Here is a 144,179-nt window from a genome sequence, read left to right on the forward strand (position 1 = left end):
TCAATGTGCGGAACAAAATTGAGGCTATGCTTAAGAAGTTGGAGCTCTTCTCTGTCTGCATTAACAAGGACAACACACAGGTCTTTCCATCATTGTATGATTTTTTTGTGTGCAAATGAACTCAAGCTTACGGACAATGTCAAATGTGATATAGAGAAGCACCTGAGTGAGTTGGGAGCGCAATTACGCAGGTACTTTCCCGAACCGGATGACACAAACAACTGGATTCTTTATCCCTTTCCTTATCCCTGGATTGGGCTACACTCAGAGTATCTTGCCTTGGCAAATCACGCCGTTAAGACACTGATGCCCTTTGCAACCACATACCTATGTGAGAGTGGATTCTCGGCCCTCACTAGCATGAAAACTAAATACAGGCACAGACTGTGTGTGGAAAAAGATTTAATACTGAGACTCTCTCTAATATAACCCAACATTGCAGAGTTATGTGCATCCTTTCAAGCACACCCTTCTCATTAACCTGTGGTGAGTTATTCACCATTTTCAGTAAACAAATAAGGTTTTATATGTAAGATGGTTAAATAAAGAGCAACATTATTGATTAATATTATATTATTATTTGTGCCCTGGTCCTATAAGAGCTCTTTGTCACTTCCCACAAGCCGGGTTGTGACAAAAACTCACACGCATTCTTATGCTTAATAAATGTATAGTGTGTGTGTGGCAGGCTTACAATGATGGCAAAAAACAACATTTGAGAGTGCGCTGACCCTGGTGCTAGAGAGGGTACGCAGCTGGAGGTTGAATGTTTGAAAGGGTACGGGTACTATAAAAAGTTTGGGAACCACTGCTCTACGCTTTACTAGCTTGTTTTGGCACAAACTGAAATTAGGCATACTATTCAAATTTTAGCAACCAGGAATGGGAGAGTGATTTCTGCAGAGTGCATCTTTAATGTAACAAATCAAATGTTAAACATTGGAAACAATTGATGGTAATTCATGGTAACCTCATAAACAATTCATTTAGACAAGGCGTTTATTTGAAACAGGCATTTATTTGCTGAAATGTGTGACATTGTCGGGGAATTATAAGGGACAGGCGGCTATTTGAGAGGCGTTACCGTATATAGACTTATAGACAGACTTATACCAGACATCTCAGAAACACGTGTCCTGACCTTTCCACAAAGCTCCTCCATTTATTTTTAATACAGTTTGTCTTGTGAGGTGGCCTGTTCTCATAGCCACAGAAAAGGTCATAGCCAGCGCTCATGTTTGACGCACGCCCGCTAAATTAGCTGCATCACCTTTAATCTTTTCAGAATGCAGGTCGCGCCACTCTGACTCTTTGTCTCAAAGTTTTGTTTGAATGCATTTGATGCATTTTGGGGGTACTGTCTGACACTAACTATAACATGGGGCCTCTAGGTTTATCATACTGGTTAATAAAAAATTATTGTTGCTTTATCTAAATAATTCACAGGATGACAGCATGCAATTTCATCTGATACAGGGTAGTGAATAATCCAGTAGCGGTCAGTGCTGTTTAAGATTAAGGAAAACACATTTTTCTATGATCATCATGGCCTTATTTTTATTACAGCATATTGGAGGACTGTCATTCATATTCCATTCACCCAGGTCAACGTAACATTTCTAGGTTTAGGCTACTACATGATACTCTAATTTGCCCTATACCCGTCATGAGGTCCCTACCACATAGCCTACAAATTAAAGTATATAACATAGGTCGAGAGACAAATTGGAGTGACCGGTGACAGACAGTGACACATTCTTTACCACCTTGCACACTCTTGCCTGCATCTAGCTGATCTAGGATGTAATAATTAGTCCAAACAGTTGCAAAACAAGAGTTTCTATTGAACAAATTCAGGTAGGGCCATCCACGTTTTGTTTTAAGAAATGTTTTGCAACAGAATCGGCAGAATGAGTACACCCCTGATCACCTGTGCAGACACAGTTCACTTTCATAGCAGCCATACAACATCATCATCACATCTATGCGCTCTCCTCTTCTCACATTTTCCCTTCGCTTGTGGACTTCAGTGCACAATACAACAGCTGTCTGTGACCATGCGAAAAAACCTCTCCAAGCCAAACCTTCATATAATAACCGCTAACCGCTACACAAAGCCTACATCGTTGTCACCATATTAGCTAACACCATAGTCAACATAGCTATTAGAACTATTGCATTAATAAACCCACAATCCAATCCATGTGTACAATCAGCAAGCAGTTTAGCAGTTACACCGGTGGGCCCCGGTGACAATAAATTAATACAACCGAAAGTTTACCTTGACTTGGAAGAGTTAGGAGTGTTAGATTGCCTTAGCCTGCATAAACAGCTTTCCTCTCTGTTTGAGTCAGGTTGTTCTTGAGTAGGCTAAATTAACTGCATTAGCTAGCTAAGTAAGTGAAAGAGAATATGGAAAAATACAATTATTGTCTTTCTCTTTGATTCAACTACTCATTACATTTTATGCACTGCAGTCCTAGCTAAATGAATTAGGCCCTAAACTATGGCTTTCACATCACTGAGCAGGGGCGCAGCCATTGTGGGCCCGGGAGGGCATAGGCCCACCCACCAGGGGAGCCATGCACAGGCAATCAGAATGAGTTTTCACCACAAAAGGGCTTTATTACAGATGGAAATACTTCTCAGTTTCATCAGCTGTCTGGGTGGCTGGTCTCAGACTATCCCGCAGGTGTAGAAGCCGGATGTGGAGGTCCTTGGCTGGCGTGATTACACGGGGTTGGTGGTTGTAAGGCCGGTTGGACGCACTGCCAAATTCTCTAAAACGATGTTGGAGGCAGCTTGTTAGAGAAATTAACATTAAATTCTCTGGCAACATCTCTGGTGGATATTCCTGCAGTCACCATGCCAAATGCACGCTGCTTCAAAACTTGAGACATCTGTGGCATTGTGTTGTGTGACAAAACATGGGACTAACAGTATAGATTCAGTATAGATTCATTCTCTGATCCTTGGATTGGATGGAAAACATGTCAGTTCATGCTGCAAGAACTCTGATAAGTTGGAGGATGTCCTCCAGATGTCGTTATAATTACTGTGTAAGTCTATGGAAGGGGGCTAGAACCATGATCCTCATTGATATTGTTTTGAAGTCAATGTACCAAGAGGGGGACGGAAAATAGCTGTCCTATTTTGGTGCTCCCCTACAGGGTGCTGTTGAGGATACTTCATTGCAAAACAGTGTGTTTTTAATCAGTTATTTGGTGACGTGAATATATTTAGTATAGTTTTATCTAAAAAGTTTATTGTTTCACTATTTTAATTTTTATGAAATGCACTGAGTAGGATGGTCATCCCCACTTGTTGTTTTTTTTGCTTGACAGTTTACCCACCCTTTGCAGAAAAATTTACCGACTTGCTTTTTTTACCACTACATCACTGACTATGGCAAAGCCTTACAGCTCTTACAACTCCAATCATCCCAAATACAGTAAATCATTTAATATCCCATATGCGTGGATGAGGGGGATGGGGAATAGCAGTGCTTGTACTATTCCATTAATTGACTGTGGCATTGCATTCTCATTTGTATTGTTAAAATGGAGTGCAATTCTAATATTAAGGACATAGTGAAAAAAAGACCCCTTATGTATGAGAACAGCTTTTGAGGGGGAGGCTTGGTTGGGGTAGGGGTCTGTCAACTTGACAGTGATAGATGATACTGCCGCAGATGATGAACACAGAATTAGTGCAGTAGACCTACCACCTCCCTCCCAGCCCCCACCATCACATCAAAGCCCAAGACAAATTGACTGCACCCACTGATTAAACTGGTTCCAGTCAGTAGCATGCCTAGGCTGCCTATGTTTGCATGAATCCTGGCTGTCACCCAAATCACCAAGCCTCCACTTCTCAACCCACACTGTCCAGATTCTCCAATTAGGCTACATTGGTATTGAGGGAGTGGAAGCAAGGAACATGAACATGTTCAGATTAACCCTGACCACAGTGCAGTATGGGAGGAATTGGCCATGAACTATAGCCATATTGATTCCTGAACCTAGTTAGTGGCTTAAGCAACTGACCCATTGGTAGCAGTGTGAGGGCAAAATGTGCAATTAACCTACTCGTCCATATCATAATATTGCAAGCATGCCAACTCTAATTCGTAAGGTTATAGTTATTGGGCCTATTGGTAACTTGTAGGCTACACCAAAATGAACCCATTTGCGCCATATATTTGAGACGTTCCCAACATTTTCCTTCATAGTACATTTTCCTTGCAATAAATGGGCGTATAGGCTGCTAATGTGTGAAATAGTTTTTATAGATACTTGACTTTACTCACCATAAAATGCTCCCATTCTAGGTTCAAAACTTGAATTATGGTGTCCAAAGTCACCTACCTGGTGCACTGACGGGAATTGTACGTCTGTCTCCTGTTTATTCCCGCATCCGAAAATCACACCGGTATTGTTGACTTCAAAGGAAGATGGTGCGAGTCTCACATTGACCCGCGAAATGATTTAACCTACAAATGCGCACGGAAAAATATCCCACTGGTTAAAGCTACAACGTTTATGTCGAGAACAGGTCTGTATTACTGGGGAAGCGCGAAGGCCTCACTTTTCCCATTTCAAAATGCAATGTGTCTGCCTTGATGTTCATAAAACTCCACAGACCCCCTCTTGCACAGTGGAACCCAGAAAAATATGTGACCACTTAGTTATAGCGAAAATCACTAGGGAAGCCAAGACAGAAAAAAATGCCATATTACAACACGTGTTGTGATAATTGGGTTGTTTGCTCTATAACCTGTTAGTTCATATGCCTTGTGACCAGTGTTCTAGCTTGTATGGTTCCCTGGGCGAACCATCTTTTCTGCCCCCCCCCCCCCCCCCCCCCCCCCCGCCCAAAAAAAGCACCATTCTGTACTTACTGTAATTTTTATTCAGACATTTGGAACTACACAAATAAATAATCATAACATTTAAAACGATATAAATATATATACAAAAATAAGACTCATAAATATCAAAAATAAGTAACAAAGACAAATATAAATAAATTGCAGCGTATAGTTCCAAATAAAAAAGAGAGTCGAATTATTACACTATTACCATTTTGATAACAAAAAAAACACAAATAAAACTAAATTGCACAAATCCTATATCACACAAATACACAAATAGAATAACACACTTATAAAGAAGAGAACCTGATTATTACACTATTGCGCTTCAAACAAGAAACACACAAACTAAATTGCACAACTAACTGCATTACTAACTTTATTAGTACTGTACAAAGTTAGCTATTTGATAGATTCCCCCGCTCCCCCTACCTCTGGCTTCCAGTGGGGAGACCTTAGATCAACATACCCCCGCCCCCTCCCCATCTCGTACTTCTGAGTGGGAGACCTTCCCAGGCAGTAGCCTGCCTAGCTCACAAACTAGAATCAGGGCGCCCACTCCGACAAATTTAATTGACCCACAGTCCCACATGGTGACATGATATCATTGACGCGACGTGCAAATAAGCAATAGAAAACCGATCGCGCAAATGTCACCATTCTGAATATTTTTGCAAATGTATTAAAAATAAAAACAGAAATATCTTATTTACAATAGTATTCAGACGCTTTGCTCTGAGACTTGAAATGGAGCTCAGGTGCATCCTGTTTCAGTTGATCATCCTTGAGATGTTTATACAACTTGATTGGAGTCCACCGGTAGTAAATTCAATTGATTGGACATGATTTGTAAAGGCACACACCTGTCTATGTAAGGTCCCACATTTGACAGTGCATGTCAGAGCAAAAACCAAGCCATAAGGTCAAAGGAATTCCGTAGAGCTCGGAGACAGGATTGTGTCGAGGCACAGATCTGGGGAAGGGTACCAACGAATATCTGCAGCATTGAAGGTCCCCAAGAACATAGTGGCCTCAATCATTGTTAAATGGAAGAAGTTTAGAACCACCAAGTTTATTCCTAGAGCTGGCCGCCTGGCCAAACTGAGCAATCGGGGGAGAAGGGCCTTGATCAGCGAGGTGACCAAGAACCTGATTTTCACTCTGACAGAGCTCCAGAGTTCCTCTGTGGAGATTGGAGAACCTTCCAGAAGGACAACCATCTCTGCAGCACTTCTCCAATCAGGCCTTCATGGTAGAGGGGCCAGATGGAAGCCACTCCTCAGTAAAAAGCACATGACAGCCCGGGTTGGAGTTTGAAAAAAAAGGCACCTAAAGACTTTCGGACCATGAGAAACAAGATTATCTGGTCTGATGAAACCAAGATTGAACTCTTTGGCCTGAATGCCAAGTGTCACATTTGGAGGAAACCTGGCACCATACCTACGTTGAAGCATGGTGGTGGCAGTATCATGCTGTGGTGATGTTTTTCAGTGGCAGGGACAGGGAGACTAGTCAGAATTGAGGCAAAGATGAACGGAGCAAAGTACAGAGAGATCCTTGATGAAAACCTGCTCCAGAGCACTCAGGACCTCAGACTGGGGTGATGGTTTACCTTCCAACAGGACAATGACAGCCGCAGGAGTGGCTTCGGGACAAGTCTCAATGTGGCCATTGCAAATTCAGCAATGAGTAGTTTAGAAGGAATCAGTGGCTAACTGCAAGCATTGCAAAGCAATCACTGTCCTGCTATTCAGTGGAGTGGGTGTCCATGTCTAGGTGTAAGGGTCTCTTTTTTAAGCTTAAAAGGATAAACATTCAACAAGATGGGCCAGAAAAGGTTGACTACATTGGCCATGCTGTCAATCCAGCATGACTTCTTCTGTGTTCAAAACAACTGGAAACTCTGAACTGGGAAATTTCAGACTTCAGTGAGTTCAAGACAACTGGGAACTCTGAAAAAAACGAGCTCCGACTGGGAAAATAAGTTTTGAATGGTCATCCAACTCCGAATTCCAAGTCGGGAACTCTGGCCTCTTTCTAGAGTTCTGACCTGAAGAACACTAACTCCATGATTCAACCTTGTTTTTTTCCTTCCTGTTCAAGTGAGCACAGCACAACAAGGTGAGTCCAAAGAAGTATTGAATGCTGCTGCATAAATTATGTAATATGTCAGGGAGATATGTGTTCTGTAGCTAAGAAAGTAATACTAAGTGTATGTTCTGTAGTAAGCTGTTAGTAGCCCATGTGCCTCACCCTAATAATTTGGTCCCTTTCCCCCTCCTAACTTAGCCCACTATTCTGACTTGGTGGTGCACATGTAGCATATAGCCTGTTTTAGAGAAATGTCATCATTGAATTTTGTCTGCTTTCATTGTCTGCTTATATGCCACCATTATTTATCCTACGGTTCTGACTTGGTGTACAGGGAGAATACTGTAAGAACGGACCATGTTCTGAATTCTGTCGCTGTACATTTCAAAAGTGCTGAACAAATAGTTATATTGACTACGTCCATCCTAGCTCGCTCATTAATGTCTTAATCGAAATTACGCATTGTCACTTATCTGCGCTTTGTCCTCTTATGCCATAGTTTGTATATCTCAATTGTCAGTGGAAACCACATTTGTTGAAGCAATTCAGCCACATCAGCTATGTTTTTTTAAAAGGCAGTAAATGAGTCTGAATGAACTGTTTTGCTGCCAGACAAGGTCAGCTGATAGCCAGGTGTAGCAGTGGTAAGGATTCACTCCATGGTGCTGAAAAGAAATATCTGCTGTTGGGACAGCTTCATGTTGGCCCTTACAGTTTATGGGCACCATTTGTCACCGTTATAGTGCAATTCATGTATTGTTCAGTGTTGTTGTGGCTTTGCTGGCATGCTTCTAAAAATGTTTTGGAGTTTGCCCCACCAAGATGTTAAAATATCGCCACTGGTTTATTGAGATGCATGAATACACCACCCCAAAAGCTTGATTTCTTTCACTCATTAAAGAGTAATTCAAGGAGATCAAAATGCATAGGCTATTCCCATGAAACTGATTGCGATCAATCAAATAATTGGCATGCTGTTGCAGTTTGACCAGTAAAATGTGAATAATAATAATTTACAATTGACAGTGATGATGGCCTATTTTGAAATTAGGTATGCCTAACTTGGTGTAATCCATATAGCCTACATGTTTTTTTTCTTCGTAAAAGCACAGAGATGTGTATGTAACAGCAAGCAAAAAAGTTGAATTTGGTCAAATTCCAAATATTTTATTATTTTTGTTAAATTTGAACCGACCTGCTTGGTTTTTGTCAGCCTAGGCCAAAATCGAATAATCAAATCTAAGTTTATTGGTCATTCAAGGTACAGTTCAGTTTAATATGTTATAGCGGGTGCAGTGAAATTCATATACAGTGGGGCAAAAAAGTATTTAGTCAGCCACCAATTGTGCAAGCTCTGCCACTTAAAAAGATAAGAGAGGCCTGTAATTTTAATCATTTTGTTGTGTCACATAGTAAAATTTAAATGGATTTAATTGTCATTTTTTGTCAATAATCTACACAAAATCCTCCAATGTCAAAGTGGAAGAAAAAATATGAAAACTAAAACACTAATGTATCTTGATTAGATACGTATTCAACCCCCTGAGTCAATACATGTTAGAATCACCTTTGGCAGTGATTACAGCTGTGAGTCTTTCTGGATAAGTCTCTAAGAGCTTTGCACACCTGAAAAAAATTCTTCAAGCTCTGTCAAGTTGGTTGTTGATCATTGCTAGACAGCTATTTTCAAGTCTTACCATAGATTTTAAGCCGATTTAAGTCAAAACAGTAACTCGGCTACTCAGAAATATTCAATGGCATCTTGGTAAGCAACTCAAGTGTAAATTGGACCTTGTGTTTTAGGTTATTGTCCTGCTGAAAGGTGAATTTGTCGCTCAGTGTGTCACGCCCTGACCTTAGAGAGGCTTTTTTATGTCTCTTTTTGGTTTGGTATGGGTGTGATTTGGGTGCGCATTCTATGTCCTTTACTTCTATGATTTTGTGTTTCTATGTATGGTTCTCAATCAGGGACAGCTGTCTATCGTTGTCTCTGATTGGGAACCATACTTAGGTAGCCCTTTTTCCCTCCTTTCGGTGTGGGTAGTTAACTTTGTTTGTGGCACTAATGCCCTGTAAGCTTCACGGTTGTTTCTTTTGTTTGTTGTTTTGTTGGCGACATTTTAAATAAAAAGGAAAATGTACGCTCACCACGCTGAACCTTGGTCTTCTTCCAGCATCGGCCGTGACACAGTGTCTGTTGGAAAACAGACTGAACCAGGTTTTGCTAGAGTATTTTGCCTGTGCTTAGCTCTATTCCTTTTCTTATTATCATGAAAAAACTCCCTAGTCCTTGTCGATGACAAGCATACCCATAACATGATGCATCCACCACCATGCTTGAAAATATGAAGAGTGGTACTCAGTGATGTGTTGTGTGGGATTTGCACCAAACATAACAGTTTATATTCCGGACATGAAGTTGTTTTCTTTGCCACATTTTTTGCAGTTTTACTTTAGTGCCTTATTGTAAACAGGATGAATGTTTTCTGTATAGGCTTCCTTCTTTTTCACAACTACAATGTTGTGGATCCATCCTCAGTTTTCTCCTATCACGGCCGTTAAACTCTGTAATTGTTTTAAAGTTCCCATTGGCCTCATGGTGAAATCCTAACTGAGTTAGGAAAGACGCATGTATCTTTTTAGTGACTGAGTGTATTGATACACCATCCAAAGTGTAATTAATAACTTCACCAAGCTCAAAGGAATTTCCAATGTGTGCTTTTTGTTTTATTTTTACCCATCTACCAATAGGTACCCTTCTTTGTGAAGTATTGTAAAACCTCCCTGGTCTTTGTGGTTGAATCTGTGTTTGAAAGTCACTGCTCGACTGAGCGACCTTACAGATAATTGTATGTGTGGGATACAGAGATTGGGTAGTTGTCACGTTCCTGACCTATTTATGTTAGTTGTTATGTGTGTTAGTTGGTCAGGACGTGAGGTTGGGTGGGCATTCTATGTTTTCTGTTTCTGTGTTGGTTTTGGGTTGCCTGGTATGGCTCTTAATTAGAGGCAGATGTTTGGCGTTCCTCTAATTAAGAGTCATATTTAGGTAGGCGTTGTCACAGTGTTCGTTGTGGGTGATTGTCTCCTGTGTTTGTGTATGTCGTTGCGCCACACGGGACTGGTTTCGGTTTGTTTGTTAAGTGTCATTTATGTGTAGGCTTTTCCCCTGTTCATGCGTTCTCGTGTGTTATGTGAGTCCGTCGTTCAGATCTGTTCTACACCGTTTATTTGTTTTGTTAGTGTATAGTCAAGTTCGTGTTTTTTCGTCTTGTCATTAAATTCATTATGTATTCAAACTCCACTGCGCCTTGGTTCAATCCCTGCTCCTCTTCGGATGAAGAAGAGGAGGACAGCCGTTACAGAATCACCCACCACTCCAGAGCCAAGCAGCGGAGTCGACGGAGAAAGGGACGGGAAAACAAGGATTTCTGGACTTGGGAGCAGATAATGAATGGAGAAGGTCCCTGGGCTAAGGCAGGAGAAAATCGCCGTTCTCAGGAAGAGAGGGAGGCAGCTAAAGCCCAGGAGCGGTGGTTTGAGGAGGCAGCAAGGAGACGTGGCTGGAAGCCCGAAAAGCCATGGGAGCAGCTGGAGGCACTGGGGAGAGCAGAGGCTACCGGAGAGAGGAACCGGAGCTATGAGGGAACGCGTCTGGCACGGAAGCCCGAAAAGCCCGTAAGTAATTCCCAAAAATTTCTTGGGGGGTGGCTAAGAGGTAGTGGGCCAAGGGCAGGTAGGAGACCTGCGCCCACTTCCCAGGCTTACCGTGGAGAGCGGGAGTACGGGCAGGCGCCGTGTTACGCAGTAGAGCACACAGTGTCTCCTGTACGAGTGCATAGCCCAGTGCGGGTTATTCCACCTCCCCGCACTGGTAGGGCTAGATTGGGTATTGAGCCAGGTGTCATGAGGCCGGCTCAACGCGTCTGGTCTCCAGTGCGTCTCCTCGGGCCGGCATACATGGCACCTGCCTTACGCATGGTTTCCCCGGTTCGCCTACATAGGCCGGTGCGGGTTATTCCACCTCCCCGCACTGGTCGGGCAACCGGGAGCATTCAACCAGGTAAGGTTGGGCAGGCTCAATGCTCAAGAGTGCCAGTACGTCTCCACGGTCCGGTATTTCCGGCACCACCTCCCCGCCCCAGCCTAGTACCTACAGTGTCTACACTACGCACTAGGCTACCAGTGCGTATCCTGAGCCCTGTTCCTCCTCCACGCACTCTCCCTGTAGTGCGTGTATCTAGCCCGGTGCCTCCAGTTCCGGTCCCACGCACTAAGCTACCAGTGCGTCTCCAGAGCCCTGTACAAACTGTATCTTCTCCCCCTACTAATCCTGATGTGCTTGTCCTCAGCCCGGCGTCACCAGTGCCGGTACCACGCATCAGTTATAGAGTGGGCTTTGAGAATACAGTGTGCCCTGTCCCTGCTCTCCGCACTAGTAGGAAGGTGCTTATCATTAGCACGGTGCCTCCAGTTCCGGCACCACGCACCAGGTCTACAGTGCACCGTATCCGGCCAGAGCCATCCGTCTCCCCAGCGCCATCTGAGCCATCCGTCTCCCCAGCGCCATCTGAGCCATCCGTCTCCCCAGCGCCATCTGAGCCATCCGTCTCCCCAGCGCCATCTGAGCCATCCGTCTCCCCAGCGCCGTCTGAGCCATCCGTCTGCCAGGAGCCTGCAAAGCCGCCCGTCTGCCATGAGCCTGCAAAGCCGCCCGCCTGCCATGAGCCTACAGAGCCATCCGCCAGACAGGAGCCGCTAGAGCCGTCAGCCAGACAGGAGCCGCTAGAGCCGTCAGCCAGACAGGATCTGCCAGAGCCGCCAACCAGACAGGATCTGCCAGAGCCGCCAACCAGACAGGATCTGCCAGAGCCGCCAACCAGACAGGATCTGCCAGAGCCGCCAACCAGACAGGATCTGCCAGAGCCGCCAGCGAGCCATGAGCAGCCAGAGCCGCCAGCGAGCCATGAGCAGCCAGAGCCGTCAGAGAGCCATGAGCAGCCAGAGCCGTCAGAGAGCCATGAGCAGCCAGAGCCGTCAGAGAGCCATGAGCAGCCAGAGCCGTCAGAGAGCCATGAGCAGCCAGAGCCGTCAGAGAGCCATGAGCGTCGAGAGCCGTCAGCCTGCCATGAGCGTCGAGAGCCGTCAGCCTGCCATGAGCGTCGAGAGCCGTCAGCCTGCCATGAGCGTCGAGAGCCGTCAGCCTGCCATGAGCGTCGAGAGCCGTCAGCCTGCCATGAGCGTCGAGAGCCGTCAGCCAGCCATGAGCGTCGAGATTCGTCAGTCAGCCATGAGCTGCCCTTCAGCCTGAAACGGCTAGATACCCAGAACTGCCCATCAGTCCAGAGCTGTCTCTCTGTCCGGAGCTGCCTTTCAGTCCGGAGTTGCCCCTCTATCCTGATCCCCCTCTCTATCTTGATCTACCTCTATATTCTTATCTATCCCTCTGTCTTGATTTATCTCTCTGTCCCGGTGCTGTCCTTATTAGTGAGGTTATTAAGAGGATTTTGTGGGGGTAGAAAGAGGGTGGACATTCTTAGAGGGAGGAAGCTAGGATGGATTATGGTGGGGTGGGGACCTCGCCCGGAGCCTGAGCCACCACCGTGGTTAGATGCCCACCCAGACCCTCCCCTAGACTTTGTGCTGGTGCGTCCGGAGTTCGCACCTTGTGGGGGGGGGTAATGTCACGTTCCTGACCTATTTATGTTAGTTGTTATGTGTGTTAGTTGGTCAGGACGTGAGGTTGGGTGGGCATTCTATGTTTTCTGTTTCTGTGTTGGTTTTGGGTTGCCTGGTATGGCTCTTAATTAGAGGCAGGTGTTTGGCGTTCCTCTAATTAAGAGTCATATTTAGGTAGGCGTTGTCACAGTGTTCGTTGTGGGTGATTGTCTCCTGTGTTTGTGTATGTCGTTGCGCCACACGGGACTGGTTTCGGTTTGTTTGTTAAGTGTCATTTATGTGTAGGCTTTTCCCCTGTTCATGCGTTCTCGTGTGTTATGTGAGTCCGTCGTTCAGATCTGTTCTACACCGTTTATTTGTTTTGTTAGTGTATGGTCAAGTTCGTGTTTTTTCGTCTTGTCATTAAATTCATTATGTATTCAAACTCCACTGCGCCTTGGTTCAATCCCTGCTCCTCTTCGGATGAAGAAGAGGAGGACAGCCGTTACAGTAGTCATTCAAAAATCATGTAAAAAACTATTATTGTCCATGCAACTTATGTGACTTGTTAAGCACATTTGTACCGGTGAACTTACGCTTGCCATAGCAAAGAGGTTGAATACTTATTGACTCAAGACATTTCAGCTTTCATTTTTTATTAATTTGTAAGAATCTCCAAAAACAAATTAATTATTTGACATTATGGGATCTTGGGATCTTGCCAGTGACAACAAATCTCAATTTCATCCATTTTAAATTCAGGCTGTAAAAAGTCAAGGGGTGTTAAGAATCCAGTACATAAATACATATGTGGTGTATATAAACAGTGTAACTACTGTAAAATGCAATGTACAGTAGAATAAATATTACAACGTGCTATGTCGAGAATACAGTATTTAAATACACAGTACAAAACCCCATGGCAAAATGGATAGAATTGCAGGAATGTAGCTTCCGGACCAGAGTACGGAATATAAATATGTGAATAGTACCAGTCAAAAGTTTGGACACACCTACTCATTCAAGGGTTTTTCTATATTTGTACTATTTTCTACATTGTAGACTATTAGTGACGACATCAAAACTATGAAATAACACATATGGAATCATGTAGTAACCAAACAAGTGTTAAAAAAATCTAAATCTATTTTATATTTGAATGTCAGAATAATAGTAGAGAGAATGATTTATTTCAGCTTTTATTTATTTCATCACATTCCCAGTGGGTCAGAAGTTTACATACACTCAATTAGTATTTGGTAGCATTGCCTTTAAGTTGTTTAACTTGGGTCAAACGTTTCGGGTAGCCTTCCACAAGCTTCCCACAATAAGTTGGGTGAATTTTGGCCCATTCCTCCTGACAGAGCTGGTGTAACTGAGTCAGGTTTGTAGGCCTCCTTGCTCGCACACGCTTTTTCAGTTCTGCCCACAAATGTTTAAAATGATTGAGGTCAGGGCTTTGTGATGGCCACTCCAATACCTTGACTTTGTTGTCTTTAAACCATTTTGCCACAACTTTGGAAGTATGCTTGGGGTCATAGTCCATTTGGAAGACCCATTTGTGACCATGTATTAACTTCCTGACTAATGTCTTGAGATGTTGCTTCAATATAGCCACATAATTTTCATTCCTCATGATGCCAACTATTTTGTGAAGTTACCTAACTAGCCCCACCTGGCGCACTAACCAAAATACAGGGGATGGTCAGTCCATGGCTTACCTAGTGTGTGACAATATAGAGGCGGATGCAAGAAGCAAGCAACGATGGTTTAATGAATACAGTTTACAGCAGCAACAGGACAGACAGACTGTACTCAGACGGAATCCGACCCAGGGACTAAGGCGCATCTTCCGATGATAGCGTGCTGAGAAATCCAGGGGAGTGTGTCCGGATGGGTAGGAAGGAGCACAGAAGATAATCCACACAAGGGCGGCGAGAGAATGAGCACGAACACACGACACAACCTCAGGGAAGAAACAACGATCTGACAACAAGAAACACTGGTTACAGAACATATAAAGGGAAGATAAGTGATTCCAGCAAACAATCAGGCCGAGATTGGGAACCACGCCCACACAAACACGAGAGAGAGAGAGAGAGAGAGAGAGAGAGAGAGAGAGAGAGAGAGAGAGAGAGAGAGAGAGAGAGAGAAAGAGAGAGAGAGAGAGAGAGAGAGAGAGAAAAAGAGAAAGAGAAAGAGAGAGGGAGGCAGTGGATTCATGAACCGTGACAATACCCCCCCCCCAGGAACGCCTCTTGGCGTTCCCAGGCGAATTTACCTGTCGATTGAAATCATCGATAAGGGAGTGATCCAGAATGTCCCTAGCAGGTACCCAACTTCTCTCCTCCGGACCGTAACCCTCCCAGTCCACCAGGTACTGGAATCCGCGTCCCCTCCTTCTAGAGTCCAAAATACGATTGACAGAAAAGGTGGGTTCCCCATCAACAAGTCGTGGCGGCGGGGGAACCGGGACCGGCGGGTTAATGCGTGCCTGAAACACAGGTTTTATTTTAGACACATGAAAGGTAGGGTGAATTCTCCTATACGCCGGAGGAAGCTTGAGCCGGACCGCCACCGGACTAATGATCCTGGTGACTTTGAACGGGCCGATAAATTTGGGGGCAAGTTTGTTCGAAACGGATCGGAGTGGAATGTTCTTAGTAGAAAGCCACACTCTTTCGCCAACGACGTATACCGGAGGCTTCGACCGGCGGCGATCGGCCTTAGCCTTGGTGCGCGCCCCCACCCGGAGAAGAGTCTCACGGGCTCTGCTCCATGCGTAACGGCACCTCTGGATGAAAGCGTGAGCGGAGGGAACAGTGACCTCGGACTCCGTACTGGGAAAGATAGGTGGCTGGTAACCTAAACTACACTCAAACGGAGAGAGACCCGTGGCTGCCACAGGCAACGAATTGTGAGCGTACTCAACCATAGAGAGTTGTTGACTCCAGGAAGAGGGATTCTTAGAAACCAAACATCGCAACACTCTCTCCAAATCTTGGTTGGCCCTCTCCGTTTGACCGTTGCTCTGGGGATGAAACCCTGAAGACAGACTGACACTCGCTCCCAGTAACCTACAAAACTCTTGCCAAAACTTGGACACAAATTGGGGCCCCCTGTCAGAAACTACGTCCATCGGCAGGCCATGTTAGCGAAAGACGTGATCCACGACAGTTACCGCTGTCTCCTTGGCAGATGGTAATTTAGGCAAGGGAATAAAATGAGCCGCCTTCGAGAACCGGTCCACCACGGTCAAAACAACCGTCTTGCCCTGGGAGGGCGGGAGGCCGGTAACAAAATCTAGCGCGATGTGGGACCAGGGTCTCGAAGGGACCGACAGCGGTTGGAGTAACCCATCTGGGGGTCGATTAGAAGTCTTCCCAGTGGCACAAACCGAGCAAGCCAAGACAAAACTGTGAATGTCACGAGCCATCAGTGGCCACCAAAAGCGTTGCTTAACCAAAAAGCTAGTGCGGCTGACTCCTGGATGACACGCTACGTTGGAGCAATGCCCCCACCGAATAACATCGGACCGACACCCCTCCGGCACAAACAACCGATTAGGTGGGCAACCGGGCGGAGGCTTTACCCCTTCTAAGGCCGTTTTGACCCTCGATTCAACCTCCCATGTGAGTGTGGAGACCACTAGGGTCCCGGGTAGGATGCACTCGGGAGTGGATGGGCGTTCGGAATGGTCAAAAATGCGAGAAAGGGAATCGGGTTTGACATTCTTGGAACCCGGGCGATACGAGAGAGAGAAGTCAAAACGTCCGAAAAAGAGTGCCCACCGCGCCTGCCTGGAGTTGAGTCGCTTGGCGGTTCTGATATATTCCAAATTTTTGTGATCGGTCCAAACTATAAAAGGTACCCCTTTAACCAATGGCGCCACTCCTCCAGTGCTAACTTCACTGCCAACAACTCTCTGTTGCCAATGTCGTAGTTGCGTTCCGCAGGTGATAACCGATGGGAAAGGAACGCGCAAGGGTGCATCTTGTCGTCAGAAGAGGAACGTTGGGAAAGTACCGCACCTACCCCCACCTCTGAAGCGTCCACCTCCACCACGAACTGACGCGAGGGATCGGGAGCTATGAGGATGGGAGCCGAAACAAAGCGGCTCTTGAGTTTGGCGAATGCAGCCTCGGCTGCATCGGACCACCTGAACGTCACTCTGGGGGAGGTTAAGGCGGTAAGAGAAGCGACTATCTGGCTAAAGTTGCGAACGAAACGCCGGTAGAAATTGGCGAATCCCAGAAACCTCTGTAGGGCCTTACGGGAATCTGGGCTTGGCCAATCCACCACAGCCTTAACCTTGTCAGGATCCATGCGAATACCTTCAGTCGAGACGATGTAACCTAGGAATGGAACGGATTGTGCATGAAAAATGTATTTCTCCGCCTTGACAAAAAGTCCATTCTCCAACAACCTCTGAAGCACTCGTCTGACGTGCTGAACGTGTTCCTGGAGAGAAGAAGAAAAACTCAGTATGTCATCCAGGTAAACATATATGAACTGATCAATCATATCTCTCAGCACGTCATTGACGAGTGCCTGGAAAACCGCTGGGGAGTTGGATAACCTAAAAGGCATGACCAAATATTCGAAGTGCCCTCTGGGGGTGTTGAATGCGGTCTTCCATTCGTCCCCCCTCCTTATGCGAACCAAATGATATGCATTACGTAAATCCAACTTAGTGAACACGGATGCTCCCTGTAACCTTTCAAAGGCTGAGGACATCAATGGTAAGGGATAGGTATTCTTCACTGTGATGTTATTCAACCCACGGTAATCAATGCAAGGACGCAGAGATCCGTCCTTCTTCCCCACAAAGAAGAACCCCGCCCCCGCTGGAGAAGAGGAAGGACGAATGAATCCAGATGCCAGAGAATCAGAGATGTATCTCTCCATAGCCTCCCTCTCAGGAACAGAGAGTGAATATAACTTGCCTTTAGGCGGAGACTCACCTGGCAATAATTCTATTGCACAGTCATAGGGACGATGCGGCGGAAGAGAAGCAGCACGGGACTTACTGAACACCTCCTTCAGGTCGAGGTATTCAACGGGCACGTTAGACAAATCCACTGCCTCCTCTAGAAACACAGAATCAGACACAGATGAACAAGCAGACACTAAACAGGACTCAAGACACTTGTTACTCCACATGGATATAGAGTTATGACCCCAGTCAACTCTGGGGTTGTGTTGGGTGAGCCAAGGGTGGCCGAGAACTAATGGTGCAAGGGGTGAGTCCATGAGTAGAAATGATAGTGTCTCAGTGTGATTGCCAGAAGTGATGAGTGTGATAGGTTCAGTGGTGTGAGAAATGTTGGGGAGTTCTTGACCATTGAGAGCGTTGACGGATATCTTGTGCGTGAGTGAGGTGATAGGAATCTGGAGTTTGTGAGCGAGCTTGAAGTCCATGAAATTACCCTCTGCTCCTGAGTCCAGTAAAGCTTGGGTGTCGTGCGTGTGGGTGGCCCATCTTAGTCTTACCGGGAGGAGAGTAGATGATGAGGTCTTCTCTGTGGTGACACCACCCGATAGTAGCCTCATACTTACTACCGGGCCTGATCTTTTACCGGGCAGGAGTGGATAAAGTGGCCCGCTCTACCACAGTAGAGACAGAGTCCTTGGGATCTCCGCCTCTCCCTCTCCTCCCGGGAGAGGCGAGCTCTCCCCAGCTGCATGGGTTCGTGAGCGGAGGCTGAACTGGCCGTGTTCCCGCCGCTGGCATGCCAGCCCTCCGTGTCGTTATATGGTCTGTTAGGGCATGCTCGGCGGCCAATACGACTCAGACGAGCGTCGACCCTCAAGGCTAGTTCCACTAGTCCATTTAAACTCCTGGGAAGGTCCAGAACATAAATCTCCTTCTGGATCCTGTCCTCCAGCCCATGCAGGAACATGTCCCACTGCGCCTCCTCGTTCCACTGACACTCTGCGGCCAGAGTGCGGAATTGGATGGAGTATTCCGATACTGAACGGTCAGCGAGTAGTCTGGCCGCCTCCCTACCCGACACGGCCCGATCGAAGACCCTTCTCATCTCCTCGGAGAGTGTCTGGAAAGAGGTGCAGCATGGGTCCTGGTTCACCCACACCGCCGATCCCCAAAGAGCCGCTTTGCCTGATAGCAGTGTGAGTACGAATGCTACCTTAGACTGTTCACGGTTGAAGGTCCGTGGCTGCAACGAGAAATGCATGGAACATCTCGTAAGAAAAGCTCTGCAATAGTCAGGATCACCTGAATAACCCTCTGGTGTCGGTAGCCGTGGCTCTAGCTGGGAATCCGGCTCTGGCGGGGCGGGTTGAACTGCCGGTGTAGGTGGCGCAGCGAGACCCCTCAGATGTTGTAATTGTTGGGTCAGCTGGGATACCTGCGTCGCAAGGGCTTGTACTGCCCGACCTGTGCTGGAGATGTTCTCCTCTTGTTGATCCATTCTCGTGATACTGCGGGAAATGAATTCGGTCAGACTCGTTGAACTCGCTGCATCCATGGTCTGGTCAGATCGTTCTGTGACAATACAGAGGCGGATGCAAGATGCAAGCAACGATGGTTTAATGAATACAGTTTACAGCAGCAACAGGACAGACAGACTGTACTCAGACGGAATCCGACCCAGGGACTAAGGCGCATCTTCCGATGATAGCGTGCTGAGAAATCCAGGGGAGTGTGTCCGGATGGGTAGGAAGGAGCACAGAAGATAATCCACACAAGGGCGGCGAGAGAATGAGCACGAACACACGACACAACCTCAGGGAAGAAGAGAGAGAGAGAGAGAAAGAGAGAGAAAAAGAGAAAGAGAAAGAGAGAGGGAGGCAGTGGATTCATGAACCGTGACATAGTGTGCATAGACAGAGTGCATACTACGGGTAAATGTATGCCCGCAGGCCTCTTGCCTAAGCACTCCCGAGGTGCCTTCCCCTTCCCTTCTGCGAACAAAAACCTAATAATTACAATAATTACAATTATTGAAGTAAAAATTTCAATAATCAAAAACAGTCCTTTTGACATACACGTCTGCAGGACCGGCTACAAAATACTTTCCAAAACCTGCCTCTGAGCAACAACCAACACAGGACATACCAATAAGCTCTCCCTGAGCAACAAACAATACTGGGGCATACCCAGAAGCTTTTTGGACTTCAGGAAGCCATTTCCTGAAATACATACAAAAACACATACAAACCCACAACACAGAAACTGGGGAACAAGACCTACACAGTAATTATGGCAACTTCTGGAGGACATCCTCCAACCTATCAGAGCTCTTGCAGCATGAACTAACTACGTTGAATTTCTTTAACTTCTTGTCAATAGGGGGGGGGGGCGCTGTTTTCACTTTGGAAAAAATCGTGCCCAAATTAAACTGCCTCGTACTCTATTCTAGATCATACAATATGCATATTATTATTACTATTGGATAGAAAACACTCAAGTTTCTAAAACTGTTTGAATTATATCTGTGAGTAAAACAGAACTCATTTGGCAGCAAACTTCCATACAGGAAGTGAAAAATCTGAATCTGTTTCAGGGCCTGCCTATTCAACTGGCTTTTATTTATCGATATGCATACACTTCATTCGCCTTCCACTAGATGTCAACAGACAGTGGAAGGTGGAATGGGGTGTCTAGCTTGATCTGAGGTCGAATAAGAGCTTTTGGGGTGACAGGTCCGGTATTTCCTTTGTCTTCGAAGGCGCGCTGGGGAGCTCGACATTGTCTTCTGAAAAGCGTTCGGTATACACGCCGAATATCTCCGGCTCAGATTTTATTTGATACATATGATAATAACATCATAAAGTAGGTTTTTTCAACCAAGTTTTATCAGTTTATTCAACGTTTATTGGGACTTTTGTAATTTTCCGTTCTTTGAGCCAAGAGAGGATGGGAATGTTAGCAACCTTGGCTAGCATTGTGGCGCGAATTCGACAGAAGAAATAGACATTCTAAAACCAAACAACAATTTATTCTGGACCAAGGACTCCTTGTACAACATTCTGATGGAAGCTCAGCAAAAGTAAGAAAACATTTATGATGTTATTTCGTATTTCTGTGTAAAATGTTGACTCCTATTCTCCGCCGTGTTGGTGAGTGCTGTCTCACAATAACGCAAGCTGTATGTTATGGTAAAGTTATTTAAAAAAATCTAACACAGCGGTTGCATTAAGAACCAGTGTATCTTTCATTTTCCATACAACAAGTATTTTTATGTAAAGTTTATGATGAGTTCTTTGGTCAGATTAGTTGAGTGTCCAAAATATCTCCGGAGATTCTGGTGAATCGTTGCTACGTATTCACAATATATAACCAAGATTTGTAGCTATAAATATGCACATTTTCGAACAAAACATAAATGTATTGTATAACATGATGTTATAAGACTGTCATCTGATGAAGTTGTCCAAAGGTTAGTGATTAATTTTATATCTTTTGCTGGTTTTAGCGAAAGCTACGTTTGCGGTGAATAAATGCTTTTGTGTGTTTGGCTATTGTGGTAAGCTAATATAATTCTATATTGTGTTTTCGCTGTAAAACACTTAAAAAATCTGAAATATTGGCTGGATTCACAAGATGTTTATCTTTCATTTGCTGTACACCATGTATTTTTCATAAATGTTTTATGATGAGTATTTTTGTATTTCACGTTGCTCTCTGTAATTATTCTGGCTGCTTTGGTGCTATTTTTGATGGTGGCTGCAATGTAAAACTATGATTTATACCTCAAATATGCACATTTTCGAACAAAACATAAATGTATTGTATAACATGTTATAAGACTGTCATCTGATGAAGTTGTTTCTTGGTTAGTGACTAATTTTATCTCTATTTTGTCAGTTTTGTGAAAGCTACCTATGCGGTGGAAACATGGTGAAAATATGCGGTTGTGTGTTTGGCTGTTGTGGTTAGCTAATAGAAATACATATTGTGTTTTCGCTGTTAAACATTTAAGAAATCGGAAATGATGGCTGGATTCACAAGATGTTTATCTTTCATTTGCTGTATTGGACTTGTGATTTCATGAAAATTATATTATATGATATCCCTGTCCCGTTAGGCTAGGCTATGCTAGTCAGCTTTTTTGATGAGGAGGATCCCGGATCCGGGAGAGAGAAGCGGTTAAAAATGAAGGAGAAGCAAGAGAGAGAGAGAGATTTCAGTGTGTTTTTTTCACATTCACTTAGCTATATGCAGTTAGTTAGTTTAGCATACTCAAACACCTGGCTCAAACAGAGTGGGATGCTATGTTAGCTAGCTGGCTATGGCTATCCACACTGAAACTCTTCCAAGTCAAGGTAAGCTTTTGGTTTTATTAATTTATTGCCACTGTGGTCCTCCGGTGTAACTGCGAAACTGCTTGCTGACTGTGCACTGTACTGCATGATTGTAGTGTATTTACTAACGCGTTAGTTCTAATAGCTATGTTGACTATGACATTAGCTAATATGGTGAAACTATTTAAGCTGTGTGTAGCGGTTACAGGTTATGATATGAAGGTTTGGCTTGGAAAGGTTTTTTGCCTGGTAACAGACAGCTGATCTGTTGTGCACTGAAGTCCACAAGCGAAGGGAAAAGGTGAGAGGAGGAGAACGTGTAGATTCGAAAAGGAATTAAACAACGAGCTAAATTATTATGCTGTTTGTATGTGGCTGCTATAGAAGTGTAAATGGGAGGTAAAGGGGAGGTAATGAGTTAAGTAATGGAGTCCAGGTGTGATTAATGATGAAGCGCAGGTGCGCGTAATGATTAAAGCCTGGTGCGCATAATGATGGTTCCCAGTACCGGTGGGTAGTAAACCGGCAATGTCGAATGCAGGAGTGGAGGAGCGGGAGTAGACGTGACAAAAAGTGAAGTGTGTTTGTGTGTGATCAGGGGTGTATTCATTCCACTGATTCTGTAAAAAAAAGAAATATTTAACAGAAGCAAACTGAATGAAACAGGGATAAACATACCTGAATTTGTCCAAAATAACTATTGTTTGCAACTGTTGGACTAATGATTTCACACTAGATCAGCTAGATGCAGGCAAGAGTGTGCAAGGCGGTATTGAATGTGTCACTGTCTGTCACATTGATTAATCACATTTTAATCAATCAATTTAATCAATTAAATGTTCATTCATAGGCAAGGTTGTAGCAACCTCATGCTGGGTATAGGGAAAATGTGAGTATCATGTAGTATTCTAAACCTATCGATGTTACATTGAGCTGGGTGAATGGAATATGAATGACAGTAATTATTTAATTTTTTTCAACTTTATTTAACCAGGTAGGCCAGTTGAGAACAAGTTCTCATTTACAACTGCGACCTGGCCAAGATAAAGCATAGCAGTGCCACACAAACAACAACACAGAGTTACACATGGAATAAACAAACGTACAGTCAATAACACAATAGAAAAGTCTATATACAGTGTGTGCAAATAAAGTAAGATTAAGGAGGTAAGGGTATAAATAGGCCATAGTGGCAAAATAATAACAATTTAGCAATTAAACACTGGAGTGATAGATGTGCAGAAGATGAATGTGCAAGTAGAGATACTGGGGTGCAAAGGAGCAACAACAAACAAAAAATATTGGGATGAGGTAGTTGGGTGGGCCATTTACAGATGGGCTATATACAGGCCAGTGAGCTGAGATAAGGCGGGGCTTTACCTAGCAAAGACTTATAGATGACCTGGAGCCAGTGGGTTTGGCGGCGAGCATGAAGCCAGGGTCAGATAACGACAGCATACAGGTTGCAGTGGTGGGTGGTATAAGGGGCTTTGGTGACAAAACAGATGGCACTGTGATAGACTGCATCAATTTTGCTGAGTAGAGTGTTGGAGGCTATTTTGTAAATGACATCGCCGAAGTCAAGGATCGTTAGTATAGTCAGTTTTACGAGGCTATGTTTGGCAGCATGAGTGAAGGATGCTTTGTTTGCGAAATAGGAAGTCGATTCTAGATTTCATTTTGGATTGGAGATGGTTAATGTGTGTCTGAAAGGAGAGTTTACATAATACAACATGCTGTAATAGAAAGAAGGCAATGCTCTTCATTTTTTTATTGTCTTCCCTCATCTTAAACATCACCGACCATCACTGCAGTGTTGAATGACTGTACGTAGGGCAGAAGTCTCTACAGTGCAATGCAGGGTACTGGGCGGAGGCTGGCTAGTGATGACTGTTTAACAGTCAGATGGCCTGGAGATAGAAGCTGTTTATTCTCTCGGTCCCAGCTTTGATGCACCTGTACTGTCTCTACCTTCTAGATGGTAGTGGGGTGAACAGGCCATGGCTCGGGTGGATAAGATCCTTGATGATCTTCTTGGTATTCCTGTGACACTGGGTGTTGTAGATTTCCTGGAGTGCCCCCGGTGATGCGTTGGGCTGACCGCACAACCCTCTGGAGAGCCCTGCGGTTGCGGGCGGTGCATTTGCCGTACCAGGCGGTGATATCGCCTGACAAAATGCTCTCGATGGTGCATCTGTGGAAGTTCTTGAGGGTCTTAGAGGCCAAGACAAATTTCTTCAGCCTCCTAAGGTTGAAGAGGCGCTGTTACGCCTTCACCACGGTGTCGGTGTGAAGGGAGCATTTCAGGTCCTCAGTGATGTGCACACCGAGGAACTTGAAGCTTTTTACCCTCTCCACTGCGGCCCCGTCAATGTTGATGGGGGCGTGCTCTCTCTGCTGTCTCCTGTTGTCCACGATCAGCTCCCTCATTTTGTCAACATTGAGGGAGAAGTTATTTTCCTAACACCACTCTACCAGGGCTTTCACCTCCTCCTTGTAGGCTGTCTCGTCATAGTTGATAATCACGCCTACTAGGAGTTCAGGCTGACATTCTGAGAGCATGGACTTAGAGGAAACTGTGTAAGCCTACTGTAGTCTAGGATCTGTGTGTGTAGAGGGGGAAGAAGAGTGCAAACCTCTGGCACTGCACTGAAGACCCCGGCTTCTTTCCCTTGTTCCCTCCCCCTGCACTGGCCCCTTCCCTCCCTCTCTCTCTCTTCTGTACAGTGCAAACAAAGAGAGGACACAAACAATGGATCACTCTGAGAGCTGAATGGCTTTGCGGGTCAAGCACTAAACCCCCCTTTTGACAGAAACACAACCCACACTTGTTCTGCTGAAGAGAGGCTGACCCTCCCGGCAAAGAAATAATGAACGCTGCCTGTGCTTTAAACTGATAAAACTGCAGGCACTGAAATCAGTACAGCAGCCAAATCACCTCTAATAGGCTAATGGTTACAGACTGGAGCCTGTCCCTCTCTCCTCCTTCTCCCCTCTCACTCCAGACATACAGACATACTGTCATTTCACTTAGCTACAGTAGATATAGAAATTAATAAGGAGAAAGTTGATCTAATTCTGTAAGATTCATAATTTAAATTAAAAAAAAATCCACATACTCCTTTTCCTGAAGCAGAATTTCCAAGATCAATCTATTGAACAACATACGTCTATTGGACTATTGGAAGAGACAGTATAAATAACAAACTGACAATCAGATGCAAAAACACCACCTGCATGCATTTGTTAGTCAAATTGCATTTGTTAGTCAAATTGCATTATCAACAATGTCTGTTTGTAAATGTAAGTTCCACCAATAGACACCTCTCTTACAGCCTCAGATGGAAAAGGAAATAGCACCATTCATTCGGGCGGCAGGTAGCCTAGTGGTTAGAGCGTTGGACTAGTAACTGAAACGTTGCAAGATTGAATCCCTGAGCTGACAAGGTAAAAATCTGTCATTCTGCCCCTGAACAAGGCAGTTAACAGTGTGTGTGGTAAAATTAAAATATATATTTTTTTGCTGTCAACATGAATCAAACTTTCAGTATCCCAACACACACACACACACCTTTTAGGCAGCTAGCCTAGCGGTTAAGAGCATTGGGCCAGTAACCAAAAGGTCGCTGGTTTGAATCCCTGACCCAGCCGTTCTGCCCTTTAGCAAGGCAGTTAATCCCCAACAACAACTGCTCCCCGGGCGCTGATGACATGGACGTTGATTAAGGCAGCCCACCGCACCTCTCTGATTCAGAAGGGTTGGGTTAAATGCAGAAGACACATTGTGGTTGAATGCATTCAGTTGTGCAACTGACGAGGTATCCCTTTCCCCTTTCCCTCTTTGTGTACTGGTGGTAGTATATTGTTAGTGCCCACTGCACTGCATTTATTTGTGACACCTTGTTACTTTTGTAGATGGTTGCCCTATTCTGACAACAGGTCTGTGTGGCTCTAATAGTGTTTTTACAGCTCACAGGTTGCAGGGTTGGGCACAATTCAGTATTGAATTGAAAATGCCTCAAATTCCAATTCAATTCAAATTAATTAATTCCAAATGCTTCTTCTATTCTATTTTAGGTGCAGCCTATACAAATATACATTGCGTACATAAAACATCAAACATGTCGTTATATACATGCATATAAAATATTGTTTGAACATTTGATTTTCAGAAAAAACTCTTAAAATGAATGATTAAGGAAAACAAAACCTGTATATGAATATTCTAAGTTATTTTTAATTTCATAAATCACTTCCTCCATTTTGTTCAATATGGGAGAAAATACAACATTTCCCAGAATGCATTAGTTTAACCCTCAAATTGACCCTGAGGCCTTCAAAAAGAAGCCAAACAAATTACATGGTCGGTGGAAATATAATTTGCTATTCTAAGCACTAAAGTTAAAAGAGTACAAGGACATTGTTTCTAGACAGAAGTTATGTATTTGTTGGTATCTGAAAGTGTGACCTGTCAGATTCAATAAACTCTCATGTTCTATGTGTGGGTGGAATTTCTTTGAATTGCACCGAAATAAACTCTACTTCCTGTCACTCAAACTTTTATTCTACATCCTGTGGGGTGTGGCCAATTCAATTTTCAACTCATAAGTTGAATAGGAGTCCATTTAAAAATTCTGAATTGAGCCCAACCCTGTCAGGTTGTGTCCGAAATGGAACACTATTCCCTATATAGTGTACTACTTTTGACAAGAGCCACAATGGGGCTCTGGTCAAAAGCAGTGCACAAGTGAATAGGGTGCCATTTCTGACACAGATACAGTCTGCATGGACAGCTGAAGTCTGAAGGCACGCAAGCTGTTCAGTCTTTCACATCTCCTTGCTGCTCCTCCCCCAGGTCAACCAGCCATACATTAGAGCAGGATCAGTCTCACAGGGTCCAGGAACTGGTGCCAATCACTCTACAATACAGAGCAATGAGCATCACACTGATGGGGACAATTAGAGCCCCTTAATAAGGAAGAAAGGAATGTGATGCACTGATTTAGGCTGTGACCCAGCCCTCTCTGATTGTATTTATATTAGTTTACCTAATCTGTTCGTTTAGCTTAAGTATAAAGATATGTTGATATGGTCTGGCGACAAGGTATGTTACCCATTATACATTTCAATCTTCACTGAAAATAACAGTTCTTCTTCAGTGGATCATTCGATTTTCCTTCTATTTGTTGATTTTGGATGTGAATTAATGTGTTGATATGGTCTTATGATTAGTTCTCAGGTTTGTCAACTATTACACATTTCTAGTATATTCACTAGAATAATTATCTATCATGTGATTCCCCCTCTGGCCCTCTGCTTGTTAAATTCAGTCTCATTTAACACCTGTGTTTTACATGCTCTCCTACTAGCCCCTCCGTGCTACAGCAGGCACCAGGACAGTGATAATATACCATGATGTTTCCCCCCTGACGGTGACTGTGTGAACTGTGAAACCATCCTCATCCACAGAGACCATCTTTATTATCACCTGACCCACTGATGCTTTAAGGCTCTTCTAGACTAAGGGATTAAATATCTCATGTTTAACCCTTTACACTCACTGTTCCTGAAAAGACCCTTCTTACTCTGATGATTTGAGGGAGCCAACAAAAATGTTCCATCTATCCCCTCTCTCGCTCTCTCCCTCTTTCCACTGAGTAATCTTCAGCACGGTCGAACTTGTGTCTAACCTTTTCCTGCCCCCTTTGTTTGGCTTTTGTTTAGCAACAGCTGGTATCATGTTTTTTTTGGTCAGCTGTGAATGCTACAGGCAAAACAGCAGCAGATGGTGTTTTGCTATGCATGAATGGACGTTAGAGGAGTTCGGACTGAATAGGCCAAGTTTTGAATGGTGTCTACAGAGCACCTGCCTCTTGTAGCATCAGAGACATCCTAGTGGCTTGATCTATCTTAGTTTCCCTGTTTATCTGCTAGTCCAAAGTGGATAAGAAAAGGATACAAGGGGGACCTTGTTGGGCACTGTCCATATTTATTGATTTTCCTCCAGAGCAGAGGAACACATAATGGTGGTGTATAGTCAGTCTGACTTAATTGGATATGACACAGCACGCACATGTAAGCTATCACTTTGGTCTGGTTTTGTTGCCATAGAAACATGTGAGCTCGGCAATAGCTTATAAACAGACTAAGTAAGTTGCAATAAAAGGCAATGTCAGAGTATGGGCAACTCTGCAGAACACCTCTGGGATATGATGTTCTGTCACAGTATACTGTAGCCAGAGTTCTCAAATCACTGACATAAATGGCTCGTCACTCATAGCTACAAAAAATAAATACTGCAAAATACATTAGAACTTCAGAAGGCTTGCCTGACAACTCATCCTGAATTTAATTCCACTGCTCTATCGATTGCTCCATACATAAGTCTCAATCTACCGTCATAGAAATTGTTTGTGCTGACGTAAAAATTATGTGATTCATGATTCGTGTAGACCGGCTCTGGTCCAACCTATCGGTTTCTGGGACCAATCAGATCCGTTTGAGAAGTCATCGGGGAGGAAACAAATCCAGAGGGTGTGGCGTTTGGCCGGAGCAATGTGGATGGGTAGCCAGTCAAGCCCAGGAGGGGAAAAAATGGTTGAATCAGCGTTGTTTCAAAGTCATTTCAACAAAAAAATTCAATGTGATGACGTTGACTCAACGTGGAAAACTGATTGGATTTGCAAAAACTCAATAACGTAAGGGAATTTCGTTTTTTTCCCCATCCAACTTTTCACCTAAATCCAATGACAATTGTGATATTTTTGGTTGATTTCACGTTGAATTCACGTTAGTTGACAACTCAACCAAATTTCTATCAAAACTAGACATAGAACTGACGCCTGTGCCCAGTGGGTGGTCTCAATGTATATCCAGTTCACAGCATGGTGGGACTATAGGCAGGCTTGATGGCATTTTTGTCCAACTGATATTTGACTTCAGATGTTTGTTCGATGATCTTTGCAGAAGTTGACAGTAACGATTCTGGAATGTTCCCTTGCCTTGTACTTGAGGAATGTGTTCTCGTTCTTGTTTGTGTTCGCCCTAAAGTTTCTTCTGGAGCTGCTGCTTCACATGATGGTTGGATTTAAAGAGGCATGAGAACTTAAACAAACTGAAGTGATGTGTACTGACTGTGTTCATAGAATAGTTTCATTAGGCCTACATACACTGAGTGTATAAAACATTAGGAACACCTTGTATATAGACTTATTTTTCTACTGTATTATTGACAGTATGTTTGTTTTACTCCATGTGTAAACTCTGTGTTGTTGTATGTGTCAAACTGCTTTGCTTTATCTTGGCCAGGTCGCAATTGTAAATGAGAACGTGTTCTCAACTTGCCTACCTGGTTAACTTCTTTGGGCTGCAAGCCCGAAGCCGGGCACAATATGACAACAGCCACTTCAAGTGCAGGGCGCAAAATTCAAAATATATTTTTTAGAAATATTTAACTTTCACACATTAACAAGTCCAATACAGCATATGAAAGATAAACATCTTGTGACTCCAGCCAATATTTCCGATTTTTTAAGTGTTTTACAGCGAAAACACAATATAGCATTATATTAGCCTACTACAATAGCCTACCACACTACCGCATTCATTCATCAAGGCACATTAGCGATAGCAATAGGCACGTTAGCGATAGCGAATAAACCAGCAAAAGATATATAATTTTTGACTAACCTTGATAAGCTTCATCAGATGACAGTCCTATAACATCAGGTTATACATATACTTATGTTTTGTTCGAAAATGTGCATATTTAGAGCTGAAATCAGTGGTTATACATTGTGCTAACGTAGCATATTTTTCCCAGAATGTGCGGATATTTTTATGGCACTCAACTATTCTGACCAAATAACTATACATAAACGTTACTAAAAAATACATGTTGTATAGGAAATGATAGATACACTAGTTCTTAATGCAATCGCCGTGTTAGAATTCTAAAAATAACTTCATTACGACATCCAGCTTAGGTATAGCGAGAGAGTACCCAAAATCTGGGCGCAACCGACTATTTCACATGTTCGACAGATATATGAAATAGCATCATAAAATGGGTCCTACTTTTGACGATCTTTCATCAGAATGTTGTACAAGGGGTCCTTTGTCGGGAACAATCGTTGTTTGGATTTAGAATGTCCTCTTCTCCAGTCAATTAGCACGGAAAGCTAGCAAAGTGGCGCGAAGCTCTCCTTCCTGAACAAAGGCACACAACGCAACACGACTAACGTCCCGAATTTTTTAAAATAATCTAATAAAACTATATTGAAAAAACATACTTTACGATGATATTGTCACATGTATCAAATAAAATCAAAGCCGGAGATATTAGTCGTCTATAACGACAGCTGTACAGAAGGCAAAACCAGGTCCCTTCACGCGCTCTCCAGAAAACAGGAAACTGGTGACACGTCATACAAAGAGCTTTTGTTCGACCCCAGATCAAGTTAAACACTCAATTTCTTCTCTCACTGCCTGTCGACATCTAGTGGAAGACGTATGAAGTGCATGTATACTGATATATACCAAGGACATTTATAGGCAGGCCCTAGAACAGAGCTTCGATTTCAGATTTTCCAATTCCTGTCAGGAAGTTTGCTGCAAAATGAGTTCTGTTTTACTCACAGATATAATTCAAACGGTTTTAGAAACTAGAGTGTTTTCTATCCAATAGTAATAATATGCATATTGTACGAGCAAGAATTGAGTACGAGGCCGTTTGAAATGGGCACCTTTTATCCGGCTACTCAATACTGCCCCTGCAGCCCAAACAGGTTAAATAAAGGTGAAATAAAAAATAAATAAAAACTTTTCTAACATTGAGTTGCACCCCCTTTTGCCCTCAGAACAGCCTCAATTCGTTGGGGCATGGACTCTACAAGGTGTTGAAGCGTTCCAAAGGGATGCTGGCTCATGTTGGCTCTAATGCTTCCCACAGTTTTGTCAAGTTGTCTGGATGTCCTTTGGGTGGTAGACCATTCTTGATACACACGGGAAACTGTTGAGTGTGAAAATCCCAGCAGCATTGCAGTTTTTGACACACTCAAACCGGTGTACCTGGCACCTACTACCATATCGCGTTCAAAGGCACTTAAATATTTTGTTTTGCTCATTCACCCTCTGAATGGCACACATACACAATCCATGTCTCAATTGTATCAAGGCTTAAAAATCCTTCATTAACTCATCATCTACACTGATTTGAAGTGGATTTAACAAGTCACATCAATAAGGGATCATAGCTTTCAACTGGATTCACCTGGTCAGTCTAAGTCATGGAAAGAGCAGGTACAGTTGAAGTTGGAAATTCCTGACATTTAATCCTAGTAAAAATCCCCTGTCTTAGGTCAATTAGGATCACCACTTTATTTTAAGAAAGTCAAATGTCAGAATAATAGTAGAGAGAATGATTTATTTCAGTTTTTATTTATTTAATCACATTCCCAGTGGGTCAGAAGTTTACATACATTCAATTAGATAATTTGTGTAGTTTAGAGTAATTATCGAGGTTAGCTAGCCAGCTATTTTCGTCCGCCGCGCCGCGCCACCGTTCTCCTACCTAGTCAGCAACTGCTAGCTAGCTAGTCAACTTCTACCGACTATCAGCACTGTAGAAACTAATACATTACAACGGAACAATTTGATTAGTGTAGTGTTAGCTAGCTACATAGTTGTCTTTGCTGTCTTTGTATCTAAGATAATTGTGTAGTTTAGAGTAATTATCGAGGTTAGCTAGCCAGCTATTTTCGTTGCCGCGCCGCGCCACCGTTCTCCTACCTAGTTAACAACTGCTAGCTAGCTAGTCAACTTCTACCGACTAGCAGCACTGTAGAAACTAATAATACATTACAACGGAACAATTTGATTAGTCTAGTGTTAGCTAGATACATAGTTGTCTTTGCATCTAAGATAATTGTGTAGTTTAGAGTAATTATCGAGGTTATCGAGGTTACCTAGCCAGTTATCGAGGTTACCTAGCCAGTTATCGAGGTTACCTAGCCAGCTACACTTTCAAACAAAGTCAACAACGCAGCCACTGCTAGCTAGCCTACTTCACCAGCCAGCAGTACTGTATCATTTTAATCATTTTAGTCAATAAGATTTTTGCAACGTAAGCTTAACTTTCTGAACATTCGAGACGTGTAGTCCACTTGTCATTCCAATCTCCTTTGCATTAGCGTAGCCTCTTCTGTAGCCTGTAAACTATGTGTCTGTCTATCCCTGTTCTCTCCTCTCTGCACAGACCATACAAACGCTTCACAACGCGTGGCCGCTGCCACTCTAAGATGGTGGTCCCAGCGCGCACGAGCCACGTGGAGTTCCAGGTCTCCGGCAGCCTCTGGAACTACCGATCTGCGGCCAACAAGGCAGAGTTCATCTCAGCCTATGCTTCCCTCCAGTCCCTCGACTTCTTGGCACTGACGGAAACATGGATTACCACAGATAACACTGCTACTCCTACTGTTCTCTCCTCGTCTGCCCACGTGTTCTCGCACAACCCGAGAGCTTCTGGTCAGCGGGGTGGTGGCACTGTGATCCTCATCCCTCCCAAGTGGACATTCTCTCTTTCTCCCCTGACCCATCTGTCTATCGTCTCCTTTGAATTCCATGCTGTCACAGTTACCAGCCCTTTCAAGCTTAACATCCTTATCATTTATCGCCCTCCAGGTTCCCTTGGAGAGTTCATCAATGAGCTTGACGCCTTGATAAGTTCCTTTCCTGAGGATGGCTCACCTCTCACAGTTCTGGGTGACTTTAACCTCCCCACGTCTACCTTTGACTCATTCCTCTCTGCCTCCTTCTTTCCACTCCTCTCCTCTTTTGACCTCACCCTCTCAACTTCCCCCCCCTACTCACAAGGCAGGCAACACGCTTGACCTCATCTTTACTAGATGCTGTTCTTCCACTAATCTCATTGCAACTCCCCTACATGTCTCCGACCACTACCTTGTATCCTTTTCCCTCTCGCTCTCATCCAACACTTCACCCTCTGCCCCTACTCGGATGATATCGCGCCATCCCAACCTTCGCTCTCTCTCCCCCGCTACTCTCTCCTCTTCCATCCTATCATCTCTTCCCCCTGCTCAAACCTTCTCCAACCTATCTCCTGATTCTGCTTCCTCAACCCTCCTCTCCTCCCTTTCTGCATCCTTTGACTCTCTATGTCCCCTATCCTCCAGGCCGGCTCGGTCCTCCCCTCTTGCTCCGTGGCTCGACGACTCATTGCGAGCTCACAGAACAGGGCTCCGGGCAGCCGAGCGGAAATGGAGGAAAACTCGCCTCCCTCCGGACCTGGCATCCTTTCACTCCCTCCTCTCTACATTTTCCTCTTCTGTCTCTGCTGCTAAAGCCACTTTCTACCACTCTAAATTCCAAGCATCTGCCTCTAACCCTAGGAAGCTCTTTGCCACCTTCTCCTCCCTCCTGAATCCTCCTCCCCCTCCCCCCCTCCTCCCTCTCTGCAGATGACTTAGTCAACCATTTTGAAAAGAAGGTCGACGACATCCGATCCTCGTTTGTTAAGTCAAACGACACCGCTGATTCTGCTCACACTGCCCTACCCTGTGCTTTGACCTCTTTCTCCCCTCTCTCTCCCGATGAAATCTCGCGTCTTGTGACGGCCGGCCGCCCAACAACCTGCCTGCTTGACCATATCCCCTCCTCTCTTCTCTAGACCATTTCCGGAGACCTTCTCCCTTACCTCACCTCGCTCATCAACTCATCCTTGACCGCTGGCTACGTCCCTTCCGTCTTCAAGAGAGCGAGAGTTGCACCCCTTCTGAAAAAACCTACACTCGATCCCTCCGATGTCAACAACTACAGACCAGTATCCCTTCTTTCTTTTCTCTCCAAAACTCTTGAACGTGCCGTCCTTGGCCAGCTCTCCTGCTATCTCTCTCAGAATGACCTTATTGATCCAAATCAGTCAGGTTTCAAGACTAGTCATTCAACTGAGACTGCTCTTCTCTGTGTCACGGAGGCGCTCCGCACTGCTAAAGCTAACTCTCTCTCCTCTGCTCTCATCCTTCTAGACCTATCGGCTGCCTTTGATACTGTGAACCATCAGATCCTCCTCTCCACCCTCTCCGAGTTGGGCATCTCCGGCGCGGCCCACGCTTGGATTGCGTCCTACCTGACAGGTCGCTCCTACCAGGTGGCGTGGCGAGAATCTGTCTCCGCACCACGTGCTCTCACCACTGGTGTCCCCCAGGGCTCTGTTCTAGGCCCTCTCCTATTCTTGCTATACACCAAGTCACTTGGCTCTGTCATATCCTCACATGGTCTCTCCTATCATTGCTATGCAGACGACACACAATTAATCTTCTCCTTTCCCCCTTCTGATAACCAGGTGGCGAATCGCATCTCTGCATGTCTGGCAGACATATCAGTGTGGATGACGGATCACCACCTCAAGCTGAACCTCGGCAAGACGGAGCTGCTCTTCCTCCCGGGGAAGGACTGCCCGTTCCATGATCTCGCCATCACGGTTGACAACTCCATTGTGTCCTCCTCCCAGAGTGCTAAGAACCTTGGCGTGATCCTGGACAACACCCTGTCGTTCTCAACTAACATCAAGGCGGTGACCCGTTCCTGTAGGTTCATGCTCTACAACATTCGCAGAGTACGACCCTGCCTCACACAGGAAGCGGCGCAGGTCCTAATACAGGCACTTGTCATCTCCCGTCTGGATTACTGCAACTCGCTGTTGGCTGGGCTCCCTGCCTGTGCCATTAAACCCCTACAACTCATCCAGAACGCCGCAGCCCGTCTGGTGTTCAACCTTCCCAAGTTCTCTCACGTCACCCCGTTCCTCCGCTCTCTCCACTGGCTTCCAGTTGAAGCTCGCATCCGCTACAAGACCATGGTGCTTGCCTACGGAGCTGTGAGGGGAACGGCACCTCCGTACCTTCAGGCTCTGATCAGGCCCTACACCCAAACAAGGGCACTGCGTTCATCCACCTCTGGCCTGCTCGCCTCCCTACCTCTGAGGAAGTACAGTTCCCGCTCAGCCCAGTCAAAACTGTTCGCTGCTCTGGCACCCCAATGGTGGAACAAACTTCCTCACGGCGCCAGGTCAGCGGAGTCAATCACCACCTTCCGGAGACACCTGAAACCCCACCTCTTTAAGGAATACCTAGGGTAGGATAAAGTAATCCTTCTAACCCCCCCCCCCCCCTTAAAAGATTTAGATGCACTATTGTAAAGTGGTTGTTCCACTGGATATCATAAGGTGAATGCACCAATTTGTAAGTCGCTCTGGATAAGAGCGTCTGCTAAATGACTTAAATGTAATGTAAATGTATTTGGTAGCATTGCCTTTAAGTTGTTTAACTTGGGTCAAACGTTTCGGGTAGCCTTCCACAAGCTTCCCACAATAAGTTGGGTGAATTGTGGCCCATTCCTCCTGACGGAGCTGGTGTAACTGAATCAGGTTTGTAGGCCTCCTTGCTCGCACACACTTTTTCAGTTCTGCCCACAAATGTTCTATAGGATTGAGGTCAGGACTTTGTGATGGCCACTCCAATACCTTGACTTTGTTGTCCTTAAGCCATTTTGCCACAACTTTGGAAGTATGCTTGGGGTCATAGTCCATTTGGAAGACCCATTTGTGACCATGCATTAACTTCCTGACTAATGTCTTGAGATGTTGCTTCAATATAGCCACATAATTGTCATTCCTCATGATGCCATCTATTTTGTGAAGTGCACCAGTCTCTCCAGCAGCAGTTTCATCAGAACAGAGGACATTTCTCCAAAAAGTACGATCTTTGTCCCCATGTGTAGTTGCAAACCATAGTTTGGCTATTTTATGGTGGTTTTCGAGCAGTGGTTTCTTCATTGCTGAGCGGCCTTTCAAGTTATGTCGATATAGGGCTCTCCTTCCTGAGCGGAATGACGGCTGCGTGGTACAATAATGTTTATACTTGCGTACTATTGTTTGTACAGATGAATGTAGTACCTTCAGGCGGTTGGAAATTGCTCCCAAGGACGAACCAGACTTATGGAGGTCTACAATTTTTTTCTGAGGTCTTGGCTGATTTCTTTTGATTTTCCTCTGATGTCAAGCAAAATGACGCACAAAGTAGATGTCCTAACTGACTTGCCAAAACTATAGTTTGTTAATTAACAGGAAATGTGTGGAGTGGTTGAAAAACTAGTTTTCATGACTCCAACCTAAGTGTATGTAAACGTCCGACTTCAACCGTATTCCTAATGTTTTGTATACTCAATGTATACTGTCAGAGTGGATTTCCAGTTTTGTATTTGGTTCTATTTCAGGAGGTAGACTCTACGCTGGATTAGTAAGGATGTTTGTAAGCCTACATTATCGTCTGATTACAAACCTTTAAAACACGTCTGGAGCTGGGTACCCCTCTAAATATGGTATTTTATATTTGTATGGTAAACAAACGCAAATAGCAGGCCTGTGATATAGTGGGAGATAGCATGAATCTCAGACCAACCAAGGTCAGTAGAGTGGCCAGTTCAGCCTTACATTCACTGAATTCAACAAAAGAGGGGATAAGCATAAAGACTGAATCACTGTCACCAATGATTGAGAATGTGTGTGTGCAAGTGTGTGTCCTGTGTGTTTGTGTGCTAGGTTTCAATGTGCTGGTTATACTACCAATACGGCAAACTAATGCTGTGGTTTCTTTTGCTTTACAAAAAACTGAGCAAAGGACCCTAACCCAAGTCATTATACTCTTTTTAGTAGGTCTAAATTCATTATAGCGATAATAAAATGCAAATGCCACACACTAACATCATGGATACGCATCAGTGAAAGTTTTACAGGGGTTGTATGGGGTTATCACAAGCTTCCCACAGACACTAAATTAGTCTTATCATCCTGAGATGTTGCTTATCCTCTCAACTATGTCCATCCATGTTCTGCTGGGTCAAAAGTTCCCTAAACAAAGGTTACCATTGGTCAGGGGAGTCAAGAATGAATCTTCCCAAAGCCTGAAGAGCCAGCGAGCCCCCCTAAACAAAGTTCATCATTGAACCATGGGGTCAATAGTTCTCTAAACAAAGATCACCAGTGGACTTTAAACATTTGAGCTTAACGGTTCCCATAAACAAAGCTTTGCCATTGGACTTGGAGGGTCAACTGTCATCTCTCGAGGACCAGGTGTTAGGAGTTAAAGGCAGAATCTGAAATGGCAGCCTATACCCCGAGTCGATATTCCCCTCGACCTCGCCCACAAATCGGGGAAAACAAACATTCTTTCCCATTGACCCCCATTGTAAAAGAGCCAACTTCAGCGTAGATTTTTTTTGTTATACCGAAATAACAACAAATACCAAAAAGCTGCTGTGCTGGTCAATGTAACCAGGTAAAAAATCACACTTAGGGAAATAGACCCTGCGAGAAGAGCGCTGTGTCTATAGGTTTTCAATGTGGAAGACTGGGAAATTGTGGGGACCCAGTGTCCAAGTAGGGAAAACATTTAATCACAGGTAAGACATTTATCTCGTTTAGTATAGTCCGTTTGTATCCTACAGATGTAGGATCTTAACTTGAGCCAGTTTGCTACAGCAGGAAAATAATCCTGCAGCATTGTGAATTATTATGTGGATTATAATTAACTGACATTTTATCGGAGATTAATACATTTTTTGTAAGGGAAAATCAAATCTGAAATCAAGGTGAATTTACAAACTTCAGAAGCCTTTTTAAACCTCAAACACACACGTTTTACATTTCCTCTAGTGCAGGAAAGTTCTCCTGCAAAAGGGTGATCAAATTAAGATCCTACATCTGTATAAAGGGAATAGGGTGCAATTTCAGACACACCCAAAGGCTGTGTGCTTTTTATATTAGACATAGTTTTGATAGGCAAAGTGTCAGGTCAGTAACTCTGCATACCGGAGTTGGGAGTCCAAGTCCAGACACAGATATTGGCTGTAGCTTGGGTGTGGGGTATGGTCCAAGCCTACGTGGGTCTGGGTGTTTGGGGGACTAGGAGTCAGTAGCAGCAGGGCTATTGTTATGGCTACATTGTATCTGTGCATTGAACAGGAAAACACAGGACCCAAATAAATCATTAAAATATAGGGATCATACAGGTTCCACATCTGGCTCCTCAGGCTTCCTCTAACACAACGCCAAGCATATGAGGCATAAAACCCGAATAAGGATGAAGGCAACTGGCTCAGGTTATGCATGAAGCATATAGCCCAGGGTTGGGCAACTTTGATGGTGGTAGGGGCCCAAAAAATCTGAACGCATCATGAGGGGCAGCAGTTGCGAGCAAAACATTTTAGCAGCCCCTCCTCTTGAGAGAACAGAGAATTTTTTTAGAGTTAATTTCTGCACATTTTGACATCAGGCAGAGAGACAATTTTGTAGTTTTATAGCAAATTTGCTGCAATTCTACACATTTTGCCATAGGGCGGAGTGAATTTGCAATTTTATAACTAATTTCATGCAATTCTACTCATTTTGCAATGGGTCGGAGAGGAACATGTGATGTTTTACAGCTAATTTACAAAAATTCTACACATTTTGCCATAGGGTGGAGAGAACTGTTTGCAGTTTTTGATATGATATCTGAGTAAGACTGACTAACAAAATCAATGGGGGCCCCCCAGACGGTAATTTATCCATGATTTATTAAGTTTAGATAGCTGGCCGCTAGACTAACTTACCAATCGAAAACAAATTAGCTGACATGGGCTAATTGAGTGACTATCAGTTACTGACATAACAAGAGAAAAACTGCTGATGCACAACCACATTTCGAAATTGCACCTCGTGTATTCTACGATTCTAACTTGTAACAGTAAGTTGAGACCCCGACTGAGTTTTTTTTGTGGAAATTTATCAGAGGACCTTCAAATGTTGCCCATCCCTGATATAGCCTAACATATTACTTATTATTATGTTATGTTTGTTAACAAAACTGTCAAATTGTGAGGAGGAATCATTTATTATAAATGTTGCACTAGCCTACTTCTGCAAATGTAGATAAATACACTGGTTATGATGTAGTGTAAATGCCTGCAGAAAACATCAATGGAAGTCCACTGAAAGCAAGTGAAATATATTCAGCTAGGACTTCAATCTAATCCAGTCAGTCTCCCAAAGAAGACTTACTCAACAGTAATAATTTCAAAATGTATGTTGAGGATGTAGGCTACTAACAATGTTTTGAAAATAAATCTGTAATATTTTTATTGAACAGTCCCTAAACTCACATCCCTGGCTGTGAGATATTTGTCCACACAGTGACCGCAGTGCTGTGGGGTTATGGAATAACAAGGTGCTCCATGCATTATTAATGGGAGCTCCGCCGCGAATCTGTTCAGAATAATATTAGCCATTTCCCTCCGCCTCATTACTGTGTTTTTAAGCATGTGTTTGGTCGCCATGGACACCCCACTCTACATTTTCTCTCATTCCTTCCCCCCCACCTCCCTCCTATTGAGATTCAGGTCATGGACGGCACTTGCTGTTTTTCATTTTCATTTCATCATAAGCGCTTTTAGACTGTTGCCAGATCTTATTTGCAGTTTTTCTGCGGACCTCTTCACTACTGCCTTCTGACAGGACAGATGCTGCAATTAATCACGCCGGACGGAGAAATGGACTTTGTTGCTCCACACAGAGATGAAGAGCCAATCACTACACACTAAGCAATAGCAGCTAGCCCTCAAAATCCAAATTACAAATGCCTTTTCAAACTAACCAATTGAATACAAAGCCACAATTTGAAAATTATATAAATCGACGGTATAAAATATGCATGAGTTTTATTTCACAATTTTTTAACAGGTTCAGATTTATTTTACAATTGGCTTAAAATAAATGTCCCTCCCCCCTACGTAGTCTAATGGCTTTGCTGCTCATTGTGGATATATGATAATTATTGTTTGCCAGCCTTCCCTCCCCCACTCACTCTCCATGTTGATGTAAGCTCAGCCTATCTTCAGGGGGCTCTATCTTAGAAATGAAGTAGTTAATATGTGGTGGTACAAAACGGTTAGTTCCTGGTGAAGAAAGAGTCAGAATCCAAAACATTTGTCAGTGAGAATGAGGACTGTTATTGAGACAAGCACCAGTTACATGCTGACTCTTTCCAGTCTCAACACTGTTTGTTTGACACAGTTACAATGGTTGGTACTCCATGTTGAAATCACAGAGAAACATATACACACTATAATAATGGCAACAGGAGAAGTAGGTTTTATATCCCTGCATCGTTGTTATTATTATTATTATTATTATTATATTATATGTCTTATTTACTCCATACAAAGCATACAAATCTCTTTTTTTATTATTATCTTGAAATAATTATATACATAAATATATTTTTTCTCTTTAATTTAATTTTTCAATAGCTAACAATAAGGAGACGTCATACAAAATTATGGCTAGTATCGTATAATTGATGGAATGTCTCTGGTTATGTTTTCATTTAAGCTCAAATGTTAAATTAAATGTCCTATTAAGAGCTCAAAAACAAGTAGAATATTCATACTGAAATGTATTTATTCTATGGACAGTTTTCAAAAATCAGTTGGATTTTTATCTGTAAGCAAAATACAAACAAATTAATTGCTGCTATTATAACTCATAAAAAAGTATAAAAGAGCAGAAATGCACTACGTGATATAGTAATCATACAGGTCATTTTACCAATGTTTTAATTACAGCCTCACATATTAAAACTTTACAACAGGTGATATGAAAAATGTACAACGCTTCTCTTTTCATCATGGATATATCACTTCATCTGGCAAGAAAATACCCCCATTGCCTTTTCAATTGGCTCTGACAGTGCAACAAAGTGTCTCTGCTACTTCTTCTTACTTTTGATAAGTTTTGTAGTATCAAGGAGTACGTAGTGTAAAAATACATCAATCAATCATGAAACCATCAACCTTGATCGTGGAATTTTTCATTTACCATAAAATATCCCCTTTATCACACAAAAAAAAAACATAATTTAATTGTTAAACATCTGAGGTAAAAACAAATACATAAAAGGAGGATTTTTTTGGAGCGCCAGTTTTACACACACTTTTTGAACAAATGGGTATTTTAGTGGAAAGAGGAGGTCCCCAACTCTACAAAACACTTACAGTAGGTTACATTTACAGTTTGATGACATATGATGACATAAATGATCTTATGGCAGTTTATGTCTCTCAGTCTGTCCATTCCTCCATTCCTCCATCCAGCAACCCCCACAATCCCCAAGACATTTTTCAGTTCCCTTTTTCCTTAAGATATTGTCTCTTGCCGTCATGCCATAGGATGAATGCACTTAGATATCACATTGGCCTGAAATGCATGATGGTTTATGGAGAGTTTCCTTTAGACAATTTGTTAAACAGTTACATCTGCAGGAATGTAGGGCAAGAGAAAAATGGGAAAAAGGTAGAAAGTCTCATAATATACTGGCCAGTGTGGAAACAAGTTTAATGTGTGGATTACTGGTCTCCAGTATTGTACCTGTAAGTCATTCAGTTCAGGTGTTCTTCTCTGGGAGAGGTTAGAGCTGCAAAAAATGCCTGTTGAAATCCATTCATTGTGTCCAGTAGTTGGGCTGAACTGACAACTTTGACCTCATAAATAAAGCTCTATCGTTAAATAAAAACAGGGCATTCCTTCCCCTGTGTGAGTCAGGTATACCAGTCTTTTCACAAATGTGCCCAAAATCAGTTTTGAATTGACTATTGAGCGGAGAAAGACAAACAAACAAACAATAAACAATCAATGGGCATTTGCCTACCAACTTTTCCTCATAGCGCAGCCTATTTTATAGACAAAATCCAGCTAAGGTATCTGCCCCTTTACATGTCTACGTAGGTATTCATATCCGTCTATAACAATGGACAAGTTCTTTGTAAAACATTCTAATTCTTACACACTTCTTAAGTGTAACTTAGAAAAGCAATGTGGAAAATATGCTTTTTTTTCTATTCCTCTTCTTTGAGATAAGATAGATATCTTCCATTCATTTGGCTCAGTAGATGGAGACCTGGGACAGAACCTGGGCGTGGGCCTGGATCTGGGAGGGGTGTGGCTGCTGGGGGGCGGGTTGGGGACTGCCCATGGAGGCGGAGCCCCCCACTGATTGAGGCGTGCTGGGTGAGTGCTGTGGTGGGGAACACTGGGACTGGTGCTGTTGCTGCTGTTGTTGGAGATGCTGCTGCATCTGCTGCTGTTGGAGCTGCTGCATTTGCATCTGGTGGAGTTGCAGTTGCTGTTGCTGCATGTCATGCCTCTGCTGCTGCTGCTGCTGCTGCTGCTGCTGCTGCTGCTGCTGCTGCTGCTGCTGTTGTTGCTGCATGTTGTGTTGCTGCAGCTGCTGCTGGAGGTGGTGCTGGAAATGCTGATGCTGCATCTGCTGCTGGATCTGCTGGTGGTGCATCTGCTGCTGCTGCATCTGGTGGTGCTGCAGGTGTTGCTGCATCTGCTGCTGCTGCAGCTGCTGCATGTGCCCCCCCACGCCACCCTGCATGGGCGGGCTCATCTGGGACACGGCCGTGGGCTGGGCTCCGGCCACCATGGCCCCTCCTCCACCACCTCCACCCATCTGGTTCAGCAGCTGGGATGGCACACCATTGGGCATGTTCTGGTGCTGCACCGTCACCGAGGTCACAATCTGGTTGCCCCCCAGCCTCATCTGCAGCGGCTTGGGGGCGATGGCCCGTGGCATGCCGTTCTGGAGAGCCTGGGCCATGGAGGACATGGAGGACATGGACGGGTGCTGGGAGAGTGGCGAAGGCAGCATCAGACCTGGGGACAGGCTGGTGGAGGCCAGGGTCTGCTGGACTGAACGGATGGTCTGAGCCTCTGCTGATTCCTGGGCAGCCTGGAAGTGAAACAACAGCATGTTAGATACAGACTAGGTAAGGACACTAGACTTATTCACTAAACAAATATGTTTATTTAGACAATAGCCTGAGGTAACAACGTAAAGCTATAAAGCCTCTTACTTTTCCGAGATTGTAATCTTGAAAAGATTCAGGATGTTGATGCAGCTCGTGCAGGAACATTTGAATATCTACAGTTGAAGTCGGAAGTTTACATACACCTTAGCCCAATACATTTAAACTCAGTTTTCACAATCCCTGACATTTAATCCGTGTAAAAAATCCCTGTTTTAGGTCAGTTAGGATCACCACTTTATTTTAAGAATGTCAAATGTCAGAATAATAGTAGAGAGAATGATTTATTTCAGCTTTTATTTCTTTCATGACATTCCCAGTGGGTCAGAAGTTTACATACACTCAATTAGTATTTGGTAGCATTGCCTTTAAGTTGTTTAACTTGGGTCAAACGTTTCGGGTAGCCTTCCACAAGCTTCCCACAATGAATTTTGACCCATTCCTCCTGACAGAGCTGGTTTAACTGAGTCAAGTTTGTAGTCCTCCTTGCTCGCACATGCTTTTTCAGTTCTGCCCAAACATTTTCTATAGGATTGAGGTCAGGGCTTTTTTGCCACAGCTTTGGAAGTATGCTTGGGGTCATTGTCCATTTGGAAGACCCATTTGCGACCAAGCTTTAACCTCCTGACTGATGTCTTGAAATAATTTTCATTCCTCATGATGCCTTCTATTTTGTGAAGTGCACCAGTCCCTCCTGCAGCAAAGCACCCCCAAAACATGATGCTGCCACCCCGTGCTTCACGGTTGGGATGGTGTTCTTCACCTTGCAAGCATCCCCCTTTTTCCTCCAAACATAACAATGGTCATTGTGGCCAAACAGTTCTATTTTTTTATTTCATCAGACCAGAGGACATTTCTCCAAAAAGTACGATCTTTGTCCCCATGTGCAGTTGTAAACCGTAGTCTGTCTTTTTAATGCTGTTTTTTTTGAGCAAAGGCTTCTTTTTTGCTGAGAGGCCTTTCAGGTTTTGTCGATATAAGCCTCGCTTTACTGTGGATATAGATACTTTTGTACCTGTTTCCTACAGCATCTTCACAAGGTCCTTTGCTGTTGTTCTGGGATCGATTTGCACTTTTCGCACCAAAGTACGTTCATCTCTAGGAGACAGAACCCGTGTCCTTCCTGAGTGGTATGATGGCTGCCTGGTCCCATGGTGTTCATACTTGCGTACTATTGTTTGTACAGATGAATGTCGTACCTTCAGGCATTTGGAAATTGCTCCCAAGGATGAACCAGACTTGTGGAGGTCTACAAGTTGTTTTCTGAGGTCTTGGCTGATTTCTTTTGATCTTCCCATGATGTCAAGCAAAGAGGCGCTGAGTTTGAAGGTATGCCTTGAAATACATCCACAGGTACACATCCAATTGACTCAAATTATGTCAATTAGCCTATCAGAAGCTTCTAAAGCCATGACATAATTTTCTGGAATTTTCCAAGCTGTTTAAAGGCATAGTCAACTTAGTGTATGTAAACGTCTGACCCACTGGAATTGTGATACAGTGAATTATAAGTGAAATAATCTGTCTGTAAACAATTGTCGGAAAATTACTTGTGTCATGCACAAAGTAGATGTCCTAACCGACTTGCCAAAACTATAGTTTTTTAACAAGAAATTTGTGGAGTGGTTGAAAAATGAGTTTTAATGACTCCAACCTAAGTGTATGTAAACTTCCGACTTCAACTGTAAGTTTACTACTTGTCATAATGAAATTCAAATCAAATCAATGTTTATTTGTCACATGCACAGGATACTGCATGTTTAAACGGTACAGTGAAATGCAGCGCTCCTCAACAATGCAGTACAAACATCAATATCAATAATAATCAAGTCAAATCAAAAATATAACAGTCAGAAAATCAGAAATAAAAGTAGGGTTCTTGGGCTTCTTCCCAGCAGTTCACACTTCTGTTGGCTGAAAAGTGAAAGCAGTGTCTCACCTTTGAAACCAGGCTGGCGCGGTAGGCAGCGAGGGCTTTTAAATATTCCTTTTTAGCAGCCTCTGTTTTGCTTTTATAGCCCTGTTATGACAAGACCGACAGGAGTGAACGACAGGTGACAAACAAAGGATCACTCTGTAAAGAGATACAACATCTAAATGCAGGCATAGGCAGCACAATATAACTGACTAAAAAGCCTTCTACTTTTGATGTCTATATTCATCGATTTATTTCTGTAGCTCTCCACAAATTGAGAAATGATACAATCTGACTTCATGCATCCCCTTAGAGGAATTACTGCTAATTACCGATCATCATGCATTTGCTTCTCAATAAGATATAAAAGTCAAGGGCCCGTATTCACAAAGCATCTCAGAGTAGAAGTGCTCATTCAGGATCTGGTAAGTCTCCCCTGTCCTGTTCATATATAATCGTATTCAGTGTGATCTAAAAGGCTAAACTGATTCTATATCAACACTCCTAGTCTGAGATGCTATGGCTGCGTTTACACAGGCATCCCGATTCAGATTCGTTTTTTCTTCCACTAATTGGTCTTTTGACTAATCACATCAGATCTTTTCACATCAGATCTTTTTCAGATTGGTCAAAAGACCAATTAGTGAGAAAAAAAGATCAGAATTGGGCTGCCTGTGTAAACACAGCCTTTGTGAATGCAGACCCAGTGGTGTAAACGTCATAGTGTAGGACTGTTCTGACAGATAGTGATGGTTTACCTGCTTCTGTTCCTCTCCCAAGCCATCCCACATGGAGGCCACTATCTTGGAAACCTCTCCGAAGGTGGCGTTGGGGTTTTGACCCTTAATGGCAGCCTGTGTATCTCTGAAGAACAGGGCGTAGGCTGAAACTGGCTTCTGGGGCTCGTTGGGGTCCTTCTTCTTCTTCTTCTTGGGGGTCTTGGGCTTCTTCCCAGCATCTGGTGCTGGGCGCTTCTCTCCTGCCATTACCTGTTACAAGAAGAGTGATCTGGTTTAGACAGATGAATGTAATTCAATGGTGACTTGTTGTAGTGCCAAATGAATTTTATTTTGTTAAACTAGGCAAGTCAGATAAGAACAAATTCTTATTTACAATGACGGCCAACCCAGGCCAAACCTGGACGACGCTGGGCCAATTGTGTGCCGCCCTATGGGACTCCCAATCACGGGCCGGATGTGATGCAGCCTGGATTCAAACCAGGGACTGCAGTGACGCCGCTTGCACTGAGATGCTGTGCCACTCAGGAGCCCAAATGTGCATGTGACACTTTACTAACACAACCACCCTCAACAAATGTATTGTGGCAAACCTCTTCAAGGTTATGAGCATTTGTCACAAATTAAGTGGGAAACTGTCACCAAATTACCCCAGAATGAGAGTTCTTTCGAACAGGACAGTACCTGTGTGTTTGTCTCTCCGTCCTGGTCCACCCAGGTCGTAGGCAAGGTCAAGGATAGCAGGGTTCGGTACACGAATCGGGTTCTCAGTAGGTCCAGGTCCAAACGCCAACAGGTAAGTCCAAAACAGTCCAGCTCATACACAGTAAATCCAGCCAATATCTATTGTCTCTTTCTCTATGGTTCACAGATCCTTCCAGCCCTCACTTCCTCTTCCTGGTTTTCCTTGACCCTTTATCTGTGTGTCGGCTCCACCTTCTGTGGGTTCCCCTTGCTTCTGGGACTTGTAGTTTTGGCAGTCGGCCATTTTGTGATCTGTAGTTCTGATCGGGGTGGCCATTTTAGTGATCGGGCAGAGCCCATTTATTAGTTCTGCTCTCACATATCTGCCATTTATCACTCGACCCCCTTCTTTGCCACATATCTCCCCCCCTAGATCCGACCCCCTAGGTCGGGCTACCGCAGCAAAATATGCGTGCATGCGGGATAACCCATCCACATTTCCCATTTCCTTCCCTGCTTTGTGTTTCAAGTCAAAGTGAAACGGTTGGAGACTCAAAAACCACCGCATCACCCGAGCGTTCTTCTCTTTAGCCCTATGCATCCAGGTGAGTGGGGCATGGTTACTGATGAGGGTGAAGTGGCGCCCCAGCAGGTAGTATTTCAGGCTTTCTAGAGCCCACTTTACTGCCAGCGCCTCTTTCTCAACGACCGCGTAGTTGGTTTCCCGTGGTTCCAGCTTCCTGCTTAAAAACAGGATGGGGTGTTCCACCCCTTCTACCTCTTGGGATAGCACTGCTCCCAAGCCGACCTCTGAGGCATCCGTCTGAACCACAAACTCTTTCTCAAAGTCTGGTACCACCAGCACTGGATTACAGCAGAGAGCCTCCTGTAATGTCCTAAATGCTTTGGTGGCCCTTTCATCCCATTTGACCATGTTTGGCCCTCTGGCTCTAGTCATGTCGGTGAGTGGGGCGGCCACTGTGGCATAACTTGGGATGAACTTCCGGTAGTAACCAGTCAGCCCTAGGAACGCTCGAACTTGCTTCTTATTTACTGGTTTCGGCCATTCTCTAATTGCCTCCACCTTCTTCTGTTGGGGTTTGATTAACCCTCTTCCCACGGTGTATCCCAGATACTCTGTTTCCCCTAACCCCACATAACACTTGGCAGGGTTCGCCGTGAGCCCTGCCTTTCTAAGGGCGTCTAACACCGCCTGTACCCGGGGTAAGTGGGATTCCCAATCAGGGCTGTAGATTCCCACGTCATCTAAATAAGCTGCGGCGTATGCCTGGTGCGGTTTTAGGACCTTGTTCATGAGTCGTTGAAAGGTGGCTGGGGCCCCGTGTAAGCCGAATGGCATGACGGTGTATTGAAACAAACCGTCAGGGGTTGCAAAGGCTGTCTTTTCTTTGGCCCTGGGGGTCAGAGGAATTTGCCAGTACCCTTTTGTCAGGTCCAGGGTCGTAATGTACCGAGCTTTACCAACTTTCTCCAGTAGTTCGTCTACTCGGGGCATGGGGTAGGCATCAAACTTGGAGATTTCATTTACCTTCCGAAAGTCGTTACAGAACCGCAAAGACCCATCGGGCTTGGAGACCATCACAATTGGGCTAGACCACTCACTATGTGACTCCTCGATCACTCCAGCTGTTGGGACAGTCTTACCCTGTCCGCTGGTTCGCCCAGGCCTGGGGAATGGGAATCTTTCCTCTTGTGCCTGCTCAGCTGTTCCTGCCGTACAATACCGTTCAACTAGGCCCACGAGATGGTCGGCGGAAAGTACCTCGTTCTGGCCAACCCATCGTCGCACTTCTTGGGGTAGACCTCGCTGAAACTGGTTGAGTACGATGGTCTCGACAATCTCGGCGGAGGAACGGGTCTCCGGTCGTAACCATTTCCGTGCCAGGTGAATCAAGTCGAACATCTGTGTTCGGGGCGGTTGTCCAGATCGGTAGGACCACTGGTGAAAGCGGTGTGCCCTCACGGTATCGGTCACTCCCAGTCTTGCCAGAATCTCTCCCTTTAGTTTATCGTAATCCTGTGCATCTGTCAACTCCAGGTCGAAATACGCTTTTTGAGCGTCCCCTGCCAGGTATGGTGCCAGAAGCCCTGCCCATTCTTCTTTCGGCCACTTCTCCCTCTCTGCAGTCCTTTCAAAGGTGGTAAGATATGCTTCCACATCATCCTGTGCTGTCATTTTTTGAAGAAAATGATTGGCCCGCCTCTGGGTATTTGCAGCTGGTAATTGAGCCCCAATTTGGTCCGCTAGCCCCTTTAGGCCTTCTCTTAACTCCTGGGTGTTTCTCTCTTGCTCTTCTCTGAGCAGCTGGTTGGTGCGGTGCTGGACCTGTAACGTGTCCTGGTACATTCGCATTGCATCCTGATGAGCTATTTGTTGAGCTCTAGTTGCCTCTTGTTGGGTGGCCGCCGCTTGTAACAGGGCTTGTATGGCTCCCTCCATACTCATTTTCCTGAGAAACTGTCCTAACCAAACAAAGCCACAAAAAAAAAACCTGACTCCCCTTTGGAGTGCTAACTGATTTTTATTTATTTTTTCTTTATTTTTTTTATTTTTACCTAACCAGCGGAATGGTTAGTCCATATGCCCACATTCTCCACCACGTGTGGCAAACCTCTTCAAGGTTATGAGCATTTGTCACAAATTAAGTGGGAAACTGTCACCAAATTACCCCAGAATGAGAGTTCTTTCGAACAGGACAGTACCTGTGTGTTTGTCTCTCCGTCCTGGTCCACCCAGGTCGTAGGCAAGGTCAAGGATAGCAGGGTTCGGTACACGAATCGGGTTCTCAGTAGGTCCAGGTCCAAACGCCAACAGGTAAGTCCAAAACAGTCCAGCTCATACACAGTAAATCCAGCCAATATCTATTGTCTCTTTCTCTATGGTTCACAGATCCTTCCAGCCCTCACTTCCTCTTCCTGGTTTTCCTTGACCCTTTATCTGTGTGTCGGCTCCACCTTCTGTGGGTTCCCCTTGCTTCTGGGACTTGTAGTTTTGGCAGTCGGCCATTTTGTGATCTGTAGTTCTGATCGGGGTGGCCATTTTAGTGATCGGGCAGAGCCCATTTATTAGTTCTGCTCTCACATATCTGCCATTTATCACTCGACCCCCTTCTTTGCCACAGTATATGAATATCAAGCAGTCACTATGATATTCAATCAGGTCTATTTCACATAAAGTGAGCACAGTCTTAGTGCAGCCTTCTTTAAAATGTGTTTTTATATAAGGCAGTTTCATAGAGTTTTCCTCACTCACCCTATTGTCCTGGTCTTGGTCGTCCTCGTTGATAGAGCTGGAGGGTGAGGGCGTGGCCGACTTGCTGGTTGGTGGTGAGGGCGAAGTATGGGGGATTTTGGGTCCTGTCATGTTCAGGCCCAGCTGGGCACTGAGCTGAGACTGGTTGATGGTGGTCAGCTGGTTCCGGGACATCATACCATTGGGGTTGTTCATGCTGATGATGGATCTCATGACCATGGCGGGGTTAGGGGGGTACTGGCGGAGGTGGCCCTGCATGTTCTGAATCAGAGGAGAAAGAGAGGGAAAAGTCAGTAAATATGGCAGCATCTTGTAAGAGACTGTACTGTATCTGTAGCCTGGTCCCAGATCTGTTTGTGCTATATAGCCATTTGTTTGGCATCACAACCAAGTAGGACTTGGCTATACAGCACAAACAGATATTGGACCAGAGCATAGCAGTAAAATAATCTGGTCATCACATTCTTCCAGACTGTCACATGGGCACAATGCATCACATAACATAACACATGGTCCTGGGTCTTTAACTTCTCCCATTATCAACTATGATGAATTATCTTGAAACCTGAGTCGCCAGTTTGATCTGCCATTAATAGATGGCTTCACAGCTCAATTGATACGGTTCACAACACTCTATTGTCTGTGGCACAGCTTTGACTGCTCAGACCCTGGTGTATAATGGACTGAGTTAGTACCCTTGAGATGGTTAGGCTACATAACCTCAAATGCCAGGACAAAAACATTTGTATGCACAATGACTACCTCGAAGACATTTTGGATTTAATGCCCATGCAACAAATAAAAATGCTATACATTTCTGTGAAGTCTGACATTTTGAAGGTTATACATTTCCCCTGGCTGGCAGATGGGGGCACAAAATGATACCTCCTCCAGTATGTTTAGAGATTAAATGCTATCTGCTGGCAGGTTTCATAGATCATACTTTAACTGCTAAAGAGTGAAAAAATATCTCTATATAATCAACTCTATAAATCAACTGGCTGAAGGGATACGATTGGCATGTCATGGGCATTTTTCTTCCTCTTTATACCGTTGTGGGTATATCATACCATCTTCATATTTTCTAATATATTTTCCAGATAAAACATTATGGTTTTCAAAAGCTCTTTGAGTAAAGAGAGAGGAAGAGGTAGATGTTTGCATTGATTGCACTGAGGATGGAATTACATGGCCTGCCATTCTCTCAGAGGGGAGAATGATCAGTGGTGCAGCAGAGTTGACAGGGAATAGTGAAAAATAACCGAACACAACAAAAATGTGATTTGTTTGGGAGGTGTGTGTGTGTTCGTGTGTTCTCCCTGAGTAACATCCATCTGGTATTCAGCAGCAGCACAAACTCCATCTCTCCCAACATCAACACATCATATATCCACACACCTTGCCTTATTGAGAGAATCTTACGAACCCTGTCTTCAAAACAATATTCAAACACCTTCTCAGAACAGAAACATTGAATTTACAATCCATTTGTCTCCCATCTTTCTCATATGCCATGTCTACTACCTATCACAAAACAGTCTACAAGGCAGAAATGTATTCAATATTTACATAGAAATACTCCGCCAGAGACGGAATAGAATACAATTTAATGATGCAAACATGCAAACATGCAAACCATTCAATTCTCTCTTTGAATAAATAGTGAAATAAAACATGCCAACCATTCAATTCTCTCTTTGAATAAATAGTGAAATAAAACATGCCAACCATTCAATTCTCTCTTTGAATAAATGGTGAAATAAACTTGAGCAATGGGATAGCGATGTAATGTTGATTTACATATCTTCAGTTTGAAACTGTTCCACTTGATGTGTAAGTCTCATTGTCACCTCCAGTAGTGAGCTACAGTAAGTGAGTGCTCTCAGAGTGACTCTCTGCTCATTGAGAGCATCACAGATGAAACACACTGAGCTCTTTAGCCATGACCATCTGTGTAACAACATTTCAACACTTCAACACAATATCACAATGATGCAATATCACTTAGAGCAATGACACATCCTGCCATTTGTGTCAAATGTTGAGTTTTCTTCATAACAGCTATGGCCCTGCCCTACTCAAAGATCGTTTGCCTTTCAAAATGTATCTTGTGTTTGCTGGCTTTAGTGATAGCTGGCCTTTTTGTGAATGGGTTTGTGGTGAAATAGCTTACACTAGTGTTACAATAATATCACATAACCCAGCCTGCTATACAGACTATAGTGGTATTGTCACGTTCCTGACCTGTTTTCTGTTGTTTTGTATGTGTTTAGTTGGTCAGGGCGTGAGTTGGGGTGGGCATTCTATGTGTTGTGTTTCTATGTTGGGTTTAATGTGTTGCCTGATATGGTTCTCAATTAGAGGCAGGTGTTTGACGTTTCCTCTGATTGAGAACCATATTAAGGTAGGCTGGTTTCACTGTTTGTTTGTGGGTGGTTGTCTTCCGTGTCTGTATGTATGTTCGTACCACACGGGACTGTAGCGTTTTGTTTGTAGTCTGTACCTGTTTGTGCGTTCTTCGTGTTATATGTAAGTTCTCTAGTTCAGGTCTGTCTACGTTCGTTTTGTTATTTTGTAATCATTCGAAGTGTTTTTTCGTGTGCGTCGTCGTCGTCGTTTAATAAATCATTATGTTTTCAAAACCCGCTGCATTTTGGTCTGATCCCTACTCCTCCTCTTCAGACGAAGAGGAGGAGAGAAACCGTTACAGGTATAATATTATAAACTGGACTGGTGGCTACAAATACATCTACGGCTCTTTACAGCCCACAACTATTTACCTAAAAGAGTGAGTGATTCATGTAATCTATATGAAAAATATATATATTTGCTATGTAACTACAGTGTTAAAAAAGTACCATGTATGTAAAATGTGTGTAACATATATGCTGTATGTAACAAAAAAGCTGTACAAACAAAGTTACTGTTGTCCTCCGAAGAGGAGTGCATGATTATAGAGTAGACGAACATACCCTAGCTTAGGCCTAATGTTAACACATCTATGTTAACAATGCTATCAAACACCCCTGGATAATACTAGTCCCTGAGAAAGGATATACATCATTTCCAGCTACAGTGGCTGTGATTGTAATGTGTGAATCTGCAACAAGTCTGTTAATTTATGTCCTTCTGTCCTCTCATTTGCATTTTAATTGGAATATTGTCTGCATCCCAAATGGCACCCTATTCTTTATATAGTGTATACTTTTATCCACTGCCCAAAGTGGACTATGTAGGGAATAGGGTGCCTTTGGAACGCAGATATTGTCTGCAGTCACAGCAGACATCTAAGAAGATAGCTTGATAGTCATCATAAATCTGTAAATAAGTCCTTATCTCGAATGCACAGTGGCCAGATGTGACAAGCCAACCCCTTCTCTTCTCTCCCCTATCAGGCTCCATCCAACTAGCGTGTGTGTGTGTGTACATGGACATGTGTATCAAACACAAGTAAACCCAGAGTCTATGCAATCTACTCTCCAATCAATAAGGCTTGTGATGGAAATATTGAGATGGAGTCTCTCAACATCTATGCCTTTAAAAAAAACTCAAGCTCGAGGAGCCAGCAGCAAAATGATACACAGTAAGTCATGTGTACCTGTCAAGCTGTCACAAGTATATTGGCTTGTTTGATAGAAGGTTGTTGGCTTTGACTACACATCCTATCCTCTCCCCTGCACCAAAGCATCCCAACAACTATGTATAAGATGCAATAAAAAACCTAACAATAACCGAGACCCTTCCACAACACACTGGCTAATAAACACAGCAGCTGGACTGAAAATGCAATATTACTCATTCAGAAGTACCATAGATAAAAATCTCAATAGCAGCGATGTCAATGAAAAGAGCCTTGGGTCTGTTCTTGAAGATATTGGAATCAGAATTTGGGGAGGTGGGAAATGTATTACCAGTGGCACTGTGTGAGCCGTAACAGTCTGAAAAGAATGTTAACAAGTTCAATTTCCATTCAATCAACGACAGAGGCTCTTGGAAATGTTCCATTGCAGAAGAGGGGTAAAATCATCTATATGGTAATTATAAGGATGAATCCCCCAGTAACTTTCGCCAGCATGAAAGGTCAGTCCTATTAAAGATAGTTTATCAGTCCTCTGCACATAGTCCTTTACTGCATATGCTTTTAAACGGGTACATCTTATTTTCTTACTCCCTTTTTGGCTCCCTGGCCGCAGAACCTTGGTGCTTAAGCCAAATGAGAAAAATGGAATTTAGAATGCTGGTAAAGGCTATAATAGCATGAAGATAAATTGTTTTTCGACTCCTCTCTCCTGTCTCTGGCTTTAACAAACCTCACAGTATACTGCTGTGCATATACACAGTCACAGTCCGTCCACTGACTATCCCCTCTCCATCCAACCCACCAGCCCAATAACAAATTCTTCCCTTCCACAACCCCATTTTACTTGACCTTGAAGGGCTACACATCCCCTTCCCCTTCTCCCACAATTAATGCCCCCCCTCCCAAAACCCTTCCTTCCCCCATTTTTCCCGGTGCACTGTGGGTATTTAAAAGTTGTTCAACATGATATAATTGCATTTCAAGCGCTGGCTGCCTGAGAACTAAATTACAGAATCAATCATACAGAAGGTCAGGTTGAGACTTCATTACAAGTATTGCATGCCTGCATGAATATCTTTCATTTCTGACTGACCCAATATGTCACAACATCTGTCTGGCTAAAAGTAAAAAGAGAAAAGAAACAGGACGAAGAAAAAAATGACAAAAAAATCCACTCTCTTAAATTGATGTACAACTGATGTCAGTGCTACTCAGCTTGGAAGGAAGATAAGAGAGTGTAAAAAAAAACATTTTTTCTGCAACACTGGTCATATTTTCCATTTTATTCAAGACACAGTGGTTTGTGACGGGTCAGAATCTAGGGGATTACATTCATAGACTATCTGTACAATATCAGGGTGTAACTAACTGTATTGTACATACAGTCAGCTACAAATCTCCAGGTCAGACCCAATTGCATAGCATTGCTGGGTGTTGGCTATAGAGCAAAACAACTGTGGATGAATGTACTAGTCTAGCTGGCTAAATGTTTGTGTGTAATAAGTCATTAGGGTGAACGTAGCGCAAATGATGCAGATTAGATTCCTACTGACTAGACTTTGGCCAATAGTCAGTATGTATTCATGTAAATACAATAAACATGCATCTCTGCATCAATTTTGGGCAACAAACCTAGAAAGATACATTTTACTCCATATTCATTTCTACTCAAGCGGGATATTTGGGCTATTTCTAACCCAATTATGAAGATATGACACATAGAAGGGACCTTTTTATAGACAGCCATGCTTTTACTTTCTTACAAGGGAGAAAACACAGGAAAAGTCTAATTCTGTGCAAAGATACAGTAGAGAAGACAGGGAGATTTTCTGAAATAGCACCCAGAGGCCTGTGCAGTGCATCAGAGAGAGAGAGAGAGAGAGAGAGAGAGAGAGAGAGAGAGAGAGAGAGAGAGAGAGAGAGAGAGAGAGAGAGAGAGAGAGAGAGAGAGAGAGAGAGAGAGAGAGAACGAGAGAGAAAAAGAAAGCAAGAATGAAGGGAGCTCTAAATAAATAGATACTGGCAGTTCCACCTCCAATAGTATTTGGCACTATTGACACAGACCAAATCACAAATCAGCAGGACACATGCTGCGAGACACAAATGACAGTCAGAAGCTTGTTAGGAGAGCAGATTAAATAAATAATGACTTGCTTTCTGCCAGCCGTTTCTGACTGTCTGCAGCCCACAGAAATGTATTTCTCTTTGTAGAACTATAGCATCTGTGGCCAATTTGCTAGACATACATGGAGCATTAGGGGAAAGGAATTAGTGGAACACTTGGCAGAGCAACTACATGGAGGGGGATTTGAAAATGGTACAGGTACATTGTACACCCATTGGTTTGTTTTTTTCTGTCATGGTGGTGTAGCGAGAGGCTATCACAGTTACGAATTACCCACTGCCACAGAGCTAAGAGAACAGAGAAAACTATTTGGGGAATATGAAAACTGTGGCTGGTTGGGAAACGTACTTACTATGGTTTATTTGCATGGTTTATTTATATGTCCTTGCAGACGTTTCAAATAAGAGATACACAACAGTGTAGTGTACATAATGTTGTCCCCCAATGTCATTCCACTGACAAAATGAACCTAAAACGTAATAACACTTTCATAAACACTATATAGTTAATTAAAATAGTTACTTCCCTCAACCCTTTTCAAATCTCAAACCAAAGACAATGGCATAGATCAATGTAATTTCCCTGCATTGTCTCTGTGTTCAGGACTTTTGGGGATCAAGCCCATATCCAAAACATAATGGAGTTCACGGTCGGTAAGCCTTTCTGCCTTTCTGTCTGTGGTCCAATGTTTGCTGAGTGATAAAGGAGCAGAGCAGTGTGCAACAGTCTCCCAGTGACAATGCCACGAGGCAAAGGAGCAGAAACCTCACATTCTTTCCCTGTAGTTTTAATAGAGTCTCCTTACAATCAGAGACATGAGCCATGCAAATGGTGCTAAAGAGGAATAATGTTGGAGAATCAAATCTAATCCTCCACCAAGTCGTGAGAACAGTCAGGACCGTAATTGTGTCAAGGTTCCGTTTCTTCTCCAGATGTAAAAAAGCTTAACTGACCATGAAATGAAAATTCTTTAGGCAAAAGCCTTCCGGGGCTCGGTTATGCAGCACAGATATTTTAAAAGCTGCAATTATTTTACATGCCAGCAGCTTGGAAGGGAGGAAAAAAGGCAATAAAATGTTATAGTGCCTGCCCATATCGGAATGTAAATACATATTCTGTAATATCATATGCGATTCACCATATGTGTCTGGTTTAAAAGTGGGTGGTCTGAAATACATTTTTACATGGATAATATGGCTAAAACTATCATGATATTTTTGTTCAATGTTATGATTTTTTTGCAGTTCAGCCCCAAAAAACGCAGCATCAATATCATCATCTCTCTGTTTATAATGCTTTTTGCTTCCATATTTTCCTCCTATAATAATCCCATATTACTGTAATAGTGTCAGCGAGTGACATTTCCACGTTTCCTCCTCAATGCATTTCATCCTCAATGGCATTTAAGAATGCTTTTTCTATCAAAATGTTTTGAATTTATAACATAGAACTCTATCAACATAAAGAAAGTGATTACCGGGTTCCGGAACCATTCCACAGTCTCATCCACATCAATGGACAGGAAGGCTAAACTGGATATCCATTCATTGACTCCCTTTCTAAGTACTCTCACCGAAAGGTTAATTCTAGTAGCATCGTGTTATTTAACCAAATACAGAACCTGGGATTCTGAACTCAAACAAAGCTCTGTCTGTCAGTTGACTGAGTGCATTCAGGCTCTGAGCATAACAACATGTAGATAAAGGCATGGAAACACATCATGTGACAGTGAAGGGGACAGAACAGAACAGAATGATTCATCAGCATCTACAGAACAGGGTTTCTGGAACCAACACACATAATACTGTATACGGACCCATGAAACAGTGGCACTTTTTGGGGACTCACTTTCACCACTCCCTATGGGGGGAAAATACATTGTGCCATCATGCCCATGATCCATTCATATCTTTTCCTATTACAAAGAGGGTTCTTTTGGTAGGCTTTGTTTTTCCTTTATAAACCCAAACAGAATTCAGTATTTACATACTGCGACCATTGTCTAGCTAGCATTGTGATACTATTCCATCCTCCAGCTTTATAAACGGGCCAGATGCTGTGCCAGATGCAGTAACAACTGGAGGTGTGCACTGAGTGCAGTGAAGGTTACTCTATGGCCTAATAAAGGGTAAGGGTATTCTCCTGGTACTCAGATCATACTGTAATGGTCACATGGGCTCTCCTGACCTTTTTTATTTATATGTTTATATGACAGCACCTTGATCCTGTACCCAAGTGTTGGTGCTTGGCACTCTATTTTCTCTGTGCATTAACAAATCCATCAGATTGACACCTTATACCCGCCCTACCCCTATAATTATTGAAGAGGTGCATGACCTAATAGCACGCTGTACTTGATTCCTATGCATGTAACCGTAGTATCTATTAAACCCCGCAACCCTAAGTGTTGGTCCAGTCTAGTACTCACCAATGGCAGGCCGTTGATGCTGGAGAGCCCCTCCTGGTCCATGAGGTTGCGTGAGATGGTGATGGAGGGCAGCTCAAGGCTCTGAGGGGGGAACTGGGGGGTGAAGGGTCCCCTGTGCTGGAGAGGGTGCCCCGGGAAGGGGGAGTCCACATCCGATAGGCCCAGGCCAGACTCTGTCTCTGGAGGAGGGGTGATGGGAGGGATCTCAAACTCCTCGTCTCCCAGGCTGGGGGTGTGGAATGTCTAGAGAGAGCATAGAGAGCACATAGGGAGAGGGAAGAACATGGTCATATCATTGGATTCATGTTTACGAATAAATACAGATCATGTGTACTGTATAGGAAACTAGTAGTGAAAGTTGGCTGAGCAAGAAAAAGGAAGGAAAAGCACACTGTCACATCAATGGATTAATTTATAATCAGTGTATGTGTACTGTCGCTACAAGCCTAGATACTTTATAATGACATTTAGCTTAAACTATCTGCAGATGTAGGATCTTAATTTGAGCCAGTTTGTTACAGCAGGAAAATAATCCTGCAGCAACAGGACATGTGAATTATTATGTGGATTATAATTCATGGAAATAATAGAAAAATATGCACATCCAATTTATCAGGTGCAGGCCAGAAGAACGTATCAAAGAAAGAATACATGTCCACAACTCTGGAATGATCCCAATGATCATGTTACAGAGAACTTTCCTGCAATGCAGGAAATGTTAAACGTGTAGTGTATTTGAGGTGTAAAAATGATTCTGAAGTTTGCAATTTCCACTTCAAAATTTCAGAGTAGATTTTTCCTTATGAAAAATGTGTCAAACCCTACAAAAATGTCCATTAATTATAATCAAAGGAAAAAAGGAATATCCGCAACTCTCCTATGCTCCCATGGAGATTTGATCAGACGCACAAAACAGACAACGTTTCAATCCGAGTTGGAATCATTCTTATCTCTCATACCTGCATGAAGCCTTCCTTTCAGGGATTTATTGTTTAAAGGAGGAGAAGTTAGGTGGAGTGGTACTAACACTTGTCTATAACCATACAGAGATGTAACATTTCTTAAAACCCATTAAAGTCCACTCTGAGCAAAGTAAGGAGGGAAGAGGGGGAAAAAAGCTACTACAAAAAAGTTAAGAAATCATGAGAGAGGAGAGGATACATGATAAAAGCCCTTTAATCTCAGGGATGGAAGATGTTGGGTCTGAAGTGCAAAGAAAATACACGTCACAGAAACATGGGTTTAAAGAAAATGTTCTGAGAAATATTATGCTTGGCCAGAAGGGTTTCTCATTGTTCCCCTTGGTCGAACCTTTAAATCTGCTCATCAAACAGTCTAATCCCTCTGCCTGCAGAATTCAAGCTTTTTGGTCACACTTAATTAGCTTATTTGGATTCTTGGAGATGGTACCAACTGCTCTGCTCACCTACTGCTGGTCTTGTCTTCATTGGCACATTCCTTAAGCCACTCTGTAAAAGGCCAACGTATTCACATAGCGACCCACAATGACCACATCTGAGTTACATGCATATAGGACGCGCCACAATTGGATACAGCCACTACTAGCATGGCAGTGAAGATACTCTTTCCTCAATATCAAAGGTCTTAAATCAAGTTGAAAAACATATTTCTGTTAGCTTTAGGTCAGTGTGTTGATATCAGTGTTAATACACTTTTTACCAGGACAAGCTTAGAGGGGAGGCAGAACAGAAGTCCATCAGCCTCTCTCTCTCTTTCTCTCCCTTTCTCTAGAACAGGCAATGAAAAAACCCAAGGCAGTGGCAGCAGAGGGAATATGCCAGCCTAGTCCTTGATTAGAGAGTAGTAATATTTCTGTTGCTTGCTTTAGCACACAGACACTTGAAACTAATTCAATGCCTACTCAGGGCAGCTGTCTTGACAAGCACTGATGAATTCCAGAGGCAGAGACAGCTAATAGAGTTGTATTTTCCTGTTCCCCTAGTTTCAGACCACTTTTAAACTTTCTGATGCTTGTTTCACAGCAGTTCAATCAGTTCTCCTTTCTGAAGGAGCCACTGCATGTTCATCACAGCTCTGGACTCTGGCTTAAGGCTTCCTCATGCTTCGGTTTGGAGGGCGCCTAGCAGGACTCGGCTAGTGTGCTCGCAAACTAGTGTGCTCGCATACCTTCGACCTTCGCTTGAAAAGACCTTCACTTGAAAAATTTGAAAAAAATACCAATATTACTAGTTAGTCCATCTTGAGATGCCGTAGCCAGTATAGAATTCCTCAAAATGAAAGACTAATCTAAGATAACAACAATAACAAAAAAACGGTCATTCATTTTGATGTTTTTGCCAAGGAGATCTTAGTCGCGCAATTTTACGTCTAACTAGTATGTTGGGTTTAGTATTTCTCAAGTGAAAAAATGTGCATGAAAATTAGTCGTCTATTGTTGAATGACAACAAACACTTCATTGAACAATCCCTACTGTTTACCAATTACAGATGAAGGGGAACAGATTCGGCTCGCCTTGAGAAAAAATATCGTGTGCATAAACAGCCGAAAAAACTCTTGCCGAAGGCCAAAACAAACAAAAATGTCACAGAATGTCATCATAATATATGCATGAACTGTTTCAGTTGGGAAGCATACGGACACGTTTATACTCTCTTAGAAAAAAGGGTTCCAAGGGGTTCTTTGACTGTCCCCATAGGATAACCATTTTTGGTTCCATGTAGAACCCTCTGTGGAAAAGGTCCTACATAGAACCCAAAAGAGTTACCTGGATTCAAAAGGGGTTCTCCTATGGGGACAGCCAAAGAACCCTTTTGGAACCCTTTTTTCAAAAGGGGTTCTTCAAAGAGTTCTCCTATAGGAACAGCCAAAGAACCATTTAAGGTTTGAGATATATATTTTTTCTAAGAGTATAGAGGAGAGCAGGATAAATTACAGAAAGCTTTAAACAAACCATTTACTGTGCTCTACTCTACTACTGCCATCTTATTTCATGTTAACGTCACTGAAAAAGCACTGGAACCTGTTTTGTCTCCATACCTAACAATGAAAACACAAAGTGTTTAAAACATAAAAAGTGTAAAAAGGGAACTGTCATGACTCAACGGTGTAGAGCTACAGCCAGGGCCACATGGCAGTGATCAGGAGAGAACATCATCATCACAGGCTTCATTACCAATCTGAACCTGTCATTAGAGAAGAATGATGTGCAGTAAAAAGGGCCTCTGTTTGTTTGGCTGGTTTCACAAGACTCAGAAGGATACTTTAGGGAAGGAAAAAAGGACATCAACATTACGTTAATTTGTATTACTCTCTGACCTTTTCATATGGGTACAACTTGACAAGATCTGTGTGGAAGAAGCTACACCAGGACAGTGAACAGAGCTGGATAGGGATGTTGGACTGTCGGCTGAGGCATTGTGGCCTGAATTATAGAGGCAAGCAGGATGAGGATTGAGACAGCCTTCCCTTAGATGAAGGTGAGCAAAGGTGAGTTCCATTTTTATAGTAAAACAGAGCAAATGTGACTGTGACCTTTAAGATAAACAGAGTATAGAGAATAGAGAATGTTTTTTTCCTAGTTTCTGCTAAATAGTGTAACGGAGGGAGGGAGAAAGGGAGGGAGAGAGGAAGTGAGATCGCTATCAAAGACTGTGGTTGTGTTCCTCGTCTCCCGTCCTTAATGATGATCCAAATTAACATCTGCACGGGTTGGGAGCTGAAAATTGAGACATGAAGTTAGCTAAGGCCCGTCTGGGGTACGGAGGGAGTGTGTCAGCTGTCAGTGCAGGGCAGGCCTCTATTCTTATAGCCTTTAGCCGTACCCTTATCCTACTTCTCCTCTGTTCCTCTGGTGATGTAGAGGTTAATCCAGGACCTGCAGTGCCGAGCTCCCCTCTTACTCCCCAGGTGCTCTCATTTGTTGACTTCTGTAACCGTAAAAGCTCTGGTTTCATGCATGTTAACATTAGAAGCCTACTCCCTAAGTTTGCTTTATTCACTGCTTTAGCACACTCTGACAACCCAGATGTCTTAGCAGTGTCTGAGTCCTGGCTTAGGAAAACCACCAAAAACCATGAAATTTACATCCCTAACTATAACATTTTCCGACAAGAACTGCCAAAGGGGGCGGTGTTGCAATCTACTGCAGAGATAGCCTGCAGAGTTCTGTCTTACTATCCAGGTCTGTACCCAAACAATTCGAGCTTCTACTTTTAAAAAGCCATCCTTCCAGAAACAAGTCTCTCACTGTTGCCGCTTGCTATAGACCACCCTCTTCCCCCAGCTGTGCCCTGGACACCATATGTGAATTGATTTCCCCCCATCTATCCCCAGAGCTCGTGCTGCTAGGTGACCTAAACTGTGACATGCTTAACACCCCGGCCATCCTACAATCTAAGCTTGATGCCCTCAATCTCACATAAATTATCAATGAACCCACCAGGTACAACCCCAAATCCGTAAACATGGGCACCCTCATTGATATCATCCTAACCAACTTGCCCTCCAAATACACCTCTGTTGTTTTCAACCAAGATCTCAGTGATCACTGCCTCATTGCCTGCATCCATAATGGGTCTGCGGTCAAACGACCACCCCTCATCACTGTCAAACGCTCCCTAAAACACTTCAGCGAGCAGGCCTTTCTAATCGACCTGGCCCTGGAAGGATATTGACCTCATCCCGTCAGTAGAGGATGCCTGGTTATTCTTTAAAAGTGCCTTCCTCACCATCTTAAATAAGCATGCCCCATTCAAAAAATGTAGAACCAGGAACAGATATAGCCCTTGGTTCTCTCCAGACCTGACTGCCTTTGACCAGCACAAAAACATCCTGTGGCATTCTGCATTAGCATCGAACAGCCCCCGTGATATGCAACTTTTCAGGGAAGTTAGGAACAAATATACACAGGCAGTTAGGAAAGCTAAGGCTAGCTTTTTCAAGCAGAAATTTGCATCCTGCAGCACAAACTCAAAAAAGTTCTGGGACAATGTAAAGTCCATGGAGAATAAGAGCACCTCCTCCCAGTTGCCCACTGCACTGAGGCTAGGAAACACTGTTACCACCGATAAATCCACTATAATTGAGAATTTCAATAAGCATTTTTCTATGGCTGGCCATGCTTTCCACCTGGCTACCCCTACCCCGGTCAACAGCCCTGCGCTCCCCACAGCAACTCGCCCAAACCTCCCCCACTTCTCCTTCACCAAAATCCAGATAGCTGATGTTCTGAAAGAGCGGCAAAATCTGGACCCCTACAAATCAGCCGGGCTAGACAATCTGGACCCTCTTTTCTAAAATGTTCTGCCGAAATTGTTGCAACTCCTATTACTAGCCTGTTCAACCTCTCTTTCGTATCGTCTGAGATTCCCATAGATTGGAAAGCTGCTGCGGTCATCCCCCTCTTCAAAGGGGGAGACACTCTAGACCCAAACTGTTACAGACCTATATCTATTCTACCCTGCCTTTCTAAGGTCTTCAAAAGCCAAGTTACCTAACAGATTACCAACCATTTTGAATCCCACCGTACCTTCTCTGCTATGCAATCTGGTTTCAGAGCTGGTCATGGGTGCACCTCAGTCACGCTCAAGGTCCGAAACAATATCATAACCGCCATCAATAAGAGACAATACTGTGCAGCCGTATTCATCAACCTGGCTAAGGCTTTCGACTCTGTCAATCACAACATTCTTATTGGCAGACTCAACAGCCTTAGTTTCTCAAATGATTGCCTCACCTGGTTCACCAACTACTTCTCTGATAGAGTTCAGTATGTCAAATCGGAGGGCCTGTTGTCCGGACCTCTGGCAGTCTCTGTGGAGGTGCCACAGGGTTCAATTCTTGGGCCAACTCTCTTCTCTGTATACATCAATGATGTCGCTCTTGCTGCTGGTGATTCTTTGATCCACCTCTACGCAGACAACACCATTTTGTATACGTCTGGCCCTTCTTTGGACACTGTGTTAACTAACCTCCCGATGAGCTTCAATGCCATACAACTCTCCTTCCGTGGCCTCCAACTTCTCATAAATGCAAGTAAAACTAAATGCATGCATTTCAACCAATCTCTGCCCGCACCTGCCCGCCCGTCCAGCATCACTACTTTGGACGGTTCTGACTTAGAATATGTGGACAACTACAATACCTAGGTGTCTGGTTAGACTGTAAACTCTCCTTCCAGACTAACATTAAACATCTCCAATCCAAAATTAAATCTAGAATCGGCTTCCTATTCTGCAACAAAGCATCCTTCACTCATGCTGCCAAACATACCCTCGTAAAACTGACTATACTACCGATCCATGACTTCGGCGATGTCATTTACAAAATAGCCTCCAACACTCCACTCAACAAATTGGATGCAGTCTATCACAGTGCCATCCGTTTTGTCACCAAAGCCCCATATACCACCCACCACTGCGATCTGTACGCTCTCGTTGGCTGGCCCTCGCTTCATACTCGTCGCCAAACCCACTGGCTCCAGGTCATCTACAAGTCTCTGCTAGGTAAAGCCACGCCTTATCTCAGCTCACTGGTCACCACAGCAGCACCCACCCATAGCACGCGCTCCAGCAGGTATATCTCACTGGTCACCCCCAAAGCCAATTCTTCCTTCGGCCGCCTCTCCTTCCAGTTCTCTGTTGCCAATGACTGGAACGAACTGCAAAAATCACTAAAGCTGGAGACTCTTACCTCCCTCACTAGCTTTAAGCACCAGCTGTCAGAGCAGCTCACAGATCACTGCACCAGTATATAGCTCATCTGTAAATAGGCCATCCAATCTACCTCATCCCCATACTGTATTTATTTACTTATCTTGTTCCTTTGCACCCCAGTATCTCTACTTGCACATTCATCTTCTGCACATTCTACCATTCCAGTGTTAATTGCTATATTGTAATTACTTCGCCACCACGGCCTATTTATTGCCTTACCTCTCTTATCCTACCTCATTTGCACATGCTGTATATAGATTTTTGCACTGTATTATTGATTGTATGTTTGTTTATTCCATGTGTAACTCTGTGTTGTTGTATGTGTCGAACCGCTTTGCTTTATCTTGGCCAGGTCGCAGTTGCAGATGAGAACTTGTTCTCAACTAGCCTACCTGGTTAAATAAAGGTGATATATATATATTTTTAAATCCTCAGGGGGGAGAGGTGCCAGACTAGAAGTGCCTGTCTGCCTGCCTGCCTGCCTGGATGGCTGGTGGAGCCCAGAGAGTAACACACTGTTACAGCATTGCAGCATTACTGCCTGGTGTCACTTCACATAAAGCCTGGCTAATTCTGCACCAGGAGCAGTTTAGAGTCGCTCTGATCTCAGACTAAGAGATGCACAATCCACTTCCTTCACATCAGCAGCCTGGTTATCCATTTAAATTGTTATGAAAGCTCAGCACAGCCAAATGCCAAGCAAACCAGATGCTGGCTTCATGTTTGTGTGTGTGTATCCATGTCGGTCACTGTGTGTGTGTGTGTGTGTGTGTGTGTGTGTGTGTGTGTGTGTGTGTGTGTGTGTGTGTGTGTGTGTGTGTGTGTGTGTGTGTGTGTGTGTGTGTGTGTGTGTGTGTGTGTGTGTGTGTGTGTGTGTGTGTGTGTGTGTGTGTGCGATGTGTGCGTGCATGTGTGACGGGTCGTTCCATGGGCAGGCGGAGGGTCCGATGGCATAGGGGGCAGAGCAGGGCTTGTAAGAGGGAGCTGAGGCCAGACCAGAGCAATCCAACATGTCTGGGCAGATGTATAGGGAATCTCCCAGGCAGCCACAGAGCCCCAGTGTTGTATGATATAGTGTGTTGTTAATACACAGGCAGCATTACGTGCATGGTGAAAAGGCCATTAGATGTATGACAAACACATTGGCTCACTGCTAAAGTGTTGACTATTGGAGCTAACAGGCAAGGATTATTAAAATGTTCAGGAAAAGCATGAGACAATTAATGGTTGAGTTTCACATTTTATTTATTTATTTATTTACCGTTATTTTACCAGGTAAGTTGACTGAGAACACATTCTCATTTGCAGCAACGACCTGGGGAATAGTTACAGGGGAGAGGAGGGGGATGAATGAGCCAATTGTAAACTGGGGATTATTAGGTGACCATGATGGTTTGAGGGCCAGATTGGGAATTTAGCCAGGACACCGGGGTTAACACCCCTACTCTTACGATAAGTGCCATGGGATCTTTAATGACCTCAGAGAGTCAGGACACCCGTTTAACGTCCCATCCGAAAGACGGCACCCTACACAGGGCAGTGTCCCCAATCACTGCCCTGGGGCATTGGGATATTTTTTAGACCAGAGGAAAGAGTGCCTCCTACTGGCCCTCCAACACCACTTCCAGCAGCATCTGGTCTCCCATCCAGGGACTGACCAGGACCAACCCTGCTTAGCTTCAGAAGCAAGCCAGTAGTGGTATGCAGGGTGGTATGCTGCTGGCAATGATCTGATGTGTTTCTGTGAACCATCGATGACTCCACTCTCTCTCATATTCCTTCTATCTAGAACATGTATGGTGTTCTCACTCCCAATATCGAAGACAGCAGCAAGAAAAAGCTTTTGAGGCAATATCGCCAGCCTTTCAATAAACTTCTGTAATCCAATTCACTGATGCAATAACCAAGACTTGTTAAAGGCAGAGCCATGCAATTACTGAATATAATAGGCCCCGGGATCAATAAAGCCAGGATTGAGACTCCAGTTTCCAACATCTAGAGAGGCAGAGGAGCATAAAGCTACTCAAATGATAACATCACAGTGGGCCCGTAATCAACATTTCAAATTTGTAACCATCTCGAATCCATTTCTACATAGATCATTACTCCTGTCTAATTTGATTGGAAGGGAGAAGTGATATCCACCGCTGAGTGGAATTGAATCTCGGTGTACAGTATCATACTCTCTAAGGAGAGCAGTCAATTCTCCCTGTTAGGATGGGTGTTTTAACAGGAGCACACCAAGGTCATCTTATCTCATTCTGTAAGTGCAGAAGGTAATAACACACCAGCCATCTACAGTAAATAGCCAATGTTATTTTATCTTTTGCATATGACGTTTTGGTTGATTTTGATACACCAGCCATCTACATATCCAACGTTATTTTATCTATTGGATAAGCATATTGGTTTATTTTGATACACTAGTCATCTAAGTATCTAATATTGTTTTATCTATTGGATAATCATATTGGTTTATTTTGATACACTAGTCATCTAAGTATCTAATATTGTTTTATCTATTTGAATAAGCATATTGGCTAATTTAAAGATGTTCTCTGAGTTTGAGTATACCAGTGAGTAAATAGCCAGTAGTGTTTGTGTAGAGATGACTCAGTGTTCTGTATTATACAAGAGTTGCAAGAGAACTGGATGTTTTTTTTTACAATTACCGTTAGCCTCAATTGTCTATGGAGAATGCAGTTGTATATATTTAGCTGCTGTCAAAGTCACTCATTCATCAAGGAGCCAGATCCATTTTGGCTGGTGCTGGTACAGAAGCCTTCCCTTCCAGTGCACCCAGAGCCAAGGCCTGTCACATTAACTTGATTAATACAGCGTTACAGTAGAGAGAAATCTCATTTTAGTGTGAAATTACACAACTCAAAGTGGAAAGTCACTTAAATTTCTCCTCAGTTCAGGTTACAAGAAACAATACTTCACACACTCCAATCCTTTTTTCATTAGAAAAAAATAATAATCTGTGCTCTGTCTGTGGTTACACTCAGACATATTTTTCTATATCTCTACACACACACACACACACACACACACACACACACACACACACACACACACACACACGTGGGCTGAAGTACAATGCCATGTGGGCTGAAGTACAATGCCATCTGCGCCGTAACACTGGAAACAGTTGCTCCTTTTGATCAAATGCAAATGAGCTGTTTGGCTGTTCTATCAACTCTCCTGCCTTCCCCCTACCACCAGCCCCCACCCAGCCAGTCCAGCCACACTGGGCTTTCACAGCTTGGGCTGAACGATCTCTGAACAACTTGTGATGGTGTGGCCTCCACTCGCCTCACCACAGAGGGCCTCAGCCATAGAAGTAGAGTAACTAGAGTAACTAAAGAGAGTAACTAGAAAAGCCCCTTTGACCATGGCACATTGAGTTGCATGAGGATGCAGGTTCTAGTAATTATATTTCTTTGGCCTCAGCAGCCCCTGGACATGGAGGATGGATGCACCCAGTTTTAGCAAATGTGTTGGCAAATGAAACATCTCCCTATAAGACTCTATTAATTAAAGCTTTGTAGTTGGGTTAGTCTGTGCAGTCCCTGCTGTACTGTAACTGCTTGACTGAGTAGCATCACCATTGAGCTAATGAGTTAAGAAACTATAGCTTTCTCAACCATGGAGAGAGATGTGATGTGTAACATTACAAAGGAATCTGTTTTCCTCTTCTCTATGGCAATACTGTGGTTGCTTGGTACATGGTTGAGAGAGCAGGCTAGATCAGTCTCTCTCTCTCAGCACCCTGGTACACTAAACAGTATGAGGTTGCCCTGTTTTGAACTACTGTGGATGGATGATGGGTATTTTTGGTGCACTTTGCCCTAATGACAGGGCAGGAGAGAGGGTGGAGGTCGACTACACTGGTATATTTAGCACACTGTCGAATCCTCAGTCACCAACACTCAGAGGGACATGAAATGTGAGTTCGGCAGCTCATCAGAAGTAGTCACAAACCTTCTCTACGTGTCCTTACCATAACATACACAGATCATTCAGACACTTCTAAAGTCATGCCACATGACATTCAAGGCATTGGAACAGCAAGGCAAGACAGAGAGTGGTTTTGTGAGTGATGGCACATGTTTCTCCTCAGGCTCCTTGATCATGTCTTGGAACACGAGGGAAAAAGGGTGTTTACATCCCTAACTTTCTGACACCTCACCTTGGCTTGCTGAGTCCTGTCAAGCTAGACACATCACAAGGCTTTCAGAAGAGAGGGCTCTATATTGAACTTGACTAATCTTACTATCAATCTATGCAGGGTCTTGCTTTAGTATGAAGCAATTTAACAGCAATACAACAAAGCCTTACTCGATGTTAAAAACAATTGTAGTCTATAATTTACTATAGCTTGTATGCCGGTCCACTGTCGGACAAATAGTAGTTGTTATCTTTGACATCTGATTCATTGACTTCCCTACATCTCCATTATTGGCCTTGACATGATCAGAACGTAGAGAAGGGATCAGAGCGTGGAGAAGGGATCAGAGCGTGGAGAAGGGATCAGAGCGTGGAGAAGGGATCAGAGCGTGGAGAAGAGATCAGAACGTGGAGAAGGGATCAGAGCGTGGAGAAGGGATCAGAGCGTGGAGAAGGGATCAGAACGTGGAGAAGGGATCAGAACGTGGAGAAGGGATCAGAGCGTGGAGAAGGGATCAGAGCGTGGAGAAGGGATCAGAGCGTGGAGAAGGGATCAGAACGTGGAGAAGAGATCAGAACGTGGAGAAGGGATCAGAACGTGGAGAAGAGATCAGAACGTGGAGAAGCGATCAGAGCGTGGAGAAGGGATCAGAGCGTGGAGAAGGAATCAGAGCGTGGAGAAGGGATCAGAACGTGGAGAAGAGATCAGAAAGTGGAGAAGGGATCAGAACGTGGAGAAGGGATCAGAACGTGGAGAAGGGATCAGAGCGTGGAGAAGAGATCAGAACGTAGAGAAGGGATCAGAACGTGGAGAAGGGATCAGAGCGTGGAGAAGGGATCAGAGCGTGGAGAAGGGATCAGAATGTGGAGAAGGGATCAGAACGTGGAGAAGGGATCAGAACGTGGAGAAGGGATCAGAGCGTGGAGAAGCGATCAGAGCGTGGAGAAGAGATCAGAGCGTGGAGAAGCGATCAGAGCGTGGAGAAGAGATCAGAGCGTAGAGAAGCGATCAGAGCGTGGAGAAGCGATCAGAGCGTGGAGAAGAGATCAGAACGTGGAGAAGGGATCAGAACGTGGAGAAGGGATCAGAGCGTGGAGAAGAGATCAGAACGTGGAGAAGGGATCAGAACGTGGAGAAGAGATCAGAGCGTGGAGAAGCGATCAGAGCGTGGAGAAGAGATCAGAACGTGGAGAAGGGATCAGAACGTGGAGAAGGGATCAGAGCGTGGAGAAGAGATCAGAACGTGGAGAAGGGATCAGAACGTGGAGAAGAGATCAGAGCGTGGAGAAGGGATCAGAGCGTGGAGAAGGGATAGTTGAGGACAGTGGAAAAGGGATAGTTTGAGGAAAGTGGAGAAGGGATAGTTGAGGAAAGTGGAGAAGGGATAGTTGAGGAAAGTGGAGAAGGGATAGTTGAGGAAAGTGGAGAAGGGATACTTACATCACCACCACCAGCGACATCTGCCATGTTCATGTAGTTGTTGTTGTTGGCAAACTGCAAGAGAAGAGAACAGATCATCATTATACCTCTGGCCTCGTACCAAGATGATGTCAAATCAGTGTCACAGAGATATTTCCTTTCACATATCCATTCAATTAGTGTCACTTGAGTTTATGTTTTTCACGTTCAGGTGTTGAGTTTAGTCCTAGTTGTTTCTGCTTGGGTGACATTGCTCTATTGTCACATAGTAGAAATATGTCTTTCGAGAGGCTGTAGCCAATTCACTGCAAGGTAATGAAAATCTGGGCTGGCTATTCATGCCTTATGGGATGGTAATTAAGCATGGGTTTGCATCACAAAGCAAAGTATCAAGATGCTCTGGCAGGTTATTAACTTCAAGGAACCCAAGGGAGGAGGATGCTGCCAAGGAACTAAAACAAGATGGTGGGAGAGTACCAATAGGACATGGAGCGGTTGTGGTTTTTTGGATTGGTGAAAGGCAAGCATGAGTGGAGGGGGTAAGTGTAGCTAGATGAGCTATCAAAAAATGTGTCCTTTAGTTTAGTTAAGAAATAGCAACAGCGCTGTGTTTTGCGTTCATGACGAGCCCCCTAAACCCACACACACAGCCCTCTTAGCAAAATGGCTGCCACTTCCTTTCTTCGGATACACAAGCGTGCTGACAGGTAGGAACAATGGGACACAGAATGAAGAATTATGCACTAGCAGCTGGGCCCTAGAGCACAATGCACCTCTCTGTGACCAGGCTAGAGCAGCAGCACAAACCCCAGCCTACACCGGGCAGGGAGGAAGAGGGGAAGAAGTTTGTGTCTTCATGAGTCCTCCCTTTGTGAGACACTTTCTCCATTTGCACAAAGCACTGGAATAATCTCCTTTTGTGTATTTATTTCAAAGTCATTCTAGTGAAACATTATGAATGTGGAACAACTCAAATATAGAGGGAGAGAAAAAATGGTTTCTTATCTTAAGCGGAAGCCAAACAATAGTGGAAACAAATTAAGATCAGAGCGAGATGAGAAGTGCATTAATTTATTTTCCACTCCTTAGTTTTTTTCTCCCCTCGTATTCTTGTGAGTGGTTAGTATGCGAATGTAATTACCGAAAGAACTGCGGCTAATCAACTACGAATGGTATCCATTAATTAGCCTATGCCTTGGAGAGAGAGCGTGTAGAATCAGCAGCAATGTTAACAGTGTAATGCACCAATGAGAAGGGAAGCCACAAGCCCCACTAGCAGTTGGCAAAGCAGGTGCTTTGATACATTCAACACAACCCGTTTGTAGACCCCTTTATCTGGAGCTGTCCCACTGAACTGCATCTGAGCACGGGGGTTCACACACACACACACACACACACACACACACACACACACACACACACACACACACACACACACACACACACACACACACACACACACACACACACACACACACACACACACACACACACACACACACACGCCACAGAGAGTTGCAGATAACCTCAACTGAAACCTCTGTCAATAAGGAGCTGTCCTCCCTTCCCCCTTCTGTACTTTCAGACCTGACATGGCCAGGGTACATCAGGCATTCTGAGAAGCACACACAGACACGGACACACACACACACACACACACACACACACACACACACACATCTGGCATTCTGAGCAGCACTCGGCTAGTAATTAACCTCAACGCAGCCTGGGCTTATCTGTGAAGTGTTACACTGTCCCCTTCTTCTTTTAGATTACAAATTGAAGCCTCAGAGATATCTCTCTCTATTGAAACACAGGCAACATTGTGTTGATGTGGAGAGAGATAGGAGGGTTTTGTGTAGTGCTACCTCTGTTCCTAACCCCCCTGGTTTTTTTCTGGTGAGTGAGACGTTAGGGGGTGAACAAACAATAGCTCTAAAACCAAGCGAACTCTGAACATTGTGGGAAATTGAGAGAGAACATAAGGATCTAAGAAGGTGAATACATCATTTTGTTGTTATTGTGGGCTTTCTAATGGCAAGAACTGATGCGGAGGTAGGCTATGTCTTCACAGAGCATGCAGGTAGATTTGATTGTGTTGGTTGTCAGTGTTTAGTTATTCATTAATGTCATCAACATCCAACCGTTTCCCAATGCAATTACTACCTGCAACATACAGATGTAGGATCTTAATTTGATCACTCTTTTGATGCTGAATATTTTTCTGTGCCGAAGAAAATGCAGATGAGCTTCGTGATATACACAAATTCACTGAAAACCCGCACTAACACGTGGTTATATTAACAGTATTCCACTTTTCATGTAGCCTCATTTTGACCAGCTAATAGCCTAACCACCGATCAAGTAACATTATGGACTAAACATTAAAATCCTGTTGCACAGGATTATTTTGCTGTGACAATACAGGTCAAATTAAGATCTGTAAACTACCGCTTCTGTGGTGTGTGCTCCCAACACATGGTGAATTTATACCTCAATAACACAAGCACCACGCTCTAAGGTGAGACAATAGGAAAACAACCAACAACAATTGATGCTGGCCTGAGTTCCAGTAATTTAGTTTCAGTGAAAACACTGCAATAAGGAAAGGCCATTAATTAGTATTGTGAAACTCTTAAGGAAGACTGCCCCATTTCCATGAGGTGTGTAACGGCAGATTTCCTCCACTTCGTCAGAAGAGGAGGTGTAGGGATCGGACCAAAACGCAGAGTGGAAAGTGTCCATGTTTTATTCACAATAAACTGAACACTACACAAAATAAAATAACAAAAGATAATCTAACCGAACAACAGTCCCGTGTGGCACGAACACAGACACGAAATACAAACACCCACAAAACACACGTGAACCCCGGCTGCCTAAGTATGATTCTCAATCAGGGACAACGATTGACAGCTGCTTCTGATTGAGAATCATACCAGGCCGAACGCACAAAACCCCAACATAGAAAACAACACAGAGACGGCTCTGGCGGATCCTGGCTGGCTGACGGCACTGGCGGATCCTGGCTGGCTGACGGCACTGGCGGATCCTGGCTGGCTGACGGCACTGGCGGATCCTGGCTGGCGGACGGCACTGGCTGCTCCTGTCTGGCGGACGGCACTGGCTGCTCCTGTCTGGCGGACGGCACTGGCTGCTCCTGTCTGGCGGACGGCTCTGGCTGCTCCTGTCTGGCGGACGGCTCTGGCGGCTCGGGACAGACGGGCAGCTCTGACGGCTCGGGACAGACGGGCAGCTCTGACGGCTCGGGACAGACGGACAGCTCTGACGGCTCGGGACAGACGGGCAGCTCTGACGGCTCGGGACAGACGGGCGGCTCTGACGGCTCGGGACAGACGGCGGCTCTGACGGCTCGGGACAGACGGGCGGCTCAGCTGGGCAGGCAGGAAGCTCAGACAGCGCTGGGCAGGCAGGCAGCTCAGACAGCGCTGGGCAGGCAGGCAGCTCAGACAGCGCTGGGCAGGCAGGCCGCTCAGACAACGCTGGGCAGATGAGAGCAACTGGAGAGAGAACCCGGAGCGACAGCCTGGTACGGGGGGCTGCCACCGGAGGACTGGTACGTGGAGGAGGACACGCGCTCTTGAGCATCGAGCCTGCCCAACCTTACCAGGTTGAATGGTCCCCGTAGCCCTGCCAGTGCGGCGAGGTGGAATAGCCCGCACTGGGCTATGCTGGCGAACCGGGGACACCATTTGTAAGGCTGGTGCCATGTACGCCGGCCCGAGGAGACGCACTGGAGGCCAGATGCGTTGGGCCGGCTTCATGACACCCGGCTCGATGCCCAACCTAGCCCTACCAGTGCGGCGAGGTGGAATAGCCCGCACTGGGCTAAGCACGCGTACTAGGGACACCGTGCGCTCCACCGCATAACACGGTGTCTGACCAGTACGACGCCCCGTCTCACTCCACGGTAAGCACGGGGAGTTGGCTCAGGTCTCCTACCCGGCTTTGCCACACTCTGCGTGTGCCCCCCCCCCCCCCCAAGAAATGTTTGGGTCTGACTCTCGGGCTCCCAACCGCGTCGCCGCGCTGCCTCCTCATACCAGCGCCTCTCTGCCTTCGCTGCCTCCAACTCCGCCTTGGGACGGCGATATTCCCCTGGCTGAGCCCAGGGTCCTTTGCCGCCCAGGATCTCTTCCCAAGTCCAGGAGTCCTGGGTTTTTGGCCGCTGATGCTGTTGCTGCCCTTTTCCACTCCGCTTGGTCCTTTGGTGGTGGGTGTTTCTGTAACGGCAGATTTCCGCCACTTCGTCAGAAGAGGAGGTGTAGGGATCGGACCAAAATGCAGAGTGGAAAGTGTCCATGTTTTATTCACAATAAACTGAACACTACACAAAATAAAATAACCGAACAACAGTCCCGTGTGGCACGAACACTGACACGAAATACAAACACCCACAAAACACACGTGAACCCCGGCTGCCTAAGTATGATTCTCAATCAGGGACAACGATTGACAGCTGCCTCTGATTGAGAATCATACCAGGCCGAACGCACAAAACCCCAACATAGAAAACAACACATAGACAACCCACCCAACTCACGCCCTGACCATACTAAATAAATACAAAACAAGAGAAAACAGGTCAGGAACGTGACAAGGTGTGTTTTATTGTGCTTCCAGTTCCAGGGCACATTGGGTACACGTCCAACTCTCCTCTGAGAACTAGGCAGTATCCTAAATGGCACTCTATGCCCTATGTAGTGCACTACTTTTGGACCCTGGTCAAGAGCAGTGCACTATACAATGAATAGGGTGCCATTTGGGACACATCCTAGTCTCTCACCAACACCATTGGAAATGGTCCCCAGCCACCAGTATCAATCTTGACCATTAAGAGCTCTACCCTACCGTGGCAGTCGCTTGGCCACATCCTCAGTGGACAGGGAGTAGCAACACGATCGGATCTTGTTATTGTTATATTGTTGCTCCCATTTCATTTGGTGGAACGCCGGCGTTTAATGTTCATGTTTCACGGCCGGCTCTGATTGAGTCAAATGCCAGATGAAATTAAGTGTGATTGGAAGGACTGTGCAGCTGACGGCAGAGCCTGCACTAAAATGGGTCAGAGCAGACAATAAGCACTCTGTAATTAAAATGATGAGATGAGCAGGATGGATGAACAAACTCTGCCTGCTACAGCCCTCGTTAGGACAAAACCAAACCACTCTATGTTACACAGGAAGCTTTTTGGCAGCAGTGAAATCTGCCACTGGTGGAACTAAGATTGTCTGGGGTATTATCACCTGAACATGACAGTAAATGTTACAGAAATGTTATCATGGGGTGTTCTTACAGGAACCAGGGAACTGGGGGTGAAAAATCTGTAGGAACATAAGAGCACAGCAGCAACAGGCCAGGCAAACCTGTTACTAAGCATTAGACAGCCCTGCACATTCAAGCTCCAAGCTCAGCATGTTTGATAAACAAGTGATGTCTCTCTTTCCCTCTCCCAATCTCTCTCTCACTCTCTCTATCTCCTATAGGCTCTATCTGGCAGAGGGGAACAAGCAGCAGTAGAGTAGAGTAGAGCTTTAAAATATCCTTGGGATAGAAGGCTTTTATTAACAGAGTGGATCCATGGCCAAAGGAGCTCTGTGTAACACGAGCCTCGACGGTGTGAGAGAGACAGAAACGGCAGAGAAAACACACTGACTGACCAGCCATCTACCTAGTGTTTTCACTCCCAGCCACTTCCTCTCTATCTGCACTAGCAGAACATTTCTTTCTTAAATAAATGTTTCAGAGAAAAGAGAATTAAAGAGCTTACATGATCCTGATCCTGCCGTGAAAAGACTAAATGCTGTACTGTCGGGGAAAACACTCAGAGACAGAAAAGCATGAAGCTTTCCTCACAGTGAATCAGATGAAGAGATTCATTTAATTTCTCTCTGTGTTTTGAGAAGGGAAAGAATATTATAGTGCTATGATGAGCTCTTGTGAGAGCTGGAAGAGGAGGAGGGGAGATGGTGGCTCTTTACATCTTCATTTGCTGAGATGCATTTGCTTTCTCCATGTAATGTAAATACCATAGTAGTTCATCGGTTTGTTTTTATTTGGAAAGACTTTCCACCCAATAACTTGTATTAGGATCTTTTCTTCACATTTTCCTGCATGCATATATATTTCCAAACTGATATTCTGCCAATAGTCTATCCACAAGCAGGTACATTTGATAACCCTTGTAAAGCCATTGTATGACTGATAATATTGTGTCATTTCAAAACTAGATTTCCAACCTGCCAGGATCTTATAACCGTAGTTCAAGAATATTTGTATGAAAATATGTCAGGTGGGAAATAAGCTGTTAGCAGGTATTATACCAAACACAATATTACACCAGTATGACCCCATCTAACCTCCAGTATGAGGTAGGAACCAAATGGATCAAATCAAATTTTATTTGTCACATGTGCCGAACAACCTTTACAGTGCTTACTTACTAGCCCTTAACCAACAACGCAGTTTTAAGAAAATACCTACAAAAATAATTAAGTAAGAGATAGGAATAACAAATAATTCAAGAGCAGCAGTAAATAACAATAGCGAGGCTATATACAGGGGGTACCGGTACAGAGTCAATGTGCGTGGGCACCGGTGTCGATGTAATTGAGGTAATATGTATATGTAGGTAGAGTTATTAAAGTGACTATGCATAGATAATAACAGAGAGTAGCGGCAGCGTAGAAGAGGGTGGGGAGGGGGGTAATGCAAATAGTCTGGGTAGCCATTTGATTAGCTGTTCAGGAGTCTTATGGCTTGGGGGTAGAATCTGTTTATAAGCCTCTTGGACCTAGACTTGGCGCTCCGGTACCGCTTGCCGTGTTGTACCAGAGAGAACAGTCTATGACTAGGGTGGCTGGAGTCTTTGACAATTTTTAGGGCCTTTCCCTGACACCGGTATAGAGGTTCCTGGTTGGCAGGAAGCTTGGCCCCAGTGATGTACTGGGCCGTGCGGTCGGAGGCCGAGCAGCTGCCATACCAGGCAGTGATGCAACCCATGAGGATGCTCTCGATGGTGCAGCTGTAAAACCTTTTGAGGATCTGAGGACCCATGCCAAATATTTTCAGTCCCCTGAGGGGGATTAGGTTTTGTTGTGCCCTCTTCACAACTGTCTTGGTGTGCTTGGACCATGTTAGTTTGTTGGTGATGTGGACGCCAAGGAATTTGAAGCTCTCAACCTACTCCACTACAGACCAGTCGATGAGAATGGGGGCGTGCTCGGTCCTCCTTTTCCTGTAGTCAATAATCATCTCCTTTGTCTTGATCACGTTAAGGGAGAGGTTGTTGTCCTTGCACCAAACGGTCAGGTCTCTTACCTCCCTAAAGGCTATCTCATTGTTGTCGGTGATCAGGCCTACCACTGTTCTGTCATCAGCAAACTTAATGATGGTGTTGGAGTTGTGCCTGGCCGTGCAGTCATGAGTGAACAGGGAGTACAGGAGGGGGCTGAGCACGCACCCCTGAGGGGCCCCCGTGTTGAGGATCAGAGTGGCGGATGTGTTGCTACCTAACCTTACCACCTGGGGACGGCCCGTCAGGAAGTCCAGGATCCAGTAGCAGAGGGAGGTGTTTAGTCCCAGGGTTCTTAGCTTAGTGATGAGCTTTGAGGGCACAATGGTGTTGAACGCTGAGCTGTAGTCAATGAATAGCATTCTCATATATGTGTTCCTTTTGTCCAGGTGTGAAAGGGCAGTGTGGAGTACAATAGAGATTGCATCATCTGTGGATCTGTTAGTGCGGTATGCAAATTGGAGTGGGTTTAGTGTTTCTGGGATAATGGTGTTTATGTGAGCCATGACCAGCCTTTCAAAGCATTTCATGGCTACAGACGTGAGTGCTACGGGTTGGTAGTCATTTAGGCAGGTTACATTTGTGTTCTTGGGCACAGGGACTATGGTGGTCTGCTTGAAACATGTTGGTATTACAGACTCAGACAGGGAGAGGTTGAAAATGTCAGTGAAGACATTTGCCAGTTGGTCAGCGCATCCTCGGAGTACACGTCCTGGTAATCCGTCTGACTCTGCGTCCTTGTGAATGTTGACCTGTTTAAAGTGTCATATGATGATGCTCATAAATGTGGAGATAAAATAAGACAACTGTTTGGTATAGTCAGCTTGGACTGTTGTGCTGGTTTGGTCAACATACAGTCCAGATTCACAAGAGCATGAACAGAGAGAAAATACTTCATTTTCTAAGAATAAATCAAGTATTTTTTTTCTGCTTAAGTCCTGGACTGCAAAATTCCATACTAAATTTAATACATTACATTTACATTTAAGTCATTTAGCAGACGTTCTTATCCAGAGCGACTTACAAATTGGTGCATTCACCTTATGACATCCACAAAGGGTCTAGAATCTTCCTTTTCCATCTGCACATTAGACTATTCAATTCCAAAGTTGACTCTCATGAATAAATCAAAATGAAATGACCTCACAATAAGTGATTGGCTATGTAAAAAAAAACAATGTCTACTCTGTGATGGACGAGACACAGAATGAGCAGAATATAAGCTACTTAGGTTACACAATACAATCCAAAGCCATCAGTATCAGTCCAAGTATCAGTCCCCACTTGACAGCAGGTAAGCATCTTGGCCGTGTTCCTCCTCCTCACAGAAACACCAAAAACTAATTCAATCAAGAGCAGACATTTGCCAGAAACATATCAGCTGCTGACAAGCAATTTTACAGTTCAACTATGCGCTAAGTAATCACAGCATAGCCTCTGTTCTCCGGGACACAATGCTTATGCTAATGTGTTCTCCAGTCCCGTCATCTCTCTGTAAGAAGGATAAAACATCAGTCAACTTGCAACTACACTACGCCTCCAGTTCAGTCCAGAGTATAACCAGTAATTTGCTCTGTTGTTTTTATTTATTTTAATATTTCCATTAAGATGCCAGCCACTGTAGCTTTGGCCCTTTCATTTAGCAGAAGGGGAGACTAGCAATACAAACGGAACACTTTCCTTTCTGCCCAACCTCCACCAGGCCAGTTGCAGCTTGGGTAAATACCAATCTCTGATTCCCTGGGTCCTCCTCACCAAATACACGCTCATTTACCACCCAATTCAGCGTAAACAGTCTGCAGCTGGACCCTCCTGTGATTATAGGGGCTATTCACCCCCAGCATGCCCCCATACATGCAGTGCCAAGCTGACACATATAGATATATATATTTTCCTCACTATGTGTTCGGCAGTCAATTTGTAAAGCGACTCCAGTGCACAGCGTGTCCACACAGTCAGCTCACAAGCTGTGTTCTGATCTGCAGGAAGAATCGATCCGTAATTCAGTTTAAAGCTAAAATCATTAAATCATCACAGCAGACTGTTCCCTCCCATAAGAACTAACTGACTGCTGGTCCAGGACTACACAAGAAGTAACATGAAAGTGAATTTCTTTCTCTCTGTCTGTCTGTCTCCCATCTTTCCTTCTCTCTCTCATTCTCTCTACCTCTCTCTCTCTGTCCCTTACACTCGCACTCTCTATCTCTCTCTGTCCCTTACCCACTCTCTCTGTCACTTACCCACTCTCTCTGTCCCTTACCCACTCTCTCTGTCCCTTACCCACTCTCTCTGTCCCTTACCCACTCTCTCTGTCCCTTACCCACTCTCTCTGTCCCTTACCCACTCTCTCTGTCCCTTACCCACTCTCTCTGTCCCTTACCCACTCTCTCTGTCCCTTACCCACTCTCTCTGTCCCTTACCCACTCTCTCTGTCCCTTACCTACTATCTCTGTCCCTTACCCACTCTCTCTGTCCCTTACCTACTCTCTCTGTCCCTTACCCACTCTCTCTGTCCCTTACACACTAGGTTTGGGCGGTATCCAGATTTTCATACCGACGATGTGCCATCCCGGAATATTCTGTAATACCGGCAATGAACAAAATCCCACTGAGCCTCTATAATCTGGGGCGGCAGGTAGCCTATTGGTTAGAGCGTTGGGTCAGTACCCGAAAGGTTGTTAGATCGAATCCTCAAGCTGACAAGGTAAAAATCTGCCATTCTGCCTCTAAACAGGGCAATTAACCCACTCTTCCTAGTCTTTCATTATGAATAAGAATTTGTTCTTAACTGACTTGCCTAGTAAAATAAAAAAACATCCAAAGGTTAGCAATACTAACAAGTACATCTGCAGTTGAAGTCGGAAGTTTACATACACCTTAGACAAACACATTTAAACTCAATTTTTCACAATTACTGACATTTAATCCTAGTAAAAATTCCCTGTCTTAGGTCAGTTAGGATCACCACATTGTTTTAAGAATGTCAAATGTCACAATAATAGTAAAGATAATTATTTATTTCAGCTTTGATTTCTTTCATCATGTTCCCAGTGGGTCAGAAGTTTACATACACTCAATTAGTATTTGGTTCCAAAAGCCTTCCAAAAGCTTCCCACAACAAATTGGGTGAATTTTGGTCCTTCCTCCTGACAGAGCTGGTGTAACTGAGTCAGGTTTGTAGGCCTCCTTGCTCGCACAGGCTTTTTCAGTTCTGCCCACACATTTTCTATAGGATTGAGGTCAAGGCTTTGTGATGGCCACTCCAATACCTTGACTTTGTTGTCCTTAATATCTTCTTATGGCTGCAGGGGCAGTATTGAGTAGCTTGGATGAAAGGTGCCCAGAGGTGCCCATAGTAAACTGCCTGCTCCTCAGTCCCAGTTGCAAATATATGCATATTATTATTATATTGGATAGAAAACACTCTGAAGTTTCTAAACCTGTTTGAATGATGTCTGTGAGTATAAGATAATTAATATGGCAGGCAAAAACCTGAGAAGAAATCCAAACAGGAAGTGGTTAAATCTGAGGTTGGTCGATTTTCAACCCAGCCCCTATTGAATACACAGTGGGATATGGATGAGTTTGCACTTCCTACGGCTTCCACTAGATGTCAACAGTCTGTAGAACCTTGTCTGATGCCTCTACTGTGAAGTGGGGCCGAAGGAGACAGGAATTAGTCAGGTCTACCATGACCTGACCATGCTCTGACCATGCGCGTTCACATGAGAGGGAGCTCTGTTCCATCGCACATCGGAAGTCAATGTAATTCTCCGGTTGGAACGTTACTGAAGATTTATGTTAAAAACATTCTAAAGATTGATTCAATACATCGTTTGACATGTTTCTACTGACTGTTGTGGAACTTTTTGACATTTTGTCTGCTATTAGTGAACGCGCTTCCTGACTTTGGATTTGTTTACCAAACACGCTAACAAAAATAGCTATTTGGACATAAATGATGGACATTACCGAACAAAACAAAAATTTCTTGTGGGAGTCCTGGGAGGGCATTCCGACGAAGATCGGCAAAGGTAAGTGAAGATTTATAATGCTATTTATGACTTTTGTTGACTGCACAATTTGGCAGGTAACTGTATGGCTTCCTTTTGTGGCTGAACGCTGTTCTCAGATTATTGAATATTGTGCTTTTGCCGTAAGGCTTTTTGAAATCTGACATCTTGAGAACAAGTGTATCTTTAATTCTATGTAAAACATGTATCTTTCATCAAATGTTATGATGAGTATTTATGTTATTTGACGTGGCTCTCTGCAATTTCTCTGGATATTTTGGAGGCATTTCTGAAAATGGCACCAATGTAAACTGAGGTTTTTGGATATAAATATGAACTTTATCGAACAAAACATATATGTATTGTGTAACATGAAGTCCTATGAGTGTCATCTGATGAAGATCATCAAAGGTTAGTGATTCATTTTATCTCTAATTCTGCTTTTTGTGACTCCTGTCTTTGGCTGGAAAAATTGCTGTGTTTTTCTGTGATTTTGCGGTGGCCTAACATAATCGTTTGTGGTGCTTTTGCTATAAAGCCTATTTGAAATCGGACACTTTGGTGGGATTAACAACAATATTACCTTAAAAATGGTATAAGATACTTGTATGTTTGAGGAATTTTAATTATGAGATTGCTGTTTGAATTTGGCGCCTTGCACTTTCACTGGCTGTTGTCATATCATCCCGTTAACGGGATTGCAGCCATAAGAAGTTAAGCCATTTTGCCACTACTTTGTTAGTATGCGTGGGGTCATTGTCCCTTTGGAAGACCAGAAGACTGCCAGCCCTGTGCTGGATGGTGTTCTTCGGCTTGCAAGCCTCTCCCTTTTTCCTCCAAACGTAACAATAGTCATTAGGGCCAAACAGTTCTATTTTTGTTTCATCAGACCAGAGGACATTACTCCAAAAAGTACGATCTTTGTCCCCATGTGCAGTTGAAAACTGTTGTCTAGCTTTTTTTATGGTGGTTTTGGAGCAGTGGCTTCTTCCTCGCTGAGCGGCCTTTCAGGTTATGTCTATATATGACTTGTTTTACTGTGGATACAGATACTTTTGTACCTGTTTCCTCCAGCATCTTCACAAGGTCTTTTGCTGTTGTTCTGGGATCGATTTGCACTTTCGCACCAAAGTACGTTCATCTCTAGGAGACAGAACGCGTCTCCTTCCTGAGCGGTATGACGGCTGCGTGGTCCCATAGTGTTTATACATGCGTACTATTGTTTGTACAGATGAACGTGGTACCTTCAGGCGTTTGGAAATTGCTCCCAAGGACGAACCAGACTTGTGGAGGTCTACCATTTTTTTCCTGAGGTCTTGGCTGATTGTTTTTGATTGTCCCATGATGTCAAGCAAAGAGGCACTGAGTTTGAAGGTAGGCCTTGAAATACATCCACAGGTACACCTCCAATTGACTCAAATGATGTCAATTAGCTTAGCAGAAGCTTCTAAAGTCATGAGATAATTTTCTGGAATTTTCCAAGCTGTTTAAAGGCACAGTCAACTTAGTGTATGTAAACGTCTGACCCACTGGAATTGTGATACAGTGAATTATAAGTGAAATAATCTGGCTGTAAACAATTGTTGGAAAAATTACTCGTGTCATGCACAAAGTAGATGTCCTAACCGACTTGCCAAAACTATAGTTTGTTAACAAGACATTTGTGGAGTGTGGAGTGTATGTAAACTTCCGACTTCAACTGTAACATTGCATAGAGAATGCTAAAAAGCTTATTGCGAACATTTTATACAATCTCTGACCTAAATTATTTGCAGGACAGACATCCCAGCTCATAAAGTTATACAAAAAAATGCTACACTGTTTGTTGCACGCACAAAACAAATAATAGACAACATGGCTCCAACAAGGGATTCTCTGCTGTTACCAATCTTAGCTTGATTTTGGAATAAGCTACCCACTTAGCTAGATAGTTAACTAGCTACTAAATTAGCAAATGAAAAGCACAACTGCATAGCATTTAAAACATTTTAGACAGTTAACTTAATAGTTATAAGATATCTAGCTGGCAAACATTTAGTTGTGAATTCCATGCTGTAACTAGATCACCTGGCGCATGATGCACAACAGTGAGTGACTCACAAGGCTCCAGACTCTCGTTGTTGTGTGCTTGTAAACAATCACCACGTGACTGGGAAATATAATGAAAAATTACGTGACAGTTGAAATGAAGAACACCATCTTCTTAATCTCCTAACGTAGCGTACAAGTTGACCGTAGGTATTTACTTAAAAAGTAGCTACAAATATTTAAATGTATTAAAACTTAAAGAGAGTTTCAATGGTATTCACGGTATCGAATAAACATCCCGTGGCTATTTTCAAATACCCCGGTATACGGTATATACGGTATACCATTCAAGCCTATCTCTCACCTCTCACTAGATTAAAACAGAGCAGTAGAACAGGTCTGAGAGAGAAAGAGTTGGTGTTATCAGAAGTCTGGATCTAAGAGATGACAGTTTTATTCAGACTGTGTCCTGATTGTCTCTCTCTTTCACAGCCTGACCACTCTCTTCTGCTTGGCACTGCATTGTTTGCGTCTCAAATGGAACACTATTCCATAGGTCTCTGGTCAAAAGTAGTGCACTATATAGGAAATAGGTTGCTATTTGGGACATGCCCATTGTGTTGTCAGTCTGCCCTGTTTGCTTTAATAAACCTGGACCAGACCTGATGGAATTGTTTAACCCCATGCTGGGAAATCAACATGGCTATAAAAGACCACCTGTTCACTGTTCACTTATACTCTACCAGTGTTTGATGTCTTGCGTCCCAAATATTACCCTATTACTTATATAGCAGTACTTTTGACCAGAGCCCTATGGGAGCACTATGGGCCCTGGTCAAAAGTAGTGCACTATGTAGGGAATAGGGTCCCATTTGGGAAGCAGCCTCGGTGGGGTTGAGTGTATTAATAAAACTGAGTTTCAGGTCTCAGGTGCCCTCAGAAAGACTTCATGGGCATAAAGATTTTGTGTAAGCTCACTTTAACGTATATGAAAGATACAGTCCCAAGGGTGCTCTCTCTGAAATGTGAGCGCACCTAATATAGATGTGTCTATTTGGGACGGGAGTTAAACCTAAGTAGAACCTCCCAGGTACTATGTTACAGTACATGGCATAACTAAGAACATTACTGCTTCCTTGTTGCTGGCTTAAGGAACATGGGCTACACTTGGAAACAAACTGAAGTGGTCAATTAAGAAAATAAAGGAAATGAGATTGAATGATATTATAGTGTACTTCGTTTTCAAGTTTCTTCTCTGGGCCAGCTTGTTTTGGTAGTGTTGAGAGACAGACTGTAAGTAAAAGTCTGAGGTTAGTGACGCAGACATCTTTTGTCATGTTCTCTGCAGAGCAAACATAACAAACACTGGGCCGAGGAGAGTTGTGGTTTGGTTCCGTATGACGGCCAGTGCTAAAGGTAGCTACATTTTGCTTGTTATTACTCGTGTCACATATTCAAAAATGTCCCCTATGACTCAAACCATGCTTGATCTGATCTTTCAGGAATATGGTATATGTGGATAAAAAGGCTGTATCAATCAACCACATGTTCAGAATTATGATGACACAAAGCTACTTCCATTACAGTCAAAACAATTCACAAAGTATGTCAGAAATTCATTGGATCTGTGACAGATGCACACCAAAACCTCAACACTGTAGTTGATACTAGGGCTGTTGCAGTGACCATATTACCGTCACACCGGCAGTCACGAGTCATGAAGGCAGTCAAATTCCACGTGACCGTTAGTCATGGTAATTAGGCTTCTCCAAGCTCTGATGCTGCTGATGGTCATTAGTAGCCTACCAAACTTGCTAACTGCCTGGTACTCAACACTTTATTGTCCCTCTAATCACTCTGACATCAATGCAAATGTGTTCAAAAATCAAACTAAACACACATTTCAATAGGCTATGCAATTGCATGAGAAAACAGAGTGATGGCCTCTACTGAAAAGAGGAGGATCAGCTGTCTATAGGCTAGGCCTACTATATTTATTTTTAATCTTTCCTAACATTAAGCACATTGCTTATATTTACAGCAGGAGTATAGTCTACATGGCTGGCATGAAAATAAACCACGGGGAAAGTGTCCTCCATTCGCTATTTAAGTGCATAGATGACATGTATTTTTTTCCGCTGCCCCTGTTTTGATATAGGTGCATGATAATGGTCCATTCTAAATCAAAACAAATTTCACACATATGTATTATTTAGTATATTTAAAGACAAGATCAAATCAAGAATAGTCTGATGGGTGACAATATTAGCCTATCACTTGTGAATTATATATTATCACTTGTGAATGATGCCCAGCATAAGAAACAATGCCTTTTTTTGCGATTGAAAAAAAATCATAGTCACACACCTCATGTAGCCTAGCCCATTGGCCTATATGTTTTAATAAGGTTTCTATCACAACTAAAGTTGCCAAACTTCTTAAAATGAAGCACATTATTGCACTTCACAAGGGGTGTAGAGCCTAACTGCCATACATAAGCAGCACGTGAGTTTCAAGTTTGGGGAAGATAATTTTCACAATAAAAATGCACCTTTATAATAAAAGCATTACATGCATAATTGCAGTTGCGGTCACTTTTGATAGTGTTGTTTTCCACTGATGGAACATTCGCGCTTATAGCCTTGCCTTGCTGCGCTTATAATGTGAAGAAATAGCCTAATAGTTTATCATCATTTTAAGCTAAACATTCTGAGCTGTTGCATCAGCTATGTTTTTTTGATTGTAGTGGTTGTATTAATTTGGGATCTATCGCATCCCACAACTGTCCCAGACTATGTTCGGAATATTTATTTATTGCACAGAATAGAGTAGGTCGACCTTTGTACTATGGGGAATAGTAGATTGACATATGCTCGTGCTTTGCTGTACGTCAGGCCTACTCATCTTGTTAGCTGACGAAAAGTAAATGTGGACAGTTCTTCCAATATCTTCAATATGCACCTTGGAATTGGATAAGGATGCACGCAGTTGCGTCCCCGATGTGTTTGTCTTCACTTGTAGCCTGTGAGAAAGACCAACTCACGTGATAGAGCATGTCGCACGCAGCGAGGGCACAACAGCCACCGGCTGCAAAAGGCATGGATCTTTTTAGGGTGCATTACGGCCACACAAAGGCGATGCCGCCATTAAATTCTAAGCATTATCAAGTGCTTGTCAAATTGTGAATGAGTGACTGATGTAGTGTGTACAGCCTACGCAAAAAAACAAAGCAGAGATCATGCCTTTCAAGCAACTGTTTTCAAATCATCATTAAAGTCGCATCATGCCGCCTTACAATGTATTAAAAATCAAAACACATCGCCCAACGTTTGTAGAACAACTAAAGTTACATTAATAACTTTAAATTAAGCATATAGGAATAACTATTGCTTTGTTAACCGTTCAATACAGAATAGCCGCATGAGCTCACTCCGTCAAATCATTTGGAGAATTATTCAGCTATGTTCAATTGTATTCTTCATACTATAAAATAATGGCATGGAATTCTAAGCAAATCTTGTCTGCTAAATGAACTAGTGTAGCCTACAGCCATTTGGCATAGCCAGATCAGGACCTAACATAAGGACAACTCAGAGTATGCTATTCTGTTCTTCTGAAATAGACTACATTTTCGAAATATCATGTTTCTTTAGACCTGTCTAAAATAAATAATGGATTTATTGTGAAGGTGTAGGCTATGTTACATGGATTTATTAGACTTTTTCAAATGTATATGTTCCAAAGGTCAGCATCAGTGGCTTGTAGGCTATGTGTGGAAGCCAGGAGATGCTAAATGTGTTTATGTTAATTAATGGTCAATTACCGTCAGACCGACAGTTATTTGATTGACAATCACCGGCTGACAAACTTTCGTGACCGCCACAGCCCTAGTTGATACCAATAATGACCAAAAGTATCTGTTCTAGCACTAGGTAAACATGGACTTGTGTCCTTAGCCTGGGTCCAATCCAGCTAGTCTACATACTATGTAGATGAACCACCCTCTCCTCTTCTCCCCTTGCCACTGAGTCTGGTCTGGTCCACACCCCCGAGAGCAAACCCTAAAAGAAAGCAGTAGCTGAATGAGGGGTTTCATCTTTGATCTAGTGGGGTGCAAAGCCATTGGCCCGCCGCCACAAAGGGGCTTAGGGCTGAGGAGAAGAGTATAAGGCCTCAGAAACACGGGGAAGCTTTCCCACAATGCCTGCTGTTAGCAGCACAGACACAGACACACAAGTCGTTAAAGGCCCAGTGCAGTCAAAAATGTGATTTCCTGTGTTTTATATATATACAGTAATTCCACACTATGAGGTTGGAATAATACTGTAAAATTGTGACAATGATGACAATGCCCTTTTAGTGTAAGAGCTGTTTGAAAAGAGCATTTGAAATTTCAGCTTATTTTGCTGGATGAAGTTTTGGCCTGCCTAGTGACATCACCAGGATGTACATTACTTAATAGACCAATAAGAAAGAGAGTTCCAAACCTCTCTGCCAATAACAGCTAGTTTTCAGTTTGATATTGAGATAAACACGGCTGCATTGGACCTTTAAGGAAATGAAATGAGAGTAGTCCAAATCAACTTGGTGGTGGTGTTGTCTTGCATTCGCCTCTAAACCTTGAATGTCTAGATGCTGTTTACTTTGGGACAACTTTGAAGTAACTCCAGCTCCAAGATGCTATCATTTAAACCATGCTTCCTTTTACTGCACTCTTAGCTCTCTGGTCTACAGCTATTGTGGTTTTAGGTGTCATTATCTGAGATAATGCATTGTTTAATCGCCATAAAGGAAAGCTTTTCACCACAGTAGATGGGTTTGTTTCAGTGGTATTAGTGCTGATGGTGGTGTTGCTGTACTTGATATGACAGGTGGCTATGGGCTCAGTGACCTGGATCCAGCCCTATTGAAGGCTGCGGAGAATGGAGTCTTCTCCTATTGCGCTGGCAGAACAGACACATTTCTCTATTCCCTGGACACTATTACTGGTTAACACACTCATTAGAACGGTTTTGCCTCTGTACACTGCAAAATGCAGGTACCAGTCACTGTTTCAGGGACTCACTGGAAACTAATCCTCTAATTCTTTGAGAGTAATTGCATGAAAATTATATTTAACTCAGGAGGTTGAAACAACGTTTATAAACCAGGCTACCGTTATAATTTGACTCAGGCAGAAAAGCTTCCTGGATTAAAAGTGACAGTATGAACGTATTCTACCATCCAATGCTTATGTAAATAGATCTGATGTACCAACAAATTATTCCAACAGCAAATTCATTGTGTACAATCAGTAGGATCTGTAGTATTACCTGTTAAGCTTTCATGCTTTTCTTCTTACTCGCAAAAACAAAACTCTTTAGGCTAGTAATGGATTAGGTAAATACCTGTGTCTTTCTCCATGCACGTATTGTAAAGATACAGCTGTAAACTGGCGTGGGTGTACTGTATCTATCTGCCCTGTGCTGTGCTGGCTGGCTGCATGCATCCTTCCTTTCCATGTCTTTTTCTCCATAAGACTACAGTAAGTAGAAGCCAACCAGTTGTTCAATCTCTAGAAATCTGAGAAACACAAACTGCTGAGCGGTGACTCATATATCAGTCTATTATACACTACAGGGCTGACTGTATTAAACAAATGGATCTGCCTGCAGCTGGAGGAGAGAGCCAGTATAGGGGAGCAAAGGTTATTGTCTAATTTCAATCTTGGCTGCCTTCCCAGAGCTCTACAACATTCCAATTTGTGGCTGTGTTGCTTGGCACTACTGACAGAACAGAGAGAGGTCCTGCTGCAAATACTGTTTGTGTTCGGCTACAGAAATGTGTCTGGAAAACTGGCAATCAACAGGTCGGCGCAGATTAACGCAATGACTGGAGCAAATTGGCTGAAATGATGGAAATGCTATGGATAATGATGTTTTCTTTCGGGTTGTCGAGCGACATATACCTGCCTGCCATTTTTGCCAGTCGTTGTTAGTTGTTACAGTATCTTTCTTCTACACAATCGTTGGGGGTTGGTATGTAAGATCACATACACACCCATTATGGCACAAGAGTCAATGTTAGTGCACTGCCAAGCATGGTATTAATTGTTTTATTCCACAATGAAAGGACAGCTGCAAAAGACAACTCTGGACAAAAAACAGCTGTTTAGACCTGCATATTAGCTATTTCAAGTATGTATTTCCAGCATACTACCCTCCATTCAGCAATTTGACTGACAATTCTTGGCAACAGGGCCTCCAAAAAACAAAAAACAAAAATAACAAGCGTCTGTTGAGTTTCCGATATTGTTTTCGTTATGTGACAGGAGCCATCAAGACTAAATGTTCTGTTCATTCTTTTCACTCTATTTACACCTGAAGTGCCATTTTAACATTACACTTCTCAAAAGAAGTGTAAGATTATGATACCTACTGTTGAATAATTACAAAGACTTAATCTTCACTATTTATTTCACATCACAGCAGCCAGTGACATTTAGAGAGCTTAAGAAAAAATCCACATCTGTTTAGACACAATGTAAAATTATTCCTTTCCTCAATGTTAGAAAGAACAGCGAGATCAAAGTGAACCTGAAAATGAGAGTCCACAGAGTTAATGGAACCCCACTATGTTTTAGAGGATTTATTTTTTACAGGGAAGGGAAAAAGCTAAACTTAGCTAGGAAAGCATTGAAAAAGGTGAAGGAGAAAATATACCTCTCTCTCTGTCTGTCTCTCCGTCTCTCTCGCTCTCAATTCAATTCAAAAAGGCTTTACTGGCATGAGAAACATATGTTTACATTGTCAAAGCAAGTGAAATAAACAATAAACAAAGGTGAGAAGACACAAAACATTAACAAAAAACGATTCGAATTTAACAGTAAATATTGCACTCAAAAAGGTTTCAAAAAGATAAATACTTTTCAAGTGTTTTATTATCAGCTATTTACAGTGTTTTAGTCATGTGCAAATAGTTGTAGTACGAATAGTAGGGGAAGATAAATAGATAAATATTGGTGGTATTTGCAATGTTTGTGCTCTACTAGTTGCCCTTTTCTCATGGCAACAGGCCACGAATCTTGCTGCCATGACTGCACAGATATGGGAGTTTATCAATGTTTGATTTGTTTTCAAATGCTTTGTGTGTCTGTGTGATTTTCTCTCTCTCTCAAAAATATCCTTGGTGAGGCTGACACGTAAAAAGCATGTGACCTATCAAATACAGCCATGACACTTAAAAGTGTGGATTTCCCTCTGGATAATATGAGGCTAAGCGTTTGCCTTTACGACTAATGTATGAGCCAATGGTATAACTCATAAAGTCAGTCATGTGCGCGTACAGTACATTACAACCATAAACCAACATCTGGGTCTGGAATGGAAAGTAGGAGAGTCATGGTAATGTCATTAGTCTATCCAACCCCTTTCAACTGAGTATACTAGATGAAGTGAAATACATTACATTAAGATCATGGTTCAATTAGATTTGGTAGTGTGTTCTAGAACATGAGGATCTACTTATTGCAATGTAGAGGTGCTTTAATGGACAGTTTAATGCTGGGTATTAATTAAGTTGACTATAGAGATTAAGTAGTGCACATTTTGTTTTAAACAACTACTCTAAGATAGGAAGTATCCGTTTTTCCACGCTTAAAAATAACACTGCACATTTGATTTTGTACACTACTCCACCTCTGAGGCAGCAAGGTCTGCTAAGTGTCTATAGAAAAATAAGTCATTGACTTCTTCCTCCTTTGACCAACTCCCTCAGAGCAGTTTTATCCAATTTCTAACAGTCCAGGAAGATGAGAAAGGGGTCAGACAGTGACATATGCTGTATTTGAGCCTTGACCTCTATGTTAGGGGCAAATGGAAACCGCGCTGTGAGTTTCTGCACCAAAATAAATGAGACAGTTCAGTTAAGGTCGGGTTCCACCATACGTTCTACAACGAACCCAAGCACTTTCCCCACTGTGTGTATGTGTGTGTGTGTGTGTGTGTGTGTGTGTGTGTGTGTGTGTGTGTGTGTGTGTGTGTGTGTGTGTGTGTGTGTGTGTGTGTGTGTGTGTGTGTGTGTGTGTGTGTGTGTGTGTGTGTGTGTGTGTGTGTGTGTGTGTGTGTGTGTACCAACATGCCTCTCCATTCGTCTTCATTAAGCTTGTGTTTGAACTGCTTCTCCACATCTCTGTAAGTATAGGGTCTACTGGGAGCAGCTGCAGCTCCTTCATACTGTAGCAGCCCACATCTCATCTACTCTACACTGTCCTACTCACTATCCTTCACAGAAGTCCTTCTTTAAAGACACAGAGAGTGAGAGGCTTTTAAACAGTTGTGCTGGACAGGTGGAGAGAAAATGCCACTTTCTTTGAGAGAGAGAGAGGGAGAGAACAAGCTGTCACCCTGCCTGTCATCAGCCAATTTACCTGGAGAGAGAGGGGCAGATTCAATGGACACAGAGATAATTCATCTCTTCATTCATGTAAACTGAAGAGATCGACCAAATCAGCTCTCCAACAGTATTGACTGTTAGCTCCTTGTATTTCACAGTTTGTATTAAATCGGGAGCATTACTGCTATCATGCTGGCCCCAAAATCAAAATAAAGGCCTGGATTGGAAAACGAGGCTACCATCCCACTGGGAAGCAATAATAATCCCGATCTCTTTATTCAAATCTGCCATGTGTGGATATTCAGTGTGACTGAATAGCCATGGGAATGTTGCTCCAGCATATCTATCCTGTCTGTCTGTAATTGAGCAGATTTATACTCTGGAAATGGCTTTCTTATTATAACTCAGCTACACAAGGTTTTCTATTTAATGTATTACTTATTTGTAAAGGCCTTTCTAAACAGGCAGCCGCACATTGCAAATTGTTATATATTATAATTCAGTGACTCTTTCTCACTAGCATCATCTGAATCCATATCCTTAATCCATATCATTTTTATATGATGATTTGTTCCCCTCAGATTTGTTGTTGGCTCTCTCTAGCCCACAGACCATCAGACATCAGTGCTGGTTAGGCCGGTCAGTGTAGAGTTGTCAGATCCAGGAATTCAAAGATCAGGAACAACAATAGCCAGAGGCCTGACTGACTGGGCTCTAAAAGCCTCTATGTCAGCACACAGTGGTTTGAAAGCCTGTGTAACAAACTCTGGATGTATTTTATCTTACAAGCTTTACATAGAGTGCTGCATATTCTCTCAGTTATGTTAGTATCACTTTCTGCAGAGAAACATCATGTTTTTATAATTAAAAGAGAAACGTGATACTGATCATATATTATCCATGAGTGTTTCCTCACATAAGTACTGTATGTGGGGTGAGTTAAGTGAATAGAATTATGTGGTCAAATATAACGAGATGCAAAAAAGGACAACAATTTAAATTACTAAAACGTGAAGCCATCACACTGAAGTCTAATAAAGAGTATATATTCATTGTAATCCCATATGGTTAATTATGAATGGAATATGCTCAACCTCAATGTGGGAAACTCTGCCAGAAACAGCAATAGTAGCCGTTACGTTAACTATAGTCTATATCCCTACTGTACGTATATGATGTAGTGCAGTGAATATCCTTTCTCTCAAATAATATTTTATTCACTTTTAGGAAAAGGGATATGTTGCTTTTATGTTCCCTAAACACCCAATGCTCTGAAGCATGATTTGTCATTGTTATTCAGAACTCGCTCACCTCCACTTAAAACATGATCCTTCTGGAGTCTAATGAAGCACCAAGGTAGGTCCCAGGGGGTTCCGCCTTGCCAGAGAAAACCTCTTTGATTTATGTACTACTTTGTTTTTCCTGCTTAAGGCTTGCCTGTTGTGTTGTGAGAGAGATGACCCTGCCTGGTGATGAATATGCGGATGGAGCATTTACTCTTATTTATTAATTAGCTCCTGTTAAAAATATATTCTCTCTGAAAATGTCAATACCCACAATACACCTGTCACGTTCCTGACCTGTTTTCCTTTTTCTTGTATTTATTTAGTTGGTCAGGGCGTAAGTTGGGTGGGTTTGTCTATGTTTGATTTTCTATGTTGGGATGTTTGTGTTCGGCCGGGTATGATTCTCAATCAGAGACAGCTGTCAATCGTTGTCCCTGATTGAGAATCATACTTAGGCAGCCTGGGTTTCACGTGTGTTTTGTGGGTGTTTGTTCTTGTGTCAGTGTTCCGCCACACAGGACTGTCACGGTAGTTATTTTTCTATCGCATATTGTTTTTGTTAATTATTAAATCACTATGGAAACTAACCACTCTGCGTATTGGTCCGATCCGTCTCGCCTCTCCTCGTCCGAGGAGGAGGATTACGACTGCCGTTACAACACCACAACAGCCAGTCTGAACATAAGGCTCTCTCTCTCTGTCCTATCATTTCCCAGTCTCCGCCTTCTCACAATTAAACCAAAAACAATCTGCCTGTATTTGCAATGACACTCCATTGCTGGATAAACTTTGATACCCAGATTAAATAAAATGGCACTTTTGGACAGCAGTAAGCAGCCATCGTGCGGAACTGATTGGCTTTTGAAAACACTAATTAGTACTCAACCTTGTGGCTGTCCAACTGTAGCCTGCTAATGTGAGTGCACACACTTGTGATTTAGCCTCAATATCATGGCTCTATCAGACATCCTTTTAGCCTGGAGAGATATTAGCACAGCCCACTCTCGTGCTGGAGTGTCACGGACCTCTTCATCTGTTTTGAGTAAACAAAATAAAACTGCAACCAGAAAATATGAGAGCTTGTTTGTAGTTAGACATGCTGGAGAAAAACATAGAAAGGGAATTTGTGCTTTGATCTGCAAACGTGATCTGAAACCCCCTGCAAATTAGGCTAGTGCATAAAATGAAAGAGATCCTGGAAGTGAATAAATAGGCCTGGTATGTGGTGGACACTGGTGGAAAATGTGTTAACGTTATGAAAACATTACACATCCTGTATGGTGGATTAAAAAAAAAATGTTTAACCTTTAACTAGGCAAGTCAGTTAAGAAGAAATTCTTATTTACAATGACAGCCTACCAGGGAACAGCAGGTTAACTGCCTTGTTCAGGGGCAGAATAAACAGAAGTTTCCCTTGTCAGCGCAGGGATTTGACCCAGCAACCTTTCGGTTACTGGCCAAACACTCTAACCACTAGGCTACCTGCAGCCACTAGATGCTGTATAAGTAATCATTAGTCCATCTGCTGAATGTACTATCCACAGGCAAAATAATATATATATTGGAGAAAAAAAATGTAAATATGCTTGAATTCTTTGAGCCTGTCCAATCTGTAAATAATTGGAAAGATGCTTTAATTCTTTGAGGGAGTCCACTAGGCTTGGGCGATATACCGTTTACACCATATACTGGGGTATTTTGAAATACAGACGGTATTATTTTCTAAAACACAAAAACAAATGATATATTAACTAGCAAACCAAATGCATAGCTGGAGCCCTAAACTGGATATAATTTATTTGACACATCTTAGATTTCATATAGTTACACATAACTTATAGTTATAATCAGTGGTGTAGCACGCACCTCCACAGCCCCCACGAGGCAGCCCACAACCCCCTTTTTTTATATATACACTATCGTTGAAAAGTTTGGTGTCACTTAGAAATGCCCTTGTTTTTGAAAGAAAAGCTATTTTTTTGTCCATTAAAATAACATCAAATTGATCGAAAATACACTGTAGACATTGTTAATGTTGTAAATGACTACAGTAGCTGGAAACGGCAGATTTTTTATGGAATATCTATGTAGGCGTACAGAGGCCCATTATCAGTAACCATCACTCCTGTGTTCCAATGGCACGTTGTATCATTTTAAAAGGCTAATTGATCAATATAAAACCCTTTTGCAATTGTGTTAGCACAGCTGAAAACTGTTGTGCTGATTAAAGAAGCAATAAAACTGGCCTTCTTTAGACTAGTTGAGTATCTGGAGCATCAGCATTTGTGGGTTCGATGACAGGCTCAAAATGTCAAGAAACAAATAACTTTCTGAAACCCGTCAGTCTATTCTTGTTCTGAAAAATTAAGGCTATTCCATGAGAGAAAATGCCAAGAAACTGAAGATCTCGTACAACGCTGTGTACTACTCCCTTCACAGAACAGCGCAAACTGGCTCTAACCAGAATAGAAAGAGGAGTGGGAGGCCCCGGTGCACAACTGAGCAAGAGGACAAGTACATTAGAGTGTCTAGTTTGAGAAACAGACACCTCACAAGTCCTCAACTGGCACCTTCAGTAAATAATACCCGCAAAACACTAGTCTCAACGTCAACAGTGGGGAGGCGACTCCGGGATGCTGGCCTTCTAGGCAGAGTTCCTCTGTCCAGTGTCTGTGTTCTTTTGCCCATCTTAATATTTTAATTTTTATTGGCCAGTCTGAGATATGGCTTTTTCTTTGCAACTCTGCCTAGAAGGCCAGCATCAAGGAGTCACCTCTTCACTGTTGACGTTGAGACTGGTGTTTTGCGGGTATTATTTAATGAAGTTGCCAGTTGAGGACTTGTGAGGTGTCTGTTAAATTTTAAACCTGTTTTCGCTTTGTTATTATGGGGTATTGTGTGTAGATTGCTGAGTATTTTCTTTTATTTAATCAATATTAGAATAAGGCTGTAATGTAATCAAATGTGGAAAAAGTCTGAATAATTTCAGAAGGCACTGTATGTACACAAAAGCATGTGGACACCCTTTCAAAATAGTGGATTAGGCTATTTCAGACACATGTATAAAATCGAGCACACATCCATGTAATCTCCATTGACAACCATTGGCAGTAGAAGGGGATTACTAAAGAGCTCAGTGATTTTCAAAGTGGCACTAAAATAGGATGTCACCTTTCCAACAAGTCATGTCGTCAAATTTCTGCCCTGCTAGTGCTTCCCCGGTCAATTGTAAGTGCTGTTATTGTTAAGTGGAAACGTGGGGGCATCCCTGCCTCGTGGTGGCTGTGGGGGTGCATGCTACACCTCTGCTTATAACTATAAATGCAGTATAACTATAAGAAATCTAAGATGTGTCAAATAAATTATATCCAGCTCAGGGCTCCAGCTATGCATTTGGTTTGCAGGCTAATTCTCTAGATGTCAAGATCAAGCTTCTTGGTTACAGCAGAGGCATTCAATTTCCCCCTGGATGAAGATCCCTGTTGCCTAAATTGTTTGTGTGTCAAAAATAAAATAAATGTTTTTGGGAGGTTACAGAAACAGTATGAAGGTATGAAAACCTGAATACTCCCCAACCCTAGAGTCCATATTTGGCAACTAGCAAACTACCAGTCCAACAGAGAACAATATGAGTAATAACTTACAGTAATTGCAGTAATAATGGCAAGCACAATTACACAGAGGAATGTGCTTCAAGTTTATGTCTGATAAGAACCAAAGGAGTGGACAATCACTGAGGTAATTACAGAAAGATAGACGTAACTCACGCTCCTCCGTCTAACTAGCATATCGCCTCATCCACAGTTTATTACAATACTCACTTCTCACAGATGTTGGTATGCATGCATGAAGCTTCACTTGGAACATGCTTCAGTAAACAATGGCGTTTTTCTGTGATTTCACACATCTGGGCCGAGAAAATGTGTTATCTTTTGAAGCAATAGTTCATCGCTATATAGGCTAAGTATTGCTTAAATATCTTATTAGCATCTGGAGGATAGTTTGTGGAGGAGAAGTAGGTGTAATCCATGATGTCTTACAGTTACTATTTTGGTCAGCAACAGGTTAATGTTGTCATTAGCCAATAGGAAAGACTTACCGTTACAGGCCAATCAAAATATGACATCACCTGACATCCTCAATGTTTTGTGGCAACAGGATCCCTAGATAGTAGAACACTTTATTAGTCAGTGATCAAAGCTAATGGTGCTAGGCCGCTAACACTATGGCCTGTTGAGTAGCAAATGGTCTGGATAAAGCAGTAGGAACATGATCCAAGCTACTGTCCAAAGCATACAGATATGCTGCTGTTTTGACAGCATCACAAATTGAGACTTTAGTAACACCAGACAACTGCTTTCAACATACACAAAGGATCTGACATTGGACAGTGACCAATCTCTGGCTCTCTCCAGGAGAATCAATGGCACTCTAATAGACTTCACTGAAAACAAACCACAACAAAGAAATACTTGATTCATTTAAATAACTGTTGCCATTCAAGCCAGCCACACCCATGTAAAAGGAAGTGTGGTGTATCAAGGGTAAACCCCTAAGTATTGGTATACGTCAGAAGAACAACTTATGATACTACCTAAAAGAGCTATTTTAGAATAGCCCGTAATCTCAATGTCACTAGAACAATCCCAATCCCAAAGCCAAAACTCTGTAAGGTCTAGGCTGCTCTCCTAGAAGATGCATATCAGAAGCTAATGGAGTCTGCTGGAAACTACAGGGGGGCTGAAGGTTCACCACGATTAGCTTGTGTAACTGCTGAAGGTCAACGCAGCTCTGCTGAGCAGCCACAAGCCTTCATAAAACCATGCAGCGTATCATTATTTTCACAGTGTTTCATTATGGATTGTTAACCTTGGCTAACTCCCCAACTAACGCTTTAATCAACTGCCTGTAATGTCTCTGATACAATGTAATCATTCTGCTTCTACTTCTCATTTATCAGCGGGTAGGAAGGAAAAACGTACCTGTGTCTCATTATAGAAAGAGAGAAAAAGAGAGCAAGCTCCTTTTCCAGGATCTGCATGTGTCTGGAAAGACACACGTAAGTAAAAGCTTCCGAAGAGGAGAGAGGAAGGTTCAGGGTTATTGCCCATTGTCAGAGAAACTAGATCGTTTTCCTAGAAAGGAATGGAGTATGAAAGACTAGTCAATAGCATGTAGTCTCAGGAGGAGACTAAAGGACTCCTCAATGCTGAGGCCTCTCTCCTTGGCCTGGTTCCTACCACTGCCATCCCACACCACAGCCACCTGTGAGGAAGTGTTCACCGGGTCACAGTGCAGTGGCAGTGCATTAAGTCCCCCTGCAATGCACTGCCACAAAGAGATGAGCTCCAACAAAAAGCCTAAAATATCAGCTCCTTTCCCAAATGTACTAGGGGAGTCTTCATAAGACAAATACATGGTAGAACCCTCTCATCAAGTCATCAGTTTGCAAACAATTGGAGGTTGCAACCAGCGACCTCTAAACCCCACAAGAATGGTTGCCAAGAGACAAAAGAGATCTAAACCAACTAGCAGATTACTTTTCAGAATCTTCTCCCTCCACATCAATACTGCTTTCAGAGATCCAGATGGAGGCCAGCAGCAAAGTGTCCCCTTATTGGGCCTTTATTGGTACATACTAAATGCAACATTGAATTACGGCAGGGGAAAGGGGAGGCACGCTTTTTGTTTAACACACAGTACTTCTGAGGCCAATAAAAATCAGCAATGAAGCAATCACTGTACCATTTTTGGAAACCATCTACAAAGAGATCACTTTCCAGTTTTAATATGCGTATGAAATAAATATTAGAGCCGAGCCAGAGCATGAGAGAAACCATATGTTGCTTGGTGGATAAAAAAATCTATCCATAGGCTTGTGCTTTCTACAAAACACTACATGTCTTTATCTTTTCTCCAATATATAAAAATGCACTCCAACTAAATAGTGATTTACAGTAAATGTGTGGTACATTGAGAACAGATAGGGAAATGCTACTTGGGGGGAGTATGTTACATCTCAAAAGAAGGGTTCAGAGCGGATATGTGAGAGGGATTTGTGTGGTTGCCAGACGTGTTATTTTATTGAGACTAATGGTGCACCCCATAGGCTGAAAACAACTTTATGATTATTGAATATGTTAGAGAGAGTTTGATGTTTTAGTAAAATATTGTTTTCTCTCTCTCGGTTTTTCTCTTTCCCTGTTTTGATATTGGGGCTCACTCACCATGTGTCTAATTTCATATGTTGGCATAATGATGAATTGTTTTGGGTTGTACAGTCAAGCATATTTATTCAGAAAAACATTCTAGACATCACTGTGAACTGACTGCTTTGGAAACTACAGGTAGGAGTTGTAACTAGAATTGTGTACCTGTACACAAAGAAATGAATACAAAGTATCCATATATGAGATGAACTCTTTCTGACAGAGTGGATAAATTATGAATATTACTGGACATTACTATCCAGTTAAAGAACAATGGACACAATCAACAATTTAAACCCATAAATAAACAACAAGAAACAGCGACATTCTCCCAAGAACAGCTCTTTCAAAACTCTCAGAGCTAGGCCTACACAGAGAAGAGAGACAGACAAGACCATGTCAGCACACTGCCTATGTACTGTAGATCTCTGCTACCATTTAATTCTAACATAAATGATGGCAAATTAAATTTCCAGGAAAAACAAAGGACTTTTCTGCAATAGAATATTCTTATCATTCTAATGCACGTCTATAAAAGATCCAATTAAAATCTGGCAGAGTGTGATGGCGCTTTTCCAATTTATATTAGCTTTTGAGGAGACTATTAAAGTTTATTTATTAGGTGAAAATGACTTTAAATGCTACAGGATTAACGCTGCAGTAAAATTGGATTAGTATTGAGATTTTAACATTTACCCTGTTACCACATATATAACGTTGGGGGAGCGGCGATCTACGATCAATGACCTTCTGAGGCCAGCATGGCTCCCCTATTTCCATAACACTGACTCCAGCTGTTGGCTTGGGGACCTCTGCACTGGTTGGGAAAATGTAAGAAAACGGTTTGGAAATGAAGATAAACATAGCCGTTAAAGTCAATGTGTTCTAAACGTGACACAGATGATTTGTTTACTACTGTATTACAGTAACCAAGGCAAAGGTCCAAGTCACATTAAATCATCTATCGAAAAACAGTACGTTGTTACTGTGGTTCATTTCATTCTCCCATTTAAACATTCAAATAGCTGTTGTATTACTACATTTTCTGTGCTCTTTGTTCAGCAGGTCTGATGAATATTTGCCCACCTGCTGCCATTGTCTTCTCCTTAAAGGACGACCTGGTGGTGACACACACTGAGCATTATGGGAACGTTGCATGGTCGTGGTGGCGCTACGGGCAGCTGAACAAAGGATAGCTGGACTAATCACCACAGTATGGCTGCGTCTGATATTGCACCCTATTCCCTATATAGTGCACATTGTTTTACCAGGGCCCTGGTCAAAAGTAGTGCAAAGGGAATGAGGTGGCATTTTGGAGGCACATAAATCTCCTTTGCCTTGTACGTAATATCTCTCTCTCAGTCCCTACAGCACATAGCTCACTAATGAGGTGACATTTCACACTTACAGTCACGACAATGCACTGCCCTGCAAATGAACGTCATAATAACAGTCAGCAATACCTTGATGAGACAGAAAATACTTCCATTCTGAACAGTAAGGGATGGTCTGAAAAATAGCACAGGCAGAAATTCTAACAATTTAACTTTTAAGTCTTGTTTTCTTGACAGGACCTCATATTCACGTGTTGAGTGAAGGGGGTCATGCATATTTGATTTTGTAAAACGTCACATTTCTAATCTATCTACTAATTAAATCTGTGTTGGATTAAAGGTTAAATCCAGGGGAGATCAGTTAAATGTTTTGATACAGTCCTCCGTCAGCCCATTACGAGGCATTAGAAAGTAGATATGTGAAAAATGTGATGGCTGCCTCACTGCAACAGCGCTTTAAAAATAAATGTAGGTGTCTTAACTGCAAGGCTAATCATTTATAGGACACAATTTATTGAATCACCCAGCCAGAACTGATTGACTGGTCCCACTGCTTAATTCCACAGTAAAAGCCGTTTCTGTGGCACATAGAGAATAAATTATTCTCTTTAAAGATGGAATCCTTAATGGTGAAACTGCCACATCAATTTGGGATACTATAACACACAAGGAGTTACAGCAAACAACGAACACAGTTGTTTTGCCTCAAACATCACTGCACGCTTCGATAGAACAGCAGAATATGTACTGCACAGGAGTTTGGTGACACCTTAATTGGGGAGGATGGGCTCGTGGTAATGGCTGGAGCGGAATCACTGGAATGGTATCAAATACATCAAACACATGGTTTCCACATGGTTATGAGCCGTCCTCCCCTCAGCAGCCTCCACTGATGTAGTGCAATTTGTTGTACCACGCTGCTCATTTCCATTTGGACGCTGCTCACCTCCGTTTATTCGACAAAACAAAAACAATAACAATGGCGCTGGGGTGAACAGATTCTATCTTTAATAAGTCAGTGAAGTTGATGCTGTCAGAGATGTAGCGAGACAAAGACAGATTGAAATGGTTGATCCTGGTGAAAAAAGTAGGTCTCATGGTGAGTTAGTAGACCCTGGTGTGATATAAAGAGACATGTTAGGCCTAACGACTCACCCTGAATTGAATTCCTCTGCTCTATCAATCGCTCCATACATTCAGTCTGAAACTGTAGTTTGTGTGACTTCAAAATGAGGGGCGTTGTACAGAACAAATTAATCAGCGATTGGATCTTCTCTAACAGTCTAACCAATCAGAGTACCAAAGTTAATGATGTCATCATGTAGGCCGGCTCTGGACCAATCCATCGGTTTCTGAGACCAATTAGAACGGACAGAATGTGTTCACATTCTAGAAATTGTTGGGGAGAGAGGCAAATCCAGACTCAACGTGGAGAAGAAACATCAGTTGGCCGGAGCGATGTGGATGGGTAGCCAGGCAAACGCTTGGCTGTGGTTTTAAAGCCTAAAGAAGGTCCATCTAGGACCCTTAGGCAGAGGACATGCTATAGCTCAAGTTTCCAGGGTACAACACCTTTGTTAAATGATTCAGAACTTTGACAGTTTAAGCAATAATGGTTAAATGAGCCCTTTCTCTCTCATTCACTTGCAGGTGTGTCATGATAAATGACCGTAACCCTACACCGAGCATGACACCTCAGCTCTGAGCTACTACCCGTCTATTATATCTGAGTGCTGTGGAGCTGTAACAGTGACACGGCTGTTGGATTGTCCAGAGAGAAAACAGAACCTTCTGAGACAGTCTCTCTGTTCCCATGTCCATACTAGCATACTACTTAAAAGGAAGCAATGTATTGGGCATGTCTTCTACGTAGTAAGCTAGTGTGGACATTCCAAAATCAAATCACATTTTATTTGTCATATGCTTGGTAAACAAAAGGTGAAATGCTTACTTATGGGCACTTCCCAACAATGCAGAGAGAAAGAAAAGAGAGATAATAGAAAAATAGATACACAATGAGTAACTTGGTTATATACAGGAAGTACCAGTACTGAGTCGATGTACAGGGGTACGAGGTAATAACATGGCTATATACAGGAAGTACCAGTACTGAGTCGATGTACAGGGGTACGAGATAATAACATGGCTATATACAGGAAGTACCAGTACTGAGTCGATGTACAGGGGTACGAGATAATAACATGGCTATATACAGGAAGTACCAGTACTAAGTCGATGTTCAGGGGTACGAGGTAATAACATGGCTATATACAGGAAGTACCAGTACTGAGTCGATGTACAGGGGTACGAGATAATAACGTGGCTATATACAGGAAGTACCAGTACTAAGTCGATGTGCAGGGGTACGAGGTAATAACATGGCTATATACAGGAAGTACCAGTACTAAGTCGATGTGCAGGGGTACGAGGTAATAACATGGCTATATACAGGAAGTACCAGTACTGAGGCGATGTGCAGGGGTACGAGGTAATAACATGGCTATATACAGGAAGTACCAGTACTGAGGCGATGTGCAGGGGTACGAGGTAATAACATGGCTATATACAGGAAGTACCAGTACTGAGCCGATGTGCAGGGGAACGAGGTAATAACATGGCTATATACAGGAAGTACCAGTACTGAGTCGATGTTCAGGGGTACGAGGTAATAAAATGGCTATATACAGGAAGTACCAGTACTGAGTCGATGTGCAGGGGTACGAGGTAATTGAGGTAGATATGTACATATCAGTAGCTATAAAGTGACTCGGCAACAGGTTAGATAATAAACAATAGCAGCAGTGTATGTGATGAGTTAGAAGAGTTGGTGCACAAAGGGTCAATGCAAATAGTCCGGGTAGCTATTGGTTAACTATTTAACTAACTATTTAGCAGTCTTATGGATTGGGGGTAGAAGCTGTTCAGGGTCCTGCTGGTTCCAGACTTGGTGCATCGGTACCGCTTGCCGTGCATGCCCATTACATTGTTTCATTCTAAGTAGTATGCTAGGGTGGATATTAAAATGTAGCAATACTGTGTGAACTCTATCTACATGCAGCCTGCTGGCTGATGATGGTGATGTGAGAAGAGGAGATGGAATGGATTCATGAGCACTGGGTGGTGGTTGGATTACAGATGGTCTTCATGAGAGCTGATCAGGGTAATGGACTGTGTCAGCATGAGATTTACATATTCAACACCAACCACAGCCTCTCTATCCAAATCCACCTTGTAAAGACAGTCAATCGGTCCCAATGTTGCACACAGGTTCAGTGGACATATAGACGAGGCCTCTTAAGTGTTGATTTCCGTCAATGTAAAATTCAAAAGTGCATGCCGCAGAGAGATTCAAACACAAACAGGAGGACTCCCTAGTCGTGTGTGTGTGTGTGTGTGTGTGTGTGTGTGTGTGTGTGTGTGTGTGTGTGTGTGTGTGTGTGTGTGTGTGTGTGTGTGTGTGTGTGTGTGTGTGTGTGTGTGTGTGTGTGTGTGTGTGTGTGTGTGTGTGTGTGTGTGTGTGTGTGTGTGTGTGTGTGTGTGTGTGTGTGTGTGTGTATGTGTGTGTGTGTGTACATTGCAAGGAAAGATGTGTGTAATAGCTTAGATCATCTACGGCACAGCCATAGAAAACAGAGAGTATGATCTACTAATGTTCCACCACAAAGCCACCTCTAATATACAGTATATGACTCACAGTCCGGACACAGCTTCCATAGCAACAACTATTAGGGTCTTCCATGCAGGAGCTGCATGCAGGAGCTGATAAAAGTTCAGAGTTAGTACAAAAACGTAAACACTACATAGTTAATCACATACACAAATCAGTTTAATTAATGAAGATAGAACCAGATGAATTGGGGAAATTGTCTGAATCTGCAGAGTAACTCACTTTCGGACAGAGCATCCATTAGCTCAGGGGTTCCAAGTACTGTACTTCAAGTGAGCGAGCTAAAAATGAACTTCCCCAATCTCAAATGGAAAACCGGGTCTTTAATAAATCTGTTGAACTAGGCGTCCGACAAACTGCAATTAAAATGCCCAGGAAATACATCAGCTTTTCACTTCCTCAACATTTAAACCTTGAAACATATAACTTCGGTTACATCCATCAACTTTAGAAAAGGGCAAAGTAAGCAGCTTCTCGGGGTACCAGCGATTTAGAGTCCTAGTAGTGTTTGGATATGTTTACAATGTGTGTGTGGTGAAATGGCACCAGCTGTGTACACTGACAAGATGCACACGGCCCACTGTGTGTTTGAAGAGCATCTTAACCCCTTCACTACCACTCCACAGACGGGACAACAAAGACCACGGGAGGCTAGGCCAATCTGGCTGTAGGGGACAATGGGGAGATATTGCCCCAAGGGTTTTCTGGTGTGAAGGGACTGTAATGTAGCATCTCTGAGTCCATTTATGTCCTTTCTGCTTTGTTTCCTATACATATGCAAGGAACAATAGGATCCAACCCATCCTCAATCAGGCTTTTGTTTCACCTACATGACTCATTTAAAGGCTCAATAAAGTCCTAGAGTATGCCGGCTGCAGCTGCTGCCTTCCATCCTTATGTGTTATGCTTTGAATAACTTCCCATTTGTTGTTCTTACAGTGTATGTAGTCTATTACGTATGACAGACGAGTGGTTGATACAACTCAAAGTTGAAATATAATCCATTGATAAGCGCTTCCTTGAATAAGAGGAAACATATATATTTGGTAGTCTCAGAGGCCATTTGTCATCAGAGCCAATCAGCTGTTACTATCAACCCTACTTAGTGAAACAGACTTCCTGTTTACAGCGGTTGTCACTGAAAGGATTCTTGGAAGACAATCAATCACTCTTCCGTAATGACACCTTTTAAAGCAACAGAAAAATATGGCTACGGAACAGTGGAAAAATTCAGTCAATCACAGTCAAAACAATGCTAATGCATATTACATAATCTTTGGATCTGAACATAGCCATCCACAATTTATAATCACTTACTGGCAGTATTAGTAATAGTTTCACAAACTAAAGTTCTGTAGTAGTGGCAGTGCTGCAGGTGCAACCCATTCCTCAGTTACATCTGGTAACAACCAACTAATTACCTCTACCAGTGCAGCTAATGAAATGTATATTACATCTAAAACATTATTAAACTTCAGGGGAGTATAACACAGGACTATAAATGTGCCAGTAACAGGGAAGGTGTGTGTGGGGGGCGGTTGCACACTCATGAACAAAGGCATTTCAGTCAATCAAACGGTCAAATCATTTAAAAAAAAATAATTTAAACCAGTACAGTTGAGAAAATACCAAAAAAGCTCAAAGCCTTTAGTAGTGTCCAACCTGAAGAGCTTGCACAGTTATGTAGACCACAAAATGTCCCACATTTTAAACCAAGGGGGACATATAAAATATTCAACTTTTGTGACAGAAAAGGAGAGAAAATACACCCTGATGACCAAAAATAATCTAGGCGTGTATTCATAAGGTTTCAGAAGTGAAGCCGGGCTTCTTGTAAATTTCACTGACTAAGACCACATGTGCTCAGTATAAACCAAAGAGCCAGTAAAAACCAAGTCATTATCCCAGATAAATTGAATGTAAGACTGCACACAATTTCTGAAGTACCAACTACCAACCAATCAGTGGCTAAAAAGAGTCCCTGTGGGTATATACCCCTAAACATAGTTGCCTTGTGTCCCAGTTAAATCAAAGCACTTTACCAAAGGCACCCTGCTGAGACTGCCCTGTCATACACCTGAACACAATCCACACCATTAAATATTAAAAAGGTATAGAATAATATGTAGCCTATATAAAGTGTGCTTTAAATCAGCTCTTAATGACATTCATCATCAAGGTCCGAGGTTCAATTCTACTAGATTACTAGCAGCTCATGTTCCCTTGTAAAGTACATGATATTAACATATTCCCTTTATCTCATTGCCAAATCACGGCTGGATTCATTAGTCATGAATCATGATGACTGTAGTACCTAATTAAGTTTGTGCCACTCGTTTGGATGTTTCTGTAGATTTAAAAAATCTGTGATGTTTGAAAGTGCCTCTGGGCCCCATTGTGATTAAATCTGAATGATTTCCTCAGACAACATTTTGAGGGTGTTACTGTTTATACATGACATTGAGTACCCATTGACATTGACCAAGGCACTGTCACAGCTTCTCGGAGTGGGAACTTGACATGAAAGCTATAATAAATAACTCTGTTATCAACCCAAGTTAATTTGAGTCAATACAACTTGAAAACATGACACATCATCTGGATGACTAATGTTTCCTCTCAATGAGTTTGGTCGAATCAGTTTGGGGATGATGTGTCTTGCATTATGCAAACACATGCAAATCTCCCTTCCACTCAGTATGCAGAGGCTTCTGAATTGGCATGTGATATGTGGTTTGTGATGAGACATGTAGCAGAGGGAGCGCTTCATTTCCACTCCCTCTCAGACTACAATTGCATTTTGGCCTATCCCTGACAGAAAGACTATTTCCTTTCTCAATCTTTGGCCCGGGGAGTTTTCAAGCAAACACAAACCCACACTTTATCTATTATAGGACAGTCAAACAAATGTGGTTGCACTTGGGAGCTTTAACAAGCCTGGGCTATTTGGCCAAGCAGACGCAAACACTGCTCTGGTCTCAGAATGTTCTCAGAACAGGATTATAGTATGTTTTCTATTGGTTCTCAGAACAGTTTTAGAGGATGTTCTGGGGAAAAGTCTGGAAACTCATTTGATATGGACTGTCTCTCTCTTTTGGCAGCTTACCATGCTTCCACATCCTGAAGATGTTGTCAAATAGAGCCATTATCCTTTTCAAAACAAATACTCCTTTGTGCTTGTGATACAAAAATACCAAATATCTGCTGCTGGTTGTGTACCAAACCACCTGTCTGTCTGGGACTGTTTGTGTAAGGATATCTCACATAGGATAACCCTACTAGGGACAGTATGACATTTTATTGAAAACACTGCAACACATCAGGAAAAACGGACATATTATCTGTGAGCAAAAGAAGGGATCCCGATCTGAAACAACAGCAGTTGAATCAGACATCAGATATCAACATAAACAACCTGCTCACTTCAAGGATAATTAATGCCTTTCACAATTCATGAATTGCCCTGAAATATGACAAGCTCTATAGGTAGTGACATCACTTTATCATGTGTCTTCAGTGAATCTAAAACATATGAACTGCATGTTGATTGATGATGATGGAATTATAAATGATAAACACTGCCCATTAAATGATTAAATGATTATGGATCAAGACACTTTTTAAAGGCTCTGTCACACATGTAATCAAGTTGATCACTCATTGTAAAGTAGCAGTGTCACTGCCACCTGGCATGAATAGCTTACTCTACAAGAGATAGGATACCAAAACTTCATCCAATTGAGAGATGTGCTATATGAGAAAGCATTTCAACGTGTAAACATTATGACATGCAGAACTCCAGCACCAAAGGAAGATGGTAACTTGCCTAATTGATAAAAGTGTGTAATGCACTGGTAAAACGACCTCTTGTCTTATTGTGTTATTCTGTCTATTTTATAAAAGCTTTGTAATGCCAATGCAGAATAGGATTAGATGATGGAGAAGCCTAATTAATCATCAAAGAAAACCTTCCCAATCGTGTACAACACCATTTGTCATTATATTAGTCTGTCCGGACTCCAGAGGAATGGGGTTTGAATACAGTGTGCAGAAACAAGATAGAAGTACGCAAAACAATGTAGAACGCAATTGCTCACCTTATTATAGTTGTAGTAGCCCAAACAGTGGGGAAAATCCAGGTTTGGTGGGTCTCCTGGAATAGGATTTCCTCCGGCAATCGGATAAAACCGTACATCCATGATGTATCAGGCAACAGCGCAGCTGTACTGTGAACAGAGCTCAATTTGTTTCTACCTTTTTACAATCCACGCGCACAGAGTGAGAGAAAGGCGGCGAGGCGGGCAAGCTTTATCGGGACCGTAAATCAAAGAAATAGAAAGCGGGATAAGAAGAGGTAAGGGATAAAATACGACGTTTTGTTATTCCGCTTCTTCTCGTTGAAGAAGCTGTTCATAGTTTTGAAACCCAAATAACGGTTGAGCTATGTCCAAGCTCGTCCTCAACGTTTATGATATCTGCGCCAAGCCGTGATGTTTGCCCATGCATTTAGAGGCAGCTGCTGTACACAAAGAAGCCACGCGACCGGCAGGGACAGACTGCACAATCGTCTTTCCCCTATTCAGCTTGCGAAACAAAATTGAAAACAGAACTAACGTTATAATATCTTTATAATAAGACGTCCGGCTCACAGGAGAGTAACTATCCACATAAAAAGCGCTCGTTTCCCCGCAAAAGTTGTTGTTCCTCAAGTTTGGACAGTGGTTGGCGAAGGTAGCATAAAGCAGTGAGGATATTGTATTCCCTGGAATTCTGCTACAGTGTTCCACCAGTGGAGAGTGGGTTTTCGGGACAAAAAATATATAAATTTGTGCGGTCAACCAATAATGTGGAATTAGTAGATTTGCTATACAACACTAGATAGATGCTTGGTTCAGTCTTTGGCTCTGTTGATGAACAATGTGTGAACAACCCGGGCTACTCCCCGAACACAGCACGCCACTCCCATTTAGCCAGCATCTGCTTCAATGAAAACACTAGATAGTTACATTTTACACTGCTTTCAGTCTCTGGGGATACTTTGATTGACAGATTTTATATAAAAATACTTAATCAGCAATATACACGTTTTTACAGCAGTTGCTCGAATTGAGAATTGTTTATGTTTGTAATACTGGTCATATTTTTTTCATGTATTTTGTTTAACCAGGCAAGTCAGTTAAGAACAAATTCTTATTTACAATGACATCCTACCCCTGAACAGAAGGACAGATTTTAACCTTGTCAGCTCCGGGATTCAATCCAGCAACCTTTCGGTTACTGGCCCAACGCTCTAATCACTGGGCTACCTGCTGCAGCAAAACCCTTATTAACCTTATAAACCGTATTACTATAATTGTTTATATGTGCTTAACTAAATCAAACATTGTTCTTCATGAAAATCTCTTCAAAACAAACAAACATTGGTTTTGAAAGCCAATCCAATCTTAGGCATCGCTATAGCCTGAAGCAGCATGTTGGCCCCCTCCCTAATATGACCACATGGGACAGTAGAATGAATACAAACAGTCTATTTACAATAATCATCATGTCTCAATGATGTGTAGCCCTACTTGTTTATTTTTTCCTCTGAAAAGATTGAACTAACAGTCAGAATCTCCCATTACCGGGATTGGAGGAGATGTAGTTTATGTGTGCTCGGCCTCTTATGTATATAATGATAACCTGATTTCTTGTCAGGCCGAGTCAAACATATACGGCCCCATGTAGAGACATGGCCTATTAGATACGTCAACCACCTGCCTGCACATCTATCTCTTCAGGATAGTAGGCCTGCTGCATACATACTGACCAGTGGAGAGATGAAAATGAGGGGCATCACTTATTAGCAACCACAAAGAGACCCCGGACAAAGAGCTTTCTATTACCTTTCTATCCCTCACTCACTCTCTCACTGACTCACTCACACACACACACACACACACACACACACACACACACACACACACACACACACACACACACACACACACACACACACACACACACACACACACACACACACACACACACACACAAACATCTAAGGACAAAGTATTCTTCTTGTATGTAAACACATACCTACACATATACCTAAACATGGAGTACTGCCATACGTGTTAAAGAAATGGAGAGCTTGCGTTATTGAACATCTCAGATCTAAGGTTCCTTTTGTGGTCCCAAGTGGGTGAAGGTTTGGTGTATGTTTTCATTTTATAAGATATTCTGAATGTGGGAGGTGTTCAGCATGTGTTATTGAAGACTGAATCAAAGAAATACTGTACATCACTGTATGCCCATGCTAGAAGATAGAAGAGAAATACTGTACATCACTGTATGCCCATGCTAGAAGATAGAAGAGAAATACTGTACATCACTGTATGCCCATGCTAGAAGATAGAAGAGAAATACTGTACATCACTGTATGCCCATGCTAGAAGATAGAAGAGAAATACTGTACATCACTGTATGCCCATGCTAGAAGATAGAAGATAAATACTGTACATCACTGTATGCCCATGCCAGAAGATAGAAGAGAAATACTGTACATCACTGTATGCCCATGCTAGAAGATAGAAGAGAAATACTGTACATCACTGTATGCCCATGCTAGAAGATAGAAGAGAAATACTGTACATCACTGTATGCCCATGCTAGAAGATAGAAGAGAAATACTGTACATCACTGTATGCCCATGCTAGAAGATAATCCTTGTTTTGAGTGCTGTCCAACGATCCAACGCTTGCTTTGAGATGGTTAACAAAATGTAAAAAATCCATGTAGCTTCGCAAAGAAAATATACTTTGCAATTATGGATACTTTGACCCAAGGTGGATGTTTTTATGTTATGTTCCTGGATGATTAAACTGCAAACATGCCTAAAAAAGCATTATGCATGCTCACATACAGATACACCCACATATATACACTCAATCACATTTCTTTCACTATCACACACACACATAAAAACCCACACAATCTCCCACATAATTTATCAGATAAGAGTGCCACCGCCCGCCACACTACATTTCTAATTCAATAGCTCATGGTTATTAGATATGTTTTGGTTTTGAATAAAGCACGGCTCTGGCTCCGGCAGGTCTTTGGGTTGGTGTTGTTATTTATTTCTGTGTTTAATGTTGTTCGCCCATGCAGCTGCGGAGCTGAATTAATTTCCGTATTGTTGGTTGGGTGTCAGTGTCCCAGCCTGATGAATTATGCCTTGCTACCATGGATATGTCCCAAATGGCACCCTATTCCCTTTATAGTGCACTACTTTTGACCAGGGATGGGAATAGTGTGCCAATTGGGATGCATTCATGTGTCATTTCTCCCTCTCTCAGCTCTCTCAGGCAACATTGGAACCATTTGGTAACCTGAAAACAAATTATCTTCCGCTGGCTCTCGTTCAAATTCAATTAAATCAGTGCTGAGTAATTATGTGGAGGTACAAAAGAGAAATAAATGCAAAATAATTAATTAACCTAATAATCTTTATTTATGATCCTCCTCATATTAAGTATGGGATTCCATTGTGTGGCAACCTGAACAAATAACTGCTGTTGGATATTTGTAACTGAATTCTCGTGCTTGTTTTTCATCCTGTGTTACATTAGTGAAATCAAATGCTCATTATTTCCCATCTCATATTAAAAACAGCTCAGGTACATGTCATACCCAGATCTGTTATGATTATCTTCTCATTCACCCATAGAGAACATATTGTGCATGATGGATACAGCTGCATCAGCATACGTGTTAGAATGTCAATCTATTCGAGGAAAGTGGAGAACATGTGAATTACTGACATATGTTGGACATAAGATATGCAACCCTAACACCTGACCAAATGTGATGTGCAGAACATTTATTATCAAGCTACATCTGCTAAGACGAGAATAGATGATTTTATCAAAACATATAACATAATACTGTTACATGTACAGCAAAACAAAATGTAGATTTCATTGCGGAAGATTTTATCCTTACTGAAGGGCACCATGTACACAATAACAATGTACAAATGTTTTATCTCCATACTATTCTATTAAATCCACAACCTACTGTAACACTATTTCCACGGCTACAACCTCACCTTGACATGGGACACCTGGAGGCTTCCTGTGCTTTGTGGTTGTTCTGTCGGGCCATTGGTTAGTTAACCCTCTATCTATCCAGCCAATGGTTGTTTTGTGCATGTGCACCATAGCGTTCATCCATTTGATTTCTCTTTGTATACTGAACAAAAATATAAATGCAACATTTAAAGTGTTGGTGCCATGTTTCCTGAGCTAAAATAAAAAATCCCATACATTTTCCGTACGCACAAAAATATTATTTCTCTAAAATGTTGTGCACAAATTTGTTTACATCCCTTTTAGTGAGCATTTCTCCTTTGCCAAGCTAATCCATCCACCTGACAGGGGTGGCATATCAAGAAGCTGATTGAACAGAATGATCATTACATAGGTTCCCCTTGTGCTGGGGACAATAAAAGGCCACTCTAAAATGTGCAGTTTTGACACACAAAATGCCACAGATGTCTCAAGTTTTGAGGGAGCGTGCAATTGGCATGCTGACTGCAGGAATGTCCACCAGAGCTGTTATCAGAGAATTGAATGTTTATTTCTCTACCGTAAGCCACCTCCAACGTTGTTATAGAGAATTTGGCAGTATGTCCAACTGGCCTCACAACCGCAGACCACTTGTATGGTGTTGTGTGGGCGGTTTGCTGATGTCAACGTTGTGAACAGAGTGCCCCATGGTGGGGTTCTGGTATGGGCAGGAATAATCTATGGACAATGAACACAATTGCATTTAATTTATTACAGTTGTAGGCCTAATTTATTTATTTCAATTGACTGATTTCCTCATTTTGAACTCTACAAGGTGTCAAAAGTGTTCCACAGGGATGCTGGCCCATGTTGACTCCAGTGCTTCCCACAGTTGTTTCAAGTTGGCTGGATGTCCTTTGGGTGGTGGACCAACAGCGGTGCAGTTCTTGATACAAACTAGCACCTACTACCATACCCCTTTCAAAGGCACTTACATCTTTTGTCATACTCTGAATGGCACCCATACACAATCCATGTTTACATTTTCTTAAGGCTTAAAAAATATTATTTAACCTGTCTCCTTCCCTTCATCTACACTGACTGAAGTGGATTTAACAAGTGACATCAATAAGGGATCATAGCTTTCACCCTGGATACACCTGGTCAGTCTAGGACATGGAAAGAGCACATTTTTCTGAATGTGTGTATACTCAGTGGACATTCAGTTGAACTATAGGATCTTAATGTACAGCTGAAGTTGGAAGTTTACATACACCTTAGCCCAATACATTTAAACTCAGTTTTCACAATCCCTGACATTTAATCCGTGTAAAAAATCCCTGTTTTAGGTCAGTTAGGATCACCACTTTATTTTCAGAATGTTAAATGTCAGAATAATAGTAGAGAGAATTATTTATTTCAGCTTTTATTTCTTTCATCACATTCCCAGTGGGTCAGAAGTTTACAAACACTCAATTAGTATTTGGTAGCTTTGCCTTTACATTGCTTAACTTGGGTCAAACATTTCAGGTAGCCTTCCACAAGCTTCCCACAATAAGTTGGATGAATTTTGGCCCCTTCCTCCTGACAGAGCTGGTGTAACTGAGTCAGGTTTGTAGTACTCCTTGCTCGCACACGTTTTTTCAGTTCTGCCCACAAATTTTCTATAGGATTGAGGTAAGGGCTTTGTGATGGCCACTCCAATACCTTGACTTTGTTGTCCTTAAGCCATTTGCCACTACTTTGGAAATATGCTTGAGGTCATTGTTCATTTGGAAGACCCATTTGCGGTCTAGCTTCAACTTCCTGACTGATGTCTTGAGATGTTGCTTCAATATATCCACATCATTTTCATTCCTCATGATGCATCTATTTTGTGAAGTGCACCAGTCCATCTTGCAGCAAAGCACCCCCACAACATGATGCTGCCACCCCCGTGATTCACGGTTGGGATGGTGTTCTTCGGAATACAAGCCTCTCCCTTTATCCTCCAAACATAACGACGGTCATTATGGACAAAAAAGTTATATTTTTGTTTCATCAGGCCAGAGGACATTTCTCCAAAAAGTACGATCTTTGTCCCCATGTGCAGTTGCAAACCGTAGTCTGTCTTTTTTATGGCGGTTTTGGAGCAGTGGCTTCTTCCTTGCTGAGCGGCCTTTCAGGATATGTCAATAAAGGACTCGTTTTACTGTGGATATGTCACGCTCGCTATCCTCAAACTCCCTGTCATAAATCGACCAAGGCGCAGCGTGCATGTAGTTCCACATCTTTTAATGAAAGTGAAACCGAAACATCCAAAAAACAAACAGGTAAACAGCAAAGAACGTGACGCAACCGAGGTGCACACAAACACACACGGAAAATAATTACCCACAGAACACAGGTGGGAAAAGGCTACCTAAGTATGGTTCTCAATCAGTCCCATGGTGTTTATACTTGTCTGCTATTGTTTGTACAGATGAACGTGGTACCTTCAGGCATTTGGAAATTGCTCCCAAGGATGAACCAGACTTGTGGAGGTCTACATTTTTTTCTGAGGTCTTGACTGATTTCTTTTGATTTTCCCATGATGTCAAGCAAAGAGGCACTGAGCTTGAAGGTTGACCTTGAAATACATCCACAGGTACACCTCCAATTGACTCAAATTATGTCAATTAGCCTATCAGAAGCTTTTAAAGCCATGACATCATTTTCTGGAATTTTCCAAGCTGTTTAAAGGCACATTCAACTTAGTGTATATAAACGTCTAACCCACTGGAATTGTGATACAGTGAATTATAAGTGAAATAATCTGTAAACAATTGTTGGAAAAATTACTTGTGTCATGCACAAATTAGATGTCCTAACCGACTTGCAAAAACTATAGTTTGTTAACAAGAAATTTGTGGAGTGGTTGAAAAACAAGTTTTAATGACTCCAACCTAAGTGTATGTAAACTTCAGACTTCAACTGTACATGCTGTGCAACATAGAATGGACATGCTTGGTTAAGAAGCACCACACCAGGACAATGTGTTAATTTACAGAAAGAGAACACAAAATGTTCAGGAGAGTCTGTCATTGGTGAGGACATTGGCTGCCCATGAGCTAGCAGTGCTTCTGTAAGACATGCATAAGGTGACTGTACACACTGTAAAGGGGTTGCCATGAATTTTACTGTAAGTTACAGGCAGCTAGTGGTAAGTTAGTTTGTGTATTTTATATTGTAGGACACCTACTGTAATCTCGGTAGTATCACAACAAGTAGTGTCCAGTAATACTGTAGAAGGGACTTCATTTTACTGTAATTGTAATTAATGAATGGATGAATAAATGAAATTCATTGAGAGGAGATTTGTATTTCAGTATTTTACTTTAATTATATTGAATGATGCAATCAGGTTGGCTGCTAGGTAATGTGTTAACACAGCATATCAATGGATATTTGGTGTTTTATATCACTTGTACTAGAGGCCTGAACAATAGCTTCCACTTGGCAGCAACTACAGTGCAAAACAAACCAAGGACATGGCAAAATGCTCAACCATTAAAGGTTTAAGATTTGCTGCCACTCCAATCTGTCCCCTATACAATGTAAATTGATGGGGCACTACTACCACATATCAGTTAAATTGGTACAGCACTCTCACTCATGGGTGCAACAAATTTAGCCCCAAAATATGTTAATGACCCAGAAACAACAATACCATGCACCCACTACTGGTCAAAGGTTTTTCCTGCTCCAATAATACAGTATGGTACTGTATTCTGTGGGCTTGAATACAGTACCATTTGAAATACAGCAATTCTTTACAGAATGCTGCAGTTCACCGTTTCACTGTATTTTACTGTTAATTATACCCAAAATTAACATATAAATGACAGTTTTCTATTACAGTGCACTGTTGGTGATCACTCAGTCAGTTCACACACATATACACCTCCCTGACACACACTCCTAGGAGATAAATAGTGGCCTGCAGCTAGCCACTGAGGAGTAAACATGAAGTGGATAATGCAGACCCAAACTCCACACAGAGAGACAGCCTCCTGAGCTGTGGACAGTCATTAAGTCATTAAGCATCTTTCTAATCCCTAGCTCCTTTTGAATACCTCCACCACAGAAGAAGATACTGTGCCATGACCAATCAGATCATATCCTTTGCCTATAATTGGGAAACGATCAGAATTGCTCTGCCTTTGTAAATGCAGCTACAGTGTTCTAAAAAAAGGAATGTGTGTTTTTTAAAATCAGATTGGTCGTGATGCAGTCTGACATGAGCTCATTGCCTATCAGACGGCTGTAATATTTCCAGTCCAACCTGAATGTCTCCTGAGCTGATTGTCTGTTTTAAATGCAGCCGGAGGACTTGGTTCTGACTGGTACACGACATCCCATATGGCACCTCATCCTCTATATACTGTACTACTTTTGACCAGAGCCCTATGGGCCCTGGTCAAAAATAGTGCACAATATAGGGAATAGGGTACCATTTAGCCTGAGTATATCTCGCAGCCAGCATCGTTCATCCTGCAGGAGATAGATTTAGATGTGCTGTGCTGTGTTGTGTTTGCGTGTCATGCCATGCTCTCGGGGACCATTGCCTCTATTACACTACTCGGTAATGATGAGAAGATTAAAGATTAAAGCCAAACTGAACCATCCCCTTCCTCTAAGGTGATAGGCCTATGCGGTAATGTTACAGGGCATGTTTGTGTAACATGTCTTTCAATGCTGAATCATATCCGCGGAGCCTACATTTGCATTTGAACATATGTAATACCATTAACGCCTCAAAGGACAGTTTCTAGGAACTATTTGTTACTGAAACAGTTATTTTCATTGACTGTTGTTGAAATGTTCAAACATGAAATGGGAGATGAATCTGTCTCTAGAATATGTAGCTTTTCAATGATGATGTCTACCAGAAACCAATTCAATTTTCATTGAATGATGTTCTATATTAAGGTGCTGAAACTCCATTCCACTCAGCTCCACCCCATCCCAAAATACAGTGCATACTAGCAACCTAATTAATATGCATGACTTGAGTTCCCTCCTAAGTGGCCAGCATTGTATTTATTTTCAGAGACAGTTTAATCATTCAAAGTAAGCCATCCCCTATTCGAGTCACACATACAGTACATTAAGAAGATTGTAATTGCAACCTCTACAAATTGATTTCCCCTGCCCTTTTAAACAATGACCAAAATATTGTTTATAAGTAACATGTTACACAGTAACCACTGTAACTGTTAATACTATGTTATTATACAGTTATTACTGTATACAGGACCTAAATAACACTAGCTTCCCCTCTCATAACCCCCAAGTAGACCAATGAAAAGTCATCTAGAGAACTCTGACAAATCTACAGGATACTTCATTATATTATTCTCAATTAAAACCTGTCCTAAGCAGCATTAGTCATCTTAGCGCTCGTCATTCATACTAATTAGTAGAGCAGCCTCCAGTGCCTCATGCTGTAAGAGGATATTTCAATATCCCATTAAATGATGCAGAGATATGATGCTGATTGACATTCTGTAAAAACTCGGGGAAGTAATTACATTATATGCTTCAGTGTTTTTATAATAATTTCATATTTCACAAGGCTTTCAGCAATTTGTGTGTAAAACATATAATTGTGAGAACCCTCCACAAGGACTTCATATTAATGTCAGCGTGATACTAAAGTTAAAGAATCCTATTATCTGACTCTTTTACATGGTATTTTTGTATAAGGGTAATGCCTGCACTTCTTTGTATACAATCTAATCTACCCACAATATTGACATATACAAGAAACCAAAGATTGTCTTGAGGTAAAATAAGAAATAGCTATCTCCCAAAGAGCTTATTTTCCAAATGCTGCAGCATAATACGATTTCTACCCACATCCTCTTTTGATGGATAGTTTGGGGTTGCCATTTTGGTAAATTAAATCAATTATTCTACCACAATTTGCTTTGCACGTCTTTGTGTAGTCTGTTCCCCATCAGTGCTCTGAATTAAAAATGTTCTCTTCATCTCATCGTTAACTAAGCAAATTAGCATGTTTACAGGCTTGCTGTCACCCTCCTGCATAAATACCCATCTACATTGATCCTATTGTTGTCTATAATTCAAGTATGTCATGTCAACGCATTCTTTCTGACATAATGGTAAGCAATGCATTCTGGTAGTGACTTTCATGGCAACATGTTCCTGTTCAGTTTGTACAACAGTGCTAAAAGAATGACAAGGCCCTACTAGGGCTGTTACAGTGACCATATTACCGCCACACCGGCGGTCACGAGTCATGACCGCAGTCAAATTCCACGTGACCGTTTAGCCGTGGTAACTAGGCTTCTCCAAGCTCTGAAGCTGCTGATGGTCATTAGTAGCCTACCAAACTTGCTAACTGCCTGGTACTCAGCACTCTATTGTCCCTCTATTTAATTTTTTATTTCACCTTTATTTAACAAGGTAGGCTAGTTGAGAACAAGTTCTGCGACCTGGCCAAGATAAAGGAAAGCAGTGCGACCCAAACAACAACACAGAGTTACAACATGGAATAAACAAGCGTACAGTCAATAACACAATAGAAAAAAAAGAAAGTCAATATACAGTGCATGCAAATGGCATGAGGAGGTAAGGCCATAGTAGCAAGTAATTACAATTTAGCAAATTAACACTGGAGTGATAGATGTGCAGATGATGATGTGCAAGTAGAAATACTGGTGTGCAAATAGGCAGAAAAGTAAATAAAAACAATATGGGGATGAGGTGAGTAGATTGGTTGGGCTATTTACAGATGGGCTATGTACAGCTGCAGCGATCGATTAGTTGCTCGTATAGCTGATGTTTAAAGTTAGTGAGGGAAATATAAGTTTCTAGCTTCAGCGATTTTTGCAATTCGTTCCAGTCATTGGCAGCAGAGAACTGGAAGGAAAGGTGGCCAAATGAGGTGTTGGCTTTGGGGATGACCAGTGAGATATACCTGCTGGAGCGTGTGCTACAGGTGGGTGTTGTTATCGTGACCAGTGAGCTGAGATAAGGCAGAGCTTTACCTAGGAAAGACTTATAGATGACCTGGAGTCAGTGGGTCTGGCGACAAAATATGTAGCGAGGGCCAGCCGATTAGAGCATACATGTCGCAGTGGTGGGTGGTATATGGGGCTTTGGTGACAAAACGGATGGCACTGTGATAGACTGCATCCAGTTTGCTGAGTAGAGTGTTGGAGGCTATTTTGTAAATGACATCGCTTAATCCAGTGGTTCCCAAACGTTTTATAGTCCCGTACCCCTTCAAACATTCAACCTCCAGCTGCGTACCCCTCTAGCACCAGGGTCAGTGCACTCTCAAATGTTGTTTTTTGCCATCATTGTAAGCCTGCCGCACACACACTATACGATACATTTATTAAACATAAGAATGAGTGTGAGTTTTTGTCACAATGTAACGATTTCGCTGAGAGTCGGGAAGCAAGTTCAAGGAGTGAGTGCTTTAATAAATAAACACAACATAATACAAAACAAGAGACACGAACAATGCACAGACATGAAACTGAAACAGAAACAAAAACACCTGGGGAAGGAACCAAAGGGAGTGCAATGTTTAGAGAAGGTTATCAGGGAAGTGATGGAGTCCAGGTGAGTCTGATGACACGCAGGTGCGCGTAACGATGGTGACAGGTGTGCGCCATAATGAGCGGCCTGGTGACCTAGAGGCCGGAGAGGGAGCACACGTGACTTCGTGGGAAGTGACAAAGAGCTCTTATAGGACCAGAGCACAAATAATAACATAACAATAATTAATCATTTTGCTCTTTATTTTAGCCTTCTTACATATAAAACCGTATTTGTTAAAAAATTGTGAATAACTCACCACAGGTTAATGAGAAGGGTGTGCTTGAAAGGATGCACATAACTCTGCAATGTTGGGTTGTATTGGAGAGAGTCTCAGTCTTAAATCATTTTCCACACACAGTCTGTGCCTGTATTTAGTTCCAATGCTAGTGAGGGCCAAGAATCCACTCTCACATAGGTACATGGTTGCAAAGGGCATCAGTGTCTTAACAGCCCGATTTTCATAGAACCGCTTGTTGCAATTTCGATGAGGCTCTCTTGTTCAGATATCGGTAAGTGGACTGGAGGCAAGGCATGAAAGGGATAGCGAATCCAGTTGTTTGTGTCATCCGTTTCGGGAAAGGACCTGAGTAATTGAGCACCCAGCTCACTCTGGTGCTTTGCTATATCACATTTGACATTGTGCGTAAGCTTGAGTTCATTTGCACACAAAAAAATCATACAATGATGGAAAAAAGCAACCACAGTGCAAAACAAACCAAGGACATGGCAAAATGCTCAACCATTAAAGGTTTAAGACTTGCTGCCACTCCAATCTGTCCCCTATATAGTTTAAATTGATGGGGCACTACTAACACATCAGTTAAATTGGTACAGCACTTTCACTCACGGGTGCAACAAATATAGCCCAAAAATATGTTTAAGACGCTTCTAGACCCTTCATAGAAATGGTATTTGTTGTTTTTATACATGTCTGACTACTTGAATGTCGTTTTTATTCTCGCTCAAAAAACTCCCGTGGCTTATTTTTCAAATTGTCATGTTTGGTTTCTAAATGTCTGTGCAAGAGTGAAGGTTTCACATGAGAGAGTAAAGGTTAATGTGATTGCACATTGTGTTGTTATTTTGCTGAACACTAGATGGTTAAAAAAAATGGCAGTGAAACAAGGTTACTCAGGCGAGAAAAAAACCTCACCAGATTATATAGCCCCGTTGGAAAATATAAATCTACTGTTTCAAAATGTGAAGAAATGCTTTTATTTTTTTTTATGTAAAAAAAAAAGTGAATCATATTTTTATTTGGCGTAACCCCGATGGCATTGCGTGTACCCCAGTTGGGGAATACCTACTCTAATCAAGGCAAATGCAATCAAAAATCTAATCAAACACTTCATGAGAAACCATGAGCTTATGTTGCAAAAACGTTCTATAGGCTATGCATTGCATTAGAAAACAGTTTAGATGGCCTCTATTAAAAAGATGAGGATCCCATCAGCTTTCTATAGGTTAGGGCTACTATATTTATTTCTCAACTTTCCTAATATTAAGCACGTTTCTTCTCTTTACAACAGGAGTATAGCCTACCTAGCTAGCATGAAAATGAAACACGGGAAAAGTGTCCTCCATTCTCTATTTAAGTGCATAGATTACATTTATTTTTTCCCCCTGCCCCTGTTTAGAGACAGGTGCATGATAATGGTCCATTCTAAATCAAAACAAATTTCACACATATATTATTTAGTATATGTAAAGACAAGATTAAATCAAGAATATGCTGATGGGTGATATAAGCCTATCACTAGTGAATTATGTATTATCACTTGTGAATGATGCCCAGCTTGTGTGCAGTAAGGCAAGAAACAGCGCATACCTTTATTCCCTGACTTTTTCAAATCATAGTTGCACACCTCATGTAGCCTAGCATATAAGCCTATTTGATAAGGTCTGTATCACAACAAAAGTGGTCAAATAACTTCTTAAAATTAAGCATATTAAATAGGGGGGCGCTGTTCTCACTTTGTAAAAAATTGTCCCCAAATTAAACTGCCTCGTACTCAATTCTTGCTCGTACAATATGCATATTATTATTACTATTGGATAGAAAACACTCTCTAGTTTCTAAAACCGTTTGAATTATATCTGTGAGTAAAACAGAACTCATTTTGCAGCAAACTTCCTGTCAGGAAGTGAGAAATCTGAAATCGGGGGCTCTGTTCCAGGGTCAGCCTATCAATTTGCATGGAATCTATGGGTCTACATGCACTGCATACGCCTTCCACTAGATGTCAGTAGGCAGTGAGAATTTGAATGGGGTGTATAGCTCTATCTGAGGCCGAACAAGAGCTCTTGGAACGGTGGGTGTAGTCTTTTCACCGTTCGGCTTGGCGCGAGACAGACCTCAGGATTGCGTTCTGAAAAGCTTTCGTTATAGGCGTTAGATATATCCGGCTCTGATTTTATTTGATATATGTGTTAAAAATATCATCAACTAGTTATATTAAACCGACATATCAGTTTATATAAGTTTATTCCGATTTTCGGTATTTTCTTTGTTATGCTTTCTGGTGAGTTGGACACTTCTGTGCCGCATGGCTAGTGTTGGCTAGCGTTCTACAGATGAAGACGACATTCTAAAACCGAACAACGATTCTTCTGGACAAAGGACAACTTGTACAAGATTCTGATGGAAGCTCATCAAATAGTAGGAATCATTTATGATGTTATTTCGTATTTCTGTCGAAAATGTTTAGACGGATATTCCGCCCAGATTCTGCCCAGATTAAAACGTAAACTGTATGTCGTACTAAAGTTATTAAAAAAAATCTAACACAGCGGTTGCATTAAGAACTAGTGTGTCTTTAATTTGCTGTCCAACATGTATTTTTTAGTTAAGTTTATGATTAGTTATTTGATTAGAATAGGTGCCTCTCCAAGATTTCTCCGGACAATATTTCTGCATTTTCACTACGTATTCACATTGTTCAACCACGATTTGTGCCGCTAAATATGCACATTTTCGAACAAACCATATATGTATTGTGTAATATGATGTTATAGGACTGTCATCTGATGAAGTTTATGAAGGTTAGTGAAATAATATCTTTTGCTGGTTTTGTCGCTATCGCTAGCGTTGCCTTGAATCAATGCTGTTGTGTGGTTGGATATTGTAGTAAGCTAATATAATGCTATATTGTGTTTTCGCTGTAAAACACTTTAAAGAATCTGAAATATTGGCTGGATTCACAAGATGTTTGTCTTTAATTTGCTGTACACCATGTATTTTTCATAAATGTTTTATGATGAGTATTTGAGATTTTGTGATGGTGGCTGCAATGTAAAACTATGATTTATACCTGAAATATGCACATTTTTCGAACAAAACATATGCAATACAATAAATATGGAATCAGACCGTCATCTGATGAAGTTGTTTCTTGGTTAGTGACTATTTATATCTTTATTTGGTCGAATTTGTGATAGCTACCTATGCGGTAAAGAAATGGTGAAAATATGCGGTTGAGTCTTTTGCTATGGTGGTTAGCTAATAGAAATACATATTGTGTTTTCCCTGTAAAACATTTAAAAAATGGGAAATGATGGCTGGATTCACAAGATGTGTATCTTTCATCTGGTGTCTTGGACTTGTGATTTCATGATATTTAGATGCAAGAATTTACTTGTGGCGCTATGCTAGGGTATGCTAGTCAGCTTTTTTACTGATGAGGGTGCTCCCGGATCCGGGATTGTGACCAAGGAGAAGTTAATCCGCTTTACAACTGGTTTAGAGCCTAACTGTCACGAATACTACCGAAGGTGGCTCCCTTTCCTGTTCGGGTGGCGCTCGGCGGTCGTCGTCACCGGTCTACTAGCTGCCACCGATCCTTTTTTCCTTTTCGTTTATGTCTGTCTAATTGTTTTCACCTGTTCCTTGTTGGGGTTTTGGGATGGGTACTATTTAGGTTTGTTTTGCCCTCTAGTGTTTGTGCGGGCTTATTAGTTGTTACGTGTGGTGATGTTACGTGTCTGTTTTTGTGTTTCGCTGTCCTGTGTTGGTAATAATGTTTTGGGGTTTGTGTTTTGGGCATTCACCCATGTTTGGACCTGTTACTTTTTCCGAAGGACATTAAAGCGTTTTTCCCGGACATTTCGCTCTCTGCAGTTGACTCCTCATTCATTTCACTCACCCGTCGTTACAGAAGCCCGCACCTCCAGATGGAGTCAGCAGGAGCAGCGACCACCCCTCTCCCCACGATGGAGGAGAGAGTCCTTCATCATACGTCCATCCTCCATCGCATTGGATCAGCAATGGATCAGATGATGGAGAGGATGGATCGTTGGGAGAGGAGTGGTCTCCCTACTACCCCACCTACCCTCCCACCAGCAACTCTACCATCTCCTCCAGCGGGATCCGGTGCCAGCGCCCTGCGCATCACGCCTCCGGGGGAGTACAATGGAGCAGCGGTTGGGTGCCAGGGATTTCTGCTACAACTTGATCTCTACCTGGCCACCATTCAACCTGCTCCCTCGGACGAGGAGAGCGTGAGTGTCCTCGTTTCCTGCCTGACGGGTAGGGCCCTGGAGTGGGCCAACGCCGTCTGGAATGAGCCCGACTCAGCGAAGGGTCACTACCTGGAGTTCACCCGCCGTTTACGGGCTGTGTTCGATCATCCCCCGGATGGCCGAGCGGCGGGTGAAAGGTTGTTCCATCTCCGGCAGGGGACGAGGAGCGCGCAGGATTTTGCATTGGACTTCCGAACTTTGGCCACTGGAGCAGGGTGGAACGACAGGGCCTTGATAGACCATTACAGGTGTAGCCTTAGAGAGGACGTCCGCAGGGAGCTGGCTTGTCGGGACACTACGCTCAGCTTGGATGAGCTGATTGACATGTCAATCCGGCTAGACCATCTGCTGGCTGCTCGCGGACGTTCTGAAAGGGTCCTGTCAGTTCCACCCTCTGCCCCCCCCCCCCACTCCCATTCCTATGGAGCTAGGAGGGGCTGCGTCTAGGGAGACCGGAGGAGGAGGCTCCTCCTGTACCCAGTGTGGCCGGAGAGGGCACACTTCCGGTCGGTGCTGGAGGAGTCCATCTGGGAGTCGAGAGGGCAGGCAGAACACTCCTCGGTCACCCCAGGTGAGTCAGCACCACACTCTCCCAGAGCTTCCAGTTGGTCACATGTTTTTGTTAATCTGTTCTCTAAGGTTTTTCTCATCTCTCCAGCATAAGGCGCTAGTCGATTCAGGCGCAGCGGGGAATTTTATTGATTGCGGACTCGCTCAGAGGTTGAGGATTCCGTTAGTTAAGGTAGACCCCCCCCCTTCCCAGTGCACTCCTTAGATAGTCGACCGTTAGGGTCAGGGCTGGTCAGGGAGGCCACGATTCCTCTGGAGATGATGACGCAGGGAAATCATAAGGAGCGGATTAGTCTGTTCCTTATCGATTCACCTGCGTTTCCGGTGGTGTTGGGGATTCCCTGGCTGGCTATTCACAATCCTACTATTTCGTGGAGACAGGGAGCTCTCCAGGGTTGGTCTGATGAGTGTTCAGGCAGGTGTTTAGGAGTTTCCATCGGTGCGACAACGGTGGAGAGTCCAGACCAGTTTTCCACCGTGCGCATTCCTGCTGAGTATGCTGATTTGGCTATCGCCTTCAGTAAGAGGAAGGCGACCCTATTACCACCCCATCGACTGGGGAATTGCGTGATAAACCTCCAGGTAAACGCTGCACTCCCCAGGAGTCACGTGTATCCGTTGTCTCAGGAGGAGACGTTGGCTATGGAGACATATGTCACGGAAGCTCTGGGACAGGGGTACATTCGGCCCTCCATGTCACCCGTCTCCTCGAGTTTCTTTTTTGTGAAGAAAAAGGAGGGTGGTTTGCGTCCGTGTATTGATTATCGAGGTCTAAATTCCATCACTGTGGGTTTTAGTTACCCACTACCTCTCATCGCTACGGCGGTGGAATCATTTCACGGGGCGCGATTCTTCACGAAATTGGACCTCAGGAGCGCATATAATCTGGTGCGTATTCGGGAGGGAGATGAGTGGAAAACCGCGTTTAGTACCACATCTGGCCATTATGAGTACCTCGTCATGCCGTACGGGTTAAAGAATGCTCCAGCCATCTTTCAATCCTTTGTTGATGAGATTCTCAGAGACCTGCACGGACAGGGTGTAGTGGTGTATATTGACGACATCTTGATCTACTCCGCTACACGCGCCGAGCATGTGTCTCTGGTGCGCAAGGTTCTTGGGCGACTGCTGGAGCATGACCTGTACGTGAAGGCAGAGAAATATGAGTTTTCCAAATGAGACGTTTCCTTCCTGGGTTATCGCATTTCCACCTCAGGGGTGGTAATTGAGGGTGACCGCGTAAAAGCCGTGCGTAATTGACCGACTCCGACCACGGTAAAGGAGGTGCAGCGGTTCTTAGGGTTTGCCAATTACTACCGGAGGTTTATCCGGGGTTTTGGTCAGGTGGCGGCCCCTATTACCTCACTGCTGAAGGGGGGGGCCGGTGCGCTTGCAGTGGTCAGCAGAGGCGGACGGAGCTTTCCATCGTTTGAAGGCGCTGTTCACCGATGCGCCAGTGTTGGTGCATCCTGACCCCTCTTTGGCATTCATAGTTGAGGTGGACGCATCCGAGGCTGGGGTTGGGGCTGTGCTCTCCCAGGGCTCGGGTACGCCACCGAAGCTCCGCCCCTGTGCTTTTTTTTCGAAAAAGCTTGGGCCAGCGGAGCGGAATTATGATGTGAGGGATAGGGAGTTGTTGGCCATGGTTAAAGCTCTGAAGGTGTGGAGACACTGGCTTGAGGGGGCTAAGCACCCTTTCCTCATCTGGACTGACCACCGTAACCTGGAGTATATCCGATCAGCTAGGAGACTGAATCCTCGTCAGGCAAGGTGGGCCATGTATTTCACCCGATTTCGTTTTACGATTTCGTATCGACCAGGTTCCCTCAATACTAAGGCCGACGCGCTGCCCCGACTATACGACACTGATGACCGGTCCATCGATCCTACTCCCATCATTCCGGCTGCCAAGCTGGTAGCACCGGTAGTATGGGAGGTGGACGCGGACATCGAGCGGGCACTAAGGGAGGAACCTGCGCCTCCACAGTGCCCGGAGGGTCGTAGGTATGTGCCGCTCGCTGTTCGTGATCAATTGATTCGATGGGCTCATAGTCTACCCTCGTCAGGTCACCCGGGTATTTCAAGGACAGTGCGAAGTCTTAGAGGGAAGTACTGGTGGCCTACCTTGGTGAGAGACGTGCGATTCTATGTCTCCTCCTGTTCGGTTTGCGCCCAGAGTAAGGCTCCTAGGCATTTGCCACGAGGGAATTACAACACCTCCCCGTTCCACAACGGCCGTGGTCCCATCTATCGGTGGATTTTCTTACTGATCTTCCCCTGTCTCAGGGGAACACGACGATCCTGGTCGTTGTGGATCGGTTCTCTAAGTCCTGCCGTCTTATACCGTTGCCCGGTCTCCCTACGGCCCTGCAGACTGCGGAGGCACTATTCACCCATGTCTTCCGGCACTACAGGGTGCCCGAGGATATCGTTTCTGATCGGGGTCCCCAGTTCACGTCCAGAGTATGGAAGGCGTTTATGGAGCGTCTGGGGGTCTCGGTCAGCCTGACCTTGGGTTATCACCCGGAGAGTAATGGGCAGGTGGAGAGAGTGAACCAGGAGGTGGGTAGGTTTCTGCGGTCATATTGCCAGGACCGGCCAGGGGAGTGGTCAAGATACATCCCCTGGGCTGACATGGCCCAGAACTCACTAAGCCACTCCTCTACCAACATGTCACCATTTGAGTGTGTGTTGGGGTACCAGCCGGTTCTGGCACCATGGCATCAGAGCCAGACCGAGGCTCCTGCGGTGGAGGAGTGGGTGCAGCGCTCTAAGGAGACCTGGAGAGCCGTCCAGGAGTCATTGCGTCAGGCGAGTGGACGGCAGAAGAAGAGCGCTGACCGTCACCGCAGTGAGGCCCCCGTGTTTGCACTGGGGGACAGGGTCTGGCTCTCGACCCGAAACCTGCCCCTCCGCCTGCCCTGATGGAAGCTGGGTCCGCAGTGTGTAGGGCCATTTAAAGTCCTGAGGAGAATAAACGAGGTGTGTTATCGATTGTTACTTCCTTCGTATTATCGTATTAACCCCTCGTTTCATGTGTCTCTCCTCAGGCCAGTGGTAGCTGGTCCCATGCAGGAAGGTGAGGTTCCGGAGGTCCCTTCGCCCCCTCTGGACATAGAGGGGTCCCCGGCGTACACGATACGGTCCATTCTGGGCTCCAGACGCCTGGTGAGGGGCCTGCAGTACCTCGTGGACTGGGAGGGGTACGGGCTGGAGGAGAGGTGCTGGGTCCCGGTGGGGGATATATTGAATCCAAATATACTAAGGGAATTCCATCGCCTCCATCCAGATCGCCCTGCGCCTCGCCCCCGGGGTCGTCCCCGAGGCCGGTGTCGGCGCGCTGCGGGGGCCGCGCGTCAGGAGGGGGGTACTGTCACGAATACTACCGAAGGTGGCTCCCTTTCCTGTTCGGGTGGCGCTCGGCGGTCGTCGTCGCCGGTCAAATAGCTGCCACCGATCCTTTTTTCCTTTTCGTTTATGTCTGTCTAATTGTTTTCACCTGTTCCTTGTTGGGGTTTTGGGATGGGTACTATTTAGGTTCATTTTGCCCGCTAGTGTTTGTGCGGGCTTATTAGTTGTTACGTGTGGTGATGTTACGTGTCTGTTTTTGTGTTTCTACGCAAATCTTGACCGCTAAATGAATTAGTGTAGCCCACAACCACATGGCATAGCAAGATCAGGGCCTAACACATGGACAAGTCAGAGTATTCTATTCTCTTCTTCTGAAATAGACAACATTTTCTTCATGTCTGTCACCACTTCCGCCGAAGTTGGTCCCTCTCCTTGTTTGGGCGGTGTTCGGCGGTCGACGTCACCGACCTTCTAGCCATCGCTGATCGCTGAACCAGGTGTGGTGGAAGACAAAACCAATGGAAAATGAAAAATGCATTTTCCATTGGTTTTGTCTTCCACCACACCTGGTTCCAATCCCATCAAGTACTTGTTGTGTATTTAACCCTCTGTTTCCCCTCATGTCCTTGTCAGTGATTGTTTTGTGTATGTGTACATCTGTACTGGTGTGCGTCGGGTTATGTTACCCATTGATTTTTTTTATTATGTTTTCCGGTGGGTTTTTGTAAATAAACTGAGCCGTTGGAAACACAGTTATTTCTCTCCTGCGTCTGACTTCTCTGCCACCAGTTCACACCCTTACAATATCATGTTTCTTTAGACATTTCTAAAATAAATGATGGATTTATTGTTATGGTGTAGACTATATTAGATGGATTTGACTTTTTAAAATGTAGATGTTCCAAAGGTCTGCATCAGTGGCTTGTAGGCTATGCGTGGAAGCCAGGAGATGCTAAATGAGTTTATTTTAAATACGGTAAATTACCTTGAGACTGGCAGTTCTCAAGGTAAGGCCAGGTCATCTGATGCAGCACTCCATCACTTTCCTTCTTAGTCAAATAGCCCTTACACAGCCTGGAGGTGTGTTGGGTCATTGTCCTGTTGAAAAACAAACTATAGTCCCACTAAGCGCAAATCAGATGTGATGGCATATCACTGCAGACTGCTGTGGTAGCCATGCTGGTTAAGTGTGTCTTGAATTCTAAATAAATCACTGACAGTGTCACCAACAAAGCACCCCCACACCATCACACTTCCTCCTCCATGCTTCACGATGGGAACCACATATGCGGAGATCTTCATTCACCTACTCTGAGTCTCACAAAAAACAAAAATCTCAAATTTGGACTCATCAGACCAAAGGACAGATTTCCACTGGTCTAATGTCAATTGCTCATGTTTGTTGGCCCAAGCAAGTCTCTTCTTATTATTGGTGTCCTTTAGTAGTGGTTTCTTTGCAGCAATTCGACCATGAAGGTCAGATTCACGCAGTCTCCTCTGAACATTTGATGTTTTAATGAGACTGTTACTTGAACTCTGTGAAGCTTTTATTTGGGCTGCAACTTCTGAGGCTGGTTACTCTAATGTACCTATCCTCTGCAGCAGAGGTAACTCTGGGTCTTCCTTTCGTGTGGCGGTCCTCATGAGAGCAAGTTTCATTATAGCGCATGATGGTTTTTGCGACTGCCCTTGACATTTTCCGGATTGACTGACCTTCATATCTTTAAGTAAGGATGGACTGTCGTTTTACTTTGCTTATTTGAGCTGTTCTTGCCATAATTTTGACTTGGTCTTTTACAAAATAGGGCTACCTTCTGCATACCACCCCTACCTTGTCGCAACACAACTGATTGGCTCAAAGGCATTAAGTAAAGAAATTCCACAAATTAACTTTTAACAAGGCACACCTGTTAATTGAAATGCATTCCAGGTGATTAACTCATAAAGCTGGTTGAGAGTATGCCAACAGTGTGCAAAGCTGTAATCTAAGTTAACGGTGGCTACTTTGAAGAATCTCAAATATAAAATATTTTTTGATTTGTTTAACACTTTTTTGGTTACCACATGATTCCATATGTGTTATTTCATAGTTTTGATTTCTTCACTATCATTCTACAATGTAGAAAATAGTAAAAATAAAGAAAAATCTTTGTGTGAGTAGGTGTGTCCAAACTTTGGACTGGTACTGTATGTGTATATTTTGTGTAAAATGTGTATATTTCTGTTGTATTGTGCAGGGCACATTTGAAAAAAATACCTAGGTCTCAATATGTCTTCCCTGGTAAAATAAAGGTAAAATAAAAATTGTCCGTGTTGGCATCACTTTAACATAGAAAAAGGTGCTATCTAGAACCTAAAAGGGTTCTTCGGCTGTCCCCATAGGAGAACCCTTTTTGGTTCCAGCAAGAACCCTTTTGAGCTCCATGTAGAACCCTTTCGAACAGAGGGTTCTACATGGAACCCAAAAGAGTTCTACCTTGAACCAAAAAGGGTTCTCCTATGGGGACAGCCGAATAACCCTTTTTTTCTAAGAGTGTAGAGTTGCCAGGGTCACAGGCTGCTAAACCCCCTCATCTCCATAGCACACATGAAAGGTGCTGCAAAAACATTAATCTAAGGCTAGAGTGCCAGAGTCAGAGTCTATTTAGAAAATCATTTTCTCCTCTTATGTGTCCACTAATGGCAGTGATAATGCTGACAACTGGCATCAACAACAGGCTATTCTGTTTGATTCAGTGTGACCACTCTCTAATGGCTGTCACTGGTCATTTTCTGATGTTTATATCATAGGTTTGTAGCTAGGAATCTCATCAATATTTATGCAACACTGCAGTTGAACACTACTCACCCCTCACTATTGCACAGCTTGAGGGCTGTTTGCTGTTAGCTGTTCTGCCTTGAGCGTTGAATATTACATATAGCCCGTTGGATAGAAAAGCTCACAGGAGTCTAGCGGCTGTAGGCTGGCTTAATCTGAAACTCATTTAAAACAATACATGAAGACTTTATCTTACCCATAGGTGTCCAGTAGAGATAGCTGTTGAATAGTGTATTTATTTTGTGCTTTTACCATGGCCTTGACTATTACTGTAGTGTTGGTCCCTGAGCATTGATGAAATGCAATCTGATCACATGGAAATTATATGTGATATGGTATGGACACTGGTCTTGGAAAGGGACCCTTTAATTGTACTGTTTCAATAGATAGAAGAGCAGTAGAATAGCACTGCCTACTTGGTTGTATAAATGTCTCATCTTGATATGTTTTCCTGTTGGCGTTGATCCACATTTTTGACAACATAATACATTAAACTACAAACCAATTATGAATCCACTTTTCTGGCCATTATCTCAATGAGATCAGGGCTTGTCTTTACAATAGCCATTCAAACACATTAAACAGTAGCCTGAGAATGGAGTTGTCCTCTTGGCCCATTGTCTTTTGAATTAAATGTCAACACAAGTGTAAAACAAAATGTGAATTCATATTCTGTTGTATGTAAATGTGTCATTTGCTGAAATCAATGAGTCTGCCAGAGAAGAAAGCCCCAGACTTGTCCCTGTTTGAGTGACACATATTTGATTTGTAGCAAGTAGTTAATTTCAATCCTAATCCGGCGTGCTATCGTTTAACTCAACATTTTGTCATTCCTACTGATAGAATGGAATAGAATCCTGTCCTCTGGACTCATGCCACTCTATTTGACTAATGTCATTCTATCTGACTGTCATTCTATTCAAATGATGTACAGATGTAGGATCCTAATTTGAGCCAGTCTGCTACAGCAGCAAAATAATCCTGGAGCAACAGGAAATATTAGTTATTATGTGGATTATAATTAATGGTCTGGCACGAAAGTTGTTCTGCAACGGGGTGATCAAATTAAAATTCTACATCTGTAATTCTATTTCTATGTGTATCGCTCCTAAACACAAGCAACATGCTGAGGTAAATAGTAGCTACACTGTTGAGGGCACAAATAGATTAGGTTGTATCTTGTATGGTAATATAACTAACAAGTCAGTACAAATTGGTAGTGTTTTTCTATGACAACCAATCTAATCTGATACCCAATACAGATATTTGATTTCCACAGCAGTAATTACCGTGTGGCTTTAGGGTTGCCATGACACCAGTGGAGTGTCATATTAAGCTCTGTGAGAACTCGCTCGGTCAGGAGAGAGGGAGGGCAGCCATGTTTAGACAGGGGAACAACAGGGGTAGCGTCCCGAATTGTACCCTATTCTCTATTTAGTGCACTACTTCTGACCAGAACCCTTAGAGCTCTCGTCAAAATTAGGGCATTATTTAGGGGATAGGGTGCTATTTGGGATGCAGACAGAGGGGTGGATGGATCTGGATCTTAGCCAGGATCCTACTGCTACTGTCTCTGTCTGTCTCTCTCAACTGTCATTTCCATTAGCACAGAGAGATCAGAGGTTCAGTCAGATACATTCAGTCACCCCTCCCATTGTGTGTTAGTGTGTTATTTGGACAAGTACAGGATTTGATGTTTATGGTTTATTATATTTTCAGTAATCAGCTATAGGCTTCTGACTAGTCATTTGAATAGTGTACATATCACGCAGAACTATCTCATGTGACCTCCTTTGTTATTCTAATGACGACTAACAGAGATGAGAGCATATTCTGACTACAACTTGGACACTATCCAAAATGTGCTCTTAACTGATGGAATCTGGGGTTTGGAATAATAATAGCTTTTAGATCATTCTCTGTTTAGAACATAATGTATGATAAATCCCCCTACAGTTTGCTGTCAGCTACCCACAGATAAAGGGCTTGTACTTATCCAGAACTAACAACTTATTTTGTTTATCTTAGTTCATGTATCGGCTTATTGTAGATAAAGACAACCATTCAAGCATTTTGTGGTCAGGTTTAAGCATACATGTTTGTTTACTGTATACAAACCCAATTCTTACAACGATGTCTTGCGTGTGTATCAATAGTATTCAATCTGCAAACTCGTGTCCAACAACTATATATTTTTTTATCAGTGATTCAATTTCTTGTAGACAGAAAGACTTCATGTTACCCAAAGCAACAGAAAGAAAGATTCATTATAGAATAGAGGTGGAAGATACAGAAAGGAGGAGAAGACGATAGAGGGAAAGATGTCTGCAGACAGTCAATTTACTCCCAAACATTGTTTGGGTTATTGAGAATGATAACAATGTAGTGAGGAGGCCTTTGTATCGTCACACACAGACATATGTTTCTTTGAGGCAGACATAATTGGCATTCTTTCCTTCCCGGTTCGATCTGGGCAACATCAATCTGTATTGCAGGGCTGTCAGAACTGTCTGAGTCACAGAATAAAGCCTGGCTCCTAAAAGAGAGATGCTGTGAAGTGGTGGAGCTAACAGCTAACCACAAGATGTTGCTGAGGATGAGGGGATATGATACCGCTGGTCGACAGATAGAAGAGACTCAATCCTACTCTTTACTCCATGTGTCATGGGGCAGGTTCAGTGAAAAACAGACTTTAGCACTAAAGCCCCATACATGGTGACAGTTACAGATAGATTCTCTTTTTGATGTCCAATAACACATCAATAACAGAGAAAATGGACAGGTGTGTGATGTACAACACCAGAAACCATGTCATAAAATGACAGTACACAGACTGGCTTTACTGTAAATGGATTTGGATTGCTTATTTCTTTTAAAATGTGAACAAATGTAAGGCTTACAATTTATATTTTTATATAAGGATGGTATACATGTATTTCATAAGGATGGCATGATAACATTAGGGTTTTCAATATTTATCCATCTAATAAAATAATGTGAGACTCTTTCAAATAATCCGTCCACATTATGAACACAGACAGATCAATCTTATGTTCTGAATTTCCTCATAACTAGGATAAAAAATATTGTTTGAGGGAGAGGCAATATTTTACTGGATGAAACAGGAGCAGGCAATCTGCCTTTAGCGTGGAGAAGGCAGCAGTGTTTTATAATGGAAGAAATTCAATGTGACATGTTGAGAATGAATTGCTCAGTCAACCAGAAATATCCCTTGTTCTAATGGCTTGGGACATTCAATGGTGTGTTCTCTCCCCATCCCCCATCCCCCATCTCTCTCTCTCTCTCTCTCTCTCTCTCTCTCTCTCTCTCTCTCTCTCTCTCTCTCTCTCTCTCTCTCTCTCTCTCTCTCTCTCTCTCTCTCTCTCTCTCTCTCTCTCTCTCTCTCTCTCTCTCTCTCTCTCTCTCTCTCTCTCTCTCTCTCTCTCTCTCTCTCTCTCTCTCTCTCTCTCTCTCTCTCTCTCTCTCTCTCTCTCTCTCTCTCTCTGTAAACCCAACACACAGCTGTGGTGTATCACGTTATAAATGATCTATGACCACTGATATTGATATTACTCTAAGATTGGCAGCCAGGTTTCCAGTAAAGAAGCAAAATTTGTACAACGAGGAGCAAAGGACCTAATTGACCTATGAAAAATTAATTTGCTGGGATATCATCGCCACGCACTGTAACAATCCATTGATACATTTTTCAAACAGAGCTGGCCTGTCTCTAAGGTTAATTAGCCAATAAAGTAAAGGGGGAATTCTGGACATACTGTATCTAAAATTGTATTACACTGTATATTTGGAAATACACAGTAGCCAATAAAGCTCCACTGATGGTTATTGTGCTGGTCATGTGTACAGTGAGCTGTGTGTATATCTTATATCTGTCATCATACTGGTAGAGATTTCTTGCTTCTCTGGTGTAATTTAAATGTAGATCTTCGATCAGTGAAATAAAATATTCTCAGGGCATTCTCCTCACTGGAGAGATATGGAACATATTGTCATGTATCCTTTACCAGTATTGGCTTGTTAGTGTGTGCTCTCCACAAGATTGACATTTCATATATCATTCCTGTCCACACACACCATGTCTCTATACTTTACACGACATAATGATCTTCTGGGTGGTTTAATCATGGGTTGTAAGATCCCCTTCTATTATCAAAGACTGATAAATGATGATAAATGTCTAAGATGTCACCATCACATCTGTTACAGGGGTATTTTGCCACACACACACACACACACACACACACACACACACACACACACACACACACACACACACACACACACACACACACACACACACACACACACACACACACACACACACACACACACACACACACACACACACACACACACAATTTCATTATATAGCAGTGAGTGTGACAGTGGTATTGTTGTAAATAGTGCCAATTCTCTCATCTAATCAGCAGGGTTTGGTGGAGGACGACCCAGCATCTAATCTGCCCCGAGGACAGGTTAACAGTAGCACACACTCACAGTCAGCGTAGCCTACCACTGCCTCTCTGAATACCAAATAACTCTATATTAATACATTCAAAATGATGTGTAGATCAGCTCTCAAAGTGGTAATTATACTGTATGTACTGTACTTTCAACCAGAAACAAGAAATGATCAGGATTCAAAGGCTAAAAAGACACACTACATCTGGGAGTTATCCTACCTCTCTATCCTATATATCCCTATCTATCCTCTGATACCAGGTTATACTGGAGCTTATCATGATTACAGATTAACCAGGGGTGAAAGTAGATTACATTTCTTACTGGTAAGGGACACCCAAGTGCACTCACAATTTTCTTTTAATAGGCCTACTACAAAAACGACAGGGCAGCCTACTCTGCTGTCACTGACAAACAGATCAATAAAAAACAACATTGTCTGATCCACCGGCCTACAAAAAGGGGAGACACAAATACAATATGATGTCCATCTAACCTGGAGGAGGAAATTATTGTCCAAAAACAAACAAAAGTGGCACTGACCCATTGACAAAGACAGTGCATATGTCACGTTACTGACCTGTTTTCTGTTGTTTTTGTATGTGTTTAGTTGGTCAGGGCGTGAGTTGGGGTGGGCATTCTATGTTATGTGTTTCTATGTTGGGTTAAATGTGTTGCTTGATATGGTTCTCAATTAGAGGCAGGTGTTTGACGTTTCCTCTGATTGAGAACCATATTAAGGTAGGCTGTTCTCACTGTTTGTTTGTGGGTGATTGTTGCTGTGTCTGTGTTTGTGCACCACACGGTACTGTTTCGTTTTGTTTAGTCTGTTTGTGCGTTCTTCGTTTTATGTTAGTTCGCATGTTCAGGTCTGTTGACGTTGTTTGTTGTTTTGTAGTTTGTCTTGTATTTTCGTATTCGTTATTATAATTAAATTCATTATGTATTCATCACCCGCTGCGCCTTGGTCCGCTCATTCACCACAAGACGACCGTTACAGCATAGAGGTAGAGGTATATCAAGCCTTTTTTAATATACTCAAAGCTCCATTGTTAGATTGTTTTAACTACTCCTATAGAAATGTTAGTCTGTAAGGTACTCATTAGGAAGGTCTGATTTCACTATTATTTAAACAAGACCCAGAGGGCAAATATAAATATCCAGTCTATCTAAAAAATTGGAAAAATGCAATATATACAGTATATATGCAAAATACTAGCGAAATGCATAGCACTCAGAATTAAAATGGTTTTACCAGGTATTGTTCATCCTGATCGGACAGGTTTTTTACATGGACAATACATTGGAGATAATATATAACAACTATTAGAAATAATAGAACAACACGAAACATCTAAGAAACCATGCCTGGTATTTATAGTAGATTTTTGTAAAAAAAATTGTGATTCTCTTACAAAATGGGTAAAATGAATGTATAGCAACCGTAGGCATAAATAATAAATAGCAGCTACTTCTCAGATAGTTTTGAATTGTCAAGAGCAGTTAAACAAGGGTGTCCACTGTCACCATATCTATTCATTATGGCCATCGAAATGCTAGCTATTAAAATCAGATCAAATAACAAGATTAATTAGAGGATTAGAAATTCAAGGCTTAATGACAAATGTGTCCATGTATGCCGATGACTCAAGTTTTATATTAAGTCCGCAAGCTAGATCCCTGCAATGTCTCATTGAAGATCTAGATAACTTTTCTGGACTCTCCGGACTAAAACCTAATTTTGACAAGATAAAGCGTTCCAAACTATATAATGATCTATATAATGAATATGAACTGAAAATATTAAATATAATAACACTAAACCTCTCTCTAAAAGCACTTCACAAAATAGATAGCTTCATGAGAAAGGAAAATTATGTGGATATATTGAAGCAACATCTCAAGACATCAGTCAGGAAGTTGAAGCTTGGTCGCAAATGGGTCTTCCAAATGAACAATGACCCCAAGCATACTTCCAAAGTTGTGGCAAAATGGCTTAAGGACAACAAAGTCAAGTTATTGGAGTGGCCATCATAAAGCCCTGACCTTAATCCTATAGAACATTTTCAGGCAAAACTGAAAAAGTGTGTGCGAGCAAGGAGGCCTACAAACCTGACTCAGTTACACCAGCTCTGTAAGGAGTAATGGGACAAAATTCACCCAACTTATTGTGGGAAGCTTGTGTAAGGCTACCCGAAACGTTTGACCCAAGTTAAAGAATTTAAAGGCAATACTACCAAATACTAATTGGTTGAATGTAAACTTCTGACCCACTGGGAGTGTGATAAAAGAAATAAAAGCTTAAACAAATTATTCTCTCTACTATTATTCTGACATTTCACATTCTTAAAATAAAGTGGTGATCCTAACTGATCTAAGACAGGGAATTTTTACGAGGATTAAATGTCAGGAATTGTGAAAACTGAGTTTAAATGTATTTGGCTAAGGTGTATGTAAACTTCCACTTTAACTGTATAAAACGAGGTAAGATTCAAGACTTTGGGCTTTTCAGCTAAAATTATTGTACAGAATTCTTGCCACCAACAAAATGTTGAATAGGGCATACAATCATCGCACCTCTGTAGATTTTATTATGAGGATACAGAATCAATAGACCATTTGTTTTGATATTGCCCTCAGGTAGGCTGTTTCTGATAATAGGTTCAGGAATGGCGGAAAATGCATAACATTGATCTAAAATTGACCCTAGAAATGGTATTGTTGGGAGATCTGGAGAGACAGGGTCTGTCAATTACCAAACTACAAATACTCTTAGTAAAAGTATTTATCTTTAACTCGCATTCTGTGGATTCTATTTGATTAGATATATTCAAATTGTATATTAAACATCACAGCATAGTTGAAAGATATATGGTGCGTAGAAATCCAAAGAGGGTGGCCAGCAAAAATAGTTGGGATGGGCTGAGGGAAGCTGTGTGTTAGGATGTCGAATTGGAGACAAGTGGGAGTGGAGTTGCTGTGCGGGGGATAGAATGACAGTCAAAGATAAAAGTCAAAAAATGAAGTCAAAATAAAACATAACAAAAAGTAAGTTTGAATGACACTGAGGGGCAGTGTTTTTACAGCTAATGCCGGTTTGCCTGAGGCTGATGCCGTGAAGGTGTTTGTACACGCGTATATACACACACTCTCATTCAAATGCACATATGTGCACATACACGGACACACACACATACACACATGTAAATAGTGCCATACATGCACACAAACGTATTCAGTTGGCCTTGCTGTTATGATTTTTGTTGTTCTTCATGTCTTTTAGTTTTTGCATTGTGGTTTTCAGTTTTCCTTTGTCTTTGTCTTTTTTCTCTTTTGTTCATTTTGTTGGTTGTTGGTGCATTGGGGGTGGGTCTTGGGGGGAAATTATTTTATTTTATTTTTCTCAAGGGGGGGACTGTGGGGGGGGATCTCGGATGGTTGACGAGCAGCTCTTGGGGAACTGTGGGGGGGGGGGTCTTGGAGGGCTGGTGGCCTAGCGGTTGGGAGCTTGGGCCGGTGGCGGATGGGTCCCTGCTTTGGGTCCCCATTTTTTACCTTGTGGGAGATCTGTCAATGTGCCCTTGAGCAGGGCGTTGACCCTGGTTGCTTCTGTGGCTCACTCTGGATGGGAGTCTGTTAGATGACTAATGTGATGTAGATTTTGAGCGGCTTCACTGCAAGTATATTGTATGTTTCACATATAAAAAATAAATAATACAAAAAGCCAGTGAGTATGCACTCTCACTGGGGATTAGGCCGATGTTTTCCGCTGGTGCCAATAAGATAGGCTACTGTTCGCTCAATTAAGTTAAGAATTTTGATAACTAAAAGACAATTTGGAGTCTTTTCATTGTCATCTCTTTAAAGCAATAGCCATTTGCTTTCCAAACTGTTTTTCTGTGATTGTAGGCTATTTTTAGATATTGCATATATGCCTAGCTGGGTCTCTTTTGTCACAGGCCGGCTCATAGCCTGTGACAAAAATGAGGGGACACGAACAACAGGTATAGGCCAATTAAAAATGTTCTTTATTCTAAACAAAACTATTAACTTTAAACAAAGAAAAAGGAATGAGGTGTGGAAGTATCATAATGTAAGGTGTATGTAAAGTGCATGGATGCGTGAATCTGTGTGTGTGAACATGACTGAGTGACAACTATGCAAAACTACAAAGGAACAAACAAAACAGGATCATACCTGGAGGAGCAGAGAGAGAGAAGTGATTAGTAAAGCAGTTTTTTTATACCCTGAGCCCAGGTGACTCCAATCACTAACGACCCTCCTCTGCCTGCAGGAGGAACCGCCCCTGCAATGCAGAGGATGAGCCGTGACACTTTTCACTGACAGTCGCAACTCAGCAATGATCTATTTGGTATTTGCAGCATGGGCTGCCCAAATTGCGGGCCCTTCTGTAGGCTATGCGATTAAAAACAATTCACAGCTTGTTTTTTTACTTCTTAAGGCTAGGTGGCAGCTTTTATTTGAAAGAAGCTAATGATCCTCTGTGACTAAATCATGCTTTCTGGTGTAATATCCTATTTTGAATGATTTGATTGATTTATGCATTGACAGGAGTAAGCTAATTAGGCTAATATAATTTTGGCAATTTAATTCAATTTACTTTAGGGGAAGCGTATCTTCGCCTAGCCTTAGGAACACACCGCCTATGCCTTTTAATGTGTAACAAAAGCGCTCCTGAAGGCTACCCGCACACATTCCTTCACTCACAAAATAATTTCAGCATCCAAACCCCAACAGTGGATGGTGCAATTCTGTGATTGTCATTAGGCCCACACTTCTAGCCTGAATTGATGCATCCACTGTTGTCCATGCGCGCCTCGGTCTTGAACACTTATGTCTGCCTTGTCCAGGAGCGTCTCGGCCACTCATTTCCGTCTTGACAAAATGTAAGTGTTCTCCTCAAACCACAAAGCAATTTGGAGCCTATACCACCCGTTTTCCAGTCAATTTGCACATTTTTCAAGCAGCTTACATGCAGTAATGTTAAATATGAGTGTAATAGCCTGTAGTTTTTGGGGAATGTTGTGTTAATTGTGATAGGCTCACATTTTACCGGTATGAGGTACCCCCAATATTTATTTTGCTAGGACGCTGTACCGGACCACCTTAATTTCACCACTGAGCTTTAAAAAAAATATATGTTTTCCTTTTATTTAACTAGGCAAGTCAGTTAAGCACAACTTCTTAATGATGGCCTAGGAACAGTGGGTTAACTGCCTTGTTCAGGGGCATAACAACAGATTTATACCTTGTCAAGTCGGGGATTTGATCTTGCAACCTTTCGGTTACTAGTCCAACCGCTCTAGGTTGAGAACCACTGATATACGCTATGCTACACCCATACACAGTAATGCTTGTGAATGCAAACGAAACACACATATTTGCCTTTTTCCTCACTGGTGGCTGAACACTGAATACCAGTATGCGGTTGTCTATGGGGGGATGAGGCCTGACAAAGTAGTGGACTAGACTGTGTCATTGGATCATTAGCACTGGAAGGCCCCCTCCTGCAGAACCTAATGCACTGTTTCTCTGTTCACATGCTCTGCATTTAATCTATGGACCGTGGCGCTGACTGACTGTGCTCTAATACTCTCTGACGCATTAGCATTAAGCTGGGGCTATAATATAATGTCTAGTGGATCTAGTAGAGAGAAAGAAGAGCCTCCCCACTATGCAGCTCTCTGTTCAGGGACAATGTTTAGGATCACCACACTATTAGTCAAATCTCCCCAGCCGTTAAGAACGGAAAAAATTTGAGAAGAAAATCACCACAGAATATTCATGCATAAATCCAAACACAGTTGTACCCATGGCAACCATTCAGCATGTCGTTCACATGTCAAAATGCATCAGCATGCGATGGGCTCCATTGTCTGAGGGCCTGCTGCTGCCTTGATGGGTCCCCCTCCGTTGCAACACGGTTTGGACTGAATCACATTCAGACGTCCCTTCGACCCCCCCCCCCCCCCCCCTCCCTCCCTCCCCCCCCTCACCTCTCTGACCAACATCCAGGTCATTCACCACAGTGTTATTTCTCTCTTTAATTCACGTTTGGCTAGTTTTTCTTTACCGCTAATCACATGACAAATAACCACCATGGAAAATGAGGAGTAGAGAAAGAGTGAGATAGAGAGCCCAGAGGCAGGGCTATTTTGCTTATTTTTAAATAGAAAGAGAGGATTAGATTAAATTCAGGGCCCTGCTCGTTCAGATCAACACCTCAAATATTTCTGCTTTATTTGATAGATTTAGTGGGCGGTACGGTGAAGGCAGTGCTCACGACTGGCTGTCAAGATCAGTTAACAATCACAATGGACTAAAAGGCCGTTTGACTTCTGTAATGTCAGCTAACATGGTCTAGTGTTACCGCTGGATGACTGGCAATGCTCCAGTATTTCGTCCCTGCATTGACATCAATATTGTAATGTTAAAGAACTCATACTTAATGATTGTATTGCTATGGTAGCATGGTCAACTAATTGACGTATACAGTGTTTTTGTTCAAGGTAGTTGATAGCTATGATAGACAAATCAGAGTGAGGGACAATGCTCAAATAACTCATATACAGCATACAGGGTATAGGTCTTACAACATTTCAGTGCTACGCAAAAAACACTTGTAGCCAACACAACATTATTTATTAGAAACTGTCTGAAAATCATATTTCTCTGGGTGCCTGTGAAGTACAGATTGTTCTCCTGAGTACAGCTGAAGACGACAGAGGATCATACTCAAACAGCAATCTCTCAATGTCTGTGCGTGCGTGTGCGTGTGCGTGTGTGGAATTGAAGCTGAAGACGACAGAGGACCATACTCAAACAACAATCCCTCAGACCAGCCCTTCACTGAGGAGCACAGCCATACTACCCCCACCCAATCATCTGACACAACCAGATCAATAGACATCAGTGTACATAATATATGATATCGAACAGTGTAGAAATCTGTGTTGTTGTATTTCCATTTGATTAACCCTCCAGCAGCTCTTAATTAAATGAGCATGCACATCCAACAATACACGGATTATCTACTATACTGAGTCTAAAATAAAAGACTGTAGGATAGAACAGTGGTTTGTAATCGTGCATATACTACACTAATACAACTCCATGTTTTTATTAGATTCCTGTTTGTTATTGTTACACAATCTAATCTACAAATCTCTATAATGCTTGCTGTTATTCCCATGTTGTCCTTCCCTTCCTGATACAAAAATCCATCGCAAATCTATTACAGTTCACCCAGAATGTTCAGATACAGTGTCATGACGTGGCCCTCTTTGGATATAGCAAGCACCAACTCTCTCTCTCTCTCTCTCTCACCACCTCTCTCTTCTCCCTACACCCAGGCTCTATTATCTCAGGTCGTAAATTCTTGGAGGAGACTCTCTCCCTCATGCAGTGTAGAGAGAGAAAGGTTCACAGTAGAACAAATAAACTTCTTCTACGTCACAGAACTTGAGAACTGAACAATGTCCATGTTTTGGAGAATGTGAAAACGGTTGGTGGAGAACCAGCTACGACAGGTCCATTTTCGTAATGTTTGTGACAATACAGAGAGACAATACAGCCACATTACCATAACTCTGTTTATACAAGAGTTATGAGTTTTGCATCTTATTATTGTATAAAATGAATGAGTAAAGATAACAGAGACTATTTGTGAAATTATGTAATGTGATTTTAAACTGTTTAATGAAAGAGAATCCAATTACTTTAAAAGTTTAACTGAGTCATTGGCCTGCCCCATGAACACAGACATTGATCTGGCATCATGGGACAGCGCCGGCCCTTTTCTGCATCTTCTTTTTTTACCTTTATTTAACTAGGCAAGTCAGTTAAGAACAAATTCTTATTTTCAATGACAGCCTAGGGACAGTGGTTTGACAGCTAAGGGATTTGAACTTGCAACCTTTCAGTTACTAGTCCAACGCTCTAACCACTAGGCTACGCTACCTCCCTGTCTACAAGGCGTCATACCGGTTTAGCCCACTAGGGCACATCCCCTATAATTTCCTTGTAACCATATCTACTTTGTTTGTTTGTTTATGCATTTCTGTGATTATTTAGTTAGTTAGTAAATAAATGATTAAGACAATTGATGTATGGATGATTCCTAGTGAAAGCTGGGTTCGTGCAGATAACCAACAATTTACGACGTTTGGAATGAGACTAACGTGAGGTAAAGAATGATTTATTTATTAGAAGACTAATTGATCAGATATTAACATATCTGAAAAGTTATAGTAGGAAACTATAGGAACTATAACTTTGTAATCTGAAGATTTTCCTTGGTGTCCCAACTTCCTAGTTAATTACATTTGCATGATTAGTTTAATCACATAATAATAATTACAGAGAATTGATTTGATAAAATAACAGTAGTCACTTTAATGATGCCAAAGACACGACAACAGGAACAACTTTCACGCAGTCTGTCTAACATTTCCGAGAATTACACTGTAGTGAAGTATAATGTCTTCCAAATAAGAATTCTGATGGATCACATGGAAGGAGTGAGAGAAAGAGTGTGTGAGAGAGGGAAAGCGGCGAGGGAGAGAGAGAGAAAGGGAGAGAAGGAGAGAGAGAAGGAGAAATAGAAAGAGAGAGAGCGTTAGAAATAAAGAGAGTAGTCTTTTACTCTCCTCCACTGTGGCTCACCCTTAGAGTTATTCAAACAACAACAGTAAAATGATGAACT

At 42.8% G+C, this 144,179-nt stretch overlaps 1 protein-coding gene across 1 annotated transcript; it reads right to left on the reverse strand.

The window, feature by feature from the left end:
- Positions 1–40,388: 40,388 nt before the first annotated feature.
- On the reverse strand, positions 40,389–109,003 carry LOC129854469 (TOX high mobility group box family member 3-like). The gene is made up of 7 exons (XM_055921538.1): positions 108,166–109,003; positions 69,865–69,918; positions 57,558–57,800; positions 49,425–49,685; positions 45,488–45,718; positions 44,754–44,834; positions 40,389–42,738 (listed from the first exon to the last, which is right to left on the reverse strand). Exons 1-7 carry the CDS (start codon positions 108,265–108,267, stop codon positions 41,887–41,889), a joined length of 1,824 nt encoding a protein of 607 aa, XP_055777513.1. The 5' UTR covers positions 108,268–109,003; the 3' UTR covers positions 40,389–41,886.
- Between the last annotated feature and the right edge of the window lie 35,176 nt (positions 109,004–144,179).

The sequence above is a fragment of the Salvelinus fontinalis genome, chromosome 4 (genome assembly GCF_029448725.1).
Source record: "Salvelinus fontinalis isolate EN_2023a chromosome 4, ASM2944872v1, whole genome shotgun sequence".
NCBI classification, from domain to species: domain Eukaryota; kingdom Metazoa; phylum Chordata; class Actinopteri; order Salmoniformes; family Salmonidae; genus Salvelinus; species Salvelinus fontinalis.

Excerpts from the sequence above, each read along its gene's own strand:
- LOC129854469 (XM_055921538.1), bottom strand. The coding sequence starts at position 108,267 with ATGGATGTACGGTTTTATCCGATTGCCGGAGGAAATCCTATTCCAGGA. Across the intron at positions 57,801-69,864 it reads ATGTCGCTGGTGGTGGTGAT|ACATTCCACACCCCCAGCCT; the intron begins GTAAGTATCCCT and ends TGCTCTCTCTAG. Across the intron at positions 42,739-44,753 it reads GCGCCAGCCTGGTTTCAAAG|GCTGCCCAGGAATCAGCAGA; the intron begins GTGAGACACTGC and ends TTTCACTTCCAG.